This window comes from Vulpes vulpes, chromosome 9 (genome assembly GCF_048418805.1).
Source record: "Vulpes vulpes isolate BD-2025 chromosome 9, VulVul3, whole genome shotgun sequence".
Taxonomy (NCBI): Eukaryota; Metazoa; Chordata; class Mammalia; order Carnivora; family Canidae; genus Vulpes; species Vulpes vulpes.
In genome coordinates, this window is record NC_132788.1 from 53,234,732 (window position 1) to 53,378,910 (window position 144,179).

Here is a 144,179-nt window from a genome sequence, read left to right on the forward strand (position 1 = left end):
CAATTCGATTACTTTCGATTCAATTATTTTCGAGTTGATTTGAATATTTTCAATTCGATGCGATTCGATTCTTTTTTATTCGATTTGATTCTTTTCGATTTGATTGATTCGACTGGATTCAATTTGATTCTTTTGGATTCGATTCTTTTTGAGTCGATTCGATTATTTTCTATTCGATTTGATTATTTTCGTTTCGTTTCAATTCGATTCTTTTTGTTTTGATTCGATTTCATTCTTTTCGATTCGATTAGATTCTTTTTGCTTCGATTCAATTCTTTTTGATTCGATTCTTTTCGATTCAATTCAATTCGAATCTTTTCATTTTGATTCTTTTCGAGTCGATTCGATTATTTTCGATTCAATTTGATTATTTTCATTTTGATTCGATTCGATTTGATTCTTTTCATTTTGATTCGATTTGATTCTTTTCGTTTCGATTCAATTTGGTTATTTTTGATTTGATTCGATTTGATTGTTTTTGATTCGATGCGATTCGTTTCGATTCGATTCGATTCTTTTCGTATCAAATCCTTTCAATTCTTTTCTATTGGATTCGATTCTTTTCAATTCAATTTGATTCTCTTATTTTCAATTCGATATATTCAATTATCTTCTGTTCGATTCAATTTTTTTCGAATCGATGAGATTCGATTCTTTTCGATTCGATTTGATTCTTTTCGATTCGATGTGATTCGATTGTATTCAATTTGATTCTTTTGGATTTGATTATTTTCGAGTCGATTCGATTATTTTTGTTTTGATGCAATTATTTTTGATTCGATTATTTTCAATTCGATTTTTTTTATTCGATTCGATTCGATACCTTTCAAGCGATGTGATTATTTTCTATTCATTTTGATAATTGTTGATTCGATCGATTCTTTTTCATTCAAGTCGATTATTTTCAATTCGATTCTATTCGATTATTTTTTATTCGATTTGATTATTTTCGATTCGATTCTTTTCGATTCGATTCGTTTCTTTTCGATTCGATTCTTTTCAACTCAATTCGATTCGACTATTTTCGATTTGAATCGATTCAATTCGATTGGATTCTTTTCGATTCGATTCTTCTCAATTCAATTCAATTTGACTATTTTTGATTCGATTCGATTCCTTTTAATTCAATTCGATTCGATTATTCTTGACTCAATTATTTTAGAGTCGATTCGAATATTTTCGATCCGATGTGATTCAATTCTTTTCGATTTGATTCAATTCTTTTTGATTCGAAGTGATTCAATTGGATTCAATTCGATTCTTTTGGATTCGATTCTTTTTGAGTCGATTCAATTATTTTCTATTCGATTTGATTATTTTCATTTTGATTCGATTCGATTCTTTTTGTTTCGATTCGATTCGATTATTTTTGATTCGATTCGATTCGATTCTTTTTGATTTGATTCCTGTCGAATCGATTCGATTCTCTTTGATTCAATTTGATTCTTTTCAATTCGATACAATTCTTTTCTTTTCGATTCGATTCTTTTCGTTTCAATTCAATTTGATTCTTTCCGATTCGATTCCTTCTAGTCGATTCGATTATTTTCTATTCGGTTTGATTATTTTCGTTTTGATTCAATTTGATTCTTTTCGTTTCAAATCGATTCGATTGTTTTCGTTTTGATTTGATTCGATTCAATTTTCTTCGGTTCGATGCGATTTTTTTCGAATAGATTCGATTCGATTATTTTCGATCGATTCTTTTCATTTAGATTCTATTTGAATCTATTATTTTCTATTTGATTCGATTCTTTTTGATTCGATTTGATTATTTTCGATTTCTTTTCAATTTGATTTGATTTTTGATTCAAGTTGATTTGATTCTTCTTGATTCTATTCGTGTTGAATTTTTTCCATTCGATTCGATTTTCAATTCGATTCGAATCTTTCTGATTCGATTCTTTTTGAGTCCATTCGATTATTTTCCATTCCATTTGATTATTTTCGTTTAGATTCGATTCAATTCTTTTCATTTTGATTCGATTTGATTCTTTTCATTTCAATTCAATTCGGTTATTTTCAATTCAATTCATTTCTACTCTTTTCGATTCGATTATTTTCAATTTGATTCAATTCTTTTCGATTCAATTCGATTATTTTCAATTCGATAATTTTCTATTCAATTCGATTCTTCTTGATTCGAGTCTATTCGATTCTCAATTCGATTATTTTCAAATATTTTCTATTCGATTTGATTCTTTTTGATTCGATTCTATTTGATTCTTTTCGATTCGACTCGATTCTTTTTGATTCAATTCATTTTGATTCGATTCTTTTCTATTTGATTCTTTTCGACTCAATTCAATTCGACTATTTTCAATTCGATTTGATTCTTTTCGATTCGATTCGATTATTTTCGATTTGATTATTTTCGAGTCAATTCGATTATTTTTGATTCGATTCGATTCGATTCTTTTCGATTCGATTCTTTTCTATTCAATTCATTTCAATTCGATTCGATTCTTTTGGATTCGATATTTTCGAGTCGATTCGATTCTTCTCAATTCGATTCGTTTCGTATATTTCTATTCGATTCGATTCTTCTCAATTTGAGTCGATTCGATTCTTCTCAATTCAATTCGATTCGATTCTTTTCGATTTAATTCGATTCCTTTCGATTCAATTCTATTCGATTATTTTCGATTCGATGCATTCGATTCCTTTCGATTCGATTCTTTTCGATTCTTTCTTTTCAATTCAATTCGATTCAATTATCTTCGGTTTGATTCGATTATTTTCTAATCGATTCTACTCGATTATTTTCGAATCGAATCTTTTCATTTAGATTCTATTCAAATCGATTATTTTCGATTTGATTCGATTCTTTTCGAATCGATTCGATTATTTTCCATTCGATTTGATTCTTTTCGATTCGATTCTTTTCTATTCAATTTGTTTTGAGTATTTTTGATTCGATTCGATTCCTTTCAATTCAATTCGATGAAAAGAATTGAATCGAACCAAATAGAAAAGAATTGACATGAATCGAATCGAAAATAATCGAATCGAATCTTATCAAAAAGAATAGAATATAAAAGAATCGAATCGAATAGCATAGAAAAGAATCAAATAGAATAGAATCAAATCGAATAGAATAGAATAGAATTTAGAATTGATTGAATAGAATAGAAAAGAATCAAATCTAAATGAATCAAATCAAATAGAATAGATACAATATAAATGAATAGAATAGAATAGAATAGGAAAGAATCGAATCCAATTGAATCAAATCAAAGAGAACAGAAAAGAATCAAATCGATCGATTCGAAAATTAAAGAAACAAATCGAATCGAATCAAATAAATAGAAAAGAACCAAATCAAATCGAATAGAATATAAAAGAAACAAATCGAATTGAATCGTATAGAATTGAATAGAATAGAATAGAAAAAAATCAAATCGAATAGAATAGAATAGAAAAGATCGAATTGAGTCAAAAAGAATAGAATAGAAAAGAATCTAATCAAATCGAATCAAATAGAAAAGATCAAATCGAATCAAAATGAATCGAATCGAAATGTATTGAATAGAATAAAAAAGAATATAATCGAATAGAATAGAATAGAATAGAAAAAACACATCGAATCGAATCGAATATCATAGAAAAGAATCAAATCGAATTGAATAGAATCATTTTGAAGAATCGAATCGAATAGAATCGAATTAAATAGAAATGAATCGAATCGAATCAGAAAGAACCGAATCGAATTGAATCGAATTGAATAGAATAGAAACAATAGAATCAAATCGAATCGAATCAAAGAGAATAGAAAAGAATCAAATCGAATAGAAAAGAATCGAATCGAATCTAAAAGAATAGAAAAGAATCAAATTGAATTGAATAGAAAAGAATGGAATAATATCGAATCATACAGAATAGAATAGAAAATAAAAGAATCGAATTGAATCAAATAGAAAAGAATCGAATCGAATCAAATCAAATAGAAAAGACCTAATCAAATTGAATTGAATAGAATAGAAAAGAATCGAGTCGAATATAATAGAAAGGAATCGAATAGAATCGAATATAATAAAAAAGAATCAAATCTATTTGAATAGAATAAAAAAAGAAGAATCAAATAGAATCGAATAGAATAGAAAAGAGTCAAATCAAATTGAATCGAATAGAAAAGAATCAAATCGAAATGAATCCAATAGAACAGAATAGAAAAGCATCGAATCGAATAGAATCGTATAGAATAGAATAGAAAAGAATCGAATTGAATCAAATAGAAAAGAATCAAATCCAGTCGAATCAAACTGAAAAGAATACAAAAGAATCGCATCGAATCGAATACAAAAGAATCAAATCGAATAGAATAGAATAAAAAGAAAAGAATCGAATCAAATTGTATAGAATAGAATAGAAAATAATCGAATCAAATGGAATAGAATCGTAATGAATCGACTAGAAAATAATCGAATCGATTCGAAAAGAATTTGAAAAGAAAAGAATTGAATCCAATTGAATAGAATAGAAAAGAATCGAATCAAATTGAATCGAAGAGCATAGAAAAGAATCGAATCAAATAAAATAGAATCAAATAGAATAGAATAGAATAAATAGAAGAATAGAATAGAATCGTTCGAATAGAATAGGAAAGAATCAAATTGAATTGAATGAATTGAATAGAATAGAAACAATAGAATCGAACCAAATAGAATAGAATAGAATAGAATAGAAAAGAATCGAATCCAATCCAATCAAATCAAATCGAATAGAAAGAATCAAATCGCATCATATAAAATAGAATAGTATGAAAAGAATGGAATCAAATAGAAATGAATAGAAAAGAATGGAATCAAGTCAAACCGAATCAAAGAGAATACAAAAGAATCGTATCGAATCGAATAGAAAACAATCGAATCGAATCGAATCGAACAGAATAGAAAAAAATCAAATCAAATTGAATCGAATTGAATAGAAAAATATCAAATCGAATAGAATAGAAAGAATTTAATTGAATGAAATCGAATAGAATGGAAAAGAATTGAATCGAATCGAATAGAATAGAATGTAATAGAATCGAATCGATTCGAATCAAATAGAAAGAATCAAATCGAATCGAATTGAACACAATAGAAAAAAATCTAATTGAATCAAATACAATAGAAAAGATTCAAATCGAATTGAATCGAATAGAATAGAATCAAATTAATCGAATAGAATCAGAAAGAATAGAAAAGAATTGAATCTAATCGAATAGAATAGAAATGAATCGAATCGAATCGAATAAATAGAATAGAATAGAAAAGAACTGAATTGCATAGAATCGAAAAGAAGCGAATAGAAAAGTATTGAATTGAATCGTATAGAATAGAATAGAATAGAATAGAATAGAAAAGAAAAAAATCGAATTGAATTGAATCAACCAGAAAAGAATCAAATCGATATGAACAGATTTGAAAAGAAAAGAATCGAATCGAATAGAATAGAAATAAAAAGAATAGAATACAATCGAATAGAATAGAAGAGAAAAGAAAAGAATCAAATAGAATAGAATAGAATAAAAAAGAATCAAATCGATTCGAATACAATAGAAGAGAATAGAAAAGAATCGAATCGATTCGAATACAATAGAATAGAATAGAATCGAGTCGAAAAGAATAGAATAGAAAAGAATCAAATCAAATTGAATCAAATAGAAAAGATCGAATTGAATCGAAAAGAAAAGAATCGAATCGAAACGTATTGAATAGAATAGAAAAGAATATCATCGAATAGAATAGAAAAGAACGTATCAAATAGAATCAAATATAGAAAAGAATCAAATCGAATAGAATCATATCAAAGAATTGAATCAAATCGAATTGAATTGAATCGAAATGAATCAAATTGAATCGAAAAGAACCGAATCAAATTGAACAGAATAGAAACAATAGAATCAAATAGAATAGAATAGAATAGAATAGAAAAGAATCGAATCAAATCAAATAGAAAAGAATCGAATCGAATGGAATCGAAGAGAATAGGAAAGAATCGAATCGAATTGAATAGAAAAGAATCTAATCGAATCGAAAAGAATAGAAAAGAATCAAATCGAATCGAATAGAAAAGATTCGAATCATATCGAATCGAACAGAATAGAATAGAAAATAAAACAATCAAATCGAATCGAATAGAAAAGAATCGAATCGAATTGAATAGAAAAGAATCGAATTGAGTCAAGTTGAATATAATAAAAAAGAATCGAATCGATTTGAATAGAATAAAAAAGAAAAGAATCAAAGAGAATCGAATAGAATAGAAGAGTCAAATCCAATTGAATCGAATAGAAAAGAATCAAATTGAAACGAATAGAATAGAACAGAATAGAAAAGCATCGAATCGAATAGAATAGAAAAGAATTCAATCCAGTCGAATCAAACCGAAAAGAATACAAAAGAATCGCATTGAATTGAATAGAAAAGAATCAAATCGAATAGAATAGAATAAAAAGAAAAGAATCAAATCGAATTGTATAGAATAGAATAGAAAAAATTGAATCGAATAGAAAAGAATGTAATAGAATAGAATAGAATAGAAAATAATTGAATAGAATAGAATAGAATCATAGCGTATAGACTAGAAAAGAATCGAATCAATTCGAAAAGAATTTGAAAAGAAAAGAATCGAATAGAATAGAATAGAAAAGAATCGAATTTAATTGAATCGAAGAGCATAGAAAAGAATCGAATAGAATAGAATCAAATCGAATAGAATAGAATAGAATCAAGTTGAATAGAAAGAATCAAATCGCATCATATAAAATAGAATATAATGAAAACAATGGAATTGAATCGAATAGAAGAGAAAAGAGTCGAATCAAATTGAGTCAAATACAATAGAATAGAAAGGAATAGAATCGAATCAAAACGAATAGAAAAGAATGGAATCAAGTCAAACCAAATCGAAGAGAATACAAAAGAATCATATCGAATCGAATCGAATAGAAAAGAATCAAATTGAATCGAATCGAACACAATAGAAAAGAGTCGAATCGAATCAAATAGAATACAAAAGATTCAAATCGAATTGAACCGAATAGAATAGAATCAAATTAAACAAAGAGAATCGGAAAGAATAGAAAAGAATAGAAGCTAATCGAATAGAATAAAAAAGAATCGAATCGAATAGAAAAGAATAGAATAGAAGAGAAGAGAAAAGAATTGAATTGAATAGAATCGAATCGAATAAAATTGAAACGAAGCAAATAGAAAAGAATTGAATCGAATCGTATAGAATAGAAAAGAATCGAATAGAATAGAATCGAATAGAAAAGAATCGAATAGAAAAGAAAAAATCAAATCGATTCGACTAGAAAAGAATCAAATCTATTCGAACAGAATTTGAAAAGAATCGAATCGAATAGAATCGAAACAAAGCGAATAGAAAAGAATTGAATGTAATAGAATAGAATAGAATCAAATAGAAAAGAATCGAATCGAATAGAAAAGAAAAAATCAAATCGATTTGACTAGAAAAGAATCAAATTGATTCGAACAGAATTTGAAGAGAATCGAATAGAATAGAAATGAAATGAATTGAATAGAATACAATCGAATAGAATAGAAGAGAAAAGAATCGAATCGAATCAAGTAGAATAGAATAGAATAGAATAGAAAAGAATCGAATCAATAAGAATAGAATAGAATAGAATAGAATCAAATCGAATCGAATAGAAAAGAATCAAATCGAATCGAATCGAACAGAATAGAAAAGAATTGAAATGAATAGAAAAGAAAGGAATAGAATAGAATAGAAAATAAATGAATCGAATTGAATAGAATCGAAATGAATAGAGTAGAATAGAAAAGAATCAAACTGAATCAAATAGAATTGAATCAAATAGAAAAGAATCAAGTCTTAATCAAATCAAATCGAATCAAAAATAATCGAGAAGAATAGAAAAGAATCGAATCGAATCGAGTTGAATAGAATAGAAAAGAATCGAATTGAATCAAATAGAATCATGTCGAATAGAATCAAATCGAAAAGAATAGAAACAATAGGATCAAATCGAATAGAATACAGTAGAAAATAATCTTTTCTAATCGAATCGAAAAGAAAAGAATTGAATCCAATAAAATCGAATCAATTAGAAAACAATAGAATAGAATAGAAAATAATTGAATCGAATAGAATAGAATAGACTAGAATAGAAAAGAATCGATTCGAATCGAATCGAAAAGAAAAGAATCGAATCAAATCGAATCAAATTGAATAAAAAAGAATCAAATAGAATAGAAGAAGAGAAGAGAAAAGAAGAGATCGAATAGAAAAGAATCGAATCAATTCGAATCGAAATAAAAAAGTCAAATCGAATCGAATGAACAGAATAGAAAAGAATCGAATCGAATCGAATACAAAGGAATTGATTCGAATAGAATAGAATAGAAAACAATAGAAAAGAATCGAATTGAATCAAATCAAATGGAATAGAAAAGAATTTAACTGAATCGAATCAAATAGAAAAAAATTGAATCGAATCAAATTGAATAGAAAAGAATCAAATCGAATTGAATAGAATCATATCGAAGAACAGAATAGAATCGAATCGAATTGAATAGAAATGAAATAATCGAATCGAAAAGAACCGAATTGAATTGATTTGAATTGAATAGAATAGAAACAATAAAATCAAATAGAATTGATTTGAATAGAATAAAATAGAAAAGAATCGAATCAAATCGAATAGAAAAGAATTGAATCCAATCGAATCGAATCAAAGAGAATAGAAAAGAATCGAATTGAATAGAAAAGAATCGAATCATATCGAATCATAAAGAATAGGATAGAAAATAAAACAATAGAATCGAATTGAATAGAAAAGAATCGAATAGAATCGAATAGAGAAGAATCAAATTGAATCGAAATGAATAGAATAGAAAAGAATCAAGTCGAGTCGAATACAAAAAGGAATCAAATCGAATCGAATATAATAGAAAAGAATCGAATCGATTCGAATAGAATAGAAAAGATCAAATCAAATGGAATAAAATAGAAAAGAGTCGAATTGAAATGAATAAAGAGAAAAGAACAGAATTGAATCGAATAGAATAGAATAGAAAAGATTCGAATCATATCGAATCGAATAGAAAAGAATCAAATCGAATCGAATCGAATCGAATCGAATAGAACAGAAGAGAAAAGCATCGAATCGAATCAAATCATATAGAATAGAATAGAAAAGAACCGAATCGAATGGAATAGAATAGAAAACAATCGAATTGAATCGAATCGAATCGAACAGAAAAGAATTGAATCCAATCGAATGGAATAGAAAAGATTGGAATCAAATCGAATAGAAAAGAAAAGAAAAGAATAGAATAGAATAGAATAGAATAGAATAGAATAGAATGGAAAGAATCTAATAGAATCGAATAGAATCAAATGGAATCATATAGATAGAATAGAAAAGAATCGAATTGAATCGAATAGGAAAGAATCAAATAGAATCGAATAGATTCGAATAGAATAGAATAGAATAGAATAGAAAAGAATCAAGTCAAGTCGAGTCAAATACAATAGAAACGAATCGAATCAAATATAATAGAAAAGAATCGAATCAATTCGAATAGAATAGAAAAGAAAAGAATCAAATCGAATAGAATAGAATAGAATAGAAGAGAGTCGAATCAAATCGAATCAAATAGAGAAGAATCAAATTGACTCAAATTGAATAGAACAGAATAGAAAAGCATTGAATCAAATTGAATCGTATAGAATAGAAAAGAATCGAATTGAATCGAATCAAACAGAAAAGAATTGAATCCAATCGAATAGAATAGAAAAGAATCAAATCGAATCGAATCGAATTGAATAGAATAGAAAAGAATCGAATCGAGTCAAATACAATAGAAAAGAATCGAATCGACTCGAAAATAGAAAATAAAAGAATCAAATCGAATCGAATTGAATAGAAAAGAGTCTAATTGAAATGAATAAAGAGAAAAGAACAGAATGAATCGAATAAAATAGAATAGAAAAGATTTGAATCAAATCGAATAGAAGAAAAGAATCAAATCGAATTGAATCGAATAGAACAGAATAGAAAAGCATTGAACTGAAATAGAAGAAAAGAATCAAATCGAATTGAATCGAATAGAACAGAATAGAAAAGCATTGAACTGAATCGAATCGTATAGAATAGAATAGAAAAGAATTGAATCGAATAGAATAGAATAGAAAAGAATCTAAATGAATCGAATCGAATCGAACAAAAAAGAATTGAATCCAATCGAATAGAATAGAAAAGAATCGATCAAATCAAATCGAATAGAAAAGAATCGAATAGAATCGAATTGAATAGAATAGAATAGAAAAGAATCAAATCGAGTCAAATACAATAGAAAAGAATCGAATCGATTCGAATAGAATAGAAAAGAAAAGAATAAATTTGAATCGAATAGAAAAGAGTCACATCGAATCAAATAAAATAGAACAGATAGAAAAATATCAAATCGAATTGAATCATATACAATAGATAGAAAAGAATCGAATTGAATCGAATCGAATTGAAATGAATCGAATAGGCTCTTTTCCTCCTCGGAGGCGGAGAACCCGTTTGCGCAAATGTTCAATAAACCCTCTTGCTAATTGCATCTGCCTGTCTGGGGTCTGAGTCTCTGGGGCGTCCACCAGGACACGTTGGCACCCGTGAGCCAGGGTCCAACATTTGGGGGCTCGTCCGGGATCCGAGACGCCCCAGGCTCAATCCTAAGACCTGTAGGAAGACAGGCTAAAGGCGCTCCAGATTATCCAGCACCAGATCTGGAAACCCCTTGCGGCTGTCTACCGCCCCGGAGACACAACCGGCCCACACCCGTTCCAGATCGGTGACTCCGTCTACATCAGGAGACATCAGTCCAGGACGCTTGAGCCCCGCTGGAAGGGCCCATACACTGTACTACTGACCACCCCAACCGCCTTAAAGGTAGACGGCATTGCTGCTTGGGTCCACGCCTCACACGTCAAGCACGGCCCATCAACGAGCACCGCTGACGCCAGCCAGGACAGACCAGGTGAGCCACCCCAATGGAAGCTCCACCGCACCCAAAACCCGCTCAAGATAAGACTTTCAAAAATTGTTCAATGACAGTTGTTATATTCCTACCTCTCCTAGCGCTCTTCACCTCCGCCAAAGGTGACCCTCATGCCCTTAAAAGGTTAACCTGGCTGGTACTAACGTCTGGGGGTGACGAGGTCTGGTCTATAACTAAGACCGCCCCTGTGGGAACCTGGTGGCCTAACCTATATCCTGACCTATGCAAGCTAACCATAGGGGCCCCTAGCCCATGGGACCTAGAGGGATACTTCGACACCTCTAGAGCCCCTAACCAAGAAAGCCCTCCAGGGCGACTGGGATTAGACCCATGGGGAGGATGTGGCACGCCTGACAGAAGGGCCATGCTAAGCACTCTTCCCTTTTATGTCTGTCCCGGGTACCACAGAGATCGCAGGTTAAATCCCACCTGTGGAGGAGGGGAATACTTCTATTGTAAAAATTGGGGGTGCGAGACTACGGGGGACACAGAATGGAAGCCCTCCTCCTCCTGGGATTATATCACTGTCAAGGCTAACTATACTCACCCGACATTTAGCAAATGGAAAACCCTTAATTATGGGCCCTGCCAAGGGTGGTGTCATCCCCTACGGATATCCTTCACGGAGCCCGGGAAAAGGGCTACTTACTGGGCCAATGGATATACGTGGGGACTCAGGTTATACAAAGAAAGAACAGATGATGGTTTTATATTCAGAATTAAACTAAAAATAGAATCCCCAGACCCAGTGGCGATCGGTCCTTGGGGAACAAAGAGCTCCTGCTAAACTAACAGCCCCGGCCCTAGCCGCAGGGAGTGCCACACCCACTAACTTCGCGATCACTCCAACCCCTCGGTCATCACCCGAGATGGGACAACCACTGTTTAATCTTATAGGGGCATTCCTGGCCCTTAATCGAACCAGCCCCAATGTAACTAAATCCTGCTGGCTCTGCCTTGCATCCCCCCCCCTTATTATGAGGGAATTGCTACTCCAGGGACCTATAATAACATCACTAGCACTCAAGAATGCACACCTGACTCCCAACCACAACTCACCCTTACAGAAGTTTCAGGACAGGGAACCTGCATAGGAACACCCCCCCCCACTCCGGGGCTACCAGGGACTCTGCAACACTACCACCCCAATTTTGGGGACTGATTCTTACCTGGAGCCCCAGCCGGGAACTTGGTGGGCATGCAACAAAGGTCTCACCCCCTCTGTGTCAGCTAAGGTTCTAAATAGTTCAAACGACTTCTGTGTCATGGTGCAGATCATACCCAGGGTGTTCTATCACCCTGCTGAAACTCTAGAAAATCAGTATGATAAACATCCCACCCGTTTTCAGCGTGAACCTGTCTCCCTAACCTTAGCCGTTATGTTGGGACTAGGGGTCGCTACTGGGGTGGGTACTGGTGCAGCTGCTCTGATCCAGGGCTCACGACGTTATTTAGAACTCCAAACAGCTGTAGATGAGGATCTACGGGCACTAGAGCAGTCCGTTTCTAAGTTAGAAGAGTCCCTCACCTCACTTTCAGAAGTAGTACTTCAAAACAGGAGAGGCTTGGATTTACTATTCCTGAAAGAGGGAGGACTGTGTGTGGCCCTAGGAGAAGAATGCTGTTTCTATGCAGACCATTCTGGAGTCATCAGAGACTCCATGGCCAAACTCAGGGATAGGCTAAATAAAAGACAAAGGGACCGGGAGGCCCAGCAGGGCTGGTTTGAAAGCTGGTTTAATCAGTCTCCCTGGCTGACCACCCTAAGCTCTACCATTATGGGCCCTCTTAGTTATCCTGCTCCTGCTGCTAACTTTCGGCCCCTGCGTCCTCAACCGGCTGCTCCAGTTCATCCGAGAAAGATTGTCTATTACCCAAGCGCTGGTATTAACTCAACAATGTCGGGCCCTCCAAACTGAAGAAATAAATGTTCCCTAAGATTTTAAGGTTAAAATCAGCCCAAACAAGAGGAGGGAATGAAGAAACCTCCCCCCTTGTAAGTAGAACCATCCCTAATCCAGAGGCAGCCCATCCAGGTGCCTTTCTGAAATTTTAGCAACTAAAAGCATTCTGTTTACAATAAGAAAACCATTTCCCCCCATACCCTGATTGGAATGTCCCTGAAGGGATCCCTGGGTGGTGCAGCGGTTTGGCGCCTGCCTTTGGCCCAGGGCGCAATCCTGGAGACCCGGGATCGAATCCCACGTCAGGCTCCCGGTGCATGGAGCCTGCTTCTCCCTCTGCCTGTGTGCTCTGCCTCTCTCTCTCTCTGTGACTATCATAAATAAATAAAAAATTAAATTAAATTAAAAAAAAAAGGAATGTCCCTGAATAGGTTCATGTTGACCTGAGAAATCAACCTGGATGCTATGCGACTCCTGCGGTTCTTTTGTCTTTAGGCGGTTTCTTTCCTTTTGCCTTTTAAAAAATACCTGTAATTGCTAATCGGGGCTCTTTTCCTCCTCGGAGGCGGAGAGCCCGTTTGTGCAAACGTTCAATAAACCCTCTTGCTAATTGCAAAAAAAAAAAAAAAAAAGAAATGAATCGAATAGAAAAGAATAGAATAGAATAGAAAATAACCTAATGGAATCGAAAAGAATCGAATCAAATAGAATAGAAAAGAATCAAATAGAATCGAATAGAATCGAATCAAATAGAAAAGAATCAAATGGAATTGAATCAAATCGAATAGAATCGAGAAGAATAGAAAAGAAATGAATTGAATCAAGTCGAATAGAATAGAAAAGAATCGAATGGAATCAAATAGAATCATATTGAATTGAAATGAATCAAATAGAATAGATCCAATAGAATCGAATCGAATTTAATCAAATAGAATAGAGTAGAAAAGAATAGATTCCAATCGAATCGAATAGAAAATAATAGAATCCAATCAATTCAAATCGAATAGAAAAGAATTGAATCGAATTGAATAGAATAGAGAAGAATCGAATTGAATCGAATAGAATAGAAAAGAATCGATTTGAAATGAATCGAAAGAAAACAAGCGAATCGAAACGAATCGAATAGAAAAGACTCGAATGGAATAGAATAGAAAAGAGTTGAATCAAATCGAATAGAAAAGAATTGAATCGATTAGAAAAGACTCGAATGGAATAGAATAGAATAAAAAGAGTTGAATCAAATCGAATAGAAAAGAATTGAATCGATTCGAATCGAAAAAAAATCAAATTGAATCGAATCGAATGAACAGAATAGAAAAGAATCAAATTGAATGGAATAGAAAAGAATTAAATCGAATCGAATCGAATAGAAAAGAATCGAATCGTATCGAATCGTATAGAATAGAATAGAATAGAATAGAATAGAAAACAATTGAATTGAATCGAATCAAAAAGAAAAGAATCGAATTGAATTGAATCAAATTGAATAGAATAGAAAAGAATCGAATCAAACAGAATACAATAGAAAAGAAACGAATCAAATCAAATCGAATAAAAAAGAAACGAATTGAATCAAATCAATTTGAATTGAAAAGAATTGAACCAAATCGAATTGAATAGAATTGAATCAAATCAAATTGAATCGAATAGAAAAGAATAGAATAGAATAGAATAGCATAGAATAGAATAGAATGCAATAGAAAAGAATAGAATAGTAGAGAATAGAAAAGAATCGAATCGAATAGAAAAGAATCAAATTGAATCGAATCGAACAGAATAGAAAATAATCAAATCGAATAGAAAAGAATAGAATAGAATAGAATCAAATCGAATAAAATAGAAGAGAAAGGATCTAATCGAATCAAATCAAATAGAAAATAATTGAATCAAATCAAATAGAATAGAAAGGAATAGAATAGAATAGAATAGAAAAGATACGAATCAAATAGAATAAAATGCAATCGAAAAGAATAGAATAGAATAGTAGAGAATAGAAAAGAATCGAATCGAATAGAAAAGAATCGAATCGAATAGAATAGAATAGAAAAGAATCGAATTGAATCAAATCCAATAGAACAGAAAAGAAACGAATTGAATAAAATAGAATAGAAAAGAATCGAATCGAATAGAAAAGAATCGAAAGAAATCAAATAAAATAGAGAAGAGTCAAATAGAATCGAATACAAAAGAATCGAAATGTAACGAATCGTACAGAATAGAATAGAATAGAATAGAAAACAATCGAATAGAATAGAATAGAATAGAAAAGAATTGAATCGAATCGAATAGAAAAGAATCAATTCGAAATGAATCGAATCGAATAGAATAGAATAGAATAGTAAAAAATCAAATTAATCGAATAGAACAAAAGAATAGAAAAGAATCGAATTGAATAAAATAGAAGAGAAAGGAATCTAATCTAATCGAATCAAATAGAAAATAATTGAATCAAATCAAATCAAATAGAATAGAAAGGAATCGAATAGAATAGAATAAAAAGATTTGAATCGAATTGAATAGAATAGAATTAAATCGAATCGAATAGAAAAGAATCGAATCAAATAGAATAGAATGCAATAGAAATAATAGAATAGAATAGTAGAGAATAGAAAAGAATCAAATCGAATAGAAAAGAATCAAATCGAATCCAATCGAATCGAACAGAATAGAAAAAAATTGAATCAAATCGAATAGAAAAGAATCGAATAGAATAGAATAGAATAGAGAATTGAATACAATCGAATCAGATAGATTGGAAAAGAATAGAATAGAATAGAATCGAAAGGAAAGAATCAAATCGAATCCAATCGAATCGAACAGAATAGAAAAGAATCCAATCGAATAGAATTGAACAGAAAAGAATCGAATCGAATAGAAAATAATTGAATCGAATCTAATAGAAAAGAATTGAATCGAATCGAATCGAATTGAATGGAATAGAAAAGAATCGAATCGAATCTAATAGAAAAGAATCAATTCGAATCAAATTGAATACAATAGAAAAGAATCGAATCTATTCAAATAGAATAGAAGAGTCTAATTGAAATGAATAAAGAGAAAAGAACAGAATTGAATCGAATTGAATAGAATAAAATAGAAAAGATTTGAATCAAATTGAATCGAATAGAAAAGAATCAAATCGAATTGAATCGAATAGAACAGAATAGAAAAGCATCAAGTCGAATCGAATCGTATAGAATAGAATAGAAAAGAATTGATAGAATCAAATAGAATCATATAGAATAGAATAGAAAAGAATCGAATCGAATCGAATAGAAAAGAATCAAAAGGAATCAAATAGAATAGAGAAGAGTCAAATAGAATCGAATAGAAAAGAATCGAAATGTATCGAATCATACAGAATAGAATAGAATAGAAAACAATCTAATTGAATCGAATCGAATAGAAAAGAAAAGAATTGAATAGAATCAAATAGAATAGAAAAGAATTGAATCGAAGCGAATAGAAAAGAATCAAGTCAAAACGAAACGAATCAAATAGAATAGAATAGTAAAAAATCAAATTAATCGAATAGAACAAAAGAATAGAAAAGAATCAGATCAAATCGAAACGAGTCGAATAGAATAAAAAAGAATCGAAATGAATCGAGTCAAATAGAATAAAAAAGAATCGAATTGAATAGAATCGAATAGAATCCAATCGAATAGAAAAGAATCTATTCGATTCGAATAGAAAAGAATCGAATCTAATCAAATAAAAAGAATCGAAATGAATCGAATAGAATAGAAAAGAATTGAATCGAATAGAATAGAATAGAAAATAATCGAATCAAATCGAAACCATTCGAATAGAATAGAATAAAAAAGAATCGAATCGAAAAGAATAGAATTGAAAGTATCAAATCGAATCGAGTCGAATAGAAAATAATTGAATCGAATCAAATACAAAAGAAAAGAACTGAATTGAATCTAATTGAATCCAATAGAACAGAAAAGAATCGAATTGAATAAAATAGATTAGAAAAGAATCGAAATGAGTCGAATTGAATAGAAAAGAATTGAATCGAATCAAATAGAATAGAAAAGAGTCGAATCAAATAGAATAGAATAGAAAATAATCGAATCAAATCGAAACCATTCGAATAGAATAGAATAAAAAAGAATCGAATCGAAAAGAATAGAATTGAAAGTATCAAATCGAATCGAGTCGAATAGAAAATAATTGAATCGAATCAAATACAAAAGAAAAGAACTGAATTGAATCTAATCGAATCCAATAGAACAGAAAAGAATCGAATTGAATAAAATAGATTAGAAAAGAATTGAAATGAGTCGAATTGAATAGAAAAGAATTGAATCGAATCAAATAGAATAGAAAAGAGTCGAATCGAATAGAATAGAAAAGAATCGAATCGAACCAAATAGAAAAGAATCGACACGAATCAAAAAGAAAAGAATCAAATCAAATCAAATCAAATAGAAAAGAATCGACACGAATCGAATTGGAAAAAATTGAATTGAATCTTATCGAATAGAATAGAAACAATATAAACGAATCGAATTGAATCTAATCGAATCGAATCGAATCGAATAGAATAGAAAAGAATAGAATCCAATCCAATCGAATCGAAGAGAATAGAAAATAATCGAATCGAATCGATTCAATTCGGTTAGAAAAGAATCGAATCAAAACGAATCAAATAAATAGAAAAGAACCGAATCAAATCGAATAGAAGAGGGAAAAAAAAACGAATTGAATCGAATCGTATAGAATAAAATAGAATACAAAAGAATTGAGTCGAATAGAATAGAATAGAATAGAATAGAAAAGAATCAAATCATATAGAAAAGAATCAAATCAAATCTAATCGAATCAAACAGAAGAAAACAATTGAATCGAATCTAATAGAAAAGAATAGAATAGAATAGAAAGGAATAGAATTGAATCGAATCGGATAGAATGGAAAAGAATCGAATCAAGTCGAATCGAATCAAATAGAATAGAATAGAATAGAATAGAATAGAATAGAATAGAATAGAACAGAATAGAATAGAATCGCTTAGATTCAAATAGAAAGAATCAAATCGAATCGAATCAAATTGAACAGAATAGAAAAGAATTTAAACGAATAGAATAGAAAAGAATCGAATCGAATCAAATCAAATAGAAAATAATCGAATCGAATCAAATAAAATAGAATAGAAAGGAATCGAATAGAATAGAATCAAATAGAATAGAAAAGATTTGAACCGAATTGAATCAAAGAGAATAGAATCAAATTAATCAAATAGAATCGGAAGGAATAGAAAAGAATCGAATCTAATGGAATAGAATAGAAATGAATCGAATTGAACCGAATAGAATAGAAAAGAATAGAAAAATAGAATAGAATTGAAAAGAATTGAATCAAAAAGAATCGAAACGAATCGAATACAAAAGAATTGAATCGAATTGCATAGAATGGAATAGAAAAGAATCAAATCGAATCGAGTCAAATAGAATAGAAAAGAATCGAACCGAATCGAATAGAATCATATCAAATAGAATCGAATCGAATTGAATCGAATCGAATAGAATAGATCCAATAGAATCGATTTGAATCGAATCGAAAAGAATAGAATCCAATCCAATCGAATCCAATCGAATAGAAAAGAATAGAATAGAAGAATAGAATAGAATAGATTCGAATCGAATCAAAAGAAACGAAGTGAAGCGAAACGAATCGAATAGAAAAGAATCAAATCAAATAGAATAGAATAGAAAAGAGTCGAATCAAATCGAATAGAAAAGAATCGAATCAATTCGAATCGAATAAAAAAATCAAATTGAATCGAATCGAATGAACAGAATAGAAAAGAATCAAATCTAAAGGAATCGAATAGAATAGAAAATAATTGATTTGAATAGAATAGAATAGAAAAGAATCGAATTGAATTGAATTGAATGGAATAGAAAAGAATTAAATTGAATTGAATAGAAGAGAAAAGAATTGAATCGAATCGAATCAAATCAATTCGAATAGGAAAGAATCGAATCGAATCGAATAGAATAGAATAGAAAAGAATGAAATCAAATTGAATAGAATCAGATAGAATAGAAAAGAATAGAATAGAATAGAAAAGAATCGAATCGAATCAAATAGAAAAGAATAGAATAGAATAGAATCTAATCGAAACAAATAGAATAGAATAGAATAGAAAATAATCTAATCAAATCGAATACAACAGAATAGAAAAGCATCAAATTGAATCGAATCGTATAGAATAGAATAGAATACAAAAGAATCGAATTGAATCGAATCGAACAAAAAAGAATTGAATCCAATCGAATAGAATAGAAAAGAATCGAATCGAATTGAAAGGAAAGAATTGAATAGAATAGAATCGTATAGAAAAGAATAGAATAGAATCGTATAGAATAGAATAGAATAGAATCAAATAGAATACAAGAGAAAAGAATCAAATTGAATCAAATCAACTAGAAGAGAATCGAATTGAAAAGAATAGAAAAGCATCAAATCGAATCAAATTGAATAGAATAGAATAGAAATGAATCGAATCGATTCGAATAGAATAGAAAGAAAAGAATCGAATCGAATGAAATAGAAAAGAAAAGAATCGCATAGAATGGAATAGAATAGAAAAGAATCAAATTGACTCGAATCGAATAGAATAGAAAAGAATTGAATTGAAAAGAATAGAATAGAAAAGAATCAAATCGAATAGAATCGAATCAAATGGAAAAGAATCAATTCGACTCGAATCAAATTGAATCGAATAGAATTGAGAAGAATAGAAAAGAATCAAATCGAATCAAGTCAAATACAATAGAAAAGAATCGAATCCAATTGAATAGAATCATATCGAATAGAATCGAATCGATTTGAATCGAATAGAAAAGAAATGAATCGAATCGAATATAAAAGAATGGAATCGAACCGAATCGAATCGAAAAGAATCGAATCGAATCGATTAGAATAGAATAGAAAAGAATCGAATCGAATCCAACCAAATACAAAAGAATTGAATAGAAAAGAAACGAATCGAATCGAACAGAAAAAATTCGAATCGAATTGAAACGAATAGAAAAGAAAGTAAACGAATTGAATCAAATCGAATCGAATCGAATAGAAAAGAATCGAATCGAATCAGAGAGAATAGAAAAGAATCAAATCGAATCGAACAGAATTAAAGAGAATCAAATCGAAAAAAAAGAATCAATCCGAATTAAACCGAATAGAATAGAATAGAATAGAAAAGAATTTAATCGAATTGAATCAAATAGAATAGAGAAGAATCGAAACGAATTGAATTGAATCGTATAGAATAGAAAAGAATCAAATCGAATCAAATAAAAAGAATTGAAACAAATCGAATAGAATAGAAAAGAAACAAATTGAATCGAATCGAATAGAAAATAATCGAATCAAATCAAAACCATTCAAATAGAATAGAATAAAAAAGAATCGAATCAAAAGGAATAGAATTGAAAAGAATCAAATCAAATCAAATCGAGTCAAATAGAAGAATTGAACTGAATCAAGTACAAAAGAAAAGAATTGAATTGAATCGAATCGAATCCAATAAGACAGAAAAGAATCGAATCCAATCGAAGAGGATAGAATAGAATAGAAAAGAATCAAATAGAACACAATAGAAAACGAATCCAATGGAATCGAATTGAAACGAATCAACTAGAAAAGAATCGAATCGAAGAGAAAAGAATCGAATAGAAAAGAATCGAATTGAATTGAATTGACTCGAATTGAAAAGAATTGAATCGAGTCGAATTGAATAGAATAGAAAAGAATCGATTCGAATCGAATAGAAAGAATAGAATAGAAAAGAATCAAATCGAATACAAAAGAATCTAATTGAATCGAATCAAATCGAACAGAATAGAAAAATATTGAATCGAATCAAAAAGAATAGAATAGAATAGAATAGAATAGAATAGAATAGAATAGAATAGAACCGAATTGAATCGAATCGGATAGATTGGAAAAGAATAGAATAGAATAGAATAGAAAGAATAGAATAGAATAGAATCAATTCGATTTGATTTGAATAAAAAGAATCAAATCGAACCGAATTGAATTGAACAGAATAGAAAAGAATCTAATCGAATCAAATAGAATAGAATAGAATTGAATAAAATAGAATAGAAAAGAATTGAATCGAATTGAATAAAAATGAATCAAATCGAATCAAATCGAATAGAATAGAAAAGAATCAAATTGAATCGAATCGAATGGAAAAGAATCGAATAGAATAGGATCGAATAGAAAAGAATACAATTGATTCGAACCAAATTGAATCAAATAGAAAAGAATCTAATCAAATAGAATAGAAGAGAATAGAATAGAAAAGAATCGAATCGAAACAAATAGAATAGAATAGAATAGGAAAGAATTGAATTTAATTGAATCGAATTGAATAGAAAAAAATCAAGTCGAATCGAATCGAATCGAATACAGAAGAATCGAATTGAATCGAATCTGAGAAAAGAATAGATTCGAATCGAATAAAAGAGAATCGAATGGAATTGAATTGCATCAAATAGAATATAAAAGAATAGAATAGAATAGAATAGAAAGAATTGAATCGATTGGAACAGAATTGAATAGAATAGAAAAGAATCTAATCAAATTGAATAGAAGAGAAAAGAAAGGAATCGAATTGAATCAAATAGAAAAGAATTGAATCGAATTGAATAGAATAGAAAAGAATCGAATCGAATAGAAAAGAATCGATTCAAATAGAATAGAAAAGAATCGAATCAAAACAAATCAAATCAAATTGAATAGAAAAGAATCGAAGCAAATAGAATAGAATAGAGTAGAATAGAATCAAATTGAATCGAAAAGAAAAGAACCGAATCGAATCGAATCAAATACAAGAAAATCGAACTGAATCGAAAAAAATCGAATAGAATCGAATTGAATAGAAAAGAATCAAATCGAATCGAATAGAATGGAATAGAAAAGAATCAAAACGAATCGAATCGAAAGGAATTGACTCGAATCGAATCGAATAGAAAAGAATCGAATAGAATAAAATAGAATAGAATAGGATAGAAAAGAATCTATTTGAATCAAATAGAAAAGAATCAAATAGAATAGAATAGAAAAGAATCGAAACGAATCGAATCGAAAAGAATAGAATAGAATAGAATAGAATAGAATAGAATAGAATAGAATAAGAAAGAATCAAAACGAATAGAAAAGAATCGAATCGAATAGAATCAAATCGAATAGAATCGAATCAAATAAAATAGAAAAGAAAAGAATCGAATTGAATTGAATAGAGAAGAATCGAAACGAATAGAATAGAAAAGAATTGAATCGAATAGAATAGAGAAGAATTGAAGCGAATCAAATAGAATAGAATAGAAAAGAATCAAAGAGAATCGAATAGAAAAGAACCGAATTGAATCGAATACAAAAGAATCGAATCGAATCGAAAAGAATTGAATCGAATCGAATCAAATAGAATAGAAAAGAATTGAATCAAATAGAATAGAATGAAAAAGAATCAAAACGAATTGAATGGAAAAGAATCAAACACAAATGAATAGAATAGAAAAGAATCGAATTGAATCGTATAGAAAAGAATTGAATCGAATAGAATAGAATAGAAAAGAATTGACACGAATCAAAAAGAATCAAATAGAATGGAATCGAATAGAATAGAAAAGAATAGAATAGAATAGAATAGAATAGAATAGAATAGAATCGAATCGAATCCAAACGAATAGAAAAGAATCGAATCGAATCGAAACGAATCAAATAGGAAAGAATCGAATCGAATAGAAAAGAATCGAATTGAAACGAATAGAATAGAAAAGAATTCAATTGAATCGAATCGAATCGAATAGAATCAAATCGAATAGAATCGAATCAAATAAAATAGAAAAGAAAAGAATCGAATTGAATTGAATAGAGAAGAATCGAAACGAATAGAATAGAAAAGAATTGAATCGAATAGAATAGAGAAGAATTGAAGCGAATCAAATAGAATAGAATAGAAAAGAATCAAAGAGAATCGAATAGAAAAGAACCGAATTGAATCGAATACAAAAGAATCGAATCGAATCGAAAAGAATTGAATCGAATCGAATCAAATAGAATAGAAAAGAATTGAATCAAATAGAATAGAATGAAAAAGAATCAAAACAAATTGAATGGAAAAGAATCAAACACAAATGAATAGAATAGAATAGAAAAGAATCGAATTGAATCGTATAGAAAAGAATTGAATCGAATAGAATAGAATAGAAAAGAATTGACACGAATCAAAAAGAATCAAATAGAATGGAATCGAATAGAATAGAATAGAATAGAATAGAATCAAATCGAATCCAAACGAATAGAAAAGAATCGAATCGAATCGAAACGAATCAAATAGGAAAGAATCGAATCGAATAGAAAAGAATCGAATTGAAACGAATAGAATAGAAAAGAATTCAATTGAATCGAATCGAATAGAATAGAAAAGAATCAAATCGAATTGAATCGCATCGAATAAAAAAGAATCGAATAGAATAGAATAGAAATAATCGAAAAGAATCGTATTGAATCGAATCAAATCTAATAGAATAGAATAGAAAGGAATCGAATCAAATAGAAAAGAATCGAATCAATAGAATCGAATAGAAATGAATCAAATCGAAATGAACCGAAACGAATCTAATAGAAAAGAATCAAATCGAATAGAATAGAATAGAAAAGAGTCGATATGAATTGAATCGTAAATAATTGAATCGAATCTTATCGAATAGAATAGAATATAAAAGAATTGAATCGAATCGAATAGCATAGAAAAGAATCGAATCAAATCGAATCGAATAGAAAATAATCAAATCAAATCAAATAAAAAGAATCAAATCGAATCAAATACAAACGAATCAAATTGAATCGAACCGAATCAAATCTAAGAGAAAAGAATGGAATCAAATCGAGTCTAAGAGAATAGAAAAGAATCGAATCGAACCGAATCCAATAGACTAGAATAGAGAAGAATTGAATCGAATCGAATTGAATAGAAAAGAATCTAATAGAATCTAATGGAAAAGAATCGAATCGAATTTAATCAAATAGAATAGAAAAGAATCAAATCGAATCAAATCAAATCGAATCGAATAGAAAAGAATCTAATCGAATTGAATAGAATACAATAGAATAGAATAGAAAAGAATTGAATCAAATCAAATAAAAATGAATCGAATCGAATTGAATTGAATAGAAAAGAATAGAATCGAAACAAATAGAAGAGAAAAGAATTGAATCAAATCGAATCGAACAGAATAGAAAAGAATCGAATCAAATGGAAAAGAATTGAATCAAATAGAATCAAATTTAACTGAATCGAATAGAATAGAATATAATAGAAAAGAATCTAATTGAATCGAATCATAAATTCTAATCAAATCGATTCAAAAAGAATCGAATCGAATAGAATAGAATAGAAAAGAATCGAATGGAATTAAATCAAATTGAGTAGAAAAGAATAAAATCTAATCGAATCAAATTGAATAGAATAGAAAGAATAGAATAGAATAGAATAGAATAGAACCAAATCGAATCGAATCGAATTGAATAGAAAAGAATCGAATCAAATCGAAAAGAATCGAATCGGGGATCCCTGGGTGGCACAGCGGATTGGCGCCCACCTTTGACCCATGGAGCGATCCTGGAGGCCCGGGATCGAATCCCACGTCGGGCTCCCGGTGCATGGAGCCTGCTTCTCCCTCTGCCTGTGCGTGTCTCTGCCTCTCTCACTCTCTCTCTCTCTCTCTGTGTGACTATCATAAATAAATAAATTTTTAAAAAAGAAAAGAATAGAATAGTATAGAATAGAAAAGATTCGAATCGAATTGAATAGAAAGAATTGAATCGATTCAAATAGAATAAAAAAGAATAGAAAAGAATCAAATCGAATAGAATCAAATCGAATAGAATAGAACAGAATAGAAAGAATTGAATCGAATAGAATAGAATAGAAAAGAATCAAATCGAATTGAATCGAATAGAAAAGAATAGAATCGAACAGAATAGAATAGAAAAGAATTGAAACAAATCAAATCGAATAGAAAAGAATCAAAGTGAATCGAAGTGAATCGAATAGAATAGAAAAGAATCGAATTGAATTGAATAGAAAAGAACTGAATCGAATCGAATAGAAAAGAATCGAATCGAAAAGAATCGAATCGAATCAAATCGAGCACAAAAGAATCTAATCAAATCGACTCGAATAGAAATGAAAAGAATCGAAAAGAATCGAATAGAATAGAATAGAAACGAATCGAATCAAATCAAATCAAATTGAATCGAATTGATTAGAAAAGAATAGATTCGAATCGAATCGAATGGAAAAGAATTGAATCGAAAAGAATAGAATAGAAAAGAATCAAATCGAATCGAAGAGAAAATAATTGAATAGAATAGAATAGAATAGAAAAATAGAAAAGAATCGAATCGAATAGATAGAAAAGAATCGAATCAAATAGAATAGAATAGAAAAGAATTGAATCTTATCGAATCAAATAGAAAGAATAGACTAGACTAGACTAGAATAGAATAGAATAGAAAAGAATCGAATCTTATCGAATTGAATGGAAAAGAATAGAATAGAATAGAAAAGAATCGAATTGAATCAAATAGAATAGAATAGAAAAGAAGAGAATAGAAAAGAATTGAATTGAATCGAATTGAATAGAAAAGAATCGATTCGAATCAAATAGAAAAGAATCGAATTGAACCAAATTGAATCGAATTGAATAGAAAAGAATCAAATCTATTCTAATTGAATGTAAAAGAATTTAATCGAATAGAAAAGAATCGAATCGATTCGAATTGAATGTAAAAGAATTGAATCAAATCGAATTGAATAGAAAAGAATCGATTTGAATCGAATCGAATAGAAAAGAATCGGAATGATTCGAATCGAATGTAAAAGAATCCAATCGAATAGAATAGAAAAGAATCGAATCGAATCGAATAGAAAAGAATCAATTTGATCAAATAGAATAGAATAGAATAGAATATAAAAGAATTGAATCGAATCGAATAGAAAGAATCGAATCGATTTGAATAGAATTGAATAGAAAAGAATTGTATTGAATCGAATCAAATCGAATCGAATCAAATAGAAAAGAATAGATTCGAATTGAATAGAATGGAAAAGAATCAAATCCAATAGAATCGAATTGAATAGCATAGAAAAGAATCGAATCGAATCATATCGAATCGAATTGTAAAGAATCGAATAGAATAAAAAAGAATCAAATCTAATCGAATAGAATAGAAAAGAATCGAATCGAATCGAATAGAAAAGAATCGAATCGAATCGAATACAAAAGAATTGAACTGAATCGAATCGAACCGAATTGAATAGAAAAGAATCGAATCAAATCAAATCTAATCTAATCGAATAGAAAAGAATTGAATCAAATAGAATGGAATCGAATGGAAAAGAATCGAATCGAATAGAATCGAATAGAATCGAACGAATCGAATCGAATAGAAAAGAATCGAATCCAATTGAATTGAATAGATTCGAATAGAATAGAAAAGAATCGAATCAAATAGAAAAGAATCGAATTGAATCGAATCGAATCGAATTGAATAGAATAGAAAAGAATCTAATCTAATCTCATCAAATAGAATAGAAAAGAATCGAATCGAATAGTAAAGAATTGAATCGAATCGAATCAAATAGAATCGAATCAAATAGAATGGAATGGAATGGAATAGAATAGAATAGAATAGAATAGAATAGAATAGAATAGAATAGAAGAATAGAATAGAATAGAAAGAATCGAATTGAATTGAATAGAATAGAAAAGAATCGAATCAAATCGAATAGAATAGAATAGAAAGGAATCAAATACTTAGCACAAGTACTGCCATCCCAGGCCCCTGTGAATAAGAGCTAAAATTTACATTACTTCAGTTACAGGAAAAAAAGAAAAAAAAAACAGCTTACAGCCTAAGGTCACAGAAAGCCCCATATTTGAATGAGAACAGAGCTCAATGCCCTTGAAGGCCTCATATCAAAATGTAAACAGAACTTGAGGAATTGCTCCAGCCCTTCTGGAGATCCCCGAGACCAGCCCTGAAAACTCAGCTAAAACCCACCTCGGGGTCCAAGTCCCTGCTCTGCTGTGTCGGGTGTACTTGGACACAAGCTCGAGTTTGTAAATCAACCCTCCTGTGTTTGCATCGGTGTCGGCTCCTTAGTGGTTTCTCGGATTCGCAATCTTGGGCACAACAACCCCCATGTCCCCTCCCACCTGGGCTGACCGCTTGTCCCCTCCCACCCAGGCTGACCCTCAGTCACCTCCCCGCCCACAGCAGCTGGGCACAGGCCCTCACACAGATCCCACAGGCATGGTGGTCACTCCCGCCATCCCCGGCCTCCCAGGGGAAAGAAGGAGGTTTCGGAAGGACACACTCCCACAGTGGCTCCAGGGCTCCCTGCCCAGGATGGCAGCTGGTGACAGGTCGGGGTCTGTGTCCCAGATGCCGGCTCCTCCTCCCCAGTTTTCCCGCAGGAAATGAAGGAGGAGGTCCTGGTCTCCGCCAGGGACATCACGCAGATAGACCTGGACATCAACAAGACGTTCTGCAGCCACACCATGTTTTGGGACTGCTATGGGGTCAGGTGAGGCTGCTGGGCCAGGGGGGTTCAGGGCCCCGGGGGCTTCTGGGTAGGGAACACGGGGCTTCTGAGGCCAGGGGGAGCAACAGCAGCCAACAACACACCGCTGCATGGTAGGGTGCTGGGGATGACCCCCGTGACCCCAACCCCGGGGCCTCGGGGATGAGGAGGCCACTTGGATGGGGCCTCGAGGGGTTGCCATGTCAGCTGAACCCCAAAGGGGTGAGGGACGGCCCCATGAGAGGCAGGGGGCTGGGGTGGGGACAGTAAGGGGACCTGGGGGCCAGGCGGCATGGCCGTGGCTGGAGCAGGACACACATCGATCCGATGAGGGTCGGACGGGTCAGGGTGACACCCACCCTCGGTGCTTTATATATTTCTAAATTCTATGCATTTTATTTGAGACAATTTGCAATTTGTAAACATACATAGTATGATGACCCCCCAGACAATGCCCCTGGTCCAGCCAGGGCCCTGCACTGACCACACGGAGCCCCAGGGGCAGGTGTCACAGCAAACCCCAGACTGGGGTCGCCTTTATCTGTAGACGTCTCCGTGTGCATCTTAGAGAAATGGGATGCCCTGTGTACACAGGCCCCCCCACGCTATCCCCATCATTCCCCACCCCCACACCCCTACATCATCATCCCCCATGACATCCACCCTACACCATCCCCCTCACACCCACACAGCCCCAAACAATCCCCACCCACACTATACCCCAACACCATCCCCCACACTCCACCACCATCATAACCCTGCCCCCACACCATCCACCCCCACACCATCGGCCCCCAGCAAGGACCCTGTGCAGCTGCCCCCTGTGGGACATGCTCAGCCTCCCCGGGGTTCTCTGGATACCCTGCTCCCATCAGAAGCACGGGTATCCCATAGAGTACCCAGGGGTTGCGGGGAGGAGGGGAGGCAGGGAACCCCCAACACGGTGGGTGCAGGTGGGTGGAGCAGAGGACACACTGTGCCCTGCCTCCTCCCACTGTCCCTCCTGGAGGGCGGCACACCCTGCACAGGACACCAGCCCCTAACCCAGAGGGACCTGGGCTGGCCTGGCCCCGGGCTTTGTGGGGGCTCGGGTGATTTGAGTCCCCCCCCAGCCCAACAAAAAACTAATGGGATCCAGCCCCCCATGGCCCTGGCCAGGCCTGGATTCTGGCCCCGGGCTGAGCGAGCCCTCTCACAGCTGGATGTGGCCTCCTGGGCCCTGGGCGTGCCCCACAGATCCAGGTCGCTGACCTAGGGCAGCCCTGGGGATCCCGGGACACCCCATGGTGGGGAGAGCAGGGGTAGGCCAGTGGGCCCCACCCGCACCCACACCAGGAGGCAGGCTCCCCCAGGTGCTGGGGGCCCCAGGGGACCCAAGGCCGGGGTCCAGCTGCCCTTCGGGGACCCTGCGCAGGAGCCCGTGAGCTGCAGGTCCAGGTCAGCTCTGCTGTCCTCAGAACCATCTCTCAGGCTGAAACCTCAGGACACATGCCCCAACCTGAAGTCCACACATGGTCCCAGGTGGGGGACTCCGGCACCCGCCCCCCCACCCCGTGTGATTCTTGCCCTTCCCTAAAGTACAGAAAGGTCTCCCTCCCCAGGGGAAGGCGCGCACCCTTGGCTCTGAGCCTGTTTGCTGTAGAAAGTCAATAAAGTGTTGTGGTGCAAAATGCACAGCCAGCCCGTTTCTGTGTCTCCCAGAACTCTGTGCAGGTGGCATGGAGAGACCCCCAGAGAGGAGGAGGAGGCACCACCCAGGCCCCAACCAGCCCCTGTAGGGGCGCCGCCAGGCACACACCACTGACATCCCCACATGCCTTCCAGGGGCAGCCAGACGCCAGGGTCAGGACCCCACAGACTTTACTGGGACTCAGCCTGTGCCCCGAAGGCCAGGAGGGGCTGGGACAGAGTGACAGCCAGGGAGCCTCAGGTCACCAGGGTCTGTGCAAAGCGACCTGGGAGGTCTGTGCTTCCTCTGCCTAGGGGGCCGGGGCTGGCTGTATTCCGGGGCACTTACTCCCCTCCCCGCATCCCCATGCCTGTGTTCCTGGGGCAGAGAGGGCCTGCGGGGCGGTCAGCGTGGCCCTGAAAGGGATGTCAGGACAGCAGGCCCTTGCGTTGTGCCCAAGATTGCGAATCTGAGAAACCACCGAGGAGCCGACACCGATGCAAACACACGAGGGTTTCTTTACAAGCTCGGGCTTGGGTCCAAGTGCACCCAACACAGTGGAGCAGGGACTTGGACCCCGAGACTAAGAGGTGTAGCAGCTTTATAGGGGCCAGTGGCCCATGGGATACGCAGAAAGTTGCACAGTCATGTCGGTCCACACACAGGTGGCCGATTGAATTACACCTTACCCTATAGTATCCACTTGAGCTGGCCTATTACTTTGGTCAGAATTGGCGCGCAGTTTTGATGGGCACAAAGCAGGGTTACATTGTTATGAGCCTATTTCCGATTAGGGTGTGCCCCGCGGCTTGACTAGGGTGGGGCAGCGCCTTAAGCCATAAGCAGGTCAATGTGGGGGTCATAGGGGAGGTGGCAGCTGTAGCACAAAATGGAATCAGTCCTGCTCAGCTTGTCCAGGGGTAGGGGATTTCTGTTAAATTTCCTGGGTCCCACACTTGCAGCTCACGCACCTGGGCCACCCTCACCAGGTGGACTCAGCGTGCACACCTTGTGGTGCTGGATCTCTCACACCAGCGTGTGGAGGGCACCCTCCTCGCCCTAGTGAGTAGGGGCTGGGTGAGCATGGGTCTCGGCCTGAAGGCCAGGCAGCACAGGGGACCGAGGAACCCCAGCCTCGTCCCCACCCCGACTCCCACACACAGGCAGCCCCAGGGCTCCCCACCATGGGCAGCCGGCTCCTCAGGAGCTACCCCCAGGGCAGCCCCGAGGTCTGGCTCCCTACTGGAGAGGCAACTGGGAGAAGAGAAGCAGCCGGTGCATGGCGGGACCCACTGCCAGACATGGGAATGTGGCCGAGCCAGACCTTCCAGCTCAGCTGTCCCTCCAGCGGAAAGTCACTGCACGAGCGAGCCCTGGGTCGGCCAGGAGAGCCCAGCTAGCTGCCCAGCACCAGCACCAGAAATGATGTTGTGCCAACAATTTAGGCATTTGTGTGGCGCAGCCAGAGGATCAGATAGCTGCATGTGATAGACACACACACCCCAAAACCAACAAAAGTCAGAATCCCCCCAATGTTGTCAAATAGCAGCCGGATGGTTACATACACGACACTGTGGTCCCCAATAGGATACATGGAAGACACTATAAACCACGACTGCAGAGGTGCTGGAGGCACAGAGATGTGCGTGCTGGGTTCCAACAAGGAGCGCAGAGGGGCAGGAAGCATCCTACAGAGGGGAGGCCCCCTCCTAGGAAAGGACACCAGGACCCTGTGAAGGCTATGGATGGTGAAATCTGTCCTCCTCTCTTTCAGCTTCTGGTTTTCCTCCTAAATGCCATTTTCCTCAATCATAATAGCAAAAATTTATTTTATGTTTTTAAATTTATTTTTATTGGAGTCCAATTTGTATGAATTCTTTCTTCAGCAAGGGTGTCATTCAGGATAGACGGAGAGATAAAGAGTTTCCCAGACAGGCAAAATATAAAGGACTTCATGACCACTAAACCAGTCCAGTAAGGAATTTTAAGAGGAACTCTTCTAGTGGGGGAAAAAAAGAGACCAAAAGCAACATAGAAAGGACCAGAGGACATCACCAGAAACACCGACTCTACTGGTAACACAAAGGCACTTAGTTCATATCTTTCAATAATCACTCTGAATGCTGATAGACTAAACGCTCCAATCAAAAGATATAGGGTATCAGAGTGGCTTAAAAACATGATCCGGGATGCCTGGGTGGCTCAGGGGTTGAGCCTCTGCCTTTGACTCAGGGCGTGATCCTGGAGTCTGGGATCGAGTCCCATATTGGGCTCCTTGTGGGGAGCCTGCTTCTCTCTCTGCCTAATTTTCTGCCTCGCTCTCTCTCTCTCTCTCTCTCATAAATAAAATCATTATTTAAAAAACAAGATCCATCTGTATGCTGCCTACAAGATGATCACCTTAGACCTATAGACACCAGCAGATTGAAAGTCAGGGGATGGAAAATCATCTATCATGCTAATGGACATCAAAAGAAAGCTGGAGGACCCATACTTATATCAGACAAACAAGATTTCAAACCAAACCCTGGGGGACACCTGGTGGCTCAGTGGTTGAGCATCTGCCTTCGGCCAGGATCGAGTCCCACATCGGCCTCCCCTCTGCGTATGTTTCTGCCACTGCTTTTCTGTGTATCTCTCATGAATAAATAAATAAAATATTTAAATTTCAAAAAAGAAAGAACAAATGCTGTAAGAAGAGATGAAGAAGGGCATTATTTCATAATTAAAAACACTCTCTATCAGGATCAAACAACTAAATATTTATGCTGCCAACATGGGAGTACCTAAATATAGAAACCAACTAACAACAAACATACAGGAACTCACTGATAATAATACTACGACAGGGGATTTTAACATCCACTTATGTCAATGGACTGATTGTCTATGCAGAAAATCAACAAGGAACAATAGCCTTGACACACTGGACCACAGCGACTCAACAGATATAGTCAGAACATTTCATCCTAAACCAGAATACACATTCCTTTCAAGTGCACATGGGACATTCTCCAGAACAGATCATATCATGGGCCACAAATCAGCCCTCAACAGGTACAACAGGTACAAGAAGTTTGATATCACACCCTGTACATTTTCGGACCACGACGCTATGAAACTCGAAGTCGACAGTAAGAAAAAATTTGGACCAAAAATACGTGGAGATTATGAACATCCTACTAGAGAATGAATGGAGCAACCAGGAAATTAAAGAGGAAATTTAAAACAAATGAAAATGAAAACATGTTTCTCCAAACCTCTGGGATGTAGCAAAGGCAGCCCTAAGAGGGAAGTACATAGCAATACAGGCCTACCTCAAGAAACAAGAAGTCTCCAATACACAACCTAACCCTACACCTAAAGGAGCTGGAAAAGGAATAGGAAACAAAGCCTAAAGCCTACAGAAGAAGGGAAAAAGTAAAGATGAGAGCAGAAATACACAATACAGAAACAACAAAACAGTAGAATGGAATAACGAAACTAAGAGCTGGTTCTTCAAAATAATTAATAAAATGGATCAAGCCCTAGCCAGACTTATCAACGAGAAAAGAGAAAAGACCTAAATAAATAAAATCACAAATGAGAGAAGAGATATCATGATCAACACCAGAAAACTAAGACAATTATACGGGAATACTATGAAAGATTGTACGCTAACAACCCTGGAGACCTGAAAGAAATGGACAAATCCCTAGAAATGTGCAAACGAGCAAAACTGAAATAGGAAGAAATAGAAAATATGAACAGACCCATAACTAGCAAAGGAATTGAATCAGCAAGCCACCTGGGTGCCTCAGTGGTTGAGCATCTGCTTTGGCTCAGGTCATGATTCCGGGGTCCTGGGGGATCAAGTCCCACATCAGGCTCCCCACATGGAGCCTCATTTTCTCTCTGCCTATACCTCTGCCTCTCTGTGTCTCTCATGAATACATTAATAAAATCTTTAAAAAAGAAAAAAGATAAAAATATGAGAAAGGACCCAAATAAAATCACAAATGAGAAAAGAGAAATAACAACCAACACTAGAGAAATGCAAACGATTATAAGAGAACATTATGAAAAATCATATGCCAGCAACCTAGAACCTGGAAGAAATAGATCAATTCCTAGAAAGAGATAACATAGCAAAAATGAAAAAGGAAGAAATAAGAAATTTGAACACACAGATAACCAGCAAAGAAATTGAATCAGCAATCAAGAATCTCCCAACAGGAGACGCTTAGATCAATAGAACAGAATGGAAAGCCAAAACAAGATACAAACCTGTAACTCTATGATCCATTAATCTACAACAAGGCAGGAAGGAACATCCAATGGCACAAAGACAGTCTCTTCAACAAACCCTAACCCTGACCCCAGGATGAGAACAAATGGTGTTGGGAACACCAGGCAGCCACATGCAGAAGAATGAAACTGGACCACTTTCTTACACCATATATATAAAAAAATTAATTCAAAATGTATGAAAGACCTAAATGTGAGACCTGAAACCATAAAAAGAAGAAAAGATAGGCAGCAACATCTTTGACATTGGCCATTGGATCTTCTTTCTAGATATGCCTCTGAGGTGAGGGAAACAAAAGCAAAAATACTATTGGGACTTCATCAAATTGGAAAGCTTCCGCAAAATGAAGGAAACAACCAAAGCTAAAAGGCAACATACAAAATGAGAGGAGATATTTGTAAACAACACATCCCGTAAAGAGTTAGTATCCAAAATACATAAAGAAAATATAAATCTCAGCATCCTAAACACAAAGTATCCAACTGCACATGGGCAGAAGACATGAATGGACTTTGTCTCTGTCAAGACATCCAGATGGCCTCCGGACACACGGAAAGACACTCAGCATCACCCATCATCAGGGAAATGCAAACCAAAACCACAATGAGATGTCACCTGACAGCCGTCAGAAAGGCTAAAATTAACAACACAAGAAACAACAGGTGTTGGTGAGGCTATGGAGAAGGGGGAGCCCCCTTACACTCCTGGTGGGCATGGGAACAGGTGCAGCCACTGTAGAAAACAGTGTGGAGGGTCCTCAAGAAGTTAAAAGTAGAGCTACCCTACGATTCCAAAATTGCACAGCTAGGTATTTACCGCGAGGATACAAAAGTAGTTTAGAAAAAAAAAAAAAGGAGTTTAGTAGATTCGAAGAGGGACACACAGCCCAGTGTTTGTAGCAGCGTTATCAACAACAGAGGCTCAGTCTCAGAAGGAAGTTGGCCTTCAAGCCAGATTTCAGCTACCTTCTCATTTATTCGAGTTAGCCCCTGGATGCATTCCAATCGTGTCTGCTACAGGGAAATCGCCGTCCTGCATCCAAATACCACAGACGTTTAGGCCTGCAACCTCCACATGCTTTTCAGACAACTTCTGCTGGCATGGAACACAAGGATGTTGAAAGCAAGGCCACGAGCAGTCAAGATGCAGGAGGGTCCTGCAAGCAGCTCAACTCCCACAGGTAAGCAGGTCTTGATGTCAGCTTTCAACTAGCTTCTTTCTTCTCGGAGTTAGAACTTAGCCCCTTTCCTGGCATGGAGCTTATAGGGAAGCGCTCTACTCATCCTGGAGAACAATTTTTCCAGGCCCGCGACTTGCCGCTAAGTTCTCTCCAAGCATCCCACAGTCCTCAAAGATGGGACGCCAGCAATTACAGCCTCAGGCAGTGAGCAGATTCCAGGGACAGCAGCTGTGTTCAGCTCTCTGGAGTACAGATGTCTTGTAGCCAGCTTCGAAGGACACTAGCTCCTATGGGAGTTCCAAGCATACAGCATCCTACTGTCGGAATTTCCATTGCAAATGGTGTCTTCAACTCGGAGAAACTAGCCCCCCAAGCCTGCAGCTTGTCTCTTGCCTCACAGGAAGCTACTGACAAGCATTTCCAAGGAGGATGTTAGAAACTGAATCTACAGGCAGTGTGGACCTGCGAGGGATAACACGTGTGCTCAGCTCTCAGAAGTAAGTATCACTTGAAGCTAGTTTTTCCCTAGCCTCGCATTGGTGTCTGTTCAAATCTAGCTGCATTCTAAGTGACGATGTTCCTAGGAAGTCGATGTATTGAACAGGGAGATACCAGACTGCTACGCCTGCAACATTCACTTGCTTCTCAAACAACTTGGTTCAGAAATCGGATGTAGGATTTGAGAAGCTGACTGTCCAGGCAGTCAGGAAGGGGGATGTACAGGTCATGAGCAGAACCCCCAGAGGTAAGTAGACCTCGCATCCAGCTTACAGCTAGACTCGCTCCTATGGGAGTTGGTGGCTAACTTCTTTGTGCGGTAGGATTGAGCCTTTTGCAAGCTGTCTTGACTGTGCAGATCCAAGCCTTCCCGGCTGGCAGCTTTCCATTTACCTTTCATGCACTTCTGTCAGATATCTAAAGAGGATGCGTGAAAGTCAATCCACAGGCACTGTGGAACTAGGAGCGACGGCATCTTGTCTGAGCTCTCAGAAGTAAGTAAGCCTTCAAGGCCGATTTCAGCTACCTTCTCATTTATTCGAGTTAGGACCTGGATGCATTCTAACTGTGCCTGGTACTGGGAAATCGCTGTACTGCAGCGAATACCACAGACGTTTAGTCCTGCAACCTCCAAACGCTTTTCTCACAACTTCTGCCAGCATGGAATACAAGGATTTTTTTTTATAATAAATTTTTTTTCTTGGTGTTCAATTTGCCAACATACAGAATAACACCCAGTGCTCATCCCATCTAGTGCCCCCCTCAGTACCCATCACCCATTCATCCCCACCCCCTGCCCTCCTCCCGTTCCACCACCCTTAGTTCGTTTCCCAGTTATGAGTCTTTATGTTCTGTCTCCCTTTCTGATATTTCCCACACATTTCTTCTCCCTTCCCTTATATTCCCCAAATGAATGAGAACATACAATGTTTGTCCTTCTCCGATTGACTTACTTCACTCAGCATAATACCCTCCAGTTCTATCCACATTGAAGCAAAAGGTGGGTATTTGTCGTTTCTAATGGCTGAGTAATATTCCATTGTATACATAAACCACATCTTCTTTATCCATTCATCTTTCAATGGACACCGAGGCTCCTTCCACTGTTTGGCTACTGTGGACATTGCTGCTAGAAACATCAGGGTGCAGGTGTCCCAGCGTTTCATTGCATCTGTATCTTTGGGGTAAATCCCCAACAGTGCAATTGCTGGGTCGTAGGGCAGGTCTATTTTTAACTCTTTGAGGAACCTCCACACAGTTTTCCAGAGTGGCTGCACCAGTTCACATTCCCACCAACAGTGTAAGAGGGTTCCCTTTTCTCCGCATCCTCTCCAACATTTGTGGTTTCCTGCCTTGTTAATGTTCCCCATTCTCACTGGCGTGAGGTGGTATCTCATTGTGGTTTTGATCTGCATTTCCCTGATGGCAAGTGATGCAGAGCATTTTCTCATGTGCATGTTGGCCATGTCTATGTCTTCCTCTGTGAGATTTCTCTTCATGTCTTTTGGCCATGGTGTTGAGTTTAATAAGTTCTTTGGTGTTGAGTTTAATAAGTTCTTTATAGATCTTGGAAACTAGCCCTTCATCTGATACGTCATTTGCAAATATCTTCTCCCAGGCTGTAGGTTGTCTTTTAGTTTTGTTGACTGTATCCTTTGCTGTGCAAAAGCTTCTTATCTTGATGACGTCCCCGTAGTTCATTTTTGCTTTTGTTTCTTTTGCCTTCCTGGATGAATCTTGCAAGAAGTTACTGTGGCCGAGTTCAAAAAGGGTGTTGCCTGTGTTCTCCTCTAGGATTTTGATGGAAAAGACCCCCGAATAGCCAGGGGAATTTTAAAAAAGAAAACCATAGCTGGAGGCATCACAATGCCAGATTTCAGGTTGTACTACAAACCTGTGGTCATCAACACAGTGTGGTACTGGCACAAAAACAGACACATAGATCAATGGAACAGAATAGAGAACCCAGAAGTGGACCCTGAACTTTATGGTCAACTAATATTCAATAAAGGAGGAAAGACTATCCACTGGAAGAAAGACAGTCTCTTCAAAAGATGGTGCTGGGAAAATTGGACATCCACATGCAGAAGAATGAAACTAGACCACTCTCTTTCATCATGCACAAAGATAAACTGAAAATGGATGAAAGATCTAAATTTGAGACAAGATTCTATCTTATTAATTCTTTCAAAGAACCAACTCCTGGTTTTGTTGATCTGTTCCACAGTTCTTCTGGTCTCGATTTCATTGAGTTCTGCTCGAATCTTTATGAACTCTCTTCTTCTGCTGGGTGTAGAATCTATTTGCTGTTTTTCTCTAGCTCCTTTAGGTGTAAGGTTAGCTTTTGTATTTGAGTTCTTTCCAGTTTTTGGATGGCTGCTTGTATTGCAATGTATTTTCCCCTTAGGTCTGCTTTTGCTGCATCCCAAAGATTTTTAACGGTTGTATCTTCATTCTCAGTAGTTTCCATGAATCTTTTTAATTCTTCCTTGATTTCCTGGTTGACCCTTTCATCTTTTAGCAGGATGGTCCTTAACCTTCACATGTTTGACGTCCTTCCAAACTTATTCTTGTGATTTAGCTCTAATTTCAAAGTATTATGGCCTGAAAATATGCAGGGGACGATCCCAATCTTTTGTTATCGGTTATGACCTATTTGTGATCCAGTATGTGGTCTATTCTGGAGAAAGTTCCATGTGCACTTGAGAAGAATGTGTATTCAGTTGAGTTTGGATGTAAAGTTCTGTAGATATCTGTGAAATCCATCTGGTCCTGTGTATCATTTAAAGCACTCGTTTCTTTGGAGATGTTGTGCTTAAAAGACCTATCGAGTATAGAAATCGCTAGATTGAAGTCACCAAGTATAAGTGTATTATTATCTAAGTATTTCTTCACTTTGGTTATTAATTGATTTAAATATTTGGGAGCTCCCACATTCGGGGCATATATATTGAGGATTGTTAAGTCCTCTTGTTGGATAGATCCTTTAAGTATGAAATAGTGTCCCTCTTCATCTCTTACTACAGTCTTCGTGATAAACTTTAGTTCATCTCATATATGGATGACTACACTTGCTTTCTTTTGAGGATCATTTGAATGGTACATGGTTCTCCAATCTTTTATTTTCAGGCTGTAGGTGTCCTTATGTCTAAAATGCATCTCTTGTAGACAGCAAATAGATGGGTCCTGCTTTTATATCCAGTCTGAAACCCTGAGCCTTTTGATGGGGTCATTAAGCCCATTCACGTTCAGAGTTACTATTGAAAGATATGAGTTTAGTGTCATCATGATACCTATTCAGTACCTGTTTTTTGTGGATTGTTCTATTGGATTTCCTCTTTCTTTTACAGAGTCCCCTTTAAAATTTCTTGCTGAGGGATCCCTGGGTGGCGCAGCGGTTTGGCGCCTGCCTTTGGCCCAGGGCTTGATCCTGGAGACCCCGGGATCGAATCCCACATCAGGCTCCCGGTGCATGGAGCCTGCTTCTTCCTCCGCGTGTGTCTCTGCCTCTCTCTCTCTCTCTGTGACTATCATAAATAAATAAAAATTTAAAAAAAATTTTAAAATTTCTTGCTGAGGTGGCATCCTAGTCACGTATTCTTTCAGTTTCTGCCTATCTTGGAAGCTCTTTAACTCTCCTCTATTTTGAATGAGAGCCTTGCTGGATAAAGTATTCTTGGCTGCATGTTCTTTTCATTTAGGACCCTGAATATAGCCTGCCAGCCCTTTCTGGCCTGGCAGGTCTCTTTGGAGAGGTGTGTTGTTAACCCAATACTTCTCCCCTTAAAGATTAGGGATTTCTTGTCTCTTGCTGCTTTAAGGATATTTTCTTTATCTTTGGAGTTTGCAAGTGTCACTCTAAAATATCGTGGTGTTGTATGGTTTTTATTGATTTTAAGGAGGGATCTATCTCCTCAGTCTGAATGCCTTTCCCCACTACCCCCCGCCAAGTTAGGGAAGTTCTCAGCTATGATTTGTTCAAGTATGCTTTCTGGTCCTTTGTCTCTTTCGGCGCCCTCTGGAACCCCAATAAAACACAGATTTTCTTTCTGAGGCTATCCTTTATTTCCCTTACCTTTCCTCATATCTTTTGTTTTTCTCCTTTTCCCTCTGCTTCCTTCCTTGCCATCAACTTGTCTTCTATGTCACTCATTCGTTCTTCTACCTCATTAACCCTCATTTAGGACCTCCAGTTTGGATTGCATCTCATTTAATGATTTTTAATTTTGGCCTGATTAGATATATATTCTGCAGTCATGAAGCGTCTTGATTCCTTTATGCTTTTTTCTAGAGCCACCAGTAGCCTTAAAATTGTGCTTCTGAATTGGCTTTCTGACATTGAATTGTAATCCAAATTCTGTAACTCTGTGGGAGAGAGTAAGATTTCTGATTCTTTCTTTTGTGGTGAGTTCTTCCTTCTAGTCATTTTGCTCAGTGCAGAGTGGCTAAAAACAAGTTGTACTGGAAAAGTAAGGAAAAAGGGGGAAAAAGGCGGGAAAACAAACAAAAAACAAAAAACCAGGAGGGGTATCCTCTGATTCTATATACTGTAAGTCCCTCTACTTCCCCTGGAGCTTTCCAGTGCTGCTTGGTTAAGAACTTGCTCTTTCCCTCTCCTTTCAGCTGGTCTTCTGGGGGAGGGGCCTGCTGTGCTGATTCTTGGATGTGTGCACTTGGGGGAGCTGTCCCGCCCCTGCTGGGTGCAGGGCTCATTGGCAGATGTTTATCCTGGGAGGCCCCTGCTCCCTGGCAGCCCTGCTCAGTCTCAGGCACAAGGTGACACCAGGAGGAACAACAACAGTGGTGGCAGCCAGCTCTCCAGCCCTGGGTCAGCTCGCAGTAACTACCGCTGTCTCTCAGTCCGCAGAGGCCTGGATGCTCTGGGGGCTGGGGCGCTGATCTGCATAGCTCGGGGTTGGCTGGCAGCAGGAGCATCCTCGCTGTCATGTGTCCTCCCAGCCTCTGCCTGTCCCAAGGGGAGCACCAGACCCTGGGCTGTGTCCCCCGTTGCCCTGGGCTCCGGGGCCTGCGCTGCTGGAATTAGGCTCCCAGGGCCGCCGCAACCCCCTCTGCGTGGAGCGGCCACCTGTGCTGCTCCCCAGGCCCTGCTGGGCGCTGGTTCCAGGTCCTTTGGCCCGCGGTGTGTGGACCACTTTCCCCTGGGGCGCACTTCCTCTGTTAGTGCTCCCGGGAACCTGGGGGCTCCACTGCCCCTCCTGGGATCCTGCCCGAGTTCCCTGCGAGCGCCTTTCCATCCAGGAAGATTGTAAAGTCCCTGCTTCTCTGGGACTGGACTTTCTTGTTCTGGAGGCTCTCGCTGCCTGGCCTTAGCCTGGCTCCTTGCCGGGGCCCCTTCCCCTGGATGCTTTATTTAGTTTTTACTGTCTTCCTACCTTGATAGAAGCGTGAACTCTTCTCACTATAACATTCCAGCTGTTCTCTCTTTAAATCTCAGGCTGAATTCATAGGTTTTCAGGATGATTTGAAAGTTATCTAAGTAAGTTGGTGAAGACAGGTAACTTGGGGATCCTACTCTTCTGTCATCTTGCCCTGCCCCTGATTTATTTATTTATTCGAGAGAGAGAGACAGAGAGACAGAGAGACAGAGAGTGAGAGAGAAGCAGGGGGAGAAGCTGACTCTTTGTAGGATCCCAATGCGGGACTTGATCTCGGATCTCGGGATCACGACCTGACCCAAAGGCACCCGCCCAACCGCTTAGCCACCCAGGCATCCCTCTATAATGTATTTTTATATAATGTTAATATAAAGATGAAAATTAATACTTAAAAATAGATAAAATAAGAAAATTAAAATGCAATAAAATATAAAACTGAAAGACTAAAGATTCATAAGGAAAAATCGCAAATTCTATGTACCACTTTCCCCAAGAGCTGGAGTTTTGTATTTTTCTATGATGGGTAAACGTGGTATTAGCCAGAAGTTCTTGCTGTTCTTCGGGAGAGGAGTTTGTTGTACTGGTTCTCATGTGTCTTTGCCTGGGCAGAATTGCACCGCCGTTGTCAGGGGACTGGGTTCAGCTTAAGTGGCTCTGAAGTCCACTATGTGGTTGTTTTGCTGCCTGAAGACTCTTAGCACCATAAGGGGAATGAAAATGGTGGCACTTCAATCTCTAGCCCCAGAGCTGAAAGTTTGTGCCCCCCACTCCTCAGTGACCCTCACAGAGAACCAATCACTCGTATCCCCCTGGCTTCTGTCTGAACTTTGTGCTCACCCAGCGTCTGACTGAGCATTTTTATCTCAAGCATGTGACCGTTTCCAGTCTCCAAACTTTATGGACTCCTGGGTGTGCACCTGCACCATTCTTCCCAGAGGAGGAAGGGCGGTCTCGCCGTGGTTCTGCCTCTTGCTGGGCCTCTGGATAGCAGTTGCCGGATCCTACAACGATTCATGGTCTATGGCAACACCAAGTAGAAAGCCGGCCCTCGGACTCCCTGTATGCTGCTGGCTTCCCTGTTCCAGTGCTTGTGGACTCTAATGCACTCAGGCACTCCCACTCTTTGTGTGACCTCAGAAACTCTGAGACCATGCTGTCCCACATGGGATTCCTCCCCACTTCAACACCTGAGCACCTTTCAGGCAGACTTCTAAAAGTCCTGATTTTGTGCTCCACTGCTTGCAACACTTTCTAGTACTGATTCTGAAGGCTGACCACCCCACCCCCCGCAGTTTATCTTCCAACATATTGCCTCAGATTCATTTCTCTGTGCCTACCTTGCAAAAACTGGTTGCTTTTCTATTTATAGAATTACAGCAATTCTTTTCTCAGAACTGTGGTTGATTTCTTTGTTCAGAATGATTTGATAACTATCTACCTGAATTCCAGGGACCAGACAAAATTAGGGCCCCTACTCCTCTGCCATCTTTACTCTGGGTTGGTTTTTATACAGGAGCCTTTTAATAGTCAGTGTCTTTTCAAATCCCTCATTTATTCCTGCCTCACACTCAGCTTGGAGATAGTGAAGGGATGATTGATGTTTGGAGTGGTTGGTGATTTGTCCTGGGTGGCAGGTAAGTGAAAGGCACTGCCAGTCTAGAATGTCCTCTTATTAGGAGGATAATCTTCTTGTTCCTAATAGGACAGCCTGGTTCCTGCCCCTCCAACCCAAGGCCAGAGAAATCAGTTTGGGAAGGCTCAGGTCTTGAAGGAAGCTGCCCTTGCTCTGGACTGAGCCTCTCATTTTCCAACCCCCTACTCTCCTACCTCCCACAGCACCCCATCTTACCCCTTCCCTACCCACCATCTGCTCCATGTCTTTAGTCTTCCCATCCATTGCTGATTCTCCCTCAGCTGGCTCTGGTCCCATTTCCAAAACTCTATCCCCCACCTCAACTGCAGACTACTCTGTCCCCCCACTGATCTCAGGTTGCAGCCCCCACCTCCCCTCCTCTTCCAACATGCCCCTCCTTGCACTATCCTGATGGGTCCTCCCTCTCCCTTGCCCATGAATGTGCTTCCCCATTCCAGCACTTCTTCCCCTTGTCGCCCTCGCCCCTGTGATCCTTTCCCTCCATTAACCAGAGCACAAGGAGGTGGCACCAATGAGCTCAGTGCAGACCTTGGCTGATCCTAGGCCGAGCTGTTGGGAGTGTACCCCACTCCCCCAAACAGGGAGGAAGTATCTGGCGGCAGGCTTTCACCCAGCAGCTCAAGGAATCAGGGAGGTGTCTTCATCTTTGAGGTTCCTCCTGCTGGGAGAGGAAAAGGGGCAGGAAGCAGGACAAGGACCCAATTCAATCCTTACTCCAAAATGAATTTCAAATGGACCTAACTCAAATGATTAGGCAAAATCATGAGAGAATATATCATATGAAGAGGGAAAGTCTGGGATTTGACTTTAAAATGAAAATATCCGAACATTAAAAATCAAAGGAGTAACTGTAAACTGGGGAATATTTGCAACACATATGGCAGATAATTCCTTTACTATGGTCTGTACAAACCAATTCTTTTTTTTTAAAGATTTATTCATGAGACACGCAGAAAGAGGCAGAGACACAGGCAGACAGAGAAGCAGTCTCTCTGTGGGGAGCCCAATGTGGAACTTGATCCCAGGACCCTGGAATCATGACCTGAGCCAAAGGGAGATGCTCGGCCACTGAGCCACCCAGGTGTCCCCAAACCAATTCTTAAAAGGATCAACCCAACAAAAAACTGCTAAAGGACATGAACAAGCAAATCACAGGAAAAATATATGACTTTGTAAACGCCCAACATGATACCCAGTTTCACTCAGAATTGAACACAAAATAAAACATGAGAGCATTTTCCTTTTATCAGACCAGAAAATAATAGTTTTATAGAAGACTCATGGAAATGGGCATTTTCATACAAATACTGTGAACTGCATTTGCAATTTCTATCAAAAATCAAATGTACCTACCCTTTATCAATTTATACTGCAAAGTTGCACACAACATGATGGTATACCAGGTGATTTAGCTTGGCATTGTTTGTAAAACAAAAGACAGAAAAACTACATGCCCACCAACAGGATACTGCTACATGAATAATGGTACATCCATAGAATTCAGTATCACATGGCAAAGAAAAAAAAATGAGGTAGATCTTATAGGCTAATATAGAACCATCTCCAAGACACACTACATGGAAAAAAAAAAAAGTGTAGACATTGCATATCCTAAGGTCCTGTTTCTGACTGTGTGTTTTAAAGGGGGATACAGAAGACTGTAAATACATACACTCTCCTTGGAAGGATCAAGAAATTTGCAACACTTATTTCCAGGGTACTCCCAACCAGGGTACTCTGAGCTAGGAGGAAGACTTATTCTTCATTGTTTGCTTCTGTAACTTTTGAGGAGAAAGGTCTCTGGAGGGACATGGAGAAAGTAGCTTGGGAGGAAGGGGCACAAACTTTGGCCTGAGTTATTCTAATCCTGTGAAGATATTCCTTGAAAATGGGGATTATAAAGGAACTTCCTTCTTCAGGTGAGGACTAAATGAAATAAAGAACATTTGGCATTAAGTCTCCCACACAGGAACCCCTTAAGAAATGGGGTTGTTACAACCTTGCTACTAGTGTGCTAGGACTTGAGTTGCATCTCCCAAATCCCCACCCAACACCTCAGAAGTACTGACTACTGTGAACACAGGTCAGACCCAGAGCAGTACAAGGAAACCAGGGCTTCTTAGGCCTGGGCAGGACCCATTTGTCACAAGTCATGTTTCACCAGGCTGTGGAGCTGATTTCTGGCTTGGGGATTTGAGGCTTAATCTTTCATGCCCCTAAGGCCTGCTCGCTCCATCTGTCCATTCTCTTCTTGCCCCGGCCACTGCCTGAGTCAGAATCTCCCTTGTAGTCTGACAAAAGCTATATGTATGGTCTCCAGGATTTCTTTCTCCCCTCACCAGCCGAGCCCCAGGTATACATCACAATCACTAAGGTTACATATATTCCCCTAATGAACTCCATCCACCATTAGGTCCTTGGTAACTGGTTTCTTTATTCCCCAGTCCCTTACTCTGCTGCTCCCTACTACCACACCCCCCAAAATTGTCTCATCACTCCATATGAGCCATCATCTTGTGTTTTTATTAGCTTTTCCCTTCCTGGTCATAAAGGTAACTGAGGTGTATTGTAGAAAATATAGACAAAGCAGTGACATTTAACCATTAACCACCCTATGTACTTATTTTTTTCATCTTTTCTATGCACGTATATTTAAGAAAATTGGGCTATCTGTACCTACCATTTAATTTTGTAGTTAGCATTTTCCATTTAATACCAGGAACATTTTATATCACTAAATATCCTTTAAATTATGCTCTTTAGTGGTTGCATAATATTCCATCATATTATAATTTAATTATTCCCTTGGATTTTTTTTTTTTTTTTTGGTAAAACTGTAACACTGACAAGTATATAAATCACTGCCAAAATACTCATTTTTAGGATAGTTAAGTGGTAGTGCAATATAAAAGCATATCAACAGTCTTTTTAAAAATGTTTTATCTTCCCGTAAGATGATAATGAATTATAATGGCTTAAAATGTATAAATAATGATGTGATAAGGGGAACAAATCTCTGTAAGATGGAAAATGGAGAAGGCTGCATGGAGGGAGTAAGAACTTGGAACACTCGCTGAGGGCAATACAATGGAAGGAGGTAGCTGACATACCCTGCCAAATCCCAAAGCAACTTGGGACTTGGAAACCCCAGGTACATTAAGGGTAGAAGGGAGAAGTGAGGATAAAAATAAGGGCATTAACCAAAAGCCTTTAATAACACTTGACTTTCCTCTCTCCCACTCCTACAGAAGCACTTATGGTATCTAAACCCCAGACAAAATATCGAAACATATAAGCCCCAGACAAAAGATAGCATTCTAGAGCTGAAAGATTTCCAGGGAAGATTTTGTTTCCTTCCGAGTATTCTAGAAGAAAGCCTCTTAACTGAGCAAACCCCACTCCCACCACACACAGAGGTCTCAAATGGACTTTTGATACACACATACAGATTTGTTTATGTCAGTAAGAATCACAACATATTTGAGGAAAGTCTCTAATGAGAGTAAACAAAGAGAAAAAAGGACCCAGGGGAAGGACATGAAGGGGTGAGATATCTGCTGACAGAGAAACCTTTAAGAAAACTCTTCTAATTACAACACTCAGAATTGAGAGGTGTCTCTAAAATGAGAATAGTATGCTACAAAAAGGGAACAAACAGAAATGGAAAAGCTTTTTAGAAATTAATATTGGCAAAATAAGAAATTTGCTAAGCAGGTTGAAAAATAACAAAAGTCTCTCAGAAAATAGCACAAAACAAGGACATGGTAATAACACAGAAAGTAGCTGAGGATCAATCCACAGGTCCAACATATGACAGATAAAGATTCTAGAAAGACTAAAAAAGAGAAAAAGGGGTGGGGAGATTATCACATAACACAAGAACATTTCCAAGAATAGAAGTAACCTGAGTCACTAGATTGAAAAATTCCACTGAGTACACTGGAGAATTAAGTGCACAAGAATAAAGAGGAGACTTTATAAAAGCTTTCAGGGATGGGGGCTGGGTGGGGGAAAATATCTCAGTAATGCAAACAGTATTTATTGATTGTCAAATAAGAATCAGACTGGAACCAGGCATCTACAAATTCTGGATTAATTTTTCAATGTAGAATTTCAGAGCCAGAGTAACAATCAAGCTGGAGGACAGAAAAAGATGTTTTTTTGATATATAAGCACTCAATATTTTTGTCTTCCATATACTCTTTCTTGGCAAGTGACTTGGAAGTTGTGCTGCAGTGAAATGAGGGAGTTAATAAATAAGAGCAACATGTACAATTCAGTACACACCAAAGCCCCATGTAACAACAAAACAAGGGGCAGGAAAACATCAAGGGCAGACTAGCATGGGAAGCTAGAAACTAGAGGTCTCTTAAAGAGAAAAAAGGGGACTCAATAGAGTATCTAATTAGATGAAGAATCTGAAAATCACTCAGAGTGTGCTAAAAGCAACCAGTATAAGGGGAAAAGAAAGGCAACTAAAAACTCCAGTAAAATAATATATATAAACCATAGTAAGCTACTTAATCTGCAGTAAACATTTACATTACATTCATGCTGTTTATTTTCAACATTTAGAGCAAATCAATAAACAAAGCATAAAAGACTATCTATGGTTACAGAATAGAGTTCAAGAATCAGACTTGACATTGTGAGAGGCAGAGAGGTGGAAGGGGAAGGAGAAAGAAATGGCAGGGTATATTCCACATCTTAAAACACAGAATTAAAATACTGTTTAGAGTTAATACAATAGAACTAAATATGTAAATATAATTTTTTCTTGATTATAAAGTTCTTGTTCCTTATAGAAAATATTACTTAAAAAGAAAAAAATGCCTTTTAATCACCCATAATTCTATAATCTACAGGACCAAGTTTGAGTCTAAGCTCTGCAATTCTGTATGGCTGTGAACATGTCACTTAACCACTTATAACATTTTTTTTATTTCCTTCAGATAATTTATCTATTACTTTTTAACAGTACATAGTATATGAAACATTATATGAGAACTGTACTATATACACAATTATGAATCCAAGTTTTTTTTTCACTTTAAAGCATAAAGTGGATACATACCATATGCTCTTCCATACTTCTAAGTATATATCTATCTGTGTGTGTGTGTGTGTGTGTGTGTGTGTGTGTGTGTGTGTGTCTATACACATACTTGCTAAGGATTAGTCAGAGGGTTCCCAAAGATGAGACTGGAATCAAATCTTAAAAGAAATCTAAAGTTCAGCAAAGTAGACAGAGGCCAAGTAGGAAGTGGTGGTAATAAACATCAGGGACAGTGTGAGCAAAGGCACAGAGAAAAGCCAGCACATGCCTCCAGGCTGCAGTAAAAATACATGCAAAGTGAAGAGATTAGGTTGGAAAGAGACTATGAAGAGCTTAGTAAATCATGTTAAGGGGTTGAAACAGTTTTCCTGAGACACCAGGATCTGGTAGGCCTTGTTTGCCTTTGTACTCCAGGAACTAGCACCATGTTTGCCACAAAGAGTGAAAAGAACTGTTGAAAGAATGACACAGAGAAAGCCAGAAATAACCTCTTGGATTTCCAGTTTGGGTGCTGAATAATGCTATTTGGAGGGAATAGGGGAAAGGAGGGAATCCAGGAAAAGCAAGATTGAGATTGTATTTGGGCAACATCTAGAGATTCTGACCTCATTTCTTAATGTCACTAGACATTTATGCCCTAGCGGATTCAAGAACTGGCCTTAGGGAAACTATAAGCCACCACAAATGAGCGAAAAACTGAATGTGCTATCTGCAGGTCTCAGGAAGATGATCTACAACCTCCATTAGATCCTCAAAGGGACTGTGACCCCAGAAAGATTGAGCACACTGGATGGAAGAGCAAGCAAAGTGACAGATATGAAAGGATAACTATCTAGGTGAGGGAGGGACCCAGAACATCTTTATGTTTATATTAGCTTTGTCCAAACACCTCTTCCTGAGCTTGGAGATTCATGGGTCTGAGGCATGTTAAGTGTAGGGGTGTGTGTGTGTGTGTGTGTGTGTCTCAATGAGTCTTTCCTCCCCTGAGCTCCTCAAAGTACAAGACTTTATCATCACTTCCATATCACTATGTTCTCCTTAATACACAACTGTTGCCATGACTTCTTGGCTGTCTTCTTAGTACTCATCAGTTGGCCTGGATTTTTGATAGCTAGAACTCTGATAGCTCTTGGCAACTTAAGAATCAGGGCTTCAGAGTTCTGATCCGCTTCTAGAAATAAAAGCCAAGAAAGGGGTTGACTTTTGGGAAAATGAAAACTTAAGCCAACTGTGCCAAGTAGTAGTCACTTCTCATCTATCAGAAACCATACAGAAAAAGGAGAGCAGTAACTTATTTTAAAGTCTGGAAATTAACTGGAAATAAGAGTTGTTAGTTAAGGATCTGGTCTGTTTGGTAATCTACTAGGCTCACATAATTTATGCAGGATTGGAGAAGTCTTGAACCTGGGTACAGATTTATGGAAACCAAGACCTGGAGATGAAATACAGTAGAAGTGTATAAAGTCATTTTGTTGAATGAGGAATATAAAAGTATGCTGTGTAAAACTTGGTTTGCTCATATATATATAGTGTTTGGTATATTCACTTAAAATACAAATAAATTAGGGCACAGAATCCTTACAACCAAGGTATAGGACATCCAGTGCAGCCAATGTTGTATCCTGTTTTGCCGAAACCAGAGTACTCCGCACATCCAGATTTTACTAGGGCTTTCCTACTCCACCTTTGATCACATGCATTCATGGCCTGCAGACTTTACATGACTGCAGTGGCCACTACCTTGGTCACACAATGTGATCCCAAAAGGGTTTCCCTCCAGAATTGGAAAAAAAAACAAAAAACAAAAAAGTTGGCCCTGGGAATGGAAAAAAAATTTAAGTACACTAGGTTATTCTAACATGCAGCCAAGTGAAAATCACTGTTTCACTGCAAGGTTGGGTGATTTTCAAATCTAGCTTTACATCACAATCACCTGCACAGCCTTTTCTGAGTTGCCTATGACTAGCAATCTTTAGCCAGGAAATCTCAATCATCCACGAAAACATTAAATTAGGATAAACATAGTGTGAAACCAGAAGAATTTAACTGTCCTAAGGATCCTAAGTCCTGGCTTGTATCTTTCAAGGAAAGTACACTTTTGGTCTCTTGATAGGTCCAGGTCAGATTTACTCCAAATCTTCAAACCCGCTCTTCTACTGGGCTTCCTGATCCTGCAGGGGTAAAAACCTAAGCTTGTTCCCAATCTCAGCAAACACTTGGTGTTATCTTTGGGTCTCTCCATTCTCATCTGGGGGACAGGAACAGTCACAGAGGACATGAGCATCTCTTATTCTGACTTTTGAATCCTATTAATTTCTTATAGTTATGTATGACTCAGTGTGCAAACTGGGAAAAGAAGGTGCACATGCTTGGATGAAAAGACCATAGTTGAAGGGGAAGAGAAAGAGGAAATAAACAAGCATTGTTTACGCCTTCTATACATGAAAGTGCTCTGTTAAATACAAAACAAATGAGCCAGTTAAGTCCCAAAGATGGGACTTCTACATGAGTTGTACCAGATTGCTTGTCAGCAGGCAGGGCATTTACAATATGTTCTTGCTTGCTGAGTGGGATGAAGAGACAGACCCACAACCAGGAGACTCCAATCCTAGTCTGATGTGATGCTTTCTGTGGGTCACACTACCTAAGGCACGTCCTAAAATCTCAGCTTCCTCACCCCTTTCTCAGGCTCTGTGGAAGACCTGGATTGCAGGTGGTTAGACACAGCATTGCAGAACAGAGAACCTGGTTTAAGTCCTGGATTTGAATGTAGGCTGCTCTTTGTTGTCTGACCACTCTCAGCTAGATGGGGAAAACACCTTTCAGTGTTCTATGGATTAAGGTAAGGATCTGTGTGAAAGTTTAAGGGAAGTGCTGAGGATTGATTCTATACTTGAAGGTGTATAAACAAGGAATTAAGTTCTATATAAATACAAGGCAATATTACATAACTCTACCTATTGCATAGTTTTATAAATTGTTTTTCCAGGAATAAAGGCTCAATAGTAACAAAGGTTATCTTACCTTAGCCAGTTTCTTCATCCTTCTAAGTTTTCACATTCCAATACTGTTGAACTTCTCAAAAAAAAAAAAAAAAAAAGACCTTAGGAGTCCCACTCTACCTCCCCGCCTCCCTTTACTTCCTTCTTTGGTCCTCTCAAAATTAGGACTCCATTATTTCTTCTAAAGACCAGCCAAAAAGTGAGAATGACACCCAAAGTGAACCCCCCCCTGGCTGGGCCTGAGCAGAATAAGCATAGATAATGTGAACAGGCCTTTCAGCAAGCTTTATTCTTTGACCCCTCTGTGAAGGGACTGTTAGAAGCATCTCACTCTGATGGAATGCAATGAAGTTAGGGTCACATGAAGAGTTGTTGTTAGCAAATGAATACACCCTGGCCCCAGTGTTTTGTCTCCATCAATCCTCAAGTGCTTGGCCACTCAGACTGCAGAATGGAAGAGGTTTGTCAGACCCTCCCAGAGCTTTACCATACCAAGGTTCATGAGGTATAGACAACAGGGGAAACAGCTGTTTCCTACTTCTATCCATTTTAGGAGAAGATTGCCTAAGGAATGGAAAGCTTATAAAATAGTTCAAAGGTGAGTACTGATTTGCTACCCCAAGTGGTTTCCTTAACTAGTCATCATTTCTTAACCCAAAATACTAGAATACAAGGATCAAAGCTCCAGAATTCCAAGCAGACCTATACCAAAAACCTGCCTGTTGCTCAAGAAATTGGGTTTAAAAAAAACAAAAACACCTTTCCTCAAATATGATCTTTATCACTTAGCTTTATATAACCAAATTCTAAAAAAGCCACATTCCATTTCAAACAGGAGGACCACTGAGGGCACAGCTCAAAAAAACACAGTCCCTGCCTTTAAGTGCTTAGCTTTCACTTTAAGTCAGTCTCCAAAATCCTTATGTTCTGTGATGTACTCCTGAAAACTGTTACTTTTAAGAACATGGCAGCCTCATTTTTACAGAGAAACAAAACAGCAAAGACATATCCAATTGGGGGTTAGTGGATTACGATCAATGCCTGGAGTAATCAGTACCTGTTACTCAACAAGATGGGTTCTGTGGTGTCGCATGAGGTGCGAGTTAGAAATGAAAGCCGCGCCACACTTGGCACACTCATAGGGCTTCTCCCCAGTGTGGGTTCTCTGGTGCACAGTGAGGCTCGACCTTTGCCGGAAGGCCTTGCCACACTCATTGCATGTGTAAGGTTTTTCCCCATTATGAATTCTCTGATGAATAAGCAGGTACGAGCTACATGTGAAGGCCTTCCCACACTCATTACACACATAAGGAAGATCTCCACTGTGAATCCTCTGATGCACAATAAGGCAAGATAGCTGACTGAAGGCTTTTCCACACTCACTGCAATCATAAGGTTTCTCTGCAGTGTGAATTCTCTGGTGCACAATAAGATGTGAAAAACAACTAAAGGCTTTTCCACACTCTTTACACTCATATGGCTTCTCACCAGTATGGCTTCGTTGATGTACAATAAGATTTGCACTCTGGGTAAAGGCTTTGCCACAATCATTACAGGCAAAGGGCTTCTCCCCAGTGTGGATCCTCTGGTGGACAATGAGGTTTGAGCTCCGAGTAAATGTTTTCCCACACTCATTACATTCATAGCATTTTTCTGTAATGTGGACTTTCTGGTGCCGAGCAAGTTGTGAGCTATAACTGAAGGCTTTCTCACATTCACTGCACTTAAAGGTTTTTTCTAAGGAGTGGATTTTTTGATGTACAGTCAGATTTGAACTCTGAGTGAAGGCTTTCCCACATTTTGAACATACATATGGTTTCTGTCCAGTGTGGATTCGCTGATGTACGACAAGGTTTGCACTCTGAATGAAGGCCTTTCCACACTCATGACATTCGAAGGGTTTCTCCCCAGTGTGGATTCGCTGATGCACTACGAGGTTTGCACTCTGACTAAAGCCTTTTCCACACACACTACATGTGAAAGGTTTCTGTCCAGGCTGGCTTTTCTGATTTTTAACAGAGCTAGAACTAAGGCTGTATCTTTCCCCAGACTGCTGACATTTCTGATCTTCCTCTACTTTGAAGCTTTCAGGTACATGACAGTCCTTCACTGCCATATGTCTGAAACCTTTCTTTTCCCTCTTAATTCTTTGCCTCTTTATCATGTTCCCTTTTTCACAGGCTTCTCCTAACTCAGGTCCTTGAGGATTAACTTTCTGGATTCTTCCTGATATTATGAAGGGTTTTTCTGCTTCATCACATATCTCAGTTTTTGGAACCAATAACTGTGGGTTCTTGGTTTCAGCACCTGAAACAACAAACAAAAGTATAAATGTCAGCTTATTCTGGCTTAGAAAAAGAACAGGATCATCAAGTGACAAATGTCAGGATGTATGTGACTTCGGTGTATGTGTAAAATGGCTTCATCAAAGAAAAGAATTCCCCCATGTGTCACCTCTCCCCTGTAGGTTCTTCTGCCACACCCAGAGCAGACTCCACTGATTCGTGGTCTTTCCAGCACTTCCACTTACCTCCATTGGACATCCAACACTGCCTCATGCAGGAAAGCCATCTTCAGATGGCTCTGGTTGTGTAATGACTGATCTTACAATTAAGACCAGTTGAAGGGCACTACTCTCCCAGGCTTGCCTCCTTACGTTAGCAACTTAGTGTAGATCTGCTTACAACCCACCACTTAATTAAGGACATTCTGACCCTAGAAATGAAAATCTATGCAACTTAGACTTTTGTGTATGAGGAAGCTGGATATTCAAGTAAAGATAAGCATGGACAGAAAGGGTCCACTGGATGCCAGAAGGACCAGAGCAGCTAAGAGCACCTGAAACACTGAGAGGCTATGTAGCACATAGCTTAACAACATGGACTGTGGAGCCAGACGGCTTAGTTTCAAACGCCTGCTCTGCCACATAGCTGTAGGAATTTGGGCTACTAACTTAACTTCTTTGCCTCAGTTTCCTTATCTCCAAAATAAGGACAATAACAGTATGTATCTCATAAAACCAGGAGAAGATTAATCAAGTTATTCTACAGTAATGTCTGAGCACAGGAAGTGGCTCTGGAGAGTCTGCAGTGACTTTGAGCCTCACATCTAGTGCTATGGGTCCACGTGTTGGGGCCCAGGAGCAAAGATGGAGATCCTTAGAGGATAGGAGTTGTTATGGTGATAGATGGTAACCCCAGAAGGGACTAAGGAAGAATGTGAACAGAGTAAACAGCTCAACACTTGTGTTGAGCAAACAGCTCTGCTTTGTGTCAAGAAAAGCTGACCCTTCTAAGTTTGAGACACTGTATAGCCTGTTCCCTTATGCCAGTATCATGAAAACAGCAAAACATCCTGAAGTTTTAAAACTGCCTTGGAACCCTTGTGTCAGAAAAGGGGTCCTAGAGTCAGTAACATAGTAACTCTTTTTTTTTTAACATAGTAACTCTTTATGTGTCTCCTCTCCACTCCTATCACCCCTGACCCAATGATGTGCACCTATGCAGCCTAGCGTTCATAAACTCTTCATCAGCATTTGAATTATACCAAGTTCAGGAACACTACCAAGATAAGGCACATGAAACAAGGGCAAGCAGTGGAGGCAAGCCTCCAAAGGGGAGATAGTCCTCCTGGTGGTGAACTTAGAAGTGAGCAGGAAAGCTGTGACCTGCAGGTCATACAGCAACTGCAAGGGGGAGAATCTAGCATCTGTAAGACATCCCACCAGCATAGATCAGGGCAACTCTCCAACTTAGGAGATGAGTGAGACAGGGATGTCAGGATACAAAACATGATGGGGGGGGGTGGGGGCAGGAAAACAGCCCAGTATGGTTACCTGGTTAAAACAACAGTTACATGACACTCCCATCATAATCATTCAGATAAGATAGGCAGTGCTGGAAAAAGGCAATGCAAGGCCTGCATATGGCAGAGAACTGAATGTGACAACAAATTCTGAAATGCTAGTCTTTTTCCAGTTCTTTCCATTCCTACTCTTTTGAGGTCTTCTGATGTCTTTCTTGTATCTATTCTATTTTTCTTCCTGTAGCTTAACTGCCCTAACATTTTTGTCTTTTCAAAATTTTTTTAACTGAAGTATGATTAACAGTCTTATATTAATTTCAAGTGTATGACATATTAATTCAACAATTCCATACATTACTCAATGCTCACCACCCTAAGTGCAGTCACCATCTGTCTTCATATCTTCTTTCTTATTTTACTTTTTCCCCTCTATCTCTTTTCCCTACTGCCTCTTCATCTCTCCTCTCTTGGTTTTTATATTACAACTCAGTGTGAGTGGAATATTCTGATTTTTTCCTTGTATTATTTCATATCTCTTCTGCTTTTCTTTTGCACACTTTCTTCTATGTTCTCTACTTTTCTTTATCCCATACATCTCACCTAATTTCTTTCCCTTCTAATGTCTCCCTCCTTGCTTTTTTCCATCTACTACTTCTTTCCTTTAGCTCTGTATCACTGACACTGGGGGCCTCCTATCCCCACCAAGCATCTTTCCAACAAGAACAAATTCCAAGAAAACTTCAATCTATGACCTTACTTTCATCCCCTGACCTCACTCCTACCCTTTTTACCATAAGATTTAGAATACTAGAAAGCCATGAAAGATGAAGACCAGTGGGAACTACTGAACCAGTTAGAACCAATAACAGAAACAATTACTTATATTTGCATCATGTTTTCCGTCAAGATTATTACAGAAGCAGATACAACTGTGGCCTACAAGGTCTCCACATATTAGTCATTTAACATTTCCATTACAGGGATGAAGAGCTAGGATCTTGGCCAATGCCCAGGATCTAAAAAAAGGAAAGGTCTGTTCTGAGTACTCAAGCTCAAATCCCTTTGCATTATTAATTAACCACAATAATGTAGAACCTGTACCTTTGGCTTGAGATAGTTATTTTTCCTTTTTTAGACCTTGAAGCATTATTGTAACCCTACTAAAGAAATTAACTAAAAATGTACTTGTGATGAACTAGAGGACAGGCAAAGTACAACTTTTGAAATCAATACTTTTATTTTCATTTTTTAAAAAAGAGATCTAAAATGCTATCTAGGTCTACCATTTTAGCTGGAGACTCTATTATAAGATATGAATGGTAATTTGATTTACTAAATTTGTAAGTCACTACAAATTCATTAGGTTTACAAAAGTGTGATTAGTAAGATTTTATTTTATTTTTAAATTTTTATTTATTTATGATAGTCACAGAGAGAGAGAGGCAGAGACATAGGCAGAGGGAGAAGCAGGCTCCATGCACCGGGAGCCCGACGTGGGATTCGATCCCGGGTCTCCAGGATCGCGCCCTGGGCCAAAGGCAGGCGCCAAACCGCTGCGCCACCCAGGGATCCCATAGTAAGATTTTATACGTAAGATTAGTTAAGTCTGCCTACTTAGGTATTTGAAATATTTTTTAAAATTATATATACTGAATTTGAAATATAATACATTTTATATATTTGAGAATAAAAATAAGGAAATTTTTATATAAATTGATATGTAGATAGAGCAAAACGTTTTAAAAAGTTTAAAATATTAATCTGTAAAACTTGAGGCTTCACTAAACATGAATTAAAGGACAAATATTCTCATTTTTATAAAAATCTCCTAGATGTATAAGTAAAATAAAAATAAGCTATGTTTAAATGCTTAAAAACTTGAGTTTTAAATATTTTAAACTTTAATAAATTCAACAGTAATTAATACATAGGAAGCTGTAGATAAAACTCTCTCAGATGTTAACCACCAGGAATTTTCAAAGCATGTTCATGCATATTTTACAATTTTATCATCAAGATGAAACTATTCTCCTTCATTTGTGTGAGAGCTAAAAAGAAGGGCAAGACTGTATCTTCTTCAGTATCCCCAACACCTATCACATTACCCAGCACACAGAAAGCGGGGGCCCCCACAAGATCCTGTATGCACTGAATGAATACAGTCTTGCTGAAAGAACAGGAAATGGAGGTTGAGAGAGAAAGGACTTGTTCAAGGTCAAAGAGTTATCAAAGGCAGGGCAGCAACTACACTCAGGTATTTCTCTTAATTTGTAGAACATATAACCCTGCTGTTACCTGCTGCTATGCAAACAGCTGACAATACACAGAAAGGTCAATCTTGGCTGGGAAAAGGGTCTTGAGGTAAGAAGCAAAGAAGGGAAACAGTGATCATGCCTGGTGGACGGGTGTTACTGCTGGAGTTAAGATGTGAATGAAAGATAAAGCAAGGAAAGAAAAAAAGAAGTGATGATACACAGAATGCACCAGAGAGAATGGAACAGAGAGCAGGAAATAGGCAACAGAAGCTGCTGCTGAGGAATAATTAAAGAAGAGACAAGAAGATGAAAGGTGATAATCCTATACTGGTTTAAGAAAGTGACCTGGTCAGTCTGAGGAATGGGCTAGAGAGCAGAGTGGGTTCAAAATATTCAGGTGTAGCTCTGTACCAGCCAGATTTCTAGAATTCGAGTGCCGTAAGGGCCTTGGCAGTCACCCAGGGATTACTTCTACAACACAGGACCCATGGCTACCACATCCTTGACCCACAGTGACACATCACTCCTCTATAGGTAAGTTTCTGCCATTGCTAGTCAGACATATCCTGAGTCCCAGCCTAGAGAAAGAACCAGGTGATAAGTCAACCATTAGTACCCTCTATTAAGACCTAGCTTTGAACATGAGTATAGTTGACACAACTGCTCAAAACCCCCCTGGAATCTGCACAAAGATCTATAAAAAAGGAACATCTACACAACATTTCCTCAAAATCACAACAAAAACTGACCCTTCTGACCTTAGCTGGCTTCTCTTGCAGGCTCACCAACCAATGATAAACATGAAGCATATGAAGAGTACGTGAATTTAAAGTTCACCCGTGTCTATCTGGTGTCTATCTGGTATGCACAGGTATCTTTTGGCATTCTTCTAGCCAGCTCTCCCTGACAGTTTTGATACCTCAATACTCTAGGTTTCTCAAGTTAGGAGATCAGACCACCAGTCTCTAAATAGATATGGAGAAACTCCAAAGGTCAGATTCTGAATCAGGGGGTTAAAACTTGCCTAGAGAGGTCATGATCCCATGAGTATCCAGTATCTCGTTCTTGGCCAAGGTCCCCGGTAATGAGTAGCTGCCAATGGTTGAGCCAGTAGGTGCCTCCTGTGTTGCTTTCAGGACGACAGCCATGTCCCAGAACATGTTTGGACCCTAGAGACAACAAAGCCCAGGTCAGTTTATGAGTGGATTGTCAGGGGTAGATGGTATGATTAGTTTTGAAGATGAAAATGTAAGGACCTATTCCTGAAGACCATAAAAGATTTTTAAAAAATTTTTTAACATTTAAAAACAAAAAAAAGGAGAGGCAGGGCAAGATGGTGGAAAAGTAGGGTCCCCAAGTCACCTGTCCCCACCAAATTACCTAGATAACCTTCAAATAATCCTGAAAATCTAAGAATTCGGTCTGAAATTTAAAGAGAGAACAGCTGGAATGCTACAGTGAGAAAAGTTCACGCTTCTATCAAGGTAGGAAGGGGGGGAAGGGGGAGAGGAAAGAAATAAAGAAACAAAAGGCATCCAAGGGGGAGGGGCTCTGCGAGGAGCCCTGCTAAGGCCAGGGCTAGTGTCCCCAGGACAGGAGAGCCATGACTGGAGAAGCAGGAGTTTCACCAATCTTCCCAAACTGAAAGGTGCTCACAGGGAGTTACAGCAGGATCCAAGGAGGGGCGAGGATGCCCTCAAGCTCCCTGGGACACTAACAGAGGCACCTGTGACCCAGGGAAAGCTGCCACACCCCGCGGCCCAGCTCCCTAAAGGGCTGCAGGGCACACCTGGCTGGACCCGGGAGCAGCTCGGGCCTCCGGCAGAGGCTCTGCACAGAGGGGGCTGCCCGGCCCCAGGAGCAGCTTGGGAGTGGCTCAGGCTGCGGCTCCGGGGCGAAAGGGGCCCGGCAGCCGGGAGCGCAAATCCAACAGCGCAGGCCCGGGAGCACACGGTGCCGGGGACACAGCCCAAGATCTGGCGCTCCCACCAGGACAAGCAGAAGCCAGGAGGGCCCAGGACAGCAGGGACACTCCTGCCCCAAGCTGAGCAGATCAGCGGCCCCGGCCCGGAGCCTCCAGACCCTGCAGACAGAGAGCTCCGGAATTACCGTGGGAGCTGACTCCAGGGCTCCAGAGCTGCTGCCGCCATGGTAGTTGTTCCTCCTGGGGCCTCACAGGATAAACAACCCCCCACTGAGCCTCACAGTGGCCTCACCAGATACATAGCTTAAACATCTTTCACTAAGCCCTGCACCAGGCAGGGGGCTGAGCACCTTCCCCAAGTGCTAACACCTGAAAAACAGCACAGCAGGCCTCTCCCGCCAAAGACCAGCTAGACGGACAAATAATAATAATTTGTCAACAAATTATTGACAAAGCAGCACTGGAAAGTCTCAGGGGAAGTCGAGGGATTTACTGTATACAGAATCAGAGGATACTCCCCATTGTTTTTTGTTTTTGATTTGTTTGCTTCCCCCCTTTTCTTTTCTTCTCTATTTTTATTCTTTTTTTTCTCTTTTTCTTTTCGTTTCTTTTCTTCTTTCTCTTCTTTTTCTCCTTTTCCCAATATAACTTGTTTTTGGCCACTCTGCACTGAGCAAAATGGCTAGAAGGAAAACCTCACCTCAAAAGAATCAGAAACAGTCCTCTCTCCCACAGAGTTACAAAATCTGGATTACAATTCAATGTCAGAAAGCCAATTCAGAAGCACTATTATAAAGCTACTGGTGGCTCTAGAAAAAAGCATAAAGGACTCAAGAGACTTCATGACTGGAGAATTTAGATCCAATCAGGCAGATATTAAAAATCAATTAAATGAGACACAATCCAAACTATAGGTCTTAACGATGAGGGTTAACGAGGTGGAAGAACGAGTGAGTGACATAGAAGACAAGTTGATGGCAAAGAGGAAAACTGAGAAAAAAAGAGACAAACAATTAAAAGATCATGAATAGATTAAGGGAAATAAGTGACAGCCTGAGGAAGAAAAATCTACATTTAATTGGGGTTCCCAAGGGCACCGAAAAAAAACAGAGGTCCAGAATATGTATTTGAACAAATCATACCTGAAAACTTTCCTAATCTGGGAATGGAAACAGACATTCAGACCCAGGAAATAGAGAGATCCCCCCCTAAAAATCAATAAAAGCCATTCAACACCTTGACATTTAATAGTGAAGCTTGCAAATTTCAAAGATAAAGAGAAGATCCTTAAAGCAGCAAGAGACAAGAAATCTCTAATATTTATGGGGACAAATATTAGATTAACAGCAGACGTCTCCACAGAGAGCTGGCAGGCCAGAAAGGGCTGGCAGGATATATTCAGGGTCCTAAATGAGAGAAACATGCAGCCAAGAATACTTTATCCAGCAAGGTTCTCATTCAGAATGGAAGGAGAGATAAAGAGCTTCCAAGACAGGCAGGAACTGAAAGAATATGTGACCTCCAAACCTGCTCTGCAAGAAATTTTAAGGGGGACTCTTAAATTCCTCTTTAAGAAGAAATCCAATGGAACAATCCACAAAAACAGGGACTGAATAGGTATCACGATGACACTAAACTCATATCTTTCAATAGTAACTCTGAACGTGAATGGGCTTAATGACCCCATCAAAAGGCGCAGGGTTTCAGACTGGATAAAAAAGCAGGACCCATCTATTTGCTGTCTACAAGAAACTCATTTTAGACAGAAGGACACCTACAGCCTGAAAATAAAGGGTTGGAGAACCATTTACCATTCAAATGGTCCTCAAAAGAAAGCAGGGGTAGCCATCCTTCTATCAGATAAACTAAAATTTACCCCGAAGACTAGTGAGAGATGAAGAGGGACACCATATTATACTTAAAGGATCCATCTAAGAAGAGGACTGGGGATCACTGGGTGGCACAGTGGTTTGGCGCCTGCCTTTGGCCCAGGGCGCGATCCTGGAAACCCGGGATCGAATCCCACATCAGGCTCCCGGTGCATGGAGCCTGCTTCTCCCTCTGCCTGTGTCTCTGCCTCTCTCTCTCTTTCTCTCTCTGTGACTATCATAAATAAATTAAAAAAATGTAAGAAGAGGACTAAACAATCATTAATATATATGCTCCGAATGTGGGAGCTGCCAAATATATCAATCAACTAATAACCAAAGTTAAGACATACTTAGATAATAATTCACTTATACTTGGTGACTTCAATGTAGCACTTTCTACACTCAATAGGTCTTCTAAGCACATCTCCAAAGAAACAAGCTTTAAATGATATGCTGGACTAGATGGATTTCACAGATATCTACAGAACTTTACATCCAAACACAACTGAATACACTGTCTTCTCTAGTGCACGTGGAACTTTCTCCAGAATAGACCACATACTGGGTCACAAATAGGTCTGAACCGATACCAAAAGATTGGGATCCTCCCCTGCGTATTCTCAGACCATAATGCCTTGAAATTAGAACTAAATCACAAGAATAAGTTTGGAAGGACGTCAAATGCGTGGAGGTTAAGGACCATCCTGCTAAAAGATGAAAGGGTCAACCAGGAAATCAAGGAAGAATTAAAAAGATTCATGGAAACTAATGAGAATGAAGATACAACTGTTCAAAATCTTTGGGATGCAGCAAAAGCAGTCCTGAGGGGGAAATACATTGTAATACAAGCAGCCATCCAAAAACTGGAAAGAACTCAAATACAAAGGCTAACCTTACACATAAAGGAGCTAGAGAAAAACAGCAAATAGATCCTACACCCAGCAGAAGAGAATTAATAAAGGTTCGCGCAAAACTCAATGAAATCGAGACCAGAAGAACCAGATTAACAAAACCAGGAGTTGTTTCTTTGAAAGAATTAATAAGAGAGATAAACCATTAGCCAGCCTTATTAAAAAGAAGAGAGAGAAGACTCAAATTAATAAAATCATGAATGAGAAAGGAGAGATCACTAACAACACCAAGGAAATGCAAACGATTTTAAAAACATATTATGAGCAGCTATACGCCAATAAATTAGGCAATCTAGAAGAAATGGACGCATTTCTGGAAAACTTCAAACTACCAAAACTGGAACTGGAAGAAATAGAAAACCTGAACAGGCCAATAACCGGGGAGGAAATTGAAGCAGTCATCAAAAACCTCCCAAGACACAAAAGTCCAGGGCCAGATGACTTCCCAGGGGAATTGTATCAAACGTTTAAAGAAGAAACCATACCTATTCTACTAAAGCTATTTGGAAAGATAGAAAGAGATGGAACTTCCAAACTCGTTCTATGAGGCCAGCATCACCTTAAATCCAAAACCAGACAAAGACCCCACCAAAAAGGAGAATTCTAGACCAATATCCCTGATGAACATGGATGCAAAAATTCTCAACAAGATACTAGCCAATAGGATCCAACAGTACATTAAGAAGATTATTCACCATGAACCAGCAGGATTTATCCCAGGGATGCAAAGCTGGTTCAAGACTCGTAAAACAATCAGTATGATTCATCATATCAGCAAGAGAAAAACCAAGAACCATATGATCCTTTCAATAGACGCAGAGAAAGCATTTGACAAAATACAGCATCCATTCCTGATCAAAACTCTTCAGAGTGTAGGGATAGAGGGAACATTCCTCAACATCCTAAAAGCCATCTACGAAAAGCCCACAGCAAATATCATTCTCAATGGGGAAGCACTGGGAGCCTTTCCCCTAAGATCAGGAACAAGACAGGGATGTCCACTCTCACCACTGCTATTCAACATAGTACTAGAAGTCCTAGCCTCAGCAATCAGACAACAAAAAGAAATAAAAGGCATTCAAATTGGCAAAGAAGTCAAACTCTCCTTCTTCACCGAAGACATGATAGAAAACATAGAAAACCCAAAAGACTGGACCCCAATATTGCTAGAACTCATACAGCAATTTGGCAGTGTGGCAGGATACAAAATCAATGCCCAGCATTCAGTGGCATTTCTATACAGCAACAATGAGTCTGAAGAAAGAGAAATTAAGGAGTCTATCCCACTTACAATTGCACCCAAAAGCATAGGATACCTAGGAATAAACCTAACCAAAGAGGTAAAGGATCTATACCCTGAAAACTATAGAACACTTCTAAAAGAAATTGAGGAAGGCACAAAGAGATGGAAAAATACTCCATGCTCATGGATTGGCAGAATTAATATTGTGAAAATGTCAATGTTACCCAGGGCAATGTATACGTATAATGCAATCCCTATCAAAATACCATGGACTTTCTTCAGAGAGTTAGAACAAATTATTTTAAGATTTAAAATATGTGGAATCAGAAAAGACCCCGAATAGCCAGGGGAATTTTAAAAAAGAAAACCATAGCTGGGGGCATCACAATGCCAGATTTCAGGTTGTACTACAAACCTGTGGTCATCACGACAGTGTGATACTGGCACAAAAACAGACACACAGATCAATGGAAGAGAACATAGAATCCAGAAGTGGACCCTGAACTTTATGGTCAACTAATATTCGATAAAGGAGGAAAGACTAACCACTGGAAGAAAGACAGTCTCTTCAATCAGTGGTGCTGGGAAAATTGGACATCCACATGCAGAAGAATGAAACTAGACCACTCCCTTGCACCATACACAAAGATAAACTCAAAATGGATGAAAGATCTACATGTGAGACAAGATTCCATCAAAATCCTAGAGGAGAACACAGGCAACACCCTTTTTTAACTTGGCCACAGTAACTTCTTGGAAGATTCATCCAGGAAGGCAAAAGAAACAAAAGCAAAAATGAACTATTGGGGCTTCATTAAGCTTTTGCACAGCAAAGGATACAGTCAACAAATCTAAAAGACAACCTACAGCCTGGGAGAAGATATTTGCAAATGGTGTATCAGATGAAGGGCTAGTCTCCAAGATCTATAAAGAACTTGTTAAACTCAACACCAAAGAAACAAACAATCCAATCATGAAATGGGCAAAAGACATGAACAGAAATCTCACAGAGGAAGACATGGACATGGCCATCAAGCAAATGAGAAAATGCTCCACATCACTTGCCATCAGGGAAATACAAATCAAAACCACAATGAGATACCACCTCACACCAGTGAGAATGGGGAACATTAACAAGGCAGGAAACCACAAATGTTGGAGAGGATGTGGAGAAAGGGGAACCCTCTTACACTGTTGGTGGGAATGTGAACTGGTGCAGCCACTCTGGAAAACTGTGTGGAGGTTCTTCAAAGAGTTAAAAATAGATCTGCCCTAGGACCCAGCAATTGCACTGCTGGGGATTTACCCCAAACATACAGATGTAATGAAACGCCGGGACACCTGCACCCCAATGTTTCTAGCAGCAATGTCCACTATAGCCAAACTGTGGAAGGAGCCTTGGTGTCCATCGAAAGATGAATGGATAAAGAAGATGTGGTCTATGTATACAATGGAATATTCCTCAGCCATTAGGAACGACAAAAACCCACCATTTGCTTCAACGTGGATGGAACTGGAGGGTATTATGCTGAGTGAAATAAGTCAATTGGAGAAGGACAAACATTATATGGTCTCATTTATTTGGGGAATATAAAAAATAGTGAAAGGGAATATAAAGGAAGGGAAAAGAAATGTTGGGAAATATCAGACAGGGAGACAGAACATAAAGACTCCTAACTCTGGGAAACGAACTAGGGGTGGTGGAAGTGTAGGTGGGCGGGGGCTGGGGGTGACTGGGTATCAGGCACTGAGGTGGGCACTTGATGGGATGACCACTGCGTGTTATTCTATATGTTGGCAAATTGAACACCAATAAAAAAGAAATTTACACATAAAAAAATAAAAATAAAACAAAAAACCAAAAGGGAAATAAAGGCAAAGGCTTCTCTGATCCCCAACATGGGTCAGGCAGAGAATCAAGGCACCAAGTTTCCTCTCTATCACTTTGATTTCACTTCACTGCCCACTATAGCACCGAAACCTAATTTGCCAGTGGGTGCATGACAAAAGAGCATGTGGGGAGATTTTCCAGGGTATAGTTTTCTGAGGTCTAAAGATCACAAAAGCAAGGTTATGACCTTTGGGGAACCACAGTATCATCTGGTTCAAATGTTTTGAAAGCATTAAGGACCAGAGTATAGAGTATATCCTCCCTCCTCGAAGTGCAACCCATAGATCATCACCAACTGCGAGCTTGTGAGTACAGAATCTTAACCCAGACCTCCTGAATCAGAATCTACATTTTTATAAGATCTCCTGGTGATTAAAATGTGAGATATCAATTATATTAAAATTTGAGAAGCACAGGTTAGAGCTATCAGATCCAGAGTGGAATCACCTGAAGTTTTTAAAAAACACAGATGTCTGGGACCCACCACAAGATCTCATTTAACTGGAATCAAGTATGGCATGAGCATCACAATTTTACAAAAATCTCCCCAATCAATTCTGTGTAGCAAGGTTTGAGAACCACTGGTTTACAGAAAGCACTAAATGTCCCATCAATCAGAAGAGACTATTTGTATTATATTCCAAAGGCCAAAGGCTAGAGCCCTAGCCAGAAAATAATACTCCAGGTGTGGAAGCAGAGGGACATAGTGCCCTCTGAAACTACTTGAGGTTTTCAGGTCTCTTCTCTCCGCTTCCTCCCAGACAATTATTTACCTTTTCCTCCTGTTCTGATATATCAAGGGCTGTCTGAGGACCTTCCCCAGGAGCCCAGACTTTGATGTTCTCAGAGTGCACTTGCTGACTGGATGCCTGACCCAGGAAGTTTTCTTCCTCTTCCTCCTCCTTTTTCACCATCACTGAGCCCCAGGCAGTTAAATCCATGGCCTCTCTCAGTTGCGCAGTCATCTTCTATGCTCAGGAGGGGAATTATTATAGCTGGGGGCTGCCCAGCAGAGATCAAGTCCCATCTAATTTTTAAGTTTCAAAAGCTTCTTCTTAGGTTTCTTCCCAGGGCCAAAAGGAAGACTGTCTACTGAAAAACCAGAAAACGTTGTTAGCATTGAGCAAAGGTATGCCTGGATGCCATAAATCCGACTGGCCAGTTTCACCAGTGCCTAAGCAGCAGCCACTATGGCAAGAGTCTGCTCTACTGCACCTTCACAGAATGGAGAGGGTTCAACTGCAAACATGTAATTTGTTCCCATAATAGTCACAAATAGCTTTATATAATATTTATTGAGTTTTTTTCCTGCTTATAGGGTTAACGTATTTTTATTATAAAACTTGAAAAATACAGAAAAGACTAAGAACAATCAGTCCTACTCCATCTCCAAGGAGATGCAGCACAGAATTTAAGGGAAAAGCTTCAACCATAGTGACAATCATGACTTAATAAACTTTTTTAACTATAGGGATATATATTTCATAATTATCACAGTTGTTTTTTTTTTAAGAAGGAATATTAAAACAGAGAGCGCTTTTTTAAATTACCAAAGATACACAATAGCATAAACTAAAGAATCTCAAGAAAAAGACTGAGAGTCTACATACCAACATTTAGGGGTGGTCATCTTTGGGTGATGTAGTTTTGAGATTCTTTTTGTTTGCTTACTTTTGCCACTAATTCTAAATGCCTTGTATTACTCTTAAGATTAAAAAAAGAGATGTTTTATGTTGCCATTCTCCATGTTTATTATTTTTAGTAGCTATACAATAACCTATAGTATTAATTCCCCTATTCAGTCATTCTCAACCAAAAAGAACCAAGTAGGGGTGCCTGGGTGGCTCAGAGGTTTTGCGCCACCTTTGGCTCAGGGTGTGATTCCTGGTCCTGGGATCAAGTCCCACATCAGGCTCCCTGCATGGAGCCTGCTTCTCCCTCTGTCTGTGTCTCTGCCTCTCTCTCTGTTCTCTTTGTCTCTCATGAATAGATAAAATATTTTTTTAAAAAAAAGGACCAAGTGATACAGAAATACACAGAATTAAATATATTCCCCCCAGTTGTTACCAGTCATCAGTGTTCTCTCTGCATTTCCGTACAGATATGCACACCTTTACAGAGAGTGCTTATTTCCCAAAACAGAGATTAGATCACACCTGTGCATTTTTCAGCAACTTGCATTGTTTCTTTCTTAACTCAATCTCTACATTTCACATAGTATTCCATAGATCTTTCCATATAAGTATATACAGAGCTACTTCATTCTGGCACAGAATCCTGAATTATACCTATACTGTAACTTAATCCTACTTATGAGCCATTGCTTTAGTAAAAGGCATTTTGATTGTTTTCAGTTTATATTCTTAACAATAATCAACGCTGAATTTTTTTCTGTGCAAATAGTTTTTTCTTCTGCTGAATTACTCCCTTGGAATATAGGCTCTGATTACTGGTTCAAGGATTTCATGGTTGATAAATATGCCAAACTGCTTTCTTAAAGGATCACACCAACAACCTAACAGTACCCCTTCATCATAATTGATTGTGCTGTTGTTTAATTTGTGAGTAAAACGATCTTACTGGTTTAGTCTATTATGAGGAAATTAAATTTTTTCTATTCCCCTTCAGACGTTTTACTGGGGGAAAAAGGTGCTAAATTTTGTCAAGTCCCCTTTTGCTACTCCTGAAGTAATCGCATGCTTTCTCCTACGTCAGACTCATTGGCAATCTACTGTACACGCTGGATTTCCTGATGCAACAGCGCTTTCACTCGCGCGCCGATCCTCAATTCTGGGCGATCATTCTTTCCGTCGTCCATCCTTCCCACGAGGTGGATTCCACCAGGCACAAAGGCCCGGAACAGTCCCCTCGGCGGCGTCCGCCTCCACCTAGACAGCACAGACTCCCCAGGGAGGGCTCGGCTCCCCCGTGCCCCTGCCCGCTGCAGACCCCGGGCAGCCGCACTCCCGGGCGAGCCTGCCCCAGCCCCAGCCCCAGGGCCGTCCGAGTTCAAGGCCCCCGGCCAGACCCCCGGCAGGCGCCCGCTGGGTTTCTGAGGTGATGGGACGCGGAGCCGCCTTAGGGACAAACAGGCCAGGGCCCCCGAGGAGGTCGCGGCGGTCCGCCCTCGGGACGGCCCTCCCGCGCCCGTGACATTTGTGCCCACCCCCGCCAGACTCACTGACCGTGTCTCGAAGACGCCCGGCAGGAGCTCACGAGCACAGCGCCAAATGCCAGCAGGATCCGACGCCCCGCGCCTCCGGCGCGAGAACAATAACCGGACAGGAAGTGCCTCGAGCCGGGCTTCCGGCTTCTCCAGTCTCCAGGCCGGCCTCTCTAGGAATCTCGGAGGTGCTGTCTTCTCGGTGGATGTCCAAAATCGCCGCAGACCAGCGATGGGAGCCAAGGGCTTTGGAAGGTGCCGGTGAACTGTGGCCCGGAGCTTCAGGGAAGGGGGCATCCCCTGGCTCGGCAGTACTTAGGCAAGGCGCGTATGCAGGAACCTGAAGCCAGAAAGCATTTGTCTGTAGAAAGCCCTGATAATTTTGCCCCAAACGTTTTATTTTGAAAATACAAAAAAAAAAAAAAAAAAAAAAAGGAAAAAGGAAAAAGAAAAGAAAATTCAAACGGTACAGAATGGTACCATTAATACCTGTTTCCTCCACCTGGACTCAACACTCGGCTACATTTGCCATCTTTCTATATATACTAAAATATTTTTGAAAATTGTAAACATCAAAACACTTCATGCGAAATACTTCAAATGCATCCTTTAATAAATATTCTCCAAACGCTATACCACCATTACATATCGGTAAGAAAATGAACAATTCCATAATACCATCTAATATCCGACGATATCAAATCTCCCCAACTGTCCTAAAACGTATTTCATAATTTTGTTCTTCCAAATCAGTTTCACACAGTGCATTTGGTTATGGCTTTTTTAGGGTCATATTTTACCTTTTATTTCGAATTTAACAATTCACAGGAAGTTGGAAAGGTAATAATCCTGCCTCCAGTTTCCCTCAACAGGTACAACCTACATAATTATCGCTTAATATAAAAATCAGGAAATTGATACTGGTATAATATTTGTGTAGACTTCCACTCACACCTACTTCTACCTTTCTCACGTATTTGTGTGACCACTACCACAATCAAGATACACAACTGTTCAACATCACAAAGACCTTGATAAGTGCTACCCTCCCTCTCCCACCAGTCCCCGCCCACCACCCCCAAGCTCTGGCAACCACTAACCTTTCATCTCTATATAGTTTTGTCATTTTAGAGTATTATATAGATAGAATCATACATAATACCTTTCAAGATTGGATTTTTAATCAGCATAATTTTCTTGAAATTCTACTTTTCATTGGAGCAATGGGTCATTCGTTTTATTGCACAGTAATAAGTATTCATGGTATAGATAAAAAACTATTTTGGCCACTTGTTGAGGCTATTTGGGTTCCTTACAGACACTTGTAAGTGCTATAAACAGTCACATACAGGAGTACAAATACTGGGTCATAACATAGGTGCGTGTTTGGTTTTTTAAGAAACTGCCAAACTTTTTCTCCAGAGTGGCTGTACCATTTAACAGTTCCAGCAACATATAAGATCCAGTTTCTCTGCACCCTTGCCAAGATTTATTTTTTTTTTTTAAGCTACTCTGATAGATGTGCTGTGATTTTAAACCCTAAGGGTTAGTGACGGTAAACATCTTGTCATTTGTTTATTTGCTATCTATATTTCAGTGAAAGTCTTTACATGTCTTTCGCTCATTTTCTACTTGAATCTTATTGTTGAGTTTTGAGATATATAGTCTAGATACAAATCTTGCTGGATATATGATTTACAAGTATTTTCCCCAAGTCTGTAATCACTTTTAAGGGTTTTTTGGTTTTGTTTTGTTTTTGCAGAGCAAGTTATTTTCATTGTGATAAGGTTCAATTTATCATTTTTCCTTTTATGGAGGCTGCTTTTCATATATAAGTTTAAGAGTTCTTGCTTAGGCCTAGCTCTTGACTATATATGTATATATTTATGTATATTTGCCTATGGATATTCCAGTTGCACCAGCAGCATTTTTTGAAAAGGCTATCCCTCTTTTACTGAATTGCTCTTGTATCTTTGCCATAAACCAATTGAGCACTTGTGTGAGTCTATTTCTGGCTCTTAGTGTCTTATGGCTCTTTAATATTTTTTAAGAACAACCTTCCTCATTCACTTTTTATACCTTTCATTCTGGAAACTTTAATACATATACAAAAGCAGAGATGAATACAATGAACTCCCAATATTCATCCACTATCAACAATTACCACCCTTCCCTTTTTCATATTTTTTAAGAATCTAGTGCAGTTTTCTTATACAATATCCCATGTTCTAAACTTGTTTCTCATGGTGTCAATTTATCTTGTTCCTCTGCCTCCTGTATCTCCTGTAAACTGGCAATTAGGTCTACAAAGCTTGAAAAAATTCAGGTTACACTTTTGGCTTATTGCATCATATGAGGCACATAACGTAGGCTGTCTCAGTCTTAGTGATGTTATAGTTTAACTGGTTAAGAGGTGAATGCCAGCCTCTCCACTGTTAAAGTACATCTTTCCCTTTGTAATTACATAATCTGTAGTGATTCTCCTATAGCACAGATATAAAGCATCTCCATATTCATTACCTCATAACAACTTTGTAAGGTATTCTCCCTCCTGTTGTACAGATGAGAAAATCAAGGCTCCAAGAAATGAAGGCATCTGTCCAAGCAAAGTAGCAGAAGCTGACTTACACCCAAGTCTTAAGATTTTAAATCTTGGGCCTTTCCAATTTTCACTCTTGTGTGTACCTTTCAGTCTAATGAGGAACCAGCCCTCAAGGAACTCTGGGGTTGAATTAGTAACATTTATCTACACATCAGTTCACCACTACTATTAGAAACACAATCCTGATACTAAGGCATTTATGATCCAGCTGCAGAATAGGGAGTTTTGAGAATTACAATATAAAATAAGCAACGCAATAATATAGGATGAATGAAGTATCAAATGTACAAAAAGCACAGACTGAATGAATGATTGGTTCAGAGGAATGGGCCTGATCACAGAGGTGGATTCTGAATTGATTAAATCAGAGCTTTAAGACCTTGGTTCCGGGTGAAACTTAGGTAGTAAGTTGAGTACTGGAGAAGAATGTTATTTCTTGAGTACCAAGCTTTCGTATGTAATGGTGAAATGTCGATTAGAACTTTTCAGTAATAGTAGCAGAGATCAACAGCTCGGGATGGGATTAAGGACTTTTTTCCCCCTATGAACAAGGAAAGCAACATAGGACTGTCCTTCCATTTTGATATTCTAGATCTGCTAGGTTTCAAATATTCAGGTTGAAAAATAGTTTTCTTTGGCATCAGTGTTAACAGCTGGACATAATATTGTTTTTCCATAATAAGCCAGCATTTTACCATCAAAACAAACTATGTATATTATCTACTAATACCATAAAAATTCTGAAAGCTATATTTAATAGTCTTAGACTATTAAATCCAAAGTTAGCTATCCACCATTCTCTTACTATAAAAAAGGAGTATTTATGAGGTTCCCAGAACCCTAATATTGACATACTGAACAAACATCATCATGTTCTAGATTCTGACCATATCTTTCACCCAACTTTATTGACAACTAAATTATTTCACAAATGTCCTTTCACTTAATCCTCAAACCCTTTGAGGTAGGCATTATGTCTACATTTGACTGACAGAGAAACGGAGGCCTTGAGCTGACTTAACAACACATGGCTAGTAAGAGAAAGAGCTAGGCCCTAAACCTAGGTCTTCTAACTCCCAATTTAGTAGTCTTAAGTTGTCCACAAACAGCAGACTCTTGCCCCCTCAACTCCTGTCTGACATGTCTCAATCATATGGTCAATAGAGACTTTTTATAGTAGTGACACTATTTTTAAAAGGTATAATATACACATTTTCAGAAACAATGTCCATTTTTAATACAAAGATATTTTGCTATCATTTACATCTACATCATTACATCTCATAAGTTTCTTCAGTCTTCAATTGCTCTAAGGTCCCTTTCCAGAGTCATAATAAATGGTTTGGAATATAGTATTCTTTACCTAGAATTTGCTTTATGTTTTTGTAGTCTTGAAAGTCTAGATTAACTTTCACATGCAAGTCATTTGTCTACAAAAGGGTCAATCATGAATTTTTTTCCTTGCAAGGACCAAATATACCGTTTGTCTAACAGTTAGATAGGCAGAGATTCTATCTCATTTTACAAATGACATTAGATTTTCTGAATCTGTCTTGGACTCAGTGGCATTTTGGAGCCAAGAGAATTCCTCCACACTATGGACTTCCTGTTGAAGATGAAGGTTTGAAATCTGAGAGAATTCTTTTTCAGACTCTTCACATTCACAGAGTTTTCCATCTGTATGAATTTTCTGATGTACAGTAAGGTTTTTTCTCTGCCTAAAAACTTTACTACAATCATTACACCCATATGGTTTTTCCCCTGTATGGATCCTCTGGTGGCCAACTAAATTCCTCTTAGAAGTAAAAGATTTTCTACACTTCTCACACTCATATGGTTTTTCCCCAGTGTGCATCCTCTGATGCACAACCAGGTTTTTATTCTGACTGAAGTCTTTACCACACTCATTACATTTATAAGGCTTTTCTCCAGTGTGGATTCTTTGATGTACCATAAGATTTCTACTAGAGGTAAGAACTTTTCTACATATATGACATTCATAGGTTTTTTCCCCACTGTGAATTCTTTGATGTTCAATAAGGTTTCTGTTGTAAGTAAAGCCTTTCCCACACTCATTACATGCATAGGGCTTTTCACCAGTGTGGATTCTTTGATGGGCTATAAGGTTTGAACGGTAACTGAAGACTTTCCCACAGTCACTGCATTTGTAAGATTTTTCCCTTGTGTGAATCCTCTGATGTCCAATGAGGCTCTTCTTCAAAATGAAGCATTTACCACATTCATTACACTCATAGGGTTTCTCACCACTGTGGATTCTCTTATGTTCAATGAGGTTTCTGTTAGAACTGAAAGCTCTTCCACACTCACTGCATTCAAAGGGCTTTTCTCCAGTGTGGATTCTCCGATGTACAAGCAGGCTTGAATTATAACTAAAAGCCTTCCCACAATCCTCACATTTGTAGGATTTCTCCTGTGTATGTAGTTTCTGATGAACCATGAAACTTTTGCTCATGATGAAAGTTTTCCCACACTCTCGACATTCATATGGCTTTTCCCCATTGTGTAGTCTCTCGTGGTCAATGAGGTTTCTGTTAGAACCAAAGACCTTACCACAGTCTTTACATTCATAGAGATTCTCTCCAGTATGGAACCTCTGATGTAAAATGAGGCTTTTTTTTAGAATGAAAACTTTCCCACATTCATTACATTCGTAAGGTTTCTCTCCATTGTGGAGTCTCTGGTGGTCAAAAAGGTAAGCACTCTGAGTGAAGGCTTTCCCACATTCACTACATTTATACGGCTTCTCTCTGCTATGCATCCTCTTATGGTCAATGAGATTTGACTTTGAATTGAAAATCTTCCCACATTTTTTACAACCAAAAGTCTTCTTTTCTGTGTGTACTCTCTGGTGTAAGAGGAGGCTTTTGCTTCGAATGAAAACTTTTCCACATTCTTTACATTTGTATGGGTTCTCTGCACTGTGGAGCCGCTGATGGTCAACAAGGTAAGTGGTCTGAGCAAAGGTTTTTCCACACTCCTCACATTTATAGGGTTTTTCCCCAGAGTGGATTCTCTGGTGCAGAATGAGGCTCTTCTTCAGAATGAAAGCTTTCTGACACTTGTTACATTTATAAGGTTCTTCCCCTTTGTGGAGCCTCTGATGGTCAATGAGGTAAGCATTCTGAGAGAAAACTTTCCCACACTCATTACATTTATAAGGTCTCTCCCCAGAATGGCGCCTTAGATGTATAATAAGGCCCGAGTGCCTATAGAAGCCCTTTCCACACTCCTTGCATTTATAAGGCTTCTCCCCAGTGTGAATTCTCTGATGGTTCAGAAGATAAGCACTTTGAGAAAAGGCTTTCCCACATTCATTACATTTATAAGGTTTCTCCCCAGAATGGTTTCGTAAATGCATTAAAAGGCTTGAGCGCTGAATGAAGCCTTTTCCACATTCCTTACATTTATGAGGTTTCTCACCAGTGTGGATTCGCCGATGGTTTATAAGATGGGAGATTTTATTGAAATGTTTATAACATATATCACATTTATAAAACTTCTTTCCTTCAGTAGCTATTAAACTTTCAGAAAGAGCTGAACCTAAAGTCAAGCTTTCTCCAAATTCCTTCCACTTCTGTCCTCGTTTTTCTGGTAGAGTCCTTTTCTTCTTATCTCGTTCACAGAGAGGAACATTCTTCAGAGTATCTCTTTCCCCTGTTTTAGTTCCCCAATAACTTGCCAAAACTTGCCATTCACACGCTTCCTCAAAATCAAGGGTCTGGGGGACACTTCCTTGAAGTCTTTTGAATGTTCCTTTCTGAGAATCAGCTCTTTGAGAAATGGTTGGCTTTGGTGTCACCTCCTCATTCTCAGTCATGGTCTCCCATTCTGGTAAAAGGAATTAAAAATGCAAATGTTACCATGTACCTGTGTCAGTGAGAATAAGATCTTCATATGACTTTAAAATATTCAAATGAATTGCATTTATATGAATACAAAAAGACACTTTTCATTAAATCAAAGTACAAAGCAGAATACTACACTGACAAGGTTGTAAATATATTAACAGAGAACTCACTTAGACACTTCTAAGCTCTTTGTCTTCAAGAAATAAAAGATGTAAAAATGTAAATGATGTTGAGTAAACAGATGCAAGGAAGAACCAGAGAAGGAACGTATGATCATGTGTAGGTGGTTCAGACATGAGGCTCAGGATGTTGGACAGAATAGAGAATCACTGGGCTTATAAAGAACTCTTTATCTTCTTCATGCTAGGAAGATGGGAACTCTAATGGAGAGAAAATATACCTAAGGACCCTAAAATAATCTTTTATTTTTGAAGAGTCAAGTGCATAAACATTTAATTACTTGAAAGCAAGTAACCTATAGGGGAAAAAAATCTATGAAAAAGCAACTTAATGTTTAGAATTCATCGGTAACTACGACTATTCCTTTTAAAGGTGAGAAATGGAAAACATCAAGACTGACTTAGATTCAGTTAAATATAAAAATGAAGAGGGATGCCTAGGTGGCTCAGCTGTTTACGTATCTGATTCGTTATTCATTTCTTAAAATTTTATTTATTTATTCATGAGAGACAGAGAGAGAGAGACACAGGCAGAGGGAGAAGCAGGCTCCCTGCAGGGAGCCCGATGTGCGACTCGATCCCAGGACCCCGGGATCACGCCCTGAGCCAAAGGTAGATGCTCAAGTGCTGAGCTACCCAGGTATCCCAAGTATCGGATTCTTGATTTCAGCCCAGGTCAGGATCTCAGGGTTGTGAGACTAAGCCCCATGTTAGGCTCTGCACTCCGCATGGAGTCTGCTTGTCTCTCTCCCTCCATTTGTTCTCTCTCTAAAATAAATAAATAAAATTTAAAATATATATATATAAGAAGAAATACAGAATGAAAAAAATCAGATTTCTTAAAAAAATGAACATATCTATAAAATGATGTGGCTGCACTAGTAAATTGCTAGTCCCTTTCTACTCCAACATTCTCAAATATTGTAAAATGTGAAATTGCTATTTTTTAAAATATTTTTTATTTTTATTTTTTTAAATTTATTTTTTATTGGTGTTCAATTTACCAACATACAGAATAACACCCAGTGCTCATCCTGTCAAGTGCCCCCCTCAGGGCCCATTACCCATTCACCCCCACCCACCACCCTCCTCCCTCTCTACCATCCCTAGTTCGTTTCCCAGAGTTAGGAGTCTTTATGTTCTATCTCCCTTTCTGATATTTCCCACACATTTCTTCACCCTTCCCTGCTATTCCCTTTCACTATTATTTATATTCCCCAAATGAATGAGAACATACAATGTTTGTCCTTCTCCGACTGACTTACTTCACTCAGCATAATACCTACCAGTTCCATCCACGTCGAAGCAAATGGTGGGTATTTGTCGTTTCTAATGGCTGAGTAATATTCCATTGTATACATAGACCACATCTTCTCTATCCATTCATCTTTCGATGGACACCGAGGCTCCTTCCACAGTTTGGCTATTGTGGACATTGCTGCTAGAAACATCGGGGTGCAGGTGTCCCGGCGTTTCATTGCATCTGTATCTTTGGGGTAAATCCCCAACAGTGCAATTGCTGGGTCGTAGGGCAGGTCTATTTTTAACTCTTTGAGGAACCTCCACACAGTTTTCCAGAGTGGCTGCACCAGTTCACATTCCCACCAACAGTGTAAGAGGGTTCCCTTTTCTCTGCATCCTCTCCAACATTTGTGGTTTCCTGCCTTGTTAATGTTCCCCATTCTCACTGGCGTGAGGTGGTATCTCATTGTGGTTTTGATTTGTATTTCCCTGATGGCAAGTGATGCAGAGCATTTTCTCATGTGTGTGTTGGCCATGTCTATGTGTTCCTCTGCGAGATTTCTGTTCATGTCTTTTGCCCGTTTCATGATTGGATTGTTTGTTTCTTTGGTGTTGAGTTTAACAAGTTCTTTATAGATCTTGGAGACTAGCCCTTCATCTGATACGTCATTTGCAAATATCTTCTCCCAGGCTGTAGGTTGTCTTTTAGATTTGTTGACTGTATCCTTTGCTGTGCAAAGCTTCTTATCTTGATGAGGTCCCAATAGTTCATTTTTGCTTTTGTTTCTTTTGCCTTCATGGATGTATCTTGCAAGAAGTTACTGTGGCCGAGTTCAAAAAGGCTGTTGCCTGTGTTCTCCTCTAGGATTTGGATGGAATCTTGTCTCACATGTAGATCTTTCATCCATTTTGAGTTTATCTTTGTGTATGGTGCAAGGAAGTGGTCTAGTTTCATTCTTCTGCATGTGGATGTCCAATTTTCCCAGCACCATCTTTTGAAGAGACTGTCTTTCTTCCAGTGGAGAGTCTTTCCTGCTTTATTGAATATTAGTTGACCATCAAGTTCAGGGTCCACTTCTGGGTTCTCTATTCTGTCCCATTGATCTATGTGTCTGTTTTTGTGCCAGTACCACACTGTGTTGATGACCACAGGTTTGTAGTACAACCTGAAATCTGGCATTGTGATGCCTCCAGCTATGGTTTTCTTTTTTAAAATTCCCCTGGCTATTCGGGGGTCTTTTCCATCAAAATCCTAGAGGAGAACACAGGCAACAGCCTTTTTGAACTCGGCCACAGTAACTTCTTGCAAGATACATCCATGAAGGCAAAAGAAACAAAAGCAAAAATGAACTATTGGGACTTCATCAAGATAGGAAGCTTTTGCACAGCAAAGGATACAGTCAACAAATCTAAAAGACAACCTACAGCCTGGGAGAAGATATTTGCAAATGACGTATCAGATGAAGGGCTAGTCTCCAAGATCTATAAAGAACTTGTTAAACTCAACACCAAAGAAACAAACAATCCAATCATGAAACGGGCAAAAGACATGAACAGAAATCTCGCAGAGGAACACATAGACATGGCCAACACACACATGAGAAAATGCTCTGCATCACTTGCCATCAGGGAAATACAAATCAAAACCACAATGAGATACCACCTCACGCCAGTGAGAATGGGGAACATTAACGGCAAGAAACCACAAATGTTGGAGAGGATGCAGAGAAAAGGGAACCCTCTTACACTGTTGGTGGGAATGTGAACTGGTGCAGCCACTCTGGAAAACTGTGTGGAGGTTCCTCAAAGAGTTAAAAATAGACCTGCCCTACGACCCAGCAATTGCACTGTTGGGGATTTACCCCAAAGATACAGATGCAATGAAACGCCGGGACACCTGCACCCCGATGTTTCTAGCAGCAATGTCCACAATAGCCAAACTGTGGAAGGAGCCTCGGTGTCCATCGAAAGATGAATGGATAGAGAAGATGTGGTCTATGTATACAATGGAATATTACTCAGCCATTAGAAACGACAAATACCCACCATTTGCTTCGACGTGGATGGAACTGGTAGGTATTATGCTGAGTGAAGTAAGTCAATCGGAGAAGGACAAACATTGTATGTTCTCATTCATTTGGGGAATATAAGGGAAGGGAGAAGAAATGTGTGGGAAATATCAGAAAGGGAGACAGAAGATAAAGACTCCTAACTCTGGGAAACGAACTAGGGGTGGTGGAGGGGAGGAGGGCGGGGGGTGGGGGGAATGGGTGACGGGCACTGAGGGGGGCACTTGACAGGATGAGCACTGGGTGTTATTCTGTATGTTGGTAAATTGAACACCAATGAAAAATAAATTTATTATTAAAAAAAAAACTGCTAGAATTAAGTAAGTAGAGCAAGGATGCAGGACAGAAGATCAACAAACAAAAAATAGTGGCATTTATACACAATAGCACTAAACAATCCTAAAAGTAAATTAAGAAATAACAGCATAAAAAAAGAATAAAAGACTTAGGAATAAATGTTAAAAAGAAGTACAAAACTTATACTCTGAAAACTATGAAACATTTTGAATGAATTTAAAGACTAAATAAAAGAAAACGTATCCCATGTTCATGGACTGGAAGATTTAAAAATTGTTAATATGGCAATGATCCCCACATGAATCTACAAATTCAGCGCAATCCCTATCATAATTTCACTGGCTTCTTCACAGAAATTGACAATCTAATCCTAAAATTGAGATGGAAACTCAACAAGGCTAGAATAGTTAAAACATACTGAAAAAGAAGAACACAATTGAAGGGCTCACCTTTCCTGATTTTATTTTATTTCATTTTTTAAAAAGATTTTAATTTATTTATTCATGAAGACATGGAAAGGGAGAGGCAGAGACACAGGCAGAGGGAGAAGCAGGCTCCATGCAGGGAGCCCAATGTGGGACTCGATCCCGGATCCCTGGATCACGCCTTGAGCCAAAAGCAGACACTCAACTGCTGAGCCACCCAGGTCTAACCCTTCCTGATTTTAAAATGTACTTCAAAGCAACAGCAATAACACAGGGTGAAAAAAAAATGACAGGGTGCCACTGACATTAAGGATAGACATATAATCAAAGGAACAGAATTTAGAGTCCAGAAATAAGCCTTCACATTTATGGTTAATTGATTTTCAAAAGGGTATCAAAACAATTCAATGGGGGGAAAAATGGTGCTGAGATAGTGGAATGGTGCTGAGACATAGAAAGAATGAAGGTCAATCTTTACTTACACCACATACAAAAATGAATCAAGATGGATCAAAATACTTAACCTGAGAACTGAAACTATAAAACTCTTAGAAGAAAACAGACATAAATCTCCATGACCTTGAATTAGGCAATAGTTTCTTAAAATAAGTCAATCAGAGAAAGACACTTATATAGTATTTCACTCATATGCAGAATATAAAACAGTGCAGAGGATCATAAGGGAAGGGAAAGAAAACTAAATGGGAAGAAATCAGAGAGAGAAATCATGAGACACCCTTAACTTTGGGAAACAAACTGAGGATTACTGAAGGGGAGGTAGGTGGGGGCTGGGGTCACTGGGTGATGAGCACTAGGTATTATACACAACTGATAAATTATTAATACTTTTGAAACAGATTGAATTGAAATTCAAAAAATACATAAGGCAAAAAATGATATATATTAGTGATATTCTCTTCTTAAAATGAGTTACAAAAATATATATAACATCATATATGTAAAAAATATACATAATTATATGTACATCCACACACAAAAAATGAATTTTCAAAGGCCTAAAAATATCAAGGGAAAGTGAAATGAGACATATCTTCCTATAATATTTTATATTTCACAGAGAATGTAATCATGTGCTAATTGTGTAATTAATAACTAAAAAAGAAGCTTGTAAATAAATCTTACTTTTCTATAAAAAAGAAATTAATCAAAATTAGTAAGTTTTGTGGTTAAAGGATTTCACTGAGAGAATGAAAAGACACGCAGAATGGGAGAAAATACATGAAAGTCTCATATTTGTATCTAAAATACATCAAACCCCACAACTCAACAATAAAAAGACAACCCAATTAAAATATAGGCAAAGAATCTGAAAAAACATTTCTTCAAAGATATACAGTCAATAAGCACATGAAAAGTTGCATAACATCTTCAGCCATCAGGGAAATGCAAATGAAAACCACAATGATATCTTCTTAGACCCACTAGGATGGCTATAAAGAGTATTAATAAATGCTGGGAAAGACCTAGAGAAACTGGACAGTACTTGGGTGCCTCAGTCCGTTAAGCATCTGCCTTTGGATCAGGTCATGATCCTGGAGTCCCAGGTTCAAGCACCACATCTGACTGAGTGGGAAGTCTACTTCTCCCTCTGATCCTCCTCCTCCTTTCTTGTGCTCTCTTTCTCTCAAATAAATATTTAAAAAAGAAAGAGCTGGAGAAATTGGAACCCTTATACATACACTACTGGTGAGAGTGCAAAATAATGCAGCAACTTTGGAACAGTCTGTCAATTCCTTATATGATTAAACAAAGAGTTACCCAGTGTTTTATACGGATGGATGTTCCCGTTATTTGTCCTACATAACCAGTCATCTAGACCTGCGTATAGGCAGGCAGGCTAATGAGTGTTGTGAGATTCATGCTGTGTGAATAACCTTGGGAGCCTTGTTACTTAATATATATTATCTGACATCTAGGTCAGAACTGGCCCTTCTGGATTCCAAAAGTTATAAATCTTATTTCATATTCCCTCCTGCTCTAGGGAGGCTGGCCCCCAGGAATGTAACCTGGGAGGGGACACAGACACACAGCCCAGGCTCCTTGAAAATATAAAAAGATGGTAACATAGAAATGCAGCTTACTCCAAACTGCACATAAGCAAAAAAAAAATGTCTAACATAAAACTCCATGGGATGCCTGGGTGATTCAGCAGTTGAGCACCTGTCTTCGGCTCAGAGTGTGATCCTTGAGTCCAGGATGAAGTCCTACATCAGACTCCCTGCGAGGAGCCTGCTTCTCCCTCTGCTTATGTTTCTGCCTCTCTCTCTCAATGTGAGTCTCTCATGAATAAATAAATAAAATCATTAAAAAAATAATAATAACATCAAATCCCATCATTTGCCCTTTAACTATGGCCCTTATGGGGATGGTCAGTTGGAAGTCTGACCTGAAGGGAGGATGCTCTGCCCAAGCCTCTCAATATGGAAGCCACGCTGTCTCCATGGGGCTTCCCAAGCTAATGAGGTTGTATGTTTTAAGTACCTAATGGGATGTAATTCTGTCTTGTTTTCATTTACTGCTTATTATTGCTCTCCTTTCCTTTTCTGTTTCAATAATAATAATAATAATAATAATAATAATAATAATAAAGTTTTATTTCCTTTTAGAAACCAAAGCACAACTGTCGTGAATCTTTTCACAGAAGACCCAGCTACTCCACTCCTTGGTATATATCCAAGAGAAATGAAACCATAAAACCACAGAAAAACTTCTGTACAATTATTCACAGCAGCGTTATTTCTATAGCTCAAAGGTGGATACAACATTTTTAAATGTCCATCAACTGATGAATCAATAGAATGTGATATATACACACAAGAAAGTATTCAGCATTAAAAGGAATAAAGTATTAATACATGCTACAACATGGATGAATCTTGACAACATTGTGCTAAGTAAAAGCAGTCACAAAAGACCACAGACTGTATGATTTCATTTATGTAAAATGTCCATAGAATATACAGATCTAGAGAGATAGCAGATTAGTGGTTGCCTAGGGCTGGGTTGGAGGTGTAGCTGGGTGAAATGAATATGATTGCTATACAGTACAAGGCTTCTTTTTGGGGGAGATGAACTATTCTAAAATTAATCATAGTGATAGTCACAGAGCTCTGTGTATACACTAACAAACCACTACACTGTAACCTTTAAATGGGTGATTTATAAAGTACATGAATTAAATCTCAATAAAATTGTTATTAAAATAGAAAGTCAGCCCTCTGTAAATCTTTCCCTTAGTCACCCACCACTGCCCCCAATCTCCCAATCCTTCTACCATCCCAAGCTCCTATGCGTTCCCACAGTTGTGTACCATGTATTATATATAGCATTTGTCACACTGTATTGTAACAATTAGTATAAATGTCTACCACTCCAACTTGAATGTTGAAGGCAGGAACTAAGATTAACTTATGGGAAGTACTCAATATTTCTCGAATTTCCTTCAAATTCTATTCCAATCTCTTAAATAAAGATATATAAATCTTTTACACACTGAAACAATGTGTGCAAGCCAGCTGAGAATTCTGCTTTTCTCCAAATAGTTTATCAATGCATGGAAATTGAGAATAGAGAATTGTCATATTTGATAGTGTCATAGTATACTCCAGGTCAAACACCATAGTTTGCTTAGTACCTTATCTTGGGGAATTTAGTCGGCCCCAACTTTTAACCATTATAAATATTTTTCTGGTACTATCCCTAGACATATTATTTACTTCCCTCTTTCTGAAACATTTACTTAAGGTGTCCTCCTCAAATGAAAACCACTAGGTCAAAGGGCATAAGCACCTAGGTACCAACTTACTAAAGTCCCAACAACACTGCAGTTGAAGCATATCTTATTTATTAAAGTTGATTCAAACTTTTGTTTCCTTAAACAGCTAGACTAAATAAGCAATTCCATTTTCTTCTTTTCCTTTTTTTTTTCCTTTGGTTCAACTCTTAGACCCATCTAGACTTTATTCTGGCTTACAGCATGAGTTATATGGATACATGATGAGGGTTTATCATAAAATTCACTAATTTATTCATCAAACCTACTTCTAAATTCTTAGAAAAGATGGATTACTGAGTAAATAGCATTACAACTACTAAAAGCCACTTGGGTTAAAAAATAAACTAACTGGATTTGTATGTCATTCTATATATGAAAATAAATTTTAGATGGACTGAAGCTTAAATGTAAAATTGAAACAATGAAAATATCTGAAAAAAATACAAGTGATTAAAAATAATAATAATCTTGGGCAGCCTGGGTGGCTCAGCGGTTTAGTGCTGCCTTCAGCCGAGGGCATGATCCTGGAGACCTGGGATCAAGTCCCACGTCAGGCTCCCTGCATGGAGCCTGCTTCTCCCTCTGCCTATGTCTCTGCTTTTCTCTCTCTCTCTCTCTCTGTCTCTCATGAGTAAATAAATAAAATCTTTAAAATAATAATAATTATTATTTTACTAGGGTGCCTCAGTGGCTCAGTCAGTTAAGCATCTGACTCTAGATTTTGGCTTGGTAATGATCTCAGGGTCATGGGATCAAGCCCCGTATCAGGCTCTGTGCTCACTGTGGAGTCTGCTTGAGATCCTCTCTCTTGGGACGCCTGGGTGACTCAGTGGTCAAGCACCTGCCTTCGGCATAGAGCGTGATCCTGGGGTCCTGGGATCGAGTCCCACATCAGGCTCCCTGCATGGAGCCTGCTTCTCCCTCTGCCTGTGTCTCTGCCTCTCTTGCTGTGTCTCTCGTGAATAAACAAAATCTTTAAAAACAATAAAAAATAAAAAGAGATTCTCTCTCTCTGCCCCTCCCCCCGCCGCTTGGACACTCTCCTGCTAAATAAAATCTTAACAATAAATTAATAATTAAAAATAATTTTACTGAAAAGAAGACCACAAAAGACCATAAAGTAAAATACTGCTAAGTTTAATACTACATAAAAAATTTCCTAAGGCTTAAAAATAACAATTCATAAATAACATTGAAATGCAAACAATTGGGAAAAACATATGCAATACTTGACAAAGGCTTGGCAGCTCTCATAAATAAAATTAATATGCAGAAAGGATATGAGTACGAGTGAAATGACCAATAAACGTGAAAAGATTCTGACCACACTAATAATCAATGAAATGAAAAACAAATAATAGTATTTCATCTACCCAGCAGAGATTTAAAACACTAACCAAATCATAAGCATATATAAGGGAAATGGGCTCCCTTTTGCTCTCTTTATGGGAAAGTAAGTTAGTTGGTACATCACTGGGAGAAAGCAGTTTGGTAACGTGTTAAAATATAAAATCTGCAGAATGTTTGGCCCATTATCAGCACATCTGAGATAGTAAGAGATATATTCTCATTAAGTATAAAAATATACAATATAAATTACTGTAGGCGATAAAATAATAAGGTTGCAACATACCAAAACATAATATTTTCATATATGTGCACCCTAGTCAATTAGAAAACTTCAGAAAATACTCCAATTCATGAGACACCTGGGTGGCTCAGCAGTTAAACATCTGCCTTCGGCTCAGAGCATGATCCTGGAGTTCTGGGGACTGAGTCCCACATCGGGCTCCCTGCAGGAAGCCTGCTTCTCCCTCTGCCCGTATCTCTGCCCACCCCCTACCCTGTGTCTCTTGTGAATAAATAAAATCTTAAAAAAAAAAAAAAAAAGAAAATATTCCAATTCCAAAGATTCAACATAACCTGAAATATGCAAATTCCAGATGAAGACAATTTAAAAATAGGCCTGAAATATAAAAATAGCACAGAACAAATGGAAAGGCATGTAATGTTCTTGAATAGAAATTCAGTATCATAAAGCTGTCAACGTAAAGCATGATAGACAATGGAATACTATATAGCTACATAAACTGATGCTATGAATCTGTATTTCAGTTCAAATCAGATCAGTGCATTAGTTGATTCCTTAATTTTTAATGTATATTTGTCCAAACAAAATCTTACCTTTTTCTTCAAAGTCTAATAACACAAAGATACCTCCTTTAATGGCCTTTCCTAATGTCAGGAATGCTACTGGTTGCTTTGTCCTCTTCATTTCCATCTCAAAAGGTTTATCACATTCTTATACTAATTATGTTACTCTGCCTTATTTATTCTTTCTATCCTCATCAACCAAACCATGATAAGCTACTTAGGGGCAGACTCACATAATTTCCACAGCTGTCACCAGATGAGAGATGTTTTCATGTTTGCTGCAAGCAAAAATGGCTACTAAATATTTTTAAATGTTCTTACTTTATTACTAGTCATAAAAATCTACCAGAAAATAAAGATATTACAACTTAAAAAAAAAATCGTATCAGCAGCAATTTAAAACAATAGGACTACACAGTACCAATAAAGACAGAAGAAAAGGAGTGTTCTTATGTACCTCTCCATGAGGACAGAGATCACCAAAGAAAGCAATTTGGCAGTATGACAGAAGAACCTTCTTAAAACAATTCAAACACTTAGGCCTAGTAACTCTGCTTCTAATAAAAATAATGAGAAATAAAGACTTTAGGTACAGAGAAAGATGATTATTACAGAAATTATCTAGAATAAGGAAATGGCTGAATTACGGCACAATTATGTAGCCAACAAAAAGAAACTCATACAGGAAAAACTTGTGTGGGTTTAAGTTATATTTTCTTCTAATATTCTATGTTTTCCAAAACAAGTATATACTAATTTCATAGTCAGAAAACAAAGGCTGATGAATTAAAGGTAAGAATTGATGGGAAGAAAGAGTCCTTACCTAGGGAGGTCACATTTCCATAATTCTCCAACATCACATCCCAGTACAAGGCCCTCTGAATCGGGCCCAGACACTCCCATTCCTCTGAAGTGAAGCATACGGACACCTCCTCAAACATCACCAACTCCTGAAATAATAGGTATGTGTGAGATTATCTATGTCCAGGAGCTCCCCTAGCAAAAAGTTCCTTTCACACTCCTGGCAAAAGGACACATTATGAGGCCATGAAGTGAGCAAGGGCTATCAAGGAGACATAAGGAAACCCCACATAAAGTCTACCTTCCAATTGCATGGACTGTGATAGAGACAGGAACTAACTGGGCCCCAAACACTAGGATAACAGAGGACACCTAAGCCACAGTCTGGTAGTACAGGGAGGGCCTTAGGAATGAAAGAGAATGCAAATCTTACCTGGGGCTGGGCTGTTAGGAGCATGAGGGCCATTAACTGATTTCTTGGGTTCTCTTCCTGGGAAAGGGCAGAAGCTTCAGGGGCAGGAGAATCTGAGGAAGGAGAAAAAGCTGCATGTGAAATTACTGCTATTCCTGACCACTACTCCAAGTGTTGTTTCTTCTACAAACAGGGAATTCAGAAAGACCCAGAACTTCCAGAACTAGACAATGGTGGCCATAAAATGACTTACAAACGTTTTTCTGAGTGACCCCCAGGTATAGTACTGGAATAAGAGAAGATGAGCAGTAAGAATGGATAAAAGGTCACAGGAATCCAGGAAAGGACAGACAGGGGAACAAAAGAAAGAATTTGGTACCATAAGGGTTTCATATACAAGACAGGAGGAGAGGAAGAAACTAACTGTGAGTAGGAGGATGAGCCATAATAAAGATCCTGGACAAAGTCCAAAGCCAGGATCGCTAAGTACCATGTTGAGCATCCTGGAGACTGAACACGAGTGAGTCAGTAAAAGGATTCTGGCAAATTTCAGTTGTTATATGGCTGCCAGTGGGTACATGAAGAACTGCAGTTCCTGAAGTGCTCATCCCCTCCTGAAGAATGTCCCGGTCCTGAACAAGAACTGGAACCTGGGAATAAGCAAAACAAAATAAATAAGCTGACTCTTCTTGTACTTACAGAAAATAGACTCACCTGACAACTATGGCCCTCTTTCTGCCCACAATCAAGAACTGTGAGATAAGAGACCCACCTCAAGTATGGAACATCAAAACAGCAATAAAGCTTTGCCTTGACAACAATGAAGCTGGCCCTGTAGCCCATTCATGGCACTGGTGGCCTTTCCCACTGAAACTGAACAAAATGATGGAAACAGAAGCCAGACCTGGGTGTGGGCTAAGGAGGGAAAGGGAAATTACAGTAATAATTAAGAGTATGGATTTTAGCCTCAGACCTGGTTTTAGATCAGACTTGGATTCAATATACTCTTCTACTTATCTGCCCCTTTATTATCCCTTCCTGCTTCAACAGAAGGAATACCAGAGTCTAGACACATGTTTGCTACTAGCTAAATGTCAGACATAAGGCAATCCAGCCTCCATTTATCTATCTCTCAAATAAGGATGGATTAGTGCTTAGTGCTTTTAGAACTATATAGCTCTAAAATTCTTCATTTTGAGGATGCCTGGGGGGCTCAGCAGCTGAGCATCTGCTGTCAGCTCAGGTCGTGATCCTGGGGTCCTGGGATTGAGTTCCACATCGGGCTTCCTGCAGGAAGCCTGCTTCTCCCTCTGCCTGTGTCTCTGCCTCTCTCTCTGAGTATCTCATGAATAAATAAAATCTCTTATAAATAAATAAAATTCATTTTTATGATTAAAATAAACAAGCTCATCCTTGGTGCCTCTCCTAAGTTTGTTTCAGACTTCTTATATATAACGTTTCTAGTGGACTACAAACTGACAGAAAGAGATCTCATACACACACTGAGAAATATATTAAGATCCCAATTTAATGGTCAAGGATATAAAATCTTTCTAAAAGTAAGTATCTCAACCCAATCCCTTGGCCCACAGAATCCCTAATAGGGGCACACATGAGGAGGTCCTGCCAGATTTAGAGAGCTTTAGTCCTGTTTTCTCACTGCCTTTTATAATCAAGGCTTACCTCATCATTCCTAACAGACTTATACAAATAATACATATGCTCCTGTTTAGGGGAACACTTAGAAACATTATGTTCTTCAGGTTATTGAACCAAACTCAGCATTAGCAAGCATCACCAGTTGAACAAAGTGCAGTCAATGCCTTTTTGCTAATTCTCAATTAAGGAACAAGACACCAATCATAAATCCATTTCTCTGTAGATATTCTATGATCTGAAATAGCTCGTGAACTGCTGTAATAAGCATTAGGGTTGCTAATGTGCTACTAATTATTTATGAAAATTATGGGATCAGCCTCCAGGCCAGCTCACCCTGCCTTAATTCTCTCCTTCCTTCCATCCCAAATCTCTCCCCTCCCCCTTTCTCACTTTTAATGCTGGTCCATCAAGGTCTTTCTGTAGCTCCTCTACCAAGGCCACGGCCTCCTCACAGCTCCCAGGACGATGGATCTGCACCCAGGTCCGAATCTCCCCAGGAAGGATGCTCAGGAACTGCTCCAGGACCAGCAACTCCAGGATCTGGGCCTTGGTACGTGCTTCTGGCCTCAGCCAACGACGACAGAGCTCCCGGAGCCGGCTCAGTGCTTCCTGGGGTCCAGAGGTCTCATGATAACGTAACTGTCTAAAGTGCAGGTGGGAGGTCTCCCAAACAGAGGAGCTGCTTCCTTGGAAGCTGGTTCCCCATTTCCAGGTATCATCCTTCCCTTTAACAAGACCCTCTTGTCTCAGAGCACTGTGGGCCCAATTTTCTCTTGTCATTGCTGTCATTTAAGAAAGACTTCTCTCCAGGCCCTCTCAATCCTTGCTTGATTTCTTCCTTAAAGCTTGGAGAACATTATCTAGAAGACTTCAAGAAATCATTCATAAAGTTAACCCAAAGCAATAAATAACCAAGATTTCCAGACCCCAGTCAGTTTCCAGTGATGAAGAGAACCTCCCTAAATGCAAGGTTCTAGGTTTTAGGCATTGCCTACTCTGACAGAAGCCCCTGCCCAAAGCTCTAAGGACACAGACACTCATGTTACCCAGATCACTGCTGTAACCAAAGACATGAAATCCCGTTAGTCTTTATTCACAGTGTCTCCTCCACATAATAATAATAAATCTTTTAACTACCACTCTAACAACGGGCATCCAGGCTTCTCCTGTGCAACCCTGAACAAGTTACTTCACTTTTGAGTCTCAGTTTCTTAACCTGAAGAACAGGGGTAATAATAAGTCCTATCTTACTGCCTTGTGAAAGAACTGGATATCTACATACAAGCTTTGAACAGTGCTTGGTATATGCACTCAAAGGTTAATTACTATCTTTCTGTAACTCTTTTCTATGGTCTGTATGGTCAACAAGTAAGGTCTTAAACCTGATACACGAGACAAAACCCTAACACCCTCTCAATTGACAAAGAAAGGTTGAACTAAGTTAGCTTGAATATACATGCTTTGAATTCTCTGAAAATTGTTCTTTATATTAATCAAAATATTTAGATAAATTTAGGGCAGCCCGGGTGGCTCAGTGGTTTAGCGCTGCCTTCAGCACAGGGCGTGATCCCGGAGTTCTGGGATCGAGTCCCATGTCGGGCTCCCTGCATGGAGCCTGCTTCTCTCCCTCTGCCTGTGTCTCTGTCTCTTTCTCTCTCTCATGAATAAAAAAAAAAAAAAAAGAATTTAGATAAATTTGACTTTTAATATACAAAACTTAGGCTTGTGGCTCTCTAAAATCTTTTTTAGGAATGACATTTATTTTTCTAATTACAAAACATAAAATTAATAAAATCAGGAAAAACTTACAAAACCAGAGAATAATCATTACTATTGTTCTGTACTATGTTCTGATCATTTTGGATCACAAGATAGATTGGAACCAACAGTACAGCTCTGTACCTTGACATGTTGTCTTTTAACTGTAATATTATATAGTCTTCATCACTATTTTAAGAGCATATGAGCCCATTCATTACTTAGGTAGTACCCTGTTATTAGATATTTAAATTATTTATAACTTCCTCCTATTATATAAATTAGGCCACAATGACTATCTTTGCTAATGAATTTTTGGTTACATCTCTGCTTATTTTTTTAGGAAAAATTCCCAGAAAAAAAAAATTGTTGGGCTGGAAGGTACAAATAGTTCTGTTTTTTTTTATTTTTTTGTTTGTTTTGGGTTTTTTTAGATTTATTTATTTATTTATTCATTCATGACAGACACAGAAAGAAAGGCAGAGACACTGGCAGAGGGAGAAGCAGGTTCTGTGCAGGGAGCCCGACATGGGACTTGATTCTGGGTCTCCGGGATCAGGGTCCGGGTTGAAAGCGGCGCCAAACCTCTGAGCCACCCAGGCTGCCCCATGGAAGGTACAAATAGTTTTAACCTTTTGAGATTATAACAGTTATATCACTGTCAATGACATATGAAAGCACCTTCACTAATTTAACACTTGGACTTTTACGGAGCATGTTTATAGCTAGTAGAGGAGGCAGAAATATAAACACAATTTCAATATAATATACAAATAAAATTAATAGGTCATACAAGCACAGTAAGAATTCATAGAAGGTTATTTTGGATTAGACTCTAAAGAAAAATAAAAAGACCATTGGGCTATTAGGCAAGCCATTCCAGGACGAAAGAACTATATTTTCAAAAGTATGGGAATGACAGCACACACAGCTCTATTAGAAATGTGCTAAAAAAAAAAAAAAAAAAAGAGAGAGAGAGAAAGAAAGAAAGAAAAAAGCTCTGTAAACCAGAGAAAGGAAGTAAATTCTGGAGGTAAGGACACAGGAGTAGAGTCAAGAGATAAACAGAAGTCAAATTCTAAAGGCTCTCAAGAGGCAGTGGAAGAGGGTGGTCAGGTACTGTTTGTGATAAGCAACCAGTAAAGACATTTTATTTTATATTTATCCTGGCTATGTTTTTAAATAGGTAATATTAGTTCAAAATTTATAATTGGGATGCAAAAAAAAAAACTGGGATGCGGGGTGGCTCAGTCGGTTAAGCATCTGCCTTCAGCTCAGGTCATGATCTCAGGGTCCGGGGATGGAGCCTCATGTCAAACTTGAGTCTGCTTCTCCCTCTCCCTCTGGTCCTCCCCCATCTCCTGCTCTCTAATAAATAAAATCTTTAAAGAAAAAAGAAAAATTATAAAATGCATACTGTGTAAAGTTTCCCTCTCCCCATTAGTTTCTTACTATCTTTCCAACTATTTATGTTTACACAATTAAGTATAATATGTATTGCTTTGTATCTTTTCCCCCCCCATAAATGGTAGAACACCATGAATCGCATATTGCGTCTTTTTTTCCTCAACACTCTATCTTAGGGCTGTCTGGCTGGGTCAGTCAGTGCAGCATGTGACTCTTGATTGTCACAGTTGTGAATTCGAGCCCCACACTGAGTGTAGAGATTATTTAAAAATCAAATCATAAAAAAAAAAGAAAATGTATCTTAGAGATTTTTCCTGTCACACACAACCCCTCCTTACTGTAGTATAATTTATTTACCTACTCCATCATAGATGGGCAGGTAAATCTCATCTTTTCTTATTAAAAACAATATTATCATGAAAAACCTTGAGCATACATCAATTAGCATGTGTGCAGGCACAGACTTGAAAAGTTCCTCAAAGAATTGCTGGATCAAATTTATATGATTATATATATACACACACATAAATATTTTACATATACATACACACATATATATGTATGTGTGTATATATATATATATATATATATATATACACACACACACACGTATTAGATTTGATACAGAGCATGTGTACATGAGCAGGGGGAGGGGCAGAGAGGAGATGCTGAAGCTGACTCTCCACTTAGCAGAAAACCTGACATGGGGCTCAAACATAGGACCCTGAGATCATGACTTTCGCAGAAATCAGATGCCCAGCTGACGGAGCTACCCAGATGCCCCATGACTTTATAATTTTGATATTGCCTAATTACTCCTTCTTTGGGCCTGGATGAATTTACAATTTACACTCCAAGAATGAGCAGTATGGGAGTGCCTTTCTCCTTACTCCTTCACCAAATCTAACTTGGATTTTGAGTGAATGAGAGTATTTTTATGAGTCATTTATATTTTATTTTCTGTTAACTATTCATATCTTTTGCTCATGTTTCTATTGGAATGTTTGGTCTTGTTAATGTGCAACTCTTTACATTATAAGAAAATTAGTCCTTTGTTATTACAATGAGACGTGGCAAATTTTTTCCTTTTGTCATGTCTCTGCCATGTATCTCATGTGATTTTATCTTATCTGTATTTGTTTTGCCATACAACCAATCTCTTTCTAATGGCTCTAGGTTTTGTGTCACAGTTAGAAAGGCCTTTCTAACTCTAGGCATGAATTAAGTATTAACTAACAGGGTCAAAAATCTATAATGGGAGGGATGATGGGAGAGGGAAGACTGGATCTCAGGAAGGCCAGGAAAGTTTTTACAGAGGTCTAAACAAATGATTAAGTTCTAAACTAAGTAGCAATAGGAATAAAATAATTGAGAAAACCTGAGGAATCCTTCGTAATTGATCTGGGGACTATGGAAAGAACTTTCAAAAAGGATTTCTATCCCATGTTCACAGACAGAAAGATTCAATATTGCCAAGGTGCCAGTTCTTTCCTATTTATAGTTCAACGCAATTTCCATTACAATATCAAGTTATTTTGTGGATACCGACAAACTCACTCTTAAGTTTATATGAGGCAAAAGACCCAGAATAGTCAACAGGACATTGAAGGACAATAAAAAAGTTAAAAGGACTGATACCACACAACGTAAAGAATTATGATAAAACTATAGTGATTAAGATAGTGTGGTATTGGTGAAATAATAGACAAATTAATGAAACAGAATAGAGAGCCCAGAAACAAATCCACGTAAATATAGCAACTGTTATTGATAAAGGAGCAAAGGCAATATAGTGGAACAAAGAGAGTCTTTTTGACAAACAGTGCCAAGACACTATAACTGGACATCCACATGCAAAATAACAAAAAACAAAACAAAACAAAACAAAACCTAGACACAAATCTTCCACCCTTCACAAAAATTAAATCAAAATGGGTCTCAATGTGAAATGCAAAACTATAAAACTCATAAAAGATAACAAGGGAAAACCTAAATGATCTTGGGTATGGTGATAACTTTTTAGATACAACACAAAGATGTAATTCATGAAAAAAAAAACAGTAAGCTGGACTTTGATAGAATTTTAAAAATTCTGCTGTGTGAAAAACAGTGTTCAGAGCTTGAGAAGGCAAGCCACAAGCTGAGAAAAATATTTGCAAAAGACACGCATGTCTGATAAAGAACTGTTATCCCTTGTGTACTTCATATGCAAAGAACTCAACAATAAGAAAACAACTCAATTTAAAAATAGCCCAAAGACTTTAAGACACCTCACCGTGGACGCCTGGGTGGCTCTGTGGTTGAGTGTCTGCCTTTGGATCAGGTCATGATCCTGGGGTCCTGCATCAGGCTTCATGTGGGGAACTGGGTTCTCCCTCTGCCTGTGTTTCTGCCTGTGTCTTTCACAAGTAAATCAATACAAATCTTAAAAAAAAAAAAAAAACAGACACCTTACCAAAAAAGATGTACAGGTTCTAAACAAGAACACGAAGAGATGGTTCACATCACGTCATCAGGGAAATGCAAATTAAAACAACAAGGTATTGCCACACACCTATTAAGATGGCCAAAATCCAGAAGACTGACAAAACCAAATGCTGGTGAGGATGTGAAGCAACAGGAACTCTCATTCATCACTGGTGGAAATGCAAAATGGTACAGCGAACTTTGGAAGATAGGTTGGCATTTCTTGCAAAACTAAACCACTCTTTTCCACACAATCTAGCAATTGCGCTCCTTGATATTTATTAAAAGGTCAAAAACAAATGTCCATACAAAATCTGCACACAGATGTTTATAGCAGCATTATGCATTAACTGTCAAAATATAGAGCCAACCAAACCAACCTAAAGACTTTTTAAGGCCAAACAACATCCATTCTAAAGTAATAGTTTCCAAACACTAGTTCATTATAAAGATTTAATCCGGCAAATTGTAAAATGAAAAATACAGTAATCGTACATAACCCCTGACAGAGGTCTGCAATAACCTTTCTTGCAAAGAATGGCTTTCATTCTGAGTTTACAGAGCCAGGACTTAGCATTAAAATATGCTCCCTTGGGGCACCTGGGTGGCTCATGGCTCAGATGGTTGAGTGTCGGCCTCAGGCTCAGGTCCGGATCTCCAGGCGCTGGGCTCCAGCTCCAAGTCCCACGCCCTACTCAGCGGGGGGTCGGCTTCTCCACCCCTCCGCCTCAGCCTCCCTGCCTGTGCTGTCTCTCTCAAATGAATAAAAAATTATACTCCCTTAAGTAATGGTGGTATGAGTGACGTAAGCTTGCTTCTTAAATATCATGCGAAATTAAAAGATGGACATTATTCCATCCCCAGGAGTCTGGTTGTCATCGCTCTAGGAACGTCTCAAGCGGCCTCCCTAAGCCCCTGAAGAGAAGCAGAAGGCCTGCTCCTGAGGCGGCTCTCCTCCAGCCCGACCCCAGCGCACCCGCGGCTCGGCTCTGAGGGGCCGTCTTCACCACTGCCCCAGGCCGGCACCTGCGCAGGTCAGGGCCAGGCGCCTACCCCACTCCGAGCTGGCGGGCACCGCGCCGGGAGCCAGCACCGCCCGAGGGAGCTCCAGGCCGCCCCCCGCGCCACCCCACCCCACCCCACCCCACCCCACCCGACCCGAGCCCACCGCAGCCCACCGCGCTCACCGGAATTCCCACTGTGCCTCTGGCTCTGGGCACTGCCGCCCGGCCGCGGGGACGCCGACACAGGACACAAAAACCCCAGGCGAAGGCAGCCGCGGCTCGGAGCAAAGGCCGACCCGCAGGCACCGCGACTTCCGGCGCCGCCACTTCCGGCGTCTTACCAGCCCCGCCCCGCCCCGCTCCCCGCCCCGCTCCCCGCCCCGCTCCCCGCCCCGCTCCCCGCCCCGCTCCCCGCCCCGCTCCCCGCCCCGCTCCCCGCCCCGCCCCCCGCTCCCCGCCCCGCCCCGCTCCCCGCTCCTGGTGGAGCCTCGTCTCTGCGATTCCTTGTTTTGGCCTGAGCAGGCGGGACTGGCCGAGCTTCCCAGCCCTGGGGTTTTCCTCCTCCCAACCGAGGGGTGGGAGCTGTGGCACTGCAGACTTGGAGGATGCATCGGTGACTAGCAGGGCCCGGCCCCCAGGACGCTGGATCACCTCCTGAAGGAGTTGCACCGACTATCTTCACCTGGACCGCCTGGACTTCTACAGAGAGGGTCGTGGCCCTTGAGCACCCTGCTCCGGCGAGGCCCAAAGGCGGTAGTCCTGAAGTCAGTCTAGTAGTTCCTAGCCTTAGGAGTGGCTGGGAATGGGATCCCGAGGGGGCCCAGCGGTTTAGCGCCTGCCTTTGGCCCTGGGGTCCTGGGATCGAGTCCCACATCGGGTTCCCTGCATGGAGCCTACATCTCCCTCTGCCTGTCTCTCATGAATAAATAAATAAAATCTTAAAAAAAAAAATGAAGTGGCTGGGAAGCAGAGCAAAATGTAACTGAGGCCTTTCATATTGCAACACATTGTGCAGATACTTTTCTTTCGGGTACTGGAAAATAATGGAAGTCGATACTACACAGATGAAGGAATTATTTCTAAACACTAAATTCTTTGAGTCAAATATTAAAAGCAGCTTTTGCTTGTTACCAGAAGATGCCATCTGTGCTCTCTACCACAGTCCTCTCTGCCTACCTGTGATTTTTGTGCAACTCTTGAGGAATGGTTCTATCCACCCTGACAGCCTTCCATCTCTAGTGTGCATTGTGACATCTCAGTCTGTTTTGCCCCTGGGCTTGCTCTGCCAGCCCTGTCTCAGGAACTGCCTGGAAGAAGTGGGTGAGAATAACAGCCTCAAGGGCAACGCTAAAAGAATGACAAATAGCAATTAGTGCATAAATGCCCAAGCTTCCTGTGCTTTGACAGCAAATTCTCAGCTCTGTCCTACATGATTCTTAGGGGGCCCCAAGTGACATTGAGCCTTAGTTGCTCACAGTGGAACCACTCAATAACTCACACTTTATTGGCTTTTCCTCTGTTGCCCATCTTAGTCTTCCTGCTCCCTCCCTTCTGCTTCTTGGGATCACCTCCCAAATAACCTATCTACCCCTAAGTCCTTGTGGCATTAGGTAGGCTTTGCTTTTGGAGAAACCTAAACTTACAATCAACATCTTAGATTCAAATAAGAGTGTGTCCCTCCACAATGCCCAATTTTGTGAACGCCCATGTATCAGTCTGATTGGAGACTAATTATTTTGTTCCAGAGGATCCAGGAGCCAATTCTTTAACTTCAAAGTTAGACAGGACTTTACACAGTGACACATATTAGCAAGCTTTATTAACACATCTCATCCTCCTGAATGATACAGTAATGAGGAAAAGGAAGCATCCCTGGTCAAAGAGGGGTCTATGGTTAAAATTTCTTACCATTATGAGAAGGGATCCAAGCCCAACCAGTTAGAAGACACTGTGAGAAACAGGTTCTTGTGGAGAATGCACCCTCATGAATAGCAGTCTGGGAGCCTCAACAACAAAAATAAATGAATCTTTAGGCCAGTGTTGCACTGTGAATGTAACTTAGTTGCTCCATATATGTTGGTTTTCTCTCTACTTTTCTCACTGCTGCTCAACTGTGAAGAATCTTCTGTCCCTCAAATAAGTTCTTTATTTCAGTTTCTGTTCAAGTAAATCATACTTTATTTGCTGTGGCTCCTAATGGCTTAGCTTCTTTCCATACATCATTTCATCTTCAGTTCCTACTTTTTTTTTTTAAAGATTTTATTTATTTATTCATGAGAGATACAGAAAGGGAGAGAGAGAGAGAGAGAGAGAGAGAGAGGCAGAGACACAGGCAGAGGGAGACACAGGCTCCACACAGGGAGCCTGATATGGGACTCGATCCTGGGTCTCCAGGATCACACCCTGGGCTGAAGATGGCGCTAAACCGCTGAGCCACCCAGGCTGCCCTCAGTTCCTACTTTTAACTGTCTTATTTTTGCTCTACTTCTGATTCAGAATTTCCATAGAGAGGTATTCCAGTTGGCTCAGTCATTAAATAGCTGTTTGGGCAGAGCTTCGCCCCCTCCCCACCACACACACACACAAGTCATAGCAGAAGCTGATAATTAGCCTAGAGATAAGTTATACATGGATCTAGTGCCTGGCTCTGGTCCTATCACCTGTGGTTCATTATGGAATAAGTAGGGTCACTTGACAAAAAGTATGGTTACCCCAGCTTCCCCTCAGCCAAAACTGGATCAGGAAAGCCTTCTGGAAGAGGCCTTTAGGCAAGGTAGATTCTGTGTTTGACTAGACAAGGACAGTAATCAACTACGGAGAAGGTGGGCTTAACAGTCAAGGATTCAGATATCTTCAACTTCTCACATACTAAAATGCAAAACAGTATGTGGCCCTGGTTAAAACTTGATGAAAGGAATCAACATTTTCATGTTTCATAACCATTACCATGATTACTCTGTAATCTCCCATATTTGACTTGAGGTGCTTGCTTCCTCTTTGTCTCCCCAACAACATCTTCTGTGAGAGCCGTGGTACTATATGATATCATGGTTGGAAAGGACCTTAGAATTAATCATTTTACTAAGGAGCTTACTTCTGTAAGATCACGCACCACAACCTTGTCTCTTGCTTTTCAATTGCCCTTCTAACTTGACCATGATGGTTCAACATTTGTCTGTCCTGATATCTCTTCTACTCCCTGAATTGATCAACGTTCCCTTTTCTATTTTTTTCTGTCCCTGAAGAAAAAAAAATGAGCTCTTTCCAATTTTCCCTCTTGTTCTCAATGTGTCACTTCATTCCTTACCAATAATGTGAAGGTTTTTGTTTTTGTTTAGAAGTATAGGTTTCTCGATGATTCTGTTTCCACCACAGGACAAAAAGTAGCCTTTTGGCAGCAGATGAGAACTGGATGCAGAGTTCACAGTTGGCTCCAAAGAAGGAAATTTCTAAAAGGTCAGAATCATCTAATGGTACATCAGGAGGACTCTGTGACATGGTTCCTGGGGGATCAGAAGCAGCTAGATGCCCATAAAGATATTCTAGAGAAACTAGAAGCCAACTCTCACATTAAGAAGGAAGTAGACTGGAAAGTGATTCTTGGAAGTAATGGACAAGGAATCTTAAGAACACAAAAATATGGATTTGCTGAATATAAAGAACCTTGGGAACATCCTAATATTCCTTCTGAGCATCAAGGAGTTCTGAAGGTGCAGAAACTCTATGGGGTGAATGTGGCAAATCTATTAAGCAGAACTCACCCCTTAGTGGGCATTAGACAATCCACACTGAAAAGAAACTATGAATGTAATGAGTGTGGTAAAATTATCAGGCAGAAATTTACATCCAATGTATTTTTTATCTCAGACATTGTAATTTTCATGTCCAGAAGTTCAGTTTGGGTCTTTTTAATTTCTTCTATGTCTGAAAGTTCTATCTTTCCTCTAGATTTTTGATTATGTGATTTATAGTTATAACCGTTTTAATATCCTTGATGGTTGATTCTAATACCTGTATCAGTTCCGGGTCAGTTTTGATTGATTGATTTTTGTGTGTAAATACAGGTTGTATTTCCTGTTGTTTGCATGCCTGGTAATAAGTGTATGCTATATATTTTGAATTTTATTTTGTTGAGGGATGGGTATATTTTGTTCCTATAAACATTCTTGAGGGTTTTTTAGTTTTGTTTTGTTTTTTAGAGAGTGTTGCAGTTAAGTTGCATTATGGTCAGAGAACATACTTTAGTATTTCAATCCTTTTAAAAGTATTGACATTCGTTTTATGGCCTACTATATGGTCTATCCTGGGGAATGTTCTGTGTGAACTTGAGAGAAATGTATATTTTGCTGTCCTTAGATGGAGTGTCCTAAAGTTGTATGTTAAGTCTCTTTGCATAAAGTGTTTAAGTCCTCCATTTCCTAGTTGATCTTCCCTGATTTTTCTTTTTATTTAAATTCATTTTGCCAACATATAGTATATCATTAGTTTTAGTAATGTATTAGTATTTAATAATTCATCAGTTGCATCTAACACCCAGTACTCATCACATCACGTGCCCTCCTTAATGCCCATCATCCAATTACCCCATCCCCCAACCTGCTCCCCTTCAGCAACCCTCAGTTGGTTTCCCAGAGTTAAGAGTCTCACATGGTTTGTCTCCTTCTCTGATTTTTCCCCATTCAGTTTTCCCTCCCTCCCTATGTTCCTGTACACTATACACTATTTCTTATAGTCCACATATGAATGAAACCATAGAATTCTCTTTTTCTGATCAATTTATTTATACTTAGCATAATACCTGCAGTTCCATCTATTCCTGAAAATTAGGTTTCCAACTAATTAAAGTGTCTATTTCTTTTTTCGTTCCTATCAGTTTTTCCTTCATATATTTTGGGAGTCTTTTATTAGATGCATATATAATTGTTTTATCTTCCTGATGGATTAACTCATCTCATTTTATATCATTATGAGATGTGCCTCTTCATCTTTAATGACCTTTTTCCTGTTGCGAAGTCTATTTTGCCTGTTATTAGTACAGCCATTCCAGTTTTCTTATGATTGCTCTTTGCATGATAGATATTTTTCTATCCTTTTACATTTAATCTATTTGTATCTTTGAAACTAAAGTGGGTCTCCTATAGAAATATATACATCCTATAGAATATATGTATATATAGAAATATATACATCCTATAGAAATATATACATCTTTATCCAGTCTAATTTCTCTCCTTTTTTATTTGATTGCTTAACCCATTCATATTCAATGTCATTATTGGTGTGTACTCTATTTATCCAAGGGATACAAAAATAGTGTTTTGAAGGGGCATATGCACCCCAATGTTTATAACAGCAACGTTCACAATAGCCAAAATATGGAAAAAGTACATCAATAGATGAATGGATAAGAAGTGTATTACGAAAAAAAAAAAAAAGAAGTGTATTACGTATATATACAATGGAACATTACATCAAAAAGAATGAAATCTTGCCATTTGCAACACTGTGGATTGAACTAGAGAGTATTATGCTAAGCAAAACAAGTCAGTCAGAAAACAAATACCATATGATTTCACTCATATGTGGAATATCAGAAACAAAACAGATGAATATAGGGGAAGGGAAGGAAAAATAAAAACAGAGAGGGAGGCAAACCATAAGAGCCTCTTAACTGTAAACAAACTGAGGGTTGCTGGAAGGGAGTGGGGTAGAGGGATGGGGTAACTAGGTGATGGGCATTAAGGAGGGCACTTGATGTCATGAGCAACTGGGTGTTATATGCAACTGATGAATCACTGTATTCTACTCCTGAAACTAATAGTACACTATAAGTAAATTAAATTTAAATTTAAAAAAGGTAATGTTATTATTGGTATAGTTTGATTTATATTTTCCATTTTACTTTTTATTTTTCATACATCTCATGTCTTGTTTCTCTTATCTTCCTTCTTTTGCATTAAGTGAATATTCTAGTATGTTAATTCCCTTAATGATTTTTTTCATTGCAATTTTTACATTATTACTTAGTGGTTGTTCTTTATATCTTAAGCTATGAGAATCTACTTCAGATTTATAGTAACTTCCAGTGAGATACAGAACTGCTGCCTGCATAGCTCTATTTCCTTCCCCCTCTTTATGCTATTATTATCATAATTATTATTTTATGTTATTTTATGTCTTTTAAAGAAGCTGAAAGACAAGAAGTTCATCTTATGGACCCACCCAGGGTTGGTGAGTACAGTTTAAATGACAAGTCCACTCTGAAAATTGCAATCTCTCTAAGCCTTTTTTTTTCTTTTTTTATTTTTAAGATTTCATTTATTTCATGAGAGACACAAAGAGGCAGAGGCAGAGGGAGAAGCAGGCTCCCCTCCGGGACCCCGGTGCAGGACTGGATCCCAGGACCCTAGGATCATCAACTGAGCCAATATTTGTATTTTGGCAGACATTCAACCACTGAACCACCCAGGTATCCCTCTCTAAGCCTTTAAATTCCTTCCTCCAAATTACAGGGAGATTGGGCATTTCCATTTCATTCACAGGGGACTATCTTTTGGTTTGTATTTCAGCCAATCAACCAAACTATTGGAACCCTTCCTAACTCCGGGAGTTTCCTAATTCAAATGCTAATCTCTTCTGGAAATAACTTCACACATAACCAGAAACAATATCTTAACTATCTGGCATCTCTTAGCCCAGACAAGTTCAAAATAGTTAACCATCACGCAATTTATCCCTTTAATTGGTGTAAGAATCTCATCTAATTGATATCATCTTTTTCAATCCTGATACTGGTACTTTGAGTCTCCTCTTTAGTTAATCTTGCTGGAGGTTTATCAAATTTATTGATTTTTTAAAAATAATCATTTTGGCTTTCATTGATTTTCTCTATAGATTTCCTGTTTTTAAGTTTTCCACTCTGACCTTATTATTTCATTTCTTCTTACTTTGATTCTAATTTGCTCTTATTCTAATTGCTTAACCTTTCCTCTTTTCTAATACACATTTAGTGCTATAATGTCCCTCTACTGCTTTAACAATGTTCCATAAATTTTGATGTTTTTATTTTCTGAGTCAATTCAAAATGCTTTCTATATATATTTCTTAATTTCATCTTTGGAGTCAAGATTTCATTTGTGTAATTTAGTTTCAAATAGTTGAGGATTTACAGGGATCTTTCTGTTACCAATTCTAATTGAGTTCCATGGGGGTATGTTCTGTTGTTGCTGGCTAGTGTTAAATGTCTATTGGTCAAGTTGGTTGGTAGTATTGCTCAGATCTGTATCTTTGTTTTCTATATATTCTATCATTTGAGAAAGATGTATTGAAATCTGCTATGTACGTGGGCTTGTCTATTTCTCCTTACAGTTCTATCAGTTTTTATTCTGTGTATTTTAAAACTGCTTTTAAATATATCAATGTTTAAGATCAGGTACTCTTGATGAATTGACCCCTTTTCATTAGGAAATGACCTGTTTGTGTGTAAAACATATATTTTATTAACTCAGTATGATAGCATGGAAAAAACTAACTTCATTACCTTCTTTTGGATTTACTTGGAATAACTTTATGAGCCCTTTTTTTCTTTAATAAATTTATTATTTATTGCTGTTCAATTTGCCAACATATAGAATAACACCCAGTGCTCATCCCATCAAGTGCCCCCCTCAGTGCCCGTCATCCAGTCACCCCCACCCCCCCGCCCACCTCCCCTTCCACCACCCCTAGTTCGTTTCCCAGAGTTAGGAGTATGAGCACTTTAGATGCTGTAAACTTTCCATTATCAAATAGCTTTTTAAAATATATAATTACACATATGTTCATAGCATACATAAGATGGAATTTTTTTTTCATAAGATGGAATTAAGCTGCAATCAGTCGTATTTATTTTTCTTTTTTAAACTTTTTTTTGGGGAAAATAACAGGAAATTAAAAAGTACAGTGAATTCCTATGTATCTTTCACCCAGCTTCGTCCAATGGTCACATCTTGCATAACTAGAGCACAATATCTATCAATTCAACCAGGAAATTGAATGGTACAATCCACAGAGCTTATTCAGGTTCCCCAACTTTGGATATGCTAATTGGTGGGTATATAATTCTATGCAATTTTATCTTTTTATTAATAACCAAAACTTTTTTTTTAAAAGATTCTATTTATTCACTCATGAGAGACATACAGAGAGAAGCAGAGACATAGGCAGAGAGAGAAACAGGCTCCATGCAGGGAGCCCGATGCGGGACTCAATCCCAGGTCCCCAGGATCACAACCTGAATGGAAGGCAGAGGCTAAACCACCGAGCCACCCGGGTGTGTCCCTGTTTTGTTATTTTTTTTTAATTTCTATTTATTTATGATAGTCACAGAGAGAGAGAGAGAGGCAGAGACACAGGCAGAGGGAGAAACAGGCTCCATGCACCGGGAGCCCGACGTGGGACTCGATCCCGCGTCTACAGGTTCGCGCCCTGGGCCAAAGGCAGGCGCTAAACCGCTGCGCCACCCAGGGATCCCCCTGTTTTGTTATTTTAATGATTGCTTTGGGATCTTCATCAGTCTACCTTCAAGTGACATTATACCATTTTCTGTATAGCAGTGGTACTCAACTTACTTAGTAATGGTTCTCCCCTGGGGGCTATATATAGATATTTTTGAAACAACTGAGGTATAGTGATACTGGCATCTAGTGGGTAGAAGCCATGGGTGCTGCTAAGTTTCATATAATGCACAGGACAGCCCAACACAACAGTCCAAAATGTAAGACAGGGGCACCTGGCTGGCTCAAGGAGAAATGCATCCAGCTCTTTATTTCATGGTTTTGAGTTTGAGCTCAAATTGGGTGTAGATAACAAACTTTTTTAAAAAGCTATGCAGGAAGCCTGCTTCTCCCTCTGCCTGTGTCTCTGCTTCTCTCTCTCTCTCTCTCTCTGTGTCTCTCACGAATAAAGATTTTATTTATTTATTTATTTATTTATTTATTTATTTAAGAGAGAGAGAGAGAGAGAGAGAGAGAGAGAGAGCAAGGCCGAGGGAGAAGCAGGCTCCATGCAGGGAGCCGGAAGTGGAACTCGATCCCGGGTCTCCAGGATCACGCCCTGGGCTGAAGGTGGCACTAAACCGCTGAGCCACCGGGGGTTCCCAATAAATAAAATCTTTAAAAAAAAGGAAAGAAAAGAAAGAAAGAAAAGAAAGAAAGAAAGAAAAGAAAAGAAAAGAAAGAAAAGAAAAGAAAAGAAAAGAGAAAAGAAACCTGTTGTAATCCCTATCTTTTCCTCTGCACTGTTTTTATAATTTTCTCTTGACTGTTTTTGAGAAATTTGTGATGCACCTTGGAGTAATTTTCTTCAGATTTATTCTAGGTTTATTGCTCTACACTACCGAGGCAAGACCCTTCTGAGTAGTTTACCCAATGCACAAAGGAATTGTGTGTGACTCATGGCAAGACAGTATTTCTTACCTTGTTTCTGTGCCTGGAACTGTTCACTCCAATCCTTTGGAATGTTCCCCCCGCCGCCCCCCTGGCCTTAGATAAGTTTCCTCATATAATGTGTCCATCAGTACTCTGCTGAATATCCTGACCATTCACAGATCTCCAGAAATCTCTGCATAGTTCTCTCTCCTCCAGGACTATCTTGTGAACCCTACCTGCCTTGGTCTTCTTGGATTCTCAGCTCTCTCGTCAACTCAAGAATTTCACCAGACTCCACCAGCTCCCTCTCCCTATGCTACTGCCTGGGGAGGCCTGGGGACTTTTTTTTCTTTTCTTTTCTTTCCTTTTTTCTTTTCTTTTTTTCCTTTCTTTTATTATTTTATTTTATTTTATTTATTCATGAGAGACACACACAGAGAGAGGCAGAGACACAGGCAGAGGGAGAAGCAGGCTCCATGCAGGGAGCCTGAGGTGGGACTCAATCCCGGGTCTACCAGGATCACACCCCAGGCTGCAAGCGGCGCTAAACCGCTGCGCCACTGGGGCTGCCCACCTGGGGACTTTCTTAAGGCAATAAACTGGGGCACATATGGCTCACTTAACTTGTTTCTCTATATCAGAAATCAAAAATCCTTGATTTTTGTTACTGATATCAATAGGACCAAAATCATTGTTTCATATATTTTGTCTGGGATTCTTGTTTCAGGTAGGAATGTAATTCTAGTCCCTCTAACTCTACATGGCCAGAAGAGTCTCTCCTTCAGTTTTATTCATGTTTAAGTATTTTCTCATTTTCATTAAGTTTTCTTCAAACTATGGATTATTTAGAAATGTGTTTACTTTCCAAATGTATGTGGTTTAATTAATCAATTAATTAATTATTAGTTAATAATTGCAGTATGATCAGGGTAGAGGACATTGTGTTGCCCTGTCTGGATTTCCCTGGATTGCCCCCTATCCTTCCACCCAGGAGGGCAGGCTGAAAGCCTTCAATTGTCAGTTCTCTCCAGGAACTATATCCTCAGCTGAAGAAGTCTACCTTACCCAAGATCATGGTTCCCTTTACAGTGGTGTGACAGGGCTTGTACGGAGTGACTGGCTGAATCGGCATATGGGCCCAGACCTCTCTCCTCTGGTCTAGGCACTTCTGATAGTACAGACCCATCTGACTGAGTCTGAAGGAACACAGAGGACTTCTCCTACTACTAGTTTGGTAGTTCTGTGTTCTTGGGTGTTAATCCCAAGAACACTCTCTAATAAATTTGCTGTATGTTATCCTTTGTCTATGTATACTTCCTGAAAAACAACCTAAAACAATTAGGTAACTCAGTTTAATTAGATAATTCAGTTTTTAAAAATTCACTAACTTTTAAATAACCATTCAAGAATACTTGGAAATGTGTATACATAATTTTATATTACTTTCTTGGTTTAGAGTTTTCTAAATTTGAACTCTAAATTACCATGAGGATTGACTCATGACTACTAATTATTAGAGGCTTTTATTTTCTACTTAAAGTCCATGACAAAACTCACAAGCTTCCTTGATGTTTTCCTCTGCTCCTGGTTGACCTTTTCCTAATGCACGCTTTCACTGGGAATATAGTACACATCTGGGGTTCTTATGGAAATCTCACTTCCAATTCTCCACCTCTTGCAAGACCACAGATTCAAATTCTGCACTTGCAGCAGGTAAAATCTATGTCCCTTGGTGACCAATATCATCAAACTGCCTCACAGCACCCAAAGTATCATCACCTACTTACCTTTCTGACTTCCACATCCTATTTACTTTAGGCTCTGTGTGTTTACTTCACCTTCTCAAAAGCCCTTGAAAAGAATGTTTAAATTTAATCCAGAATTTCTAGGTTGTTTTGCAGCCAAAGGGCTTTATAATTATCTAGTTTGCCTTACTGTTCTTTTATGCCTTTTAAGGACATTAATCTCTGCTCAATTTTGTGGTAAAACAGACTGCAAATGTGACAGCATTTTATTTCATACTCCATAAACTGGTTGCTAATTTGTCATGGTTATACAAACTTTGGTATATGTCTTAATAATTTTGTAATTTATAGGTTCTTCTGAGGGAAAAATGGACTATCATCACAGTAGTCAGGTAAAGAGTCAAGGCTCCTAATGAAAAATTTTCAATTCCCACTGCAAAAGTGTTGTTTTATATAGACTCCTGGACCTTGGCCCACATTTGGCGGGCCTTGGAAATTGTTCTGTGTGTGTGCTGTTACCTCCTGTGGTTCCCAAATTTGGAATCCACTGGCCTTAGTTTTAGAGACTGGTTACAGCTTTTGCAAGTCTACAATCCCTGTGGTCAAACTATACCATGTACATTTAAATGGTCAGTGGGAAGAGTGGGAACTAGTCAGGTCCTTATCTATGATGCCCAGAAAGGAGTCTGCTATCTCCTTTATACCACTTTATACCACTCACAAACATACTTTCTGGAGCAGAAACAGACTTCAGGGAACATGGCTGGTTTTATATAGCCATCTGAGGTCTACGGAATGGTAAAGATTTGAAACACAGATGGGCCCAGAGAAAGGGACTCGGATAATAATTGGCTAAACAATTCCTCTAAGGAAATTATAGGACACTTTCTGTTGGCTAGGGAGCTCTGATTTATGTAGTAGGAGTATGAAAAGAACAAGCTTTGTGTTGCATTTAAATCAGAAACAAGCAAAATCACATCATTCCAAAAACAGCTGCTTAAAGAAAAGCAAACTGAACTGTTTTCTTCCCACTCTGAACAAAGGAAACAAGATAAAAAAAATTCAGTGGTATTTATAACAAGTGAATGACAACAGAATTTATTGGAGGAATTATAACTATGTCCTGCAAAAACAGTTTTATAACATCAGAGTTGATTAAAGACAACCAGTTTCAGAAAACAACCTAACAACACGAGCATACTATTTTATTTATTTATATTAAATGAAAAAATTAAAAAAAAGAAGTCTGTCACTGAGGATACCGAACTCAAATAAAATTTAGTCTTATAGGATTTAAATGCAACAGAATTATTCAGCTATTTAAGCCCCTTTTTGGTTTGATTTTTTTCTCAGTTCCAAGTAAGACCTAATACAGTACACACCACCAATAAAATATATCTCTAAACCTAAGGAGAAACTCTTCTCTCTATGCAGATTCTTTGTCTTTCATATTTCTCTTCAATCAAAGCTATAAAAAATGAGATTTTATTTCACACTTTCTCAACTAAAAGGATACATATATATTCTTATTCCACACAAGAGCAATTCTACACAACCAGGATGTTTGTGGCTAAAAAATATCACCTCTTCATATTCCTCAAGAATATTCAGGGTACTAAAAACATAAATGAATAAGTGTGAGTGCACAAGAAGCCAGGAGATAACAAAAAAAAGGGATAGGCAATACACAGTAGTCTAGCAATGGGTTTTTGATGGAAAATAGGGGAAAATGGAAATAAACTCAGGTAAATGGGTTGAGGGAGACCAAAACTAACAAATGAGTGGCCGCAGAGGAGGCACTGGTTTCCATTAGCACAGGTAACTGGAAAAAACACAGAGACATCCTGAATGCAGAGTGTGTCATGAAAAAGCCTGAAAGCATGATAAGAACTACATAATTCAAATCTGACTGAAGTAAACAGCTGGTAGTCTTGAAAGTGTCCCTGGAGGAAGGTGGATGATCAGTTCACATTATACTACAGAATATTTATCTGAAAGGGTATGAGGACCACTTATCAGCATTTACCTGTGCAGCTTAAGTATCAGCTTAGAAAATGGGTGAGGGTCTATTATCTTACCTTGCCTGGGGTAAGATATGTGAAGATCTGTATTCAGATTTCTGGGTTTGACATGGCACAGCATCCTTCCAGAAGGTATTTACTTTTGAAGATCACAAAAGTCTTTTAAGATGAAAAAGAGAGCCTATTATGAAGGAAGAATCTCAGGCACTATGACACAGTGATAGGAAATTGTTTTGGTTAGAGAATACCTGCTCAGTAATACAGGAAGCATCAACAACTCTGCTCAGTAATAATAAATGCTCAAAATACAACCTCTGACAGGTATAAAGAAGCCAACTGACTGTTTTCTTCTACCAGTAGACATCAGTCATGGAGTTTCTACATAGGTAATCAGCAGGTGAGGATGGCTGGCATGACAAAAGGCATGGGATGCTAATTACAAATGCCTCCCTTAATTTTAGAAGGACATGTGACAAGAGGAAAATGATGGAAGGACCCTTAGTGTTATAGTAGTGTAACCCACTGCCATATGTGGGTTATTCTACCCTTGTGTCCACATAGACTCTTAGGGAAGTGCCTATTCAACAGTGATATAACAGTCCTATCCCTGAATCCAGCAACCTTCTTTTGAATAACCATGCAAACAAAGATGGACTATTACATCACAAAATTCCATGTACCAATCCTATAAAAATAGGACAAAACCAAACAATCTCTTTTCACACTATACCCTTTACAACCTTCTGCTTCTTTGTCCCCAGTAACAGCAAGGAAGAAATATATAATCCTTAAAACTAAATTACAAGGTGCAGGGACAAGCCATAAATCAAACTTAGGGAAGACAGCATCTTCCTTATGAAACCATGATCAAATCATTATTTAGATACAATGTCCTTTCACAGAGGTGTCTACTCAGGAGAATCACAACTGGTCTCCTGCTCACATATAGAACCATCACGATGGGCAGAGGCACTGTGGTATAATGAAGAAAGCACAGACTTAAACCTCAGATCTGAGTTCAAATCCTGACTCCAATCACTAAGTAACCAGTCACCTAACCCCAAGACACAATTTTCTTGTACAAATGTTATAAGAATTGAATGGGATAACAATAATCCTTATATGCATAAAACAAATGACATCAGGCTTAGGAATTCACCATATACAAAGAAAGAGGGGCAACTGCATTTACAAATGGGCAGATTCTTTCTAAGTGTTCCCAGGTGGATTTTGAGCCAAGGACTTAGAAGTTTAAAATACTGGTTTAAGGCCTTCTCAAAGGGCTGGACTTAAAGCCATGCAGAGGAAGCTAGTGAGCACCTGTAGTACTGACTGCACAGCATCCCTCCCTTCTCTTAAGAAAGGTTTTTATCGATGATAAAAGGGAGAAAGACTCAGCATTTCCTCACTTCCTGACCAACCTTGACAAGTTGGTGAGAGGTAGATCTGGGATCAGAACACCTATCTCTGATTCCAAAGTCTGCACCTTTAGCTACTAAACTATACATAACATGAGAAGGCAGAGTCTTCCCCTAGTTTTAGATTATGCTCATTGCATCTTTTCAGTTATGAACCTCCAATTGTTTCAATTTCATAAGGGGACATTTTTTCTGGTTTTGTAGACATATACCTAAAAAATAAAGCCTCTATTATCTGTACATCCTTCTACAACTGTGGAGAGGAGAATGTAGTAAATTTTTGCTGTTCTTTTAACCTAACAGCTGACAACTATACAGCCAGCTTATTTTAAAACTGCAAAGACCAATGACTAGTGTTTATTATTTAACAAACAGTAAACAGGCTCTAAAAGAAGTGATTTGCTCATGGTTCCACTGCTACCAAGTACCAGTATTAGGGTGGAATCCCATGAGTTTAGGGTCCATATTCTCCTTGCCTTTCATAACACTGTCGAGTGAAAATGAACATGTTCTGGTTGCACTTAAAAAAATACTGTACTATGTTTAACTCTTTGAGGAACCTCCACAGTTTTCCAGAGTGGCTGCACCATTTCACATTCCCACCAACAGTGTAAGAGGGTTCCCTTTTCTCCGCATCCTCTCCAACATTTGTGGTTTCCTGCCTTGCTAATTTTGCCCATTCTCACTGGTGTGAGGTGGTATCTCATTGTGGTTTTGAGTTGTATTTCCCTGATGGCAAGTGATGCAGAGCATTTTCTCACGTGCGTGTTGGCCACGTCTATGTCTTCCTCTGTGAGATTTCTGTTCATGTCTTTTGCCCATGGTGTTGAGTTTAATAAGTTCTTTGGTGTTGAGTTTAGTAAGTTCTTTATAGATCCTGGAAAAGAGTTCAAAATAGACCTGCCCTACGACCCAGCAATTGCACTGCTGGGGATTGACCCCAAAGATACAGATGCAATGAAACGCCGGGACACCTGCACCTCCCCCGATGTTTCTAGCAGCAATGTCCACAATAGCCAAACTGTGGAAGGAGTCTCGGTGTCCATCGAAAGATGAATGGATAAAAAAGATGTGGTCTATGTATACAATGGAATATTACTCAGCCATTAGAAATGACAAATACCCACCATTTGCTTCAATGTGCATGAAACTGGAGGGTATTATGCTGAGTAAAGTAAGTCAATCGGAGAAGGACAAACATTATATGGTCTCATTCATTTGGGGAATATAAATAATAGTGAAAGGGAATAGAAGGGAAGGGAGAAGAAATGGGTAGGAAATATCAGAAAGGGAGACAGAACATGAAGACTCCTAACTCTGGGAAACGAACTAGGGGTGGTGGAAGGGGAGGAGGGCGGGGGGGGTGGGGGTGAATGGGTGATGGGCACTGTGGGGGGCACTTGATGGGATGAGCACTGGGTGTTATTCTGTATGTTGGCAAATTGAACACCAATAAAAAATAAATTTATTACTAAAAAAAATAAATAAAAAATAAACAAAATACTGTACTTCTTTCCTGAATATAAAAGTACTATGTTCTCATTGTAGAAAATCTAAAATGCATAGAAGAGTATAAAGAAGAGAATAGAAATAGCCTATAATTCTATCACCCAATGATAATCACTGTCAATGTTTTGGTTTGGTATTATTTCATAACCATTTCTCTACTATATGTAAATGCTTTTCAAATATTTGGATCGAACTTGTTTTTTCTCTATCTTCTGTTTTATACAAATTTTTTCCCCATGGCATTAAATATTCTTTAAAGATGTTTATATAATGGCTGCAAAACCATCAAGTAGATAGAGACTATCATTCATTTAAACCACGTCCTATTGAAAATCTAGTTCTCTTGTTATATATGATGCTAGCATGAATATCCCTCTGTTAATCTTTGTCTGTTTCTGGTTACTTTCCCTGCATGGAGTCTTAAAAACTGAATTAAGTTGATAATAATGAAAAATTGCTTTTACAAAAAGTAGCAATTAGGACTACTACCAATATATTTTATTTATGAGATTTCTTTCTCCTCATTATGTTTTCTCTGGTGTTGAATAAGCTGCGAGCTGTAACGATAGGCTTTCCCACACTCACTACATTTATAGGGTTTCTCCTTAGTATGGGTTCTCAAATGTAGAATAACTTGAGAAGTCTGCCTGAAGGTTTTTCCACATTCGTTACATTTATAGGGTTTCTCTCCAGTGTGAACTCTCTGATGATCAATAAGGTTTCGATTAGAAGTAAAAGCTTTCCCACATTCATTACATTTGTAAGGTTTCTCTCTACGGTGAAGTCTCTGATGTTCACTAAGGGTCTTCCTTAAAATGAAAGTTTTTCCACATTCATCACACTCGTAAGGCTTTTCCCCTGTGTGAATTCTCTGATGGTCTATAATCTTTGTATTAGAAACACATGTTTTCCCACACTCCTTACATTTGTAAACTTTTTTTCCTTTGTGCATTCTTTGATGTTGAGTAAGATTTGAACTACGGCTAAAGGCTTTCCCACATTCAATACAAGTGTAGGGCTTCTCCCCAGTGTGAACTCTATGATGTGAAATAAGACCTGAACTCCGACTAAAGGCTTTCCCACACTCCTTACATTCATACGTTTTTTCCCCACTATGGATTCCCTGGTGCCGAATGAGGTGTGACTTACCACTGAAAGATTTCCCACATTCACTGCATGTGTAGGGCTTCAGTCCAGTGTGGATTCTCCGATGAACAACAAGGTTGGAGCTATGACTGAAGGCTTTTCCACACTCCTTACACTTATAGGGTTTCTCTCCTGTGTGGATTCTCTCATGCACTGTAAGGTTTGCACTCTGACTAAAAGCTTTCCCACACTCAGTACATACATACTGTTTCTTTTCAGCCTGAATTCTAATTCTCCTGCTTGTTATAGGATCCAAGCACTGACTACCATCTTTTTCAGATTCTTGCTCACTTACTTCCGTAAGTGTTTTATTGTCTTTAACTGTCTTATGCCTGAAATTTCTTGTCTTTCTTCTCATTTTCTCTTGCTTGAAACATCACAGTGGCCTGTTGAATCTTCTCTTTCTCTTCAGAGGAGCTTTTTAAATTCTGACTTCCTGGGAAACACCTCTGTGGAGTTCTCTTGAAAGTGTAAGATTCTAATTTTTCAGGAATAATACTTTGCAATCAATACCTCCTCAGTTCCAGTTCCACCATCTGACAGAAGAAACAGAAATTGCAATATTACCTATTCTTTTTCCTGGAGGAAGGAGAATTATCCAAAGATAACAAGATGTAGTACATCACAGGGTCTCACATGGAAGAAGAAGTGTTCAAAGATGGCGGAACAGATCAAAAGCAAGATGAGAAAAATGAGGGTAGACCCCGAGACCAAGGTAAAGGCATATGGAAAGATAAGAGAGGAACCCAACAGATCCAGCATTAGGATAAGCAATGAATAATATAAAATACATCCTGATTTCTTTCTGTCTCACATTCTATTCCCAGAATTGGAGCCATCAAACTCCCCACCTGGTTCCCAGAAAAAATGAACTGAAAGATCCTTAGTTCAGTAGCTCTTCTTCCTCTTAAAAAAAAAAAAAAAAAAAAAAAAAAAAAAAGATTTAATTTATTTATTCATGAGAGACATACAGAGAGAGGCAGAGACATAGGAAGAGGGAGTAGAAACAGGCTCCATACAGACAGCCTGATGTAGGACTTGATCCTGGGACTCCGGCAGACACTCAACCACTGAGCCACCCAGGCATCCCTCAGTAGCTCTTCAAAAACAGTTTGGCTTTTAGTTCTTGCTGACCTATTCCCCTAATACCAATGATATAATGGCTGGCACAAAATAGATGCTCAAGAACTATTTCATAGATCAGCAACTGGGATGGTCTTAGGGTACAAGAATTCGTCTTTTGTTCTAAATCCAGATACAAGGCCCCTGGCTACATCCCTGTTTTTAAGTTCTGTCTTAATAAGGGGTAACACTATTCTTCCAGTACCAGAACCTATTGGAGCCTAGTCACACCACAGCCTACTCTGTAGGGATTGCTCAGTAGCTGGACCCAGCCACATGCACTCATTCAGTCTGTCTGCTTCTCACCAAGCTATCACTCTGATAAGCTATCATTCAATCCACTGCAAATTTGAGAGTCTGAGTTGGGGAACAGGGCTAGCTAAAGCATGGCAGGGGAAACTCTGATAAGACTGTGCATGGTATACTGTAAGTATCTAACATTGGCAAAAGGGTGAAAGGAGGAGGCAGTGCAATCAAAAGGGGCAAATACATGAAACCCATGACAGGAATGAGCATGAACTGCCTAGTGGGTTTAACATGAAACTCTGGACATACAGGTAACCCTAGGATATCTCAAATCTGGAGGGGACTGGAATCATAAAGGAAACAGAAAGATGACCCCATGATACTAACATATAATTAATGCTCCTTTTACCATGTTCCTCTTCAAATTTGTCCATATGTACAGTTATACAGTTACAAATATACAGTAGATATAATTTTGCATTCTACCTCTTTAAATTTCATATGTAACTTTCCACGTTAGTATTTTATCATCATAAGATCGTTTTATGAAAATAAAATATACTACCAGTTGAATTCATTATAATTTACCTACAATTTTGCTAGTGTTAGACATTTCTGTTGCTCCCTGAGATTTAACCACTTCAATAGTCACTCTGGATAAAGTTTTCTTCCAATTGAAATATGTTCCTAGAATAAAAGTTCCACAAAGGAGTTATTGGATCAGAAGGAATGAAATTGTTTTGCAGTGCTGCCTATTGCTTTTCAAAAACGTCTGACCAGTTTCCATGGTCTCATAGCTTTTTCATAGCCGAGTCACACTCTCTAAAGGAGAAGCATGTCCAGTGGTTCAGTGCTCAAGATCAGCAAGAAAGGAAGAGAACTTCCAATTGAGATTAGAATTCATATTTCAGGAATATAGGTGCCACTGATGCCATACAGGGACACATATATACAAATCTGTGCTCAAGATATAAACGCAGAGAAAATGGTGGTTGAAGGGTGGATTCTTGCCAGGATACTGAACACATCCAGCTGTTGTTACCTCTCCTAATCAATAAGGAGGAAACTCAGTGAGAAGCCAGGTGCCTGCAGAGCAGGGTGGGACAGAAAGTGAAGCCATTTCCAATGTTCTCTCTGGGAAAGTTGATGGTTCTTTCTGAATTTCTTTTCCATTTGCAATCTTCTCTAAAACTCTTTTTTTTCCTACATGTCTTAAAGTAGTAGTTACTGAGGATTCTACTCTGTACACATCTCTGTTTTGGATCTAACACAGGGAAAATTTTAAAAAGCATTATTGCAGAAAGGTAGAAAATAACTATTTGTGGATGAATGAATGGATGGATGAAAAGGTGGGTAAGTTTATATATTTTCTGTTATAGAGGCCTCTCATTTTGCTAGCAAATTGTCTTCTGCCAACTTGCATTATTTTTTAATTCTTTTTATAGTATTTCTTATGAAAGGTTGGGAAATGACTTCCCAACTTGAGAATGAATCTTCATAATTATGAGAACAAGACATAATAAGGATTCAGAATGAGATAATGCCTTGAAGCCAGCCCCAGCTTGTCTCATTTCTAGGCATGACTGATCTGAAGCTTCCCAGTTAGCTATTGTAGTAACTATTCTACTATCAAAGGCTGCTGTGGAAAAGATTAGTCTCGTGGCTTTCAAGAAAGAGGTGTTCATGGAAAATATTAATAGCCACGTATTTACATGGCTCTGTCACAAAGAAATAAATACCATTATTGAATGTAAATAAATAAAAAATAAATAAATAAATAAATAAATAAATAAAAAATAAAAAATAAAAAAAAAAAGAATGTAAATAAATAAATACTATATGCTGGCAAACCAAACTTCAATTAAAAAATATTAAAAATAAAGGATTGTTATGTACTGAATGTGTCCCCCTCATCCCTAATTGACGTATTGAAGCTGTAATGTCTAATGTAACTATATCTGAAGATATGACCTTTAAGGAGGTAAATTAAGGTTAAATGAGATCATGAGGGTGGAGTTTTGACCTGACAAGATTAGTGTGTCCTTATAAGAAGACATAGGAGAGCTCTTTTTTTTTTTTTTTTGAGAGCTCATTTTTGCTTCCATTTCTGCCTCTCCTCCTCCTCCCAATAAACTGAGGACAGCCATTTGAGCACACAACAAGAAGGTGGCCATTTATAAGCCAGGAAGAGAGTCCTCACCAGAAACTGAATCAGGTGGTCACCTTGATCTTGGACTTCCAGGCTCCAGAACTGTGAGAAAAGAAATGTCTGTTGTTTACACTGCCTGTCTGTGGGATTTTATTATGGCAGCCTGAGCACACTAATACAAGCATGAAGTATTGCATCTACCTTTAAGGAGCTTACAGTGGAGAAAATGGTGAAAAATGAAGAAGCCAAATTAAGATTTATAAAGTACCCAATCAAGAGGTGATGGGTAAGAGGGAAGGGAACATTTACTGAATTGAATCCCTTTGGGGAAAGGTACTTTAAGAACACACACCTTTGGATGAGCCCCAGAAGATGAAATTATTTCCTCCAAAAGAAGCTTGTGGAAAGGCAGGAAAAAAAAAAAAAAAAAAAAAAAAGATTGCACAGGGCCAGTGTACTCAGAAATAAATGCGAGATTACAGTATCACATAGCTTCATGATGGTGGGGATTTTGTCCATTTTGTTCACCTTTGTCTTCCCAGCAACTAGCACAGTCCCGGCATTCAGTAGGAATCAAAAAAATTTTTGTTTGAATGAACAAATGAAGGAATGAAAGAAGTTGCCTGAAGTTATATGAGTCAGAACACTGAAATTATGGGGCATATATGGATATAATTTAATGGTCAATGGGAAATAAGTATTTACCATCATCATTTTCTTTCCCCAGTCTACATTCTTTTTTCTACCTTGCTGTTCTCCTCACTCTCACTTGTCAGTAACACAGTTTTTCGAGCATTGCTATTCATATCCCCTAGTTCTCAAACTTCCCTCCACACCCCAGCACATTAATAATTCTCTCAGCTTCACGGAGTAGAAAACAGGACAGAGGCAGCTGGGTATCCCACGAGACGCAAATTGAAGAAAACAGAATCAAGAGATGCCACCTAGGAGTAGAGTGTTCATATATCTCAGATGTCCCAGAACAGAGCTGGCTTATACCTGCTATTCTAGCATCACTATAAATCAGTGGCCTCCTGAACTCACAAAAATATCCCAGTTTGGACAATAAATTTCACATCATCCTTCCTAGACATGGCATGAGGAAAAGAACGCTTTAGGGTATAACATTGTATGTCAACTATACTTGAATTAAACATGTTTCTTTAAAAAAGAATGCTTTAGGAAGATTAGCCCAGCTGGAATAGAGCTGCAAGAAAGAATGGAGGAAGGGAAATGAGTGGGGAGACTTTAGGAATGCAGTATTCGTGACCCCTCTACTGAGGGTCTGCCACTTTCTAGGTGCCCAATAAATGTTTGTTGAACGAATGAATAAATGAATGTGATAGTGAGACCCTAGTCCAGGATAATGATAGGAAAGAGAAGGATGAAATCTAGCTATTTCCAGGAAAGCATATACTTATATCAGACTGGATACAGAGGATGACTAAAAGAAAGAATTCAAAGTTACCAGATCCAGGTCTGAATATCAACAATGGTCATGTCACTAAGGAAGATGAAGAACAGGAAAACACTTTAGATGAGAAGAGGAAGAATATGTCAGGAATGCAAATTTGAGAGTAAGACAGAGGGGACAAAGGAAGTCATGCAAATGTATAAGCTCACTGACATAGAGATTTTGGTTAGAAAAGCAGGAAGGGAGAAAGAGAAATGCACAAGGATGTGCCAAAAGGAAGCCCAATGTGGTTCTGGGGACCTGAGAAAGAAACAAGACTTATCAGAAGACCAGGGAGGGCTAGTCTAAGGAGAGGTTGGTCAAAAGAAAAACTACTTGTCCTCTGTCTGACTGAATGGGAAATTCCCTCAGAAAGAATTCCCAGGCACTGATATGTGTGCGGGGAGGTGAACTCTTGGCTAGAGAACTAGGAGGAGGGACAGATGAGACCACAGGGCCAGGAGGACACCAGGGGTATCCAAGCAACTGTGCATAAAAGCATAATCTCGGACAACTGGCAAATGAACCAATGAGGCTCCACAAATCTCCAACCTACAAATCCCTGAGACTGATGGGTGAGTGATCTTAGGACCACGTTCAGTGCAGGCTATGAGAAACTCACAAAGGGCAGGGTCATATTCCCAGAAAGAGAGAGAAAGTAGTTTTACCTTGGGAGGTCGTATTCCTTTAATTCACCATCATCACCTGCCTGATCAAGTCTCTGTGAGCAGTGGTCACATGGTCCTTGGTTACTGATTAGCTGCAACGGATCGAGGACTAAGAGGGAATACCTGAAAAATTCCAGAGAGACTGATGAATGAAATATCAAAATTGAAAAGACAAAAAAAAAAAAAATAAATAAAAGAACTGGGCGAAAAAAATCAGGGGATAATTTGATCCCAGGAAGCAAAAAAGCCTAAAACAAGCCTGACATCATAACAAAAGCAGATAGGTTTGATCATACAGAAATTCCTGTACTTCAAAAAAAAAAAAAAAGCCACCGTAACAAATCTGTAATATGAACTACAGTTGCCTTATACTAAAGTTAACTGGGTATATGTCTGTGTCATTCTTCTTTCCAAGTACACATTAAGCTCTAAGCTCCCAAGAGCAAGGCCCAGAGTGTTCATATGTGGATTCCACAAAGTACTTAGCATAGAGGGGGTTCAGTAAATGTTATGATTTGAAATGTTAAACAAGTTTAAGATTCTATCCGGGTGTAGGGATGGTAAGAACTCCACGCTCCACACATGACCACTGCCATCTCTCCTCCACTTGTTCATCTCTTTCGTGCTTCATCTTGCCTGAACACCATGACAGTATATATTTAAAGTCTCAGCAGTGTTGTCTCAACAGGGCTATCCAGGGACCCCAATTCTGAGACTGACCTAGTCTAACTACTCAGAGATTCCCAGAATGTCAATGCTGGAAGGAATCATGCGGATTCCAAGTGACCTCTCTCAAAAGTAGTGATGAGGACATTGAAACTTAGAAGAAAGCTATGACTCAAGTCCAAGTCTCCTGCCATCCAAAGTTGAGTTCAACTATATTACTATTGAACTCCCACCCCCAAACTCTACTCCTCAAGGTCCCACTTCTCTGCTTCTCTTCTCCTCAATAAAGAGCCATCCGGAAATGCTCCCTTGCAGTCATGGTCCTTTCCGCTAATGGGCAGGATTCCTGTCCCCAGATAACTCATTTCACACTATAGGTCTCTCACCTGCCCGGCACAGAAAGCCTCACTCCAAAGGGTCTGCCCAGCACAAGTCTTGCCTGATCTCTTTCTCGGGTTTGCTGAGGAAGTTCCTAATGGGGTGCTGAATCGCTGTAAACAGATAGAAATGATTGAGTTCTCCCAGAGCTCAGCTCCAGGAGGACACTCAGAGTAGTGTCCCATCCATGGGTAACTCCCCTTCCTATAGAAGCGTGAGCAGTAAGGATGATCATTCCCATTCTGAAGATGAGGAAATGAAGCTACCAGACACTGAATTACTTGCCAAAGGTCGTGTGGCTGGTGAGAAACAAGGCTTCTGTGGCTGAAGATCTACAGTGACTCCTTTTTACCTGTTGTCTGATCTATATAAAAAGTCTCCATACTCTTCTCTAACTGCAAAACGCATTCCCGCTGCTCTCCAGCTTTCCAGCCAGTCTGCAGCAGGAAGAGGAGACTTTGCGGAGTCAAGGATCTTCAGAGAGGAAGAACTAAGGCTTTAAAGGAATGAATGCGTTCTTGTTTGTTTTTAACGATCACCTAATTCTTAGGATGACTCGCCCTCCAAGTCTGCGTTTTCAAGCCCTCCAGACTTCCAGACTCGGCTTCTGCTTTCCAAGCTTGTTCCGTTTCTCCCCTTCCAGAAAACACACAACGGTAACCGCAGGACTAGCACTTCGCGGCAGGGGCTCACCGAGTATTTGGTGGGTGGAGGGATGAGTAACCTCCTGCACGACTCTGTCCTCTCTGAGTCTTGTTTCCTCACCAGGAACGCAAGGGGGCGCCACTGGCGATCCGGTTCACATCGGGGGTGAACCAGGGCTGCGGAATCCTCCGGTCTGGCTGGGGTCCGCACTGCCGATTCTGGGGCGGCCTGCCGGCCAGGCCGGGCCACCACCGCGAGCCCCGTGAGAGCAACCAGGCGGGGCTGGAGACCGAGCCCACACAAAGGGACGCGCCGACCGACGGGGCCGAGGCCCTCGGCCAGCCCTGGGGACGCCCGCGGCGGCGGCGACGGAGGCCCGAGTCCCGGCCGCTTGGGCCCGCCCGCTCCCAGAACGCGCGCGGAGCCCCGCACAGGGCCGCCGCCCCGCTCCGCCCGGCCCTCAGCCCGGGACGCGGCGCACACGGAACCGCGTCGCCGACGCCGCCGACGCCGCCGACGCCGCGCGAGCGCCCTTCTTCCCCTCCCGCCCTTCTAGGCGTCTGGAGGTCCCCGCGTCTCGGTGCCCCGGAGGCGGAGGCGGCCAGCTCGGCGGAGCTCCGGCCCCACCTCCCGCGCACTGTGCGCCCCGCCCTGGCCGCGAGGACCGAGGCCTTGGAGAGCTCGGCCGGGGAAGTGGCGCGGGCGCTAGACCGGGTGGAGGCTGGTGGGATGGTGGGAAGGGGAGCCGAGCCCCGCGGCGGCCGCGGGCGGGCTGCGCCCCCGAAACCAGGCTCCCCACGCGAGAAAAGTCGCGCTTCCTTCCGCAGACCCGCACCTTTCCGCCGAGGCCAGAAGCAGCCGCCGTCGACCGCCCGCCGCAGTGAGGTGGAAGCCTCGTAGAAGGACGGAGAAAGGCACCTGCGGGACGAGGGCTGCCAGCAGAGGGACCGTCGGGCGGCGCCCTGGGGGCAGCAGCGGGGCGTGGGGCGCGTTTCAGGCCCGAGACCACAGGCCTTCGGATGTGTCAGGAGGACTGACAAGATCTTGTCTTTTTTCTCTTCATGTCACAGTCCAGAGTCCATTAGCTGTTGGATACAGAAGAAGCCGAGGAACTTGTTCTGCAAATTCCGTGAATTTCTTGCTCAGAGCCCCTGGTCGTTCTGACAGAAACCTCACGTGGAAGTTTTACTCGATGACGTGACGTTTAAAAGTCTTGTTTTGGCCTCAGGCTGTTCTCACCGTCTCAGCACAGTCTGAAGGGTGAGAGTAGGATCAGGGACATTGAGGCTATGGTAGGACTCCAGAGGGGGGCAATTGTCGCTTCAATCACCTTAGAAATGACGGGGGTGATGAGAAATGGTCCCGCGCATTCGGTTGATCCTTGAGCACTGTAGGGCTTAGGGGCACTGACGCCGACAACTGAAAAGATCTCCACATATCCCCATTTTAAATCCCCCCAGACTTACAAAGCCTTACAGATAACACAGTCAATTCATACTTTTGAATGTCACACGAATTCCGGCTCCCCAGCCAGACTCTGGCCCTGAGGACTCTGACCCTGAGGTCAGCCCTATAAACACCACTGTTTGGAGACACTACTGCCCCCAAAGTTCACACCCCTGGGGGCCATGCCCTGTCAAAGACCCCTGGCTTACAGCTGAGGGCCCAGGACCACTGCCTCCCCAGGCCTTTAGTGCGGTGCATTCTCGAGTGTCTACTCCTAGCAGCCCTACTTGTATAGTGAACATAAAAACAATCAGCTTCAACATGAGGACCACCTCATCCTCATCATGCGCTGTTCCTCTGAGCCATTGACTATGTTCTCTTTCAGATTTGAATTGGTTTCTTGGGGAGGCAAATGCATGGCCCCAGGGAATAGCTTCCTTGAAAATTAGCCGATGTTCTCCATCTTCTTCCTAGGCTGGATCATGTGTGGGCCTTGTTAGATGGGAAATAGATATCTAGTCTTGACCTCTGGAATTGTGGAGCCAACTGAATGCCCATAGGTACAGCATTTCATCCCTACTCCCTGCCCCGCAATTTTTCCTAAAGGTGAGAAACGGTTCTGCATTTCTGCAACCTAAATGAATAGGTTAAAGGTTATAGTTCAATCACTGTGGTCACAGTCCTCACAGAGCAGTGGATGGAAGTATTCCTCTTCCATTTTCCTCCAGACCTGGATGTGGTGGGACTCCTTCTGCCTAAGCTTGACTCTTCCCCTCTCCCTGTTTTCTACTCAGAACCCTCATTTCTTCTCCAGAACTAATCATAAAAGTTTGTTCCCGTTTCTCTGCATAATTCTCATGTGCCTGTGATCTGTAAACCCAAATGCAGAAAAACACTGATTTGGAGGAAGGGTGACATGGGGGCTGGGCCTGTTTCAAATTTCCTATGGCCCACCTAACAGGGTAGAGAGAATAGCATACCTTGATGGCTAAAAGGACTGACACCTACATCTGACAGTGTGTTTGGGGTCCAAAGATGCAGCTCAATATAAATGTGTCCCAGGGGAGGTATAAATGGGGAGACTTATCCCTGTCTCTTGGAACTGATGATACTCAAAATCCTCTTTGACTTGGCGCAGGCTGAACATCCTTACTATATACCCAGAGTCCACACTCTACACATTTCACCTTGTCTAATGTAGTCATTTACGTTGTAACTTTTTGCTTTATTATCCCAGGCAAATAATATACATAAATAACTGATATAAGGAACATGGCCTGGCTTTACAACTGCTGGGTTGGGGGAAAACAAGGCAGGTTTTCATTTTAGGATATGACATATCCCTGAGAAACTCCTGACATCCTATTTTAAAAATCAGAGGGAATCACTCACTATATCTCCTCCTTTTCCCAACAATAGGGTACAAAAGGGAGCTATATGCAGAGGGAACAAGCTAAGGTTAATCTCTATTACAAATATTAATAATTTGTGGTCTCATATGTATGGGACTTAGACATTAACACTCCTGTCATAGCAATAAGACAAAAGCTGAAGAAGATGAAAAGAAACAATTCTTCAAAGATCCGTCAGAGAACTGAGATCTCAGTGCGAACTGTCACCAAAAAATCTAGAGAGACAGGTGAATACAGAGGTATCAGAGCTTCAGAAGCACCTGTGTTTGCAGGAGCCAGAATCTGGGGTGCAAATTTATACTGTGAATGAAGAATCTCTGGAAGCTCTGTGAGCATGGGTGGAAAGTGAAAATCTACAGGGGGGGTATTTTGATGGAGGACTCTTCACTTCCATGATTACCTCCATTAGCCCTGTCCCCAACATTGTGAGGATGAAGGTCAAGGAAAAGTCCTTCTACTTCCAGCTGAAAAGAAGTGATGCAACCATTCTGGAACACACCCAGAGCCCTCTGTTCTCCTTAAGGAAGCCTTCCCTCAAGGGAAACTGTTGTTGCAGAGCAGTCACTTTGGGTTTGACCACACCATAACTGGCCGAGGAGCGGAAATCTCCACACCTAGATCCCTCCAGGTTTCTATGAGCATGAAGGAACCCAACTTCAGTTCCCTCTGCTATTCTCTTAACTAATGGAAACAAAGGTCTTGGAAGCACTTGTAAAAGGTCAAGTCCTAGGGACACATGCTCACTAAACCCTGAGACCTAATCATACAACTACACAACACTTCTCCTTCCTTACACACTTCTGCTGCATTAATGGGGACCTGATATCAAGATGCAATTTCAACTGAAGAACATCTGCTCTCAGATATTACTGAAGAAGAAGTATCAAGGAAAACCAAAGCAAACAGGAGAGACAAACAACAACAACAACAAAAAACTCTTTGAAAATTCAAAGGACCTCAGAGAAATTTATAGCTTCAGGCACCTCAGGCTTGCAGCAAACAGTGAACATGGAAAAAACTTCCAGAACATAAAAAGACACATTAATGGAAACATTATTATAAATTTATTAAGTGATAGAAGGAGACAAGATTCCAGAAAGGAGTAGGGGTCTTTGATTCATCTGGTCCCCCAAACTTAACCTAGATAACTTTCAAAACATCCTGAAAACCTATGAATTCTTTTTTTTAATAATAAATTTATTTTTTATTGGTGCTCAGTTTGCCAACATACAGAATAACACCCTGTGCTCATCCCACCAAGTGCCCCCCTCAGTGCCTGTCACCCATTCACCCCCACCCCCTGCCCTCCTCCCCTTCCACCACCCCTAGTTCGTTTCCCAGAGTTAGGAGGCTTTATGTTCTGTCTCCCTTTCTGATATTTCCCACACACTTCTTCTCCCTTACCTTCTATTCCCTTTCACTATTATTTATATTCCCCAAATGAATGAGAACATACAATGTTTGTCCTTCTCCGATTGACGTATTTCACTCAGCATAATACCCTCCAGTTCCATCCACGTTGAAGCAAATACACATATGAATTCAACCTGAGTAAAGAGAGAACAGCTGAAATGCTACAGAGAGAAAAGCAATCTCTTCTGACAAGGTAGGAAGGCAGAGAAGAAAGGCGGGGGAGAAGGGGAGCTGCAGAAAGCTACTGCAGAAAAGTGGTACAGTGAACAAATGGGAACTTTAGAAATATGCTCCTGAAAGAGACTTCCCTAACTGAAAAGGGCTCATCAGAGAAATAGAGCAGAATTGCAAGAGGGGCAGTGAAGCCTCAAAATTCCCAGAGACACAATAAGAATAGGGGTTTTCTGGAGAAAGCTCACAGCAAATTGTAGTCCAATCTCAGTAGAGGGCTGGAGCGCTACAGTCCTCCTGGTCATTTGAGAGAAGCAGGCTGGCACTAGTGCTCCCTTTACCCTAGAGCCTTACAATGGACAGAAGTGGCTCTCCTACATTCCCTTCGGGAGAGGTGGACCCCAGGAGTGTGGGTCCAGGAGTAAAGGGCCCTCCATCCCAAGGTGCCGAAGCAGAAAAAGCCAGAAATCCTCCCTTCCCCTGAGACAGGCAGAACCAGACAGGGCACAGGACAGCAAGAACTCTACTTCCTCTGGGTGCCCTGCAAGCTGTGCAGATCAGTGCACCCACGCTAGCCCCCAGGAGCATCTAGGCCAGTGTGGACTGGGAGACTGCAATTAGGTACTTGCTGGGAGATCTTAGATCCTGAGCGGGAGATCTGGCCACTGCCATTTTTTTCCCTCTTCTTTTCGCTTTTCAGCTGGTAGAGATGGGGCCTCTAGGGAACAAAGGCCTCATGGGATAAACAACTCATACAGAGCCCAGCACCAGGCAAGGGTTTTTTATTCTGTCTCATTTTGTTTATAATGCTGGAAGTTAGTACCTTCTAACACACAACCAAAATACACGCAGAACCAAGTAGAACACAATGTTGGTTCATTCTGTGAGACTATATTCTCTGTTCCCTGCCATTCTGCCCCCATCTTTTATCTTATTTATGTTTTTGTGGTCGACGTTGGGTTTTTATATAAGATTTGTCAGATTATATAAGTTTGGAATTACCATCTTCTAAAATACAGAACAAAATACACCTAGATACAAGTGGATCACCCTCTAGATCCCCTTAGGGAGAATACATTCTCTCACCACCACCACTTTCACACCAACACTACCCATTTATACCCACCACCCATTTATTTTCTTCTTATTCTTTGCTTTTTGTTTTTCATTATTACTATCTGATTTAATATTTGTTTTTCACATTAGCGGTCCTTTTGCTGTCTTTTGTTCATTTCTGCTTTTCCTTCGATTTTCTCATCACCTCTTGGGAATCATCTAGAGTGTATTTTACATACGTCATCGTTGATTTTTTTTCCTGTATATTTTTTTATTTGAGTTTGATGTGTCAACCTATATTATAACATCCACTGCTCATCCCATCAAGTGCCCCCCTCAGAACATTCCTCAACATCTTAAAAGCCATCTACAAAAAGCCCACAGCAAATGTCATTCTCAATGGGGAAGCACTGGGAGCCTTTCCCCTAAGATCAGGAACAAGACAGGGATGTTAACTCTCACCACTGCTATTCAACATAGTACTAGAAGTCCTAGCCTCAGCAATCAGGCAACAAAAAGAAATAAAAGGCATTCAAATTGGCAAAGAAGAAGTCAAACTCTTCCTCTTCGCCAATGACATGATACTCTACATAGAAAACCCAAAAGACTCCACCCCAAGATTGCTGGAACTCATACAGCAATTTGGCAGTGTGTCAAGATACAAAATCAATGCCCAGAAGTCAGTGGCATTTCTATACACTAACAATGAGATTGAAGAAAGAGAAATTAAGGAGTCAATCCCATTTACAATTTCACCCAAAAGCATAAGATACCTAGAAATAAACCTAACCAAAGGATCTATACCCTAAAAACTATAGAACACTTCTGACAGAAATTGAGGAAGACACAAAAAGATGGGAAAATATTCCATGCTCATGGATTGGCAGAATTAATATTGTGAAAATATCAATGTTACCCAGGGCAATTTACACGTTTAATGCAATCCCTATCAAAATACCATGGACTTTCTTCAGAGAGTTAGAACAAATTATTTTAAGATTTGTGTGGAATCGGAAAAGACAGGGGAATTTTAAAGAAGAAAACCATAGCTGGGGGCATCACAATGCCAGATTTCAGGTTGTACTACAAAGCTGTCGTCAAGACAGTGTGGTGCACACTGTCTGTGCACAAACACAGACACACATCAATGGAACAGAATAGAGAATCCAGAAGTGGACCCTCAACTTTATGGTCAACTAATATTTGACAAAGCAGGAAAGACTATCCACTGGAAAAAAGACAGTCTCCTCAATAAATGGTGCTGGGAAAATTAGACATCCACATGCAGAAGAATGAAACTAGACCACTCTCTTGCACCATACACAAAGATAAACTCAAAATGGATGAGAGATCTAAATGCGAGACAAGAATCCATCAAAATCCTAGAGGAGAACACAGGCAACACCCTTTTTGAACTCGGCCACAGTAACTTCTTGCAAGATACATCCACGAAGGCAAAAGAAACAAAAGGAAAAATAAACTATTGGGACTTCATCAAGATCAGAAGCTTTTGCACAGCAAAGGATACGGTCAACAAATCTAAAAGACAACCTACAGCATGGGAGAAGATATTTGCAAATGACGTATCAGATAAAGGGCTAGTTTCCAAGATCTATAAAGAACTTGTTAAACTCAAACCCAAGAAACAAATAATCCAATCATGAAATGGGCAAAAGACATGAAGAGAAATCTCACAGAGGAAGACACAGACATGGCCAACATGCACATGAGAAAATGCTCTGCATCACTTGCCATCAGGGAAATACAAATCAAAACCACAATGAGATACCACCTCACACCAGTGAGAATGGGGAAAATTAACAAGGCAGGAAACCAAAAATGTTGGAGAGGATGCAGAGAAAAGGGAACCCTCTTACACTGTTGGTGGGAATGTGAACTGGTGCAGCCACTCTGGAAAACTGTGTGGAGGTTCCTCAAAGAGTTAAAAATAGACCTGCCCTATGACCCAGCAATTGCACTGTTGGGGATTTACCCCAAAGATTCAGATGCAATGAAACGTGGACCCCTGCACCCCGATGTTTCTAGCAGCAATGTCCACAATAGCCAAACTGTGGAAGGAGCCTCGGTGTCCATTGAAAGATGAATGGATAAAGAAGATGTGGTCTATGTATACAATGGAATATTACTCAGCCATTAGAAACGACAAATACCCACCATTTGCTTCGATGTGGATGGGACTGGAGGGTATTATGCTGAGTGAAGTAAGTCAATTGGAGAAGGACAAACATTATATGTTCTCATTCATTTGGGGAATATAAAAAATAGTGAAAGGGAATAAAGGGGAAAGGAGAAAAAATAAGTGGGAAATATCAGAAAGGGAGACAGAACATAAAGACTCCTAACTCTGGGAAATGAACTAAGGGTGGTAGAAGGGGAGGTGGGCGGGGGGTGGGGGTGAATGGGTGGTGGGCACTGAGGTGGGCACTTGACGAGATGAGCACTGGGTGTTATTCTGTATGTTGGCAAATTGAACACCAATTAAAAAATAAATTTATTAAAAAAAGAGTAAACATAAAAAAGTGCCTCCCTCAGTGCCTGTCACCCAGTCTCCCCATCGCCCCATCCACTTCCCCTTACTCTACCCCTAGTTCATTTCCCAGAGTTAGGAGTCATGTTCTGTCACCCTCTCTAATTTTTCCCATTCATTTTCTCTCCTTTACCCTATAATCCCTTTCATTAATTTTTATATTCCCCATATGAGTGAAGCCATATAATGTTTGTCCTTCTTCGATTGACTTACTTCACTCAGCATCACACCCTACAGTTCTATCCACCTTGAAGCAAAAGGTGGGTATTCGTCGTTTCTGATGGTGAGTAATATTCCACTGTACATATAGACCACATCTTTATCCATTCATCTGTCAATGGACACTGAGGCTCTTCCGTAGTTTGGCTATTGTGGACATTGCTGCTATAAACATTGGGGTGCAAGTGTCCTGGCATTTCACTGAATCTGCATCTTTGGGGTAAATCCCCAGCAATGCAATTGCTGGGTCATTGGGCAGTTCTAGTTTAACTCCACCTCCACACAGTTTTCCAGAGTGGCTGTACCAGTTCACATTCCCACCAACAGTGCAACAGGGTTCCCCTTTCTCCACATCCTCTCCAACATTTGTTGTTTCCTGTCTTGTTAATTTTTACCATTCTCACTAGCATGAGGTGGTATCTCATTGTGGATTTTATTTGTATTTCCCTGATGGCAAGTGATCCAGAGCATTTTCTTTTGCCCATTTCATGGTTGGATTGTTTGTTTTTTTGGTGTTGATTTTAATAAGTTCTTTATAGATCTTGGAAACTAGCCCTTTATCTGCTATGTCATTTGCAAATATCTTCTCCCATTCTGTAGGTTGTCTTTTAGTTTTGCTGACTGTATCCTTTGCTGTGCAAAAGCTTCTTGTCTTGATGAAGTCCCAATAGTTCATTTTTCCTTTTGTTTCTTTTGCCTTCATCGATGTATCTTGCAAGAAGTTGCTGTGGCCAAGTTCAAAAAGGGTGTTGCCTGTGTTCTCCTCTAGGATTTTGATGGATTCTTGTCTCACATTTAGATCTTTCATCCATTTTGAGTATCTTTGTGTATTGTGTAAGAGAATGGTCTAGTTTCATCCTTCTGGACGTGGCTGTCCAATTTTCCCAGCACCATTCATTGAAGAGACTGACCTTTTTCCAGTGGAGAGTCTTTTCTGCTTTGTCGAAGATGAGTTGACCATACAGTTGAGGGCCCATTTCTGGCTTCTCTATTCTGTTCCATTGATCTATGTGTCTATTTTGTGGCCATTAACACATTGTTTTGATGATCACAGCTTTGTAGTACAACTTAAAACCTGGCATTGTGATGCACCCGGCTCTGGTTTTCTTTTTCAGTATTCCCCTGGTATTCAGGGTCTTTTCTGATTCCACACAAATCTTAAGATGATTTGTTCCAACTCTCTGAAGATAGTCCTTGGTATTTTGATAGGGATTGCATTAAATGTGTAAATTGCTCTGGGTAGCATTGACATTTTCACAATGTTAATTCCTCCAATCCACGAGCATGGAGTATTTTTCCATTACTTTGTGTCTTCCTCAATTTCCCTCAGAAGTGTTGTGTAGTTTTTAGGGTATAGATGCTTTACCTCTTTGATTGGGTTTATTCATTGGTATCTTAAGCTTTTGGGTGCAATTGCAAATGCGATTGATTCCTTCATTTATTATTCTTCAGTCTCAATATTAGTGTATAGAACTGCCACTAATTTCTGGGCATCTATTTTGTATCCTGCCACATTGCCGAATTGCTATATGAGTTCCAGCAATCCTGGCGTGGAGCCTTTTGGCATTTCTACGCACAGTATCATGTCATCTGTGAAGAGGGAGAGTTTGACTTCTTCTTTGCCAATTGGAATGCCTTTTATGTCTTTTTGTTGCCTGATTGCTGAGGCTAGGACTTCTATGTTGTATGGCAGTGGTGAGAGTGAACTGCCTGTCGTGTTGCTGATCTTAGGGGAAAGGCAGGACTCAGTGTTTCCCCATTGAGAATATTTGCTGTTGGCTTTTCGTAGATGGCTTTTAAGATGCTGAGGACTGTTCCCTCCCTCCCTACACTCTGAAGAGTTTTGATCAGGAATGGATGCTGTATTTTGTCAAATGCTTTCTCTGCATCTATTGAGAGGATCTTATGGTTCTTGTATTTTCTTTTGTTGATATGATCTATCACATTGATTGCTTTACAAGTGTTGAACCAGCCCTGCATCCCAGAGATAAATCCCACTAGGTCATGGTGAATAATCTTCTTAATGTACCGTTGGATCCTATTGGCTAGTATCTTGTTGAGAACTCTTGCATCGTGTTCATCGGGGATATTGTTCTATAATTCTCCTTTGGTGGGGTTTCTGTCTGGTTATGGAATTAAGGTGATGCTGGCTTCATAAAATGAGTTTGGAAGTATTCTGTCCCTTTTTTCTTTCAGAACAGCTTTAATAGAAGTGGAATTGTTTCTTCTTTAAACCTTTAATAGAATTCCACTGGGAAGCCATCTGGCCCTGGTCTTGGGAGGTTTTTGATGACGGATTCAATTTACTCCCTGGTTATTGGCCTTTTCAGGTTTTCTATTTCTTCCTGTTCCAGTTTTGGTAATTTGTGGTTTTCCAAAAATGCATACATTTCTTCTATTATTGTCTAATTTATCACACATAGCTGCTTATAACATGTTTTTAAAATCGTTTGTATTTCCTTGGTATTGGTTGTGACCTCTCTTCTTTCATTCATGATTTTATTAATTTGAGTCTCTTTTTTTTAAATAAGGCTGGATAATATTTATCTATCTTATTAATTCTTTCAAAGAACCAAATCCTGGTTTTGTTGATCTGTTCTACAGTTCTTCTGGTCTCTATTTCATTGTCCTCTGCTTGGTGTAGGTTTTACTTACTGTTCTTTCTCCAGTTCCTTTAGGTGCCAGGTTAGATTGTATATTTGAGTTTCTTCCAATTTTTTGAGGGATGCTTGTATTGCAATGTATTTCCCTCATAGGACTGCTTTTGCTGAATCCCAAAGATTTTGAATGATTGTATCTTCACTTTCACTAGTTTCCAGAAATCTTTTATTTCTTCTCTAATTTCCTGATTGACCCATTTATCTTTTAGCAGGATGCTCTTTAACCTCCACGTGTTTGAGTTTCTTGCAAATTTCTTCTTGTGATTGAGTTCTAGTTTCAAAGCATTGTGGTCTGGATATTCAGGTGCCAATTTCAATATTTTGGTATTGGTTGAGACCTGATTTGTGACTCAGTATGTGGTCTATTCTGCGGAAAGTTCCATGTGCACTTGAGAAGAATGTGTATTCAGTTGCGTTCAGTTGTATATATCTGTTAAATCCATCTGGTCCAGTGTATCATTTAAAGCTATTGTTTCTTTGGTGATGTTGTGCTTAGAATATCCGTCATTTGCCGAAACTGCCATGTTGAAATCTCCTACTATTAGTGTATTATTATCTAAGTCTGTCTTTACTTTGGTTATTAGTGGATTGATATTCTTGGCAGCTCCTACATTAAAGGCATAAATACTCCTGACTGTTAGGCCTTTTTGTTGGATAGACCCTTTAATATGATATAGTGTCGCTCCTCATCTCTTATGACAGTCTTTTGAATAAACTTTAATTTATATTATATGAGGATTGCTACCCCAGCTTCCTCTTGAGGACCACTTGAATGGTAAATGGTTCTCCAATCTTTCATTTTCAGGCTGGAAAGGACCTTAGGTCTAAAATGAATCTCTTGTAGACAGCAAAAGGGTCTTCCTTTTTTATCCAGTCCGAAACCCTGCAAAGATCTTTTGATGGGTTCATTTAGCCCAATAGTTCAGAGTAACTATTGAAACATATGTATTTAGTGTCATTGTAATACCTATTCAGTCCCTGTTTTATGGATTATTTCTTTGGGCTTCATCTTTCTTTTACAGGGTCCCTCTTAATATTTCTTGCAGAGCTGGTTTGGTGGTCACATTCTTTCAGCGTCTGCCTATGTTGGAAACTCTCTATGTCTCCTTCTATTCTGAATGAGAGCCTTGATGGATATAGTATTCTTGTCTGCTTGTTTTTCTCATTTAGGACCCTGAATATATCCTGCCAGCCCTTTCTGGCCTGCCAGGTCTCTGTGGAAAGGTCTGCTGTTAATCTGATATTTCTTCCCATATGTTAGAAATCCTGTCTCTTGTTGCTTTAAGGATTTTCTCTCTATCTTTGGAATTTGCTAGTTTCACTATTAAATGTCAAGTTGTTGAAAGATTTTTATTGATTTTGGTGGGGGGACCTCTCTGGCTCCTGGATCTGAATGCCTGTTTTCCTCCCCAAATTAGGGAAATTCTCAGCTATGATTTGTTCAAATATGCTTTCTGGTCCTTTGTCCCTCTTGGTGCCCTCTGGAACCCCAATTAAATGTAGATTTTCCCTTCTGAGGCTGTCATTTATTTCCCTTAACTTTTACTCATGGTCTTTTAATTGTTTTTCTCTTTTTTCCTCAACTTCCTTCCTTGCCATCAACTTGTCTTCTATGTTGCTCACACTTTCTTCCACCTCATTAACCCTTGTGTTAGGACTTCCAGTTTGGATTGCATCTCATTTAATTTATTTTTAATTTTGGCCTGATTAGATCTAAATTCTGCCATCATGAAGTCGCTTGATTCCTTTATGCTTTTTTCCTGAGCCACCAGTAGCTTTATAGTAGTGCTTCTGAATTGGCTTTCTGACAATGAATTATAATCCAAATTCTGTAACTCTGTGGCAGAGAGTACTGTTTCTGATTCTTTTGTGGTGAGTTCTTCCTTCTAGTCATTTTGTGCCATGCAGAGTGGCTGTATGACCGGGCTTAGTCAAGAATATAAACCACGACCTAAGTAAATTTCACCCTAGATTATTCTGATGAGTTCAGAGACCAGAAATTGAAAACAAAGATCAGAATTGAATAAAACAAAAGGACCAGTAAAGTGAAAAATAAATTTTATTTATTTATCTATTTTTATAAATTTATTTTTTATTGGTGTTCCATTTGCCAACATATAGAGTAACACCCAGTGCTCATCCCATCAAGGCCCACCTCAGTGCCTGTCACCCAGTCATCCCCACCTCCCTCCCACCTCCCCTTCCACCACCCCTAGTTCATTTCCCAGAGTTAGGAGTCTTTCATGTTCTGTGAAAAACAAATTTTAAAACAAAGTAGTTAAAAATAAAAGGCCAAGAATCCCAGAGAAGTAGAAAAAAAAGAAAAAAAAAGAGCAAAAGAGCAAAAGTAAATTGGAAAAAAAGAAAGAAAATAAAAGGAGAGGAAAAAAAAAAACAGGGAGACTGAGAGATGGGTGGGATGATGAAGTTTTAGTGGAGGGAGAATGAGGTCTACCTGAGGGATCCTAGAGGGTGATCCTCTTGGTTCTGAGTATATTAAGTTCTGTATGTTAGAAGATGCTCAGTACCAACTTTATATAAACCAGAAATACTTGTAGAGAGCCCCAACATTGACCACCATAACACAAAGGAGATAAAAGAGGGTGGGAGAATGGAAATGAAGAGAGAATATAATATCACAAAATGAACTAGACAGTATACCACTTGGTTTTAGGTGCATGCTGGTCACAGAAGGTATTAACTTCCACCATTGTAGAACCAAATGAGACAGAGAAAAAAAAAAAGACAAAACAAAACGAAACAAAAACATATCTCGTATATCTCCCAAAATTAAGTTGAGTAATTTTGAAGGGAATCTAGAAAAGGAAAATATATCTAAGACCTGTAACTGTAGAAATATGAAAGTCAAAAAGGAAGAAACTTAAAAATGAAGAGGTAGTAAAATATAGTTAAGGTGGGAAAAGAGAAAAGAAGTTGGAAATTTTTAGTTGGATATAAAAAGGAGTTGTACTGAAAAAAAGGTAAAAAGGAAAAAAAAGAGGGGTATTCTCTAGCTCTATATACTGTAAATTCCTCGACTTCTGGAGCTTTCCAGTGCTACCTGGTCAAGAACTTGCTCCTTCCCTGTCCCTACAGCATGTCTTCTGCAGGAGGGGCTGCTGTGCTGATTCTCAGGTGTGTGTGCATCTGGGGAGATGCCTGCCCCCTGTTGGGTGAACAGCTCAGTGGAAGCTGTTTCCCCTGTGAGGCCTCTGTTTCCTGGAGGCCCCGCCCCTCCCCGGCACAAGGTGACATGACACCAGGAGGGACAACAACACTGGTGGAAGACAGGTCTCCAGCTTTGGAGTCAGCTGCAGCAGTAACTACCCCAGTCTCCCAGTCCACAATGGCCTGGATGCTCCAGGGCGGGGGATGCTGATCTGCACAGTTCGGGTTAGGAGTTAGGAGTCTCTCATGTTCTGTCTCCATTTCTGATATTTCCCACCCATTTTTCTCCTTTACCCTTTCTTCCCTTTCACTATTGTTTATATTCCCCAAATGAATGAGACCACATATAATGTTTGTCCTTCTCCGATTGACTTATTTCACTCAGCATAATACCCTCCAGTCCCATCCACGTCGAAGCAAATGGTGGGTATTTGTCGTTTCTAATGGCTGAGTAATATTGCATTGCATGCATAAACCACATCTTTTTTTTTGGATTTTTAAAATAATAAATTTATTTTTTATTGGTGTTCAATTTGCCAACATACAGAATAACACCCTGTGCTCATCCCGTCAAGTGTCCCTCTCAGTCCCGTCACCCATTCACCCCCACCCCCCGCCCTCCTCCCCTTCCACCACCCCTAGTTCGTTTCCCAGAGTTAGGAGTCTTTATGTTCTGTCTCCCTTTCTGATATTTCCTACCCATTTCTTCTCCCTCCCCTTCTATTCCCTTTCACTCTTTCTTATATTCCCCGAATGAATGAGACCATATAATGTTCGTCCTTCTCCAATTGACTTATTTCACTCAGCATAATACCCTCCAGTCCCATCCACGTCGAAGCAAATGGTGGGTATTTGTCGTTTCTAATGGCTGAGGAATATTCCATTGTATACATAAACCACATCATCTTTATCCATTCATCTTTCGATGGACACCGAGGCTCCTTCCACAGTTTGGCTATTGTGGACATTGCTGCTAGAAACATCGGGGTGCACGTGTCCCGGCGTTTCACTGCATCTGTATCTTTGGGGTAAATCCCCAGCAGGGCAATTGATGGGTTGCAGTACTAGGTATTTATCCAAAGGATAAACATAGTAATTTGAAGGGGCACACGCACACCAAGGGTTATAGCAGCATTATCAACAACAGGAAAAATATGGAAAGAGCCTAGATGTCCATCAACAGATGAAAGGATAAAGATGTGATATACATATTATATACAAATTATTATTTATATTTATAGATATATAAATATTAGTCATCAGAAAATGAAATTTTGGCATTTGTAACTACATGCATGAAAGTGGAGGGTATTATTATGAGTGAAATAAGTCAGTCAGAGAAAGACAAATTATTTTCTTCCACTTATATGTGGAATTTAACAAAACACATGAACATTGGGGAAGGGAAGAAAAAATAAGATGATGGAGAGGGAGACAAATAGTAAGAGACTCTATAGGAAACAAACTGAGGATTACTGGCGGGGAGATGGGGGGGTGGATGAGGTAACTGGGTGATGGGTGTTAAGGAGGGCACTTGATGTCATGAGCACTGGGTGTTATGTGCATCTGGTGAATCACTAAATCCTGCCTCTGAAAGTAATAATACATTATATATTAATCAAAGGGAATTTATTTTTATTTATTTTTTGTTTATTTATTAATTCATGATAGACATAGAGAGAGAGAGAGAGAGAGAGAGAGAGAGAGAAAGAGGCAGAGACATAGGCATAGGGAGAAGCAGGCTCCATGCTGGGAGCCCAACGTGGAACTCGATCCCGGGACTCCAGGATTGCACCCTGTGCCCAAAGGCAGGCACTAAACCGCTGAGCCACCTAGGAATCCCCTCAAATTGAGTTTAAATAAAAAAAAAACAGAAGCACTAATTCAAAAAGATATATGCAGACTCAATATTATTGCAGCTATAAATACAGCAGCCAATTATGGAGGCAATCCAGTTTTCCATCATAGCTGAATGGATAAAAAGATGTAAAATATATATTGTATGTATTCATTTGAAAATTACATTTATAAAGAATGAAACCTTGCCAGTTGTGACAAATAGGTGTATCTAGAGGATATTAGGCTAAGTGTAATACTTGAAAGATAAATACCATATGATTGATTTCAGTACATGTAGGATTTAAAAAACAAAACAGAAGCAGATTCATAGATACAGAGAACAATCTGGTGACTGCCAGAGGAGAGGAGGATGGAGGTAGACAAAATAGAGAAAGGGTGGTCTTCTAGTTACAAGGGGGAAAATTCCATTCCAGATGTTTCAGTTGAAGACATAGGGAATGGGCTCAGCTGATGAGAGGATGCAAAGAGGGCCCCCGGCATTGTCTGCACACTAGACGCTCTAGAGTTGGTTGCTGAGTGGTTACAAACTAATACCACCCTCTTAGCGGTGAGAGCAGTGCCCCTGCCTGTGGATGTTTCCTGACTGAGTAGGTCGATACTATTGGAAGACTCATTCCAGAACATTTCGTTTTTCCATCCTGGTTGTTGCCATTTCTTCCATTCTCTTTATTCCTGTTTGCCTCACTTGACAGTTGCAGGTGGGGAGGCTGGTTTCAGCATGGGGTGGGTGCAACCTCCCCAACACAAGCCATGCAGCTGCTGAACAGGTTTCCTGCCATTTCTTCCAGCCCCACTGGTGGGTTCCCCGGCCCTCTGGATAACTAATACTCCAGTCCAATGGCTAGATTAATGCTGCTCTACAGGCTAACTCGAGTCCTCAACATGCTTCATTTACAATTATGTGGATGCTTTATTTTAGGAGCTTTTCTTTGAAAGGGCCACATAGCCCTACAGATAAATGACCTGCTGGGCTGTGTAGAAAATATTGTTCAAATGTTGCCAAATAATTGACTTTGTAAGGGGGATATTAAGCTCCTGTTTATAAAGCTGGATGTCTAAAAAGCATTCTTGCTTGCTCTCTGTTGTACATGGTGTCTTAGCAAGTCCCGAATTTTTCCAATGAACCCAATTTCAATATATGGCATTTTTGTATGCCAAACTGGTGGCTTGTCCTTTGTATATATGGTAATGCTGATTTTATGACATCTGTTAAAACAAATTGCTCTGATTCCAGTTCATTGAACGAAAAAGAGAATGTTTTATTTAAATTCCATTTGCCAAAATACATTATCACACCCAGTGTTCTTTCCATCAAGCACCCTCTGTAGTGACCATCACCCAGTTACCAGGTGCCCTTTAATGCAGCAGAAATGTGTTCGGAACGGGAAGCCTTGTGTAGTGGTATGAGTAGCTCTCATGGTTTGGCGAACATGTGTCCCTGGGAAGTGGCTTTAAGTGCTTCCAAGACTTTGTTACCATTAGGTAAGAGAATAGCAGAGGGAGCTGGAGTTGGGTCCCCTGGTCCACAGAGAAGCCTGGAGGGCTCTATGTGTGGATATTTTTCTGTGTTCACTTGTCTCTCCAGTTTTTCTGGGGACAGTTTGGCCTGAGATCTCAGTTCTCTGATGGATTTTGGGAGGATTTGTTGATTTTCAGCTTCTTCGGCATTTCTCTTGTTGCAATGACAGGATTAATGATGTCTACACTCCACACATATCAGATGACACATTGGAAGTCTACTAAACTCATAGAATATACGCTTAGCAAAACTCAACTACCATATGGTCTGTCTTATATGTGACATTTAAGAAGAAAACCATATGAACACAGGGGAAGGGAAGACAGAATGAAAAAGAACAGAGACAAAAGCAAATATAGGAGACTTTTAATTCTAGGAAACAAGTTGATGGACGGGAAGTAGGTGGGTAATAGGGTAATTCAGGGATGGGCATTAAAGAGGGATTGTGACTTGATGAGCACTGGCCTTTCCATTCAACCTATTGATCACTGAATTCTGCCCCTGAAACTAATAATACTACATCAACTACATCAAATTTAAAATTTTTAAAATTTCTCTGACCTTGTTTCCTCTACACATGCATATGTATCCTTGAGTTGAGATTGCCATCCTCCTTACAAGGATGCTCTTGCTGTGTTCATCACAGAGATAGGGCTCTAGGAGTAGACACCTGGTAACACCCATCAGTAAAGGCATACTGGCAGACAGTTGTCCTGGGCCCTCTGCTAGAAGTCAGGAGCTCTGAGAGGGCAGGGCCCAGGAGATGTGAGTTGAAGGGCAGTAGCGCATTTCCACAGAGTGGTGTCTATGGCGTTGACCTCAGGGTGAGGGGCTGGCTGGGGATCGACAGTCCTTCAGGTATGCTCAAGGAGGGGCTGGACATGGCAGCAGCAGTGATGGGCAGGCTGTGGTGGGGAGGGTCACTAGGACCCCAGTGGGAAGGGAGCCCTGCCAAGTGAAGACAGGAAAATCTATACATCCCAGGTGGGGGCTCTATTTCAGAGGTGCTGGGAGCAGCAGGGAGGTACAGCTGGCATCTGCTTCAGCTATAACTGAGGCCTTGTGTTACAGAGGGCCTGCCCACTAAACCCAGTAGAGGGTAATCCAGGATGGGCCGGAGTCCTATATGGAGGGAGACAGGGACTGCAGCTGCTTCTGGAGCTGGCCGGTCAGGAGTTGGGAGTCTCATGCAGACTCCCTGCCTGGTGAGGTGGAGGGGCCAGGGGCAGTGCTTTGAGGACCCAGTAGGTCAGGCCGACCAAAGTGACATGTGGCAGTGAGCAGGGCTCAGTCAGCCAGATGGACAGGGCTGGGGACAGTGATGGTGAACAGGTGACTGAAAGGGGTTCTGACCAAGAGAGGAGGAGACCAGGTGAGCTGTGTGACCTCTGAAACAGAGGATGCACAGATGCTGCCCCTCAGTTGGACTGTAGAGTGGTCATGGAGCCGTGGTAGTCCTGCATCTTCTTGCACCTCTCACACTGTGCATTCCTTCTGGGATTGGAGAGACAGCTGGAGGAGGAGCAGACCTTGCAGTAGGCAGGGGGAAAGAACTGGAAGGCTGTATAGTGCTGTAGTTAGAGATGTGACACTAACCGGCCTCCAGACTCCCCGAAATGCACTGGGTGAGACCTGGGGTGCTGCTTCCTCCTCAGTTGCTAGTTCATTAGTACTGACTCTCAACCCAACTCAAAGGGTGTGTCAATCTCAGAGGATCCCTCTGTCTTGTCTCCAGGGCTCCTGAGTCTTGTCTGCTTGTTGGAAGTGCAAAAATCAGTTCCTGAGGCCTGCAAGTGTCAAGTGCACCTGAGCAGTACCTGCAGGTGTGTTTCTGCCTCATGGGAAGACCCCTGGGAAACCAGCAGAGCTGCAGCGGGAGACCAAAGGCCCATCAGTCCATTACGATGAGGGCCTCTGGAGCCCCGAGGTCTGGGAGATGGCAAGAAGTTCCTCCTCTGCACCTGTGAGAAACAGGACATGCTGTTGTACAAGATTACGGCATTTTGTTAGCTACAGCTTTTATAGGAGTTCTAGGATTTCTCTTAGGTTGGTTTTCTGAACTCTTGGGATGGAAGTTTCTTTGCAGAACCCAAGCCTGACACGAAGGAAGAGAAACTGCATCCATCCCCTGGGGCCTGAATGAAGGCTATATTAGCGATGCCATCGGGGCCCTTCCCTAAGAGCCCGCCTCCCTGTCAGTGCAGGGTGCTTCTGTTGCTTGCCAGTCACTTGCCCAGTCTCTCTGAGAGCACTCAAGTGAACTCACTCAAACTCACTCAAGTGAGTTTCTTTCTGGATGAACCTTAGGCACATCTGCCTGTGGTGCATGGCATAGCAGTACGCCAGGCTGCTGTAGCACATAGGGAATGAGTTTGCAGAATACACACACTGAGCTGCAAGACATGTCTGAGTGGGAGCACAGGGCTCTGCTTTCCCTGATGGCTTTGTCTGCCAACTGGGACAGAATCTATGGAAGCTCCAAGGTCACGTGGAAAACTATTGCCATGAAGCTTGCCCCTATGTCCCAGAAGGGTCCATTAGGGTCAAGAAACCCAAGGAAATGGTAAGCTGTCAGCCAGATGGGGATTGCATCGTGACCCCACCTTGATACCAGGGCCTACCATGTGCCAGAGGGATGCACATCTGCGAGAGGTGAGCAGTCGTGCTTGCATGAGCACTGGAATGCCCTGTGCCTTCTCTCATTTAACAGATGCCTGAATAGGGGGTGCACAGTGCCACCCCCAAATGTCTCTTCACAACTAGTGATTAACAGAGGAAGCTCTGCTGACTTGGAGCCTGTTACAAAGGTAGGGCTGTGTCCTGCAGAGGGAGATGAAGAACAGAATCAAGGGTGCTCTTCAGAGAGCAAAGAATGCACAACACCTCCTCCAGGCATGCCCATGATGGCCTTCAGGCACCCAGAGCCCTGCCTGCTGGCGGACATTTCACTTCATACTCTGCTGCATGCTGGGAGTAGCTACTGGGTCCCTGGGGGATGTGCTCAGGGCATCCTCCAGTGGCCTGCACAGATGTCGGCCATCCTCTTATTTCGGGGGTCTTAGGCAAGAGCAGCTACCTAGGCATTTTGGCTGATCAAGCTGCAGACCCACCAAGAAAGCTGAGGGAGTGATGAGTAACACGTATACTTCTTTCCCTTACCCTTTTCATGGCAGGCACTGCGCATTTACACGGCTTTGTGTTCCTGCTGAGAAACTGCATCCTCTGCTCTTTCTTTAGGGTCCTGTAATGGAGAAGATTTGACAGCTGAAAGGAAGGGAAGATTTCAAGTATGACCAGAGTCACCTAGGGTAGAACTAGACCGTGTGCAGGGAGTCTAGGGCAGAGCCAGATTGGTTGGCTTTTGACTCACAGCCTGGCTCCCTGCTGGGCCATTCAGGACAGATGACTCACCATGAATCAGTGGTGCAGGCCCAGGGTCAGGTGCAGGGCAGTGCTAAGGAAGGGGGTGAGAATGGCTGCAGAGATTTCCTAGACCCTGATGAGGTAAGGCTTCCAGTGCCTGGATGATACCAGGATCTACAGGGCCAGAGTCCTAGAAAGAGAAAATGGATGAGCAGTATACAGAGGATCTATGGGGACAAAGAGAGGAAGTGAAAAAGGATGAAGAAGCAAATACATTAGAGGCAGCATACTTCTTCATTCCTTGGAACCTTTGAATGCACAGACTCTTGTTCAGGTGGACAGTGCAGCAATGATTTCAGGGTGAATGGGGGAAAGGAAAGTGCAAAGCAATAGGCGGTGATATCCTAGACCCCACTTCTCCAGGGTTGAGGTGCCCTGAATTCCAGATGATCTATCCCTTACTCAAGACCTCCCTATCCTGGGTCTTTCTCCTATGTATTGAGGAACTTGACCTCTGTCCTCCAACCTACACTTCCATCCCATTATCTTGTGAAGATTTAGAGAGAATGAGAGAAAACTACAGGACAGTAACTTGTCCAATACCCCTTAGTCTTTAAGTGAGGTCCTTGGAGATGTGAAGAGTATGGCCACATGAACACATGCTACTACGTGCCAGTGTTTACCCTGGACATTGGAAAGAGAGGATGAGGATGGATGTTCTGGAGAAGCTTGAGGAAATGACAGCATGTGTTGAGGGTGGCAAGGCCCAAAGTAGAATGGAGCACGTGCAGAGCCCCACAGCAAACAGTCTTTAACGAATCCAGCTGCGCGAGTGCCCTTGATGGAGGAGCCAGGGTGAGGACAGAGACATGAAGGTGATGTGACATGTCCTGTCAGTTAGTATAGTTTACTTCTTACCCATCACCTGGCACAGCCTACAGGTCTCCAGGCTCCAGGTATCTGGGAGCGAGTTCTTGTGTCCCTGCAGATTATGTGTCCCATAGGTCAATGAGAAGAAAGATCCTAACTCTTTCATGCATGATTCCAAAGTGATGTCAACAAGACAGAACCAAGATTGGACATTTGATTTTGGCAAAGAGGGGAAAGTGTAGGGAAAGGTACTTTTTAGAAAGTGAGAATAGATGTTCACAAAGCCCACACACTGAACTCATGTTTTCTACTATTATGTCACTATTATGTCAGTACTATTTATGTTATACAGTAGACAAATCTGATTCCTACACATAACTCATTTTCTTTTCTGATTTCATATGCAACTTGCTCAGTCTCCAAATGAGCAGTTCCAACACAACTCCTCCCAGGGAATCTCTCCCATTGGGTTTACTCAGCATTGTTTCCTACCTGGAGATTTTCCCATCTCATTCCTTCAATCCTCTATGTTCTCCACACACAAATCTAGGGAAAAACAGCATTAGCAATATTGTTGTTAGTAGGGGACCAGCCACTCCTCCTACTTTCATTGAGAGTGTGGTCAGTCATCAACTGTCTCCTGGATCTTTCTAGTGGATTCTCAGACCCTTACTGACTTGAAGCTAGAGAGCATTATTGTAAGTGTAATATGCCAACCACAGAAACACAAATACCATGTGTTTGGTGACGACAAAGTATGTTAGTAGTCCAGTCATGGAAGTAGAGACTAGAGGATTGATAGCCAAGCACTGTCGGGAGAAGGGAGTGGGAGGTGCTGTCATAGGCTTCAATCATGCATGAGAATTTGCCCCAACTCTGACAGATGTCGACCTGCATGGTGGAGGGTGGAACCTACATCCATACCTTTCACGATCTGTGGGCTGACCATGAGCATGTGTGCTTCCTATGTGTGTTCCACACAAAGGACTATGCCAAAATGAGTTCTTAAATGTGTATTATGTATCCTGGGTTATTTTTCCACTGAAGCCACTTAAAATATGGGGCACGGTGTGGCCTTATAGATAAGCATTTCCAGGTATCTAATGGATGAGGGACTTGTTACGTGACTGATGCTCCCATAACTGAGGGACGACTGCAGATCCATGCCCAGAGTCACAGGAGTGGGATGCGCATATGGAATGCTACTTTTATGTTTCCATATAGAAGGCAAGAGCTGGAGGTATTCTCTCAGCAGGATCTCCTTCTGAGGAAAGAGAATTTTAAGCAAAACTGGAGGTACCGCTGTGTAGAGGGAGGCATGTGGTATTGCATGCAACACTGCTATATGAAGTGTAAATGTGGTGAAGGTGACATTTTTGGGGGGAAGTTTGACTTGTGCTATTGGAAAATATGTCCTGAGGAAACAGACCCACAAAGACACATGCACACACACACACACACACACACACACATGCATTGGCAGTTAAAGCACAGAGATAAACACAGCCACACCCAACCCTCACACACACAACCCACACCACCTAAAAGACCTAGTACTTCAGAAAGTGTAGAACATGGACATGTTCCTTAGGGGACTGTTTCTCTCAATACATCACAAAATCCATACTCAGCTTGAGCCTAGTGTTAGGGGGGCTGTGCATACAAGAGTCCTCACCTTCTTCCATCCTTATATTCTGACATGGAAAATGGACCTTAATAAAGAAAGGATCACTTTCCTTCCTGCCTGCATTCACCTGCAATTAGAGAGAAAATGTAGGAGCACATGGCTCTATACAGCATTTATGCAGGTCTTTCGCTCTCTTTTGGAAAGTAAATGAAACAGTGGCGGAGTCTTTGACCCAAGAGTAACACACAGAGGACATTGAAGAAGCTCAAGCATTTCATAGAAGATCTGGTGGGTCCATTCTGATCAGGAAACCAATAACTCACTTTCAAGGACGGACATTTCTGCTGAGGAAAATGCTCCCTACCATACCGTTTGTCCGTGATCTTGTCATACATCAAATACCCTACTGTACCAGTTATCAGTTGGTAACACACTCTCCCTTGAAACTCTCCACACTGAGAGAATTAGATACATCATCTGAGATGTCCTGGCTCAGAATCACAGCTTCATTCTATTGAAAAAGTAAAAAATGTCTGTCTTAGACAAAAGAGTTTACCTTAGAGACTTTTGGGGCTTCTTCCTCTTCGGTGGAAGGAGGAAGATCGGCTATCAGGTCCTCAGTGGGAGCTAGGGGGATAGATAGGCACTGTTAGGGCCACAGTGATGGTGCTCAGAAAGTAGTCTGGGAGCTTTGCTGGATATGGTTACATTGTGGGAGTGCGCACATGGGTGGTGAGTCAGTATGCATTGAGCTGCTGCGGGGCCCTCCTCCTTGGTGGACAAAGGGAGGCAGAGAGGGCAGGAGCAAAGAAGGGAGAAACGGGACCTTTCACTTCCTTGTGAGAGGAATCCTGTTCGGTGGGAAGAAGTCAGTCTAAAAGAGCATATACCCTAACATATATGCTATGTTGTAACGACAGAGTCCCTGACGCCTCCTGTATCTTTGAGGTTCAGCTAAATTGCCACTTTCTTCTTTGCAAACCAGTTCTTCCCCCAGGATGCCCACAGTCTGCTACTGTACTGATCATGTCTTCTGTAACATTTTCGGAGGCTGAAAGCAACCCTAGGCCAATATCCCACTGTAGTTGTTCACTGATTAATCATCCTAAAGAAAATCACATACAGAAGATTTGAAATATGGACATCCTAACATTTAAAAATAGCCATTTTCCTTTTCTTTATATTCAAGTTAGTTACCGTAACATGTAGTTTTGGTATCAGGAATAGAGTATAGTAATTATCTGTCAAGTGGAATTTTCCCTCCAGTCTTCCTTTCCTATGCAGTGTGTGTGTGTGTGTGTGTGTGTGTGTGTGTGAGAGAGAGAGAGAGAGAGAGAGAGAGAGAGAGAGAGAGAGAGAGAGAGTGTCTGTGGGGGTCTATGGAGTCTGGGTGTAATTATACTGGCATGGGCCATGGAGCCAGTGGGAGGGTCATTGCCGAGAGGAACCACACAGCGAGTGCTCGCAGTCTCTGGCCTGACTGTGCAGGAGACTGAAACAAGGGTGTTAAGCACCAAGCTAAGGACCAAGTTTTCCGCTGAGTTCCTCTTTTCCACTGTCCCCTGGGTGTGTGATTGCAGGAGTCGAGCGCTTGTATGCCTAAAGAAAATGTCATCAAACACACTGAAATATCTGCTGCTTCTCTGCTTCAGCCATGTCTGATCAAGGACTCCAGCACTGATTGCTGTTTCCTGCACTGTCTTGCATGGGCCCTCTCCCCTCTGAGAATCTGTGGGCTGACCAGAAGTTCTGTGGGCCTTCTAGGTGCAGTACACACCAATGCTATGCCCAAGCAGCTGTGAAGTACCCTCTAACTCCCCTGCTTTCTGGGGCCACTGAGGCCTCATTCTACTTTTGGGCATTCTGTGGGAACTCTGTAGCCTCCGGTACTGTCAGTCATGGATTCTGATGCTGGAACTCCCTTGCTCTCTGATGACCCAGGGGCTGAGAGATAAGGGCAGGTCAGTAGCCCAGGGCACCAACATTGGGACATAGGCGTTGGTTCGCATGGTGACCTTTCCACATAGGAAGGGAAGGGCTTGGGCCATTCATCTCTGCTCTATATCTAGTGAGGTGAAGTAATTTTGAAGAATCCTCCAGACACAAATGCTGTGAAGGAGGAATGGGCCAATGTAGGCAAAGTGTGCCTTGGAGGGTTTTTTTTTTCTTCTTTACAACTTCAACACTTGCAGTTTGTTGTTTAAGTGAGAAAGAGCTCCAGAAGGAATATGCACACACACAACCACACGCACACACAGACACCTCTCACACTCATGTTACAGAGACTCATGCATAACTCCCTCCAAACCTCATACACATAAACCTCATTGAAAAAACTACTTCTTCTGGAGTCTATAGAACATGGTTCTAGTTCTTCCCAGGAGAGGCCGTTGCTCTCGTGATTCTCCTATCCCCCTCCCAGTGAAAACCCGGAAACTGGTGGTTCTCCAAAGCAGCCAGGGCAGCCCCACCTTCTTCATCACCTAGATTCTATGTGAAAATGCCCTGAGTCTAGGATACGTACAGCTCTCCTTTTCTCCTGCATCCACCTGTGATTGAGAGAAAAGAAGACATTATGAGGGTCATATCCTTCTATACACTGCTTTGAAGATGAGTCCAGGAAACCAGATCATATACAGTGTTTGAGTCAATGGCTCCTCCAATTTAAAGAGGACACCCAAGGGAAGAGGCTTGACCATTGCCTGGCAGACCTGTCCAGTCCATTCTGACCAGCAAGTACAAAATTCCTTTTCAAGGAAGAAAAGGTTCTGTGAAAG

General features: G+C 39.7%; 3 protein-coding genes across 12 annotated transcripts; all 3 read right to left on the reverse strand.

Annotated features, from left to right (window-relative positions):
* Positions 1-46,774: 46,774 nt before the first annotated feature.
* ZNF35 (zinc finger protein 35) lies at positions 46,775-67,697 on the reverse strand. Of its 7 annotated transcripts, none has more exons than XR_011994283.1 (6): positions 67,380-67,697; positions 64,968-65,283; positions 57,379-57,523; positions 51,353-52,602; positions 50,318-50,368; positions 46,775-48,464 (listed from the first exon to the last, which is right to left on the reverse strand). XR_011994283.1 is itself a non-coding variant. In XM_025991631.2 (5 exons), the coding sequence occupies exons 2-4, from the start codon at positions 65,157-65,159 to the stop codon at positions 51,356-51,358; spliced, it is 1,584 nt and encodes a 527-aa protein (XP_025847416.2). In that variant the 5' UTR covers positions 65,160-65,283; positions 67,380-67,697; the 3' UTR covers positions 46,775-50,368; positions 51,353-51,355. The 7 variants fall into 7 exon arrangements, 4 of the variants coding, with proteins under 4 accessions (XP_025847416.2, XP_025847412.2, XP_072576213.1 ...); XR_003233885.2 differs by having other exon boundaries at positions 50,318-50,371; positions 67,380-67,484; XR_011994284.1 differs by having other exon boundaries at positions 50,318-50,371; positions 64,968-65,286; positions 67,380-67,484.
* Positions 67,698-67,949: 252 nt separating this feature from the next.
* ZNF197 (zinc finger protein 197) lies at positions 67,950-110,857 on the reverse strand. Of its 4 annotated transcripts, none has more exons than XM_072720108.1 (7): positions 93,681-93,816; positions 92,582-92,663; positions 87,253-87,730; positions 85,694-85,853; positions 85,225-85,316; positions 84,814-84,940; positions 67,950-73,808 (listed from the first exon to the last, which is right to left on the reverse strand). In XM_072720108.1, the coding sequence occupies exons 3-7, from the start codon at positions 87,649-87,651 to the stop codon at positions 71,476-71,478; spliced, it is 3,111 nt and encodes a 1,036-aa protein (XP_072576209.1). In that variant the 5' UTR covers positions 87,652-87,730; positions 92,582-92,663; positions 93,681-93,816; the 3' UTR covers positions 67,950-71,475. The 4 variants fall into 4 exon arrangements, with proteins under 4 accessions (XP_072576209.1, XP_072576208.1, XP_072576207.1 ...); XM_072720109.1 differs by lacking the exon at positions 92,582-92,663 and adding an exon at positions 84,224-84,268 and having other exon boundaries at positions 70,843-73,808; positions 93,681-93,825; XM_072720107.1 differs by lacking the exons at positions 92,582-92,663; positions 93,681-93,816 and adding an exon at positions 110,747-110,857.
* ZNF660 (zinc finger protein 660) lies at positions 105,721-111,101 on the reverse strand. The gene has a single exon (XM_072720113.1). It carries the CDS (start codon positions 111,099-111,101, stop codon positions 110,100-110,102), a length of 1,002 nt encoding a protein of 333 aa, XP_072576214.1. The 3' UTR covers positions 105,721-110,099.
* Positions 111,102-144,179: the final 33,078 nt, after the last annotated feature.

What these genes read in the sequence shown, in the direction of transcription:
- ZNF35 (XM_025991631.2), bottom strand. Translation starts at nt 65,159, where the DNA reads ATGACTGCGCAACTGAGAGAGGCCATGGATTTAACTGCCTGGGGCTCA. An exon ending in TATCAGAACAGGAGGAAAAG is followed by an intron (nt 57,524 to 64,967) that starts GTAAATAATTGT and finishes TGTTGTCTCTAG; the next exon opens with GGTCCAAACATGTTCTGGGA. An exon ending in TGGGATCATGACCTCTCTAG is followed by an intron (nt 52,603 to 57,378) that starts GCAAGTTTTAAC and finishes TTGTTGTTTCAG; the next exon opens with GTGCTGAAACCAAGAACCCA.
- ZNF197 (XM_072720107.1), bottom strand. Translation starts at nt 87,651, where the DNA reads ATGACAGCAATGACAAGAGAAAATTGGGCCCACAGTGCTCTGAGACAA. An exon ending in TTGATGGACCAGCATTAAAA is followed by an intron (nt 85,854 to 87,252) that starts GTGAGAAAGGGG and finishes GCTTATTCCCAG; the next exon opens with GTTCCAGTTCTTGTTCAGGA. An exon ending in TCTCCAGGATGCTCAACATG is followed by an intron (nt 85,317 to 85,693) that starts GTACTTAGCGAT and finishes CTCCTTCCTCAG; the next exon opens with ATTCTCCTGCCCCTGAAGCT.
- ZNF660 (XM_072720113.1), bottom strand. Translation starts at nt 111,101, where the DNA reads ATGAGAAGAAAGACAAGAAATTTCAGGCATAAGACAGTTAAAGACAAT.